We start from the raw sequence: 121896 nt of genomic DNA, 5'->3' as shown, positions 1-121896 counted from the left end.
AAAAGAACAGAAAATATTAATCAAGAAGAATGTGGTTAGCAATTTGAAACAGAATTTTTGTTATTAACTGATTGAGCGTCTGTAAATACATCACTCTATGGGAGCATATCTGTGTTGCAATAGTGTAACAAAGCTAGGTACGGTACGTGTAATTCCAAAAAAAACACACGGGTAGAAATGCCTAGAGTACTGAGTAACTGTTTATTAAAAATATATGGGGTATGAGTTTCACACAAACATTAGCAGATCCATACATTTTTTTAATCATTTTCATACTGTAGATTCATATGAACCCTCATTAGCAAGGTAAACACATGAGCATGACCTAAACAAAAAATACATGGACAACTCGTATCATTTGGTAATCAGTTTTAACGTTTTCTCCTGTCGTCTTTACATAAACCTTGCCTGTTTTCAAACAACACCAAATACAAGCTAAAAAATTAATGTCACTGTAACTTTAAATGATAGTTGCACACAGAATCCTCAAAGATAAAAAACAGTATATATATGTGGATCCAAATACAAAACGGGTTTTAAATTCACATTCAATGATACATTCTGACATCTAAAAATACTTCCCCTCTTTGCATTAATAGATTCTTAGTCAGGGTAGTCGACGTATGTTCTCTCTAGGTTCTAGCTAGCATCACTTTACAAGGAATAAAAGATGGAAAACTTGGGATTGATGTGGAAAGATAATACTGATCAAACAATTGTTATTTCAACTTCACAATGCATACAAGGGAGTGGTAATCACATCTTGGGTCTAGTGACTCAACATGCCAGCAATAAAGAGCAATGTTAATTCTCAATAAAGATACACCTGTCTGCAAGTACAGTACACTGAAGAATATTAGGTAATTTCATGCTTGGTTTTGGTGCTTTCACTGCTTTGGTATGCAAACTACCCACAATATTTAATTATTTGCACAAAGTGATATGACTGAATATAGTCAATTTTATCCTAAACACACAAAAAGGGTGGCATATTTGAAAAATCTTAAATCCAATAGAAGATATTTTTTTGCACTGCTTAAAATGACAGAGAAGGAGTAGGACTAAAATATGACTATAAATATGTTTGTAAAAAATAGTGACACAGGGGTCAAATGTCAAGGAGTTTCCATGACCGAGCCAATATAGATACGGTTTACAAAATATTACCTACTTCAAATATCTCTCAAACCTCAACCGAAATCTTGACATTATATCATTTATATGACTTTAGGCTCTGACAACACATGCTCCTTTGTCAATGTCAACACTAATCAAATTTCTCATCCTGCACCTAACACTCTACTCAACCTGAAGCCCTAAATTAGCAAAATTTGAACTAGATTCTCAACTTAACCCTTTATCTTTGTCTTAATTATAATTAACATTCAAACCCTAACCCTTTTTCTACGTCTAAATTATAATTGAAACTCAAACCGCAAGTTGTAACCCAAAATTTGTCAACAAATATTGGAGCATATGTCGACAGAGTAAATGTTTTTTCATCACATGCTTGGGGCTATGAAGGTGTAAGGGATGGTAATAATTTCAAGCTAACACCTGCCCCAGCAGCTAAAAGAAAATGACCTTAATATTAGTTTATATATCCTAAACTTAACCTATATTTTAGCCTTTCACTAATAATTGAGTAGGACCTAAAGCGAGACCTAAACTCATACTGTTTGCGATTCATAGAAGCTAGTATAAAACCATGTTCCCAAATTTCACCTTCTAAACAATGCTCCAAATCTGTTGAACAAGTTCATTAGGATGGTTGAAACCATGGACTGAGTTTTACGACACATGCAAAGGTATTTACCTATGAGCGTTGATACATTGTCTGTTCGGAATCAGAAGGGCGTTAGCTGTCAAAGTAATAGGAGTTAATGTGCTTCTGGCACCAAACAGACAGTATATGGTTCTGACACATCTAAGAAATGCATCCGAACCAGAGACATCCGAAACCAGTATTCCATGAAACATTTGCTTTTCCTTCTGATGAAGTCTCAAATTCCAGGATCGATATTTCAACCTATTCCTAGTTTGAAATGCCTTCATCCAGAGAATAAAGAATACAGAAGACAAAATACAAGAAACTAGCTACTTTCGTTTTGGGTCAATGAAATTCCCCCATCTTGGGTGACTAGAAAAAAAAAATTGTGTAAATACCTTCTAGATGTGTCGTGAAACTAATTCCTAATCATGCCCCAACCAACATCGCAATCTTGGAATGCCAAAACACACACAATCGCCACCCTTTCTAAATTCGTTCATAAAAAAATGAAAAATAAATCTTGTTTTTTATCATCTAATAAAAGCGCTTCCTCTGGTGTTCCTGCCTCTTCTGGAATACTACGACGCCGACGATGATACAGACAGCGATGCCCAGGATGATACAGAAGAGGATGAGGAACATTCTCTTCCAGCTTAGCGTTGAGTTCTTGAAGGCCCCTTGAGGATCATCAATGTGATCTGTATGAAGCAGAAACAAAACAATGGATGAAATTTTTTCCCAGGGCAGGAACAAGACGAAAGCTTCTGAATAATATAAGAGGTCGACAGCTGAGCTTCTTGGGTCATGTTATTCAAAAGGATGGTTTGGAAAATCTTACACTGACTGGAAGAATAGAGGGGAGGAGGAGTAGGGGTAGAAGGAGGATTCTGTGGATGAGTAGCTTTTAAAAGGAGTGGGATTTCTGAAAGTGGCATTGATCTCGGGAGAATGAATTACTTCATAGAATATGGGACATGGCACGGCAGGACATGGCACGTAAAGAAGAAGAAGAAAGATGGATGGATTTTTTTTTGTCCTTCTTTAATTTGGCAAACGCTGATGTCTTTCACATGCTGCTATACAATATCCCCCAAATTCCCCTAAAGAGCTACTGAAATCACATACATGGACATAAAAATAGAAATTACATTAGAAAATTCTGTTTACCAGTATATACATTTCATTGGGGAATAAGAAGGAAAAGAATAAACAAAAAATTGTCAACGTTATAATTGTTGACAAAACTCCAGGATAATTCACTTACATCCAGCATAGTCGATCATCCACTGGATATGCTGTTTGGACATGAGAAAAGTACAAGAGAGAGCTTTATGGGCCAATAAAATTCCCAGATTTTTCCCTAGAATTCAGTGATTTTCTTGTTTTCCAGAATTTTTCTTGACTGGAAAAAAAGAGGAATAGAAGATGAAACCTACCTCTTGGTGGTGCAAAGTACTGCGCTGATGGTAACAGTTTGCTGTAATCCGTTTCTTTGTCTAAATCAATACCTTCTAACTCGTAAACTTTTACAGAATGGATGTCATGATTATCTGCAAAGAAAATGAGAAGAGATGAAAGTTATCCTTAAGCAGGGCATTTCTCAGTATCTGTACATGTTTGATGTTTCTATCTACCCAGGGGCTGTTTTACAAAGATCTTAAGTTGAACTTATCTCTAAGTTGGACTTAACAACTATAGAAAGCCGTTAGCGTCAATGAAAATAATTTGCAACAGGTATTTTAAAAGGCATAAAATGTTGTTTCAAATCATTTATATTTTTCTATTATCAAGGAGATTTCATGTTCTTGATGTGGAATTTATAAAAAGTCTAAAATACTTGATTTTTCACTTTTGAATATATTTTATTTTAAGGCTATAATTGGCTCTCCATAATTGTTAAGTCCAACTTAGAGTTAAGTTCGACTTAGGATCTTTGTGAAACACCCCCTGGTGTATAAATGGTCTTTGTGGTGATAGTATACATTGAGTACCTGTGAAAGGCAATGGACTAGAATGCAGGGGAATGGAGGGTGTGTACTGAGTGCAAAATGGCAACAGAAGCTAGTAACAGGGTGAATGGTTTTCTCACTTCAGTGATATTTTTAAAAGTGCATCTATTATGAGAAATATTTATTATCAGTAATAACTAATATTAAATTTAAATACAAGTTTAAATGTCGTTATCATCTTGGTCATCCTTAATATCTCTACCATCACAACGAACACCACTATCCAATAAAATCATTATTAACACCACAGTTACTACTACCACCACCACAATAATCCCCATCATCAATACCATCACTTCCACCAATACTACCTCCACCACCACCACCATCAACACCACTACTAGCAACACCACCACAACTAGACAAGCAACACCACCACCACTATTACAAATACAAATTACCACTACCACAACCATCCCCTACATTACCCCCCTTTTGATTAAGAACGTTGGGAAAAAAATCAATGTAACATTTTGGGGGGGGAGGAATTAGGTTTTTTTTTAATTTGGGGAAGAAAAAAAAAGCGGGAAACCGATTTAAATCAGTAATTATCAGGCCTGCCTATCATCAGTATCAACCAAACCACCGCTAATCACAACGAAAAATATTAACTCTTTCCTGGTTTTGGTCTACCAATAAAACAAAGAAAAGGGAACTTTCATAGTCATACAGTGAACATACAGTGTACATGTTTCATAATACTCTCAACAATGCAGCAGTCCATGGCAAATTAAGAGTTAAAATACCAAGAAATTATCTGCCGACCTGCCAATTGTCCTGTAGCAGCTGAGGCTCCAAAGTAATATCCAGTTGGTAAGATTATATTTGTCTGATCTATACAATGCTGCCATTTTCCTTCGCCCGTTATATCCATCATTACCTGTATGAATGAAATAATGCATGTACTTGTTTGAGCAATTTTACACGATAAGGAAATTAAATAAACACACATAGTGGTCAGTGTACATACATGTACATGTGTATTGTTTCATTATTCACAGACACCAGATGTAGTTGAGTTGGTCCCACTAGAAAAATACTCCAGAGGGTAAGGGCAGTTTTAGTACAACGGGAATTCCTTATGGTATTAAGTTCAGGGCATAGTGCAGTACACAAGACCTGTCGGTTGTAAAAGCGAAGTTCACTCTTGGTGGCTGACACCCAACACCTGAATGGTGTCAAACTCCCCACTACTATGGGCGTTTAAAGCCCATCTGCACTAGTTTGGCCAGAGGGGATAAAACCTCCCTGCAAGATCACTGACAAGTGATTAAGAAAGGGGATCATGGGGGACCAACAGGCACCGATAAGGCATTGTTTGCTTTATAAAGGGCGCAAGTAGCTATAAGTAGTGCAGTATTGGGGATTAAGCTAATCTTGAGCTCTGCTATGGGAATCATATTTTAAGAGAAAATTGCTATGATTTATTCTGGATTGTTTATCCTGCAGTACATGTAGATTGGTTGTTTGAACCAGTGAAATAAAAATAAATGCACAAAAACTTTCTGGGCATCATCTTTGATTTAATAACACACTCTCATTTGCACATAGTGACCTGTGTATAGGCACTCTGAATAAAACTCTGAAAAGTTCAGACCAAATTTCGAATTTCTGTGTAAAATGCATGAAACTTCCAGCAAGACAAGGTAAATTTCTTATGATTTTTTATGATTAAAAACACTTTACAGAATACATAATTCTCACGTACAACATAATCAACGTTTCCCAATTGCTTCCAGACAGCTTCTTTCATAATGTAATTGCATGACTAGTACTCAACTACATCTTTAACTTTCTCTCTCTCTCTCCCTCTCCAATTCTCTCTCTCTCTCTCTCTCTTTTTCTCCAACACTCTCTTTTCCCATCACTGTCTTCATCTTCATAAAGCGAATAACTTACTGTTAGTCTGCTCATGAAGTATCTGATAGCAACGTGTGTGTTATGGTCTTTGTTCCTGAAGGGGGCGTGGCATCCAGCCAGCTCAGTGTGTGTTCCGTCTCTGTCATGGTCGTAGTGTTGGGTGCCGTTGTTGATCTGTGCTGAGATGTAGGGATGTGCATGCTGCAGAACAAAAAATAATAATTAATGAATACCGGTAAATTAGAAATTAAAAAATAAATAAATAAATAAATAAACCAAATAAATAAAATAGTAAAATAAATAAAATTAATAAAATTGATATATTAAAAATAATTAAAGAAATAAATGAAATACATCAATAAATTAAAATACCAATAAATCAAATAAAATAAATATATAAATAAAATAATAACACAAATCAATATCAAATTAGATTCACATTAGGTGGAGAATAATTAAAATTCCAAGTTTCTTGAACATATTTTTGGAAGATTAGGCTTGTTCCATAGTGAGAATGTTTCATCCATTACTTCACAAAATTCAAAATTGAACTAGACTACATGTTATTCTCTGGTACAATCTGAGCCATAATTTGATGCATTTTCAAAAAAAATTTATGGTTAATATTTCAATTTTTGTGTGTGGTTCAGATTGAATTTCAACCTGTGAATTTCAAACCCGTAATTTCATCAACAAAAACCTGTCACTATTACATGTTAAAACCCTTATGAGGACCACCCTATTATAAATACAAATTATGTACAGAGAAATGTCTATGAAAGACAGCATGACGTTGAGACTCACATTGTGTGGACCATTGTGATTGCTGTATGTATCAAAGAAGAGACCTAGTCCAGTGAAATAATCAATGTTTCCAAACACAGGTCCTGTTTAAATATGGAGAGAGAGAGGGAGAAAAAAGAATGACATTATCTGCTTTTCAATCTTGCTGGGTGAGATTTTCATTTCCAATAATTCCAATTATTACAATAATTCTGTTTGCCATTTTATCTGGTTGTTTATTTTATGGAAAAGTACATTTTTATAGTTAGTGGGGGTGACTGAGCTCTGAGCATCTCAGAAAAAGTCTAAAAAATGGGGGAAGGGGGAAAATATGGCCTCAAGGAAATATCTTTTTCATAGAAAACCCAAAATAAAATGTCCACTAAAGACAATGTAATTTATTTTAAATGGACACCTTGTTATGACTTTTAATTCATCTCTCTGATCACTAAATCGGTCAGCATACATGTATTATACTGCTTTGGAATCACTAAAAGTACGATAGGAAGACGGCAGGTCTCGACAGTACCAGGCGCCAGGGAAACACAGGAGCCTAAAATTTAAGTCTGGACCCCCAAATTTTTGAAATTTTTACACAGGGCTCATGCATATGGGCTGTAAAATTAATAGTTGTTTGTTTGTTTTTTTCGTTTTCATTTATGCGTTTTCAAAACAGAACATAATCATATACATAAGTAACAATTTTTTCTTCATTTTACATGATCATATATTTTTAAGTACATTAAATAAGATTCATACAAACACAAATATTTTTCGATGAAAATAGATGAATTACAGAAAACGCAGGAGACCGCCATCATGAGCGGTAAGCTTGAAATCGATGGCGGCCTCGAGAGAATAGCGGCAAACTCTTAAATTATAGAATTGTACACGCGAAATTGATCAAATGGGTGCAGTGAAAGTGCATGTGCAAGTAGGAATGGGGTTCTAATACGTAATGTTTGGTATATTCTAAAACTAGTGTATTTTAAGAATTAATAAATTAAAAATATATATTAAAAATTCAGTCCCAGCCCCCTTACAAAAAGTGAGTGTGGAGATCTGAAAAAGGGGAAACAATGTATAATTAGGAATTTACCATCTTTCATGCGTTCTTTGGTGTACCAGATAGCAAAGCCATCTCCAAACAAGGTCTTCCCCGATCCATGCACACTGAAGTGAAGATGCAGCTCCCAATGTGGCGACTTATTCGACTGTAAATGCAAGAAAAGAAGTAAAACATGGTAAATAAGTTCTTCAGAGAAAACTCAAGATTTTCCATAAAAATGAACTACTGGTACCTGAATATTGTAATGGCTTTAAATAACATTTGGTTCTTTAAGATGATCTTGCATTGGCAATACAAATCAACCCACGTGGAGAATACATGGAAAACAACAGAGTGTATAAAATCAGATCTTGTAACTTTGAACTTCACATGTTATCTTTATATAACGGCTAATATCACTTGGTGTTACGGTGTACCATAATTTTATTTGGATTGATAAGATATATGAATACAGCGCGAGTCTAGGTGGGAGGGAGAGAAGGTGCTCAAATGTCAGATGCACTATCATACACATACAAATGTACTATTACAACGTAACATGTGAAATATTTTAACAGTAAATTTGTGTTGTGGGAGTTCATTTATTTATTTGTTTTTCTTTTCTTTTTGTTTTGTTTGTTTTTTAAACCATGTTGCTTCTTTTTATTATTATTACACAAGATACAGCTAAAAAAAATCAAGGATATAGCTTTGAACCTAGAGTGACATAGTTAGTGACAATGTGATTCATTATTCATATCAACTATATCTACCTCTAAGTAATCTTGTTGATTACAAAAGGATAATGCCCGCTACATTCTCCATGTAGGAATGTAATATATCAAAGGAAAGTTCACCACTTATGATACTTAAAGATAAAGATAAAGTTGAGTTCTGGTCATGTGATTGCATTGTGAAAGAAACGGTGTGGAATCTATCAGAAAAGGTTGATCATCTAGTATATAAGTATTCGTGTGTATTGCAAGGTTCTGGAATCATCAAAATGATAAGAAATTTGGCCAAATCTTGGCAAAGTTACAAGTACTGTACACAGAATGACGTATATGGGACTACACGAGCACATGGCGAAAAAAACCTAACCCCCGATTTTCACGATGTTTCATGTCATATTTAGAATATGGAGGCATTTGAAGAGCCATGCTTTTCAGGGAACATGTTTAATCTGATGTTCTTCCACCCTTGCATAATAACAATGATAATGATCACAAATTATTTTTTACCTCTTCCCAGAACTCAACCTTCTCTTTAAGTTATACATGTAACTTCCACTTGCTACAAATTCAACATTTCATTTCCTTCTATTTGAGAAAGTAGGAACTAGGAAGGAAACTTAACATGTACATTTTCCTTCTAAATCTCTATGTCTTTGGGGATATCTCTTTTTACTGAACTAGGTATATCTGTGAGTAATAATGGCTCATGACAAGAGTGACAATGGTTTTATGGCATAAAGTAAACTCATGTGTCCCAATGATTTTCAAGTTTCCAGGTGTACATGTAATTTGGTATGGAGGAAATAGCATGATCATGACAGGTTAATAAAGAGACAAGGTTCTTATCAAAAGGTTGTTGCAAGGCTTCCTGTTTAGTTTCATAAGCCCTCACTTGATTGATTTACTTTCTATCGTAAATAGACATCATACTGTAAAGGTACATGTAATAATCTTCAGATAATGTAAGTATATGCTGAGAGAAAGAGAACAAATAAATTCTAAACATTCCAAGACCTAAATGGTAAGAGTATATATCATGAATACCGGTAACAATATTTATAATGCTGTCGTTACCAGCATATGGAAACAGGCCTGCATAAAATATGGTGTCACTCCCAACATGACAAGCGTGGAAAGGGTGTTTTTTTCAGCTATATGGCATCGTCAACGTTCTTCCTAAGGGTGTTTTTCAAGAACAGATCGCACAAAAACCAACAAAAGGGTACCTTTTCAGGTTAACAGGTTTCAACGTTTTCTTTAAAAAAAGGGTCATTTCAGTAAAGGTGCGATAAGCCATTAGGGTCCATTTCAGAGGTTGATGGACACAGACCTGTGGGTAGCACTTGTGTATGAGAGTGACCCCCACAGGAGTTTTACCATGTGATATGGGCAAGCCAATCGATTCGTTTTAAGCCCTTCTGAAAAAAACCTTATCCACAGAGCTAAATAAAATATTCACCACTTGGTTCCACACAGCTCCTCTCATGCTTTGATGGTCTGGCGTCAGTCTGATGTAGTCATTGGTTACCATGGTATTTCCCGTAATGTCCCACATCGGTAGACTAGCACCAGCCCCTGTGCACGATTAAACAAAATAAAAATAATATTAATAATAAATAAAAATAAAGTTTTTGAAAACTTTACAGGACGCCTTATGCCTTCATGTAAGTTATTGTAACTAGAATTATCATTCTTAGTCTTACTCAGAAAGCCAAATATAATTCTGCTTGAAATTGAGCCTTGAAACTTTACAAACAAGAGGTTTCTAAATCCTTTTATTTAATTTACAGCACTCGGCCTAATCTAATGAAAAATCAAGCTGAAATTAAACTTGAATAAAACATGCAAAATGAACATGATAAAAGTTTGCATTCATCGCAAAAAAGAGTGGTAAATTACGACTTGTCAAAAGGCAATGAAAGGTATCATCATATGGTTGAAAATGCAACCATTGAACAAAAATCAGATTTAAACTAGCAAAGTAGATCTAGCAATAGCATGATCATCATTAATCAACATGATCATTTTCATGCAATTTTGCAACCACAAAATTCTTGACATTTGTAATCTGTGGAGTTTTCTCTAGAAAAGTACTCTTCAAAAGCAGAAGTTCCTAACATAAAGGACTAATTTAAACATATGAAATTTGCCTAAATAGTGAAGACCGACTCAGGTCTAGCCTTTTGAAGTCCTCATCATGTCATTGGCCATCCACTAGAGTAGACGAGCTAGCCGCGCCCGCAGGCCACTCCTACTGAATAGCGTACACATGACAAACCTCCAGCGGAGAGATGGCGGCCAAGAAATAACGCCACGCTGGCAAGCAATTCGATCTGTCATTCCCCTAAAATACACCCCAAAATACGCAATAATACAACAAAATTAACACATATTTACCTGTGTATGGACGCATTAGAGAATGTTCTCGCTTGAGGAATTCATTTGGATTTACCTCATCTCCAAGAGCTTGGAGAAACGTCAAAAATTGCACGACACAGACGAGTAAAGTACGAGTGAAAGCCATTGCAGCAGCCAGAATACTCTTTTTGTGTAATGTCCCAAGCGTTGATATTGGTGTTAGTTAATTTTTTCGTATTATCGTGTTACGTATTACGTGCACGTCAGTTGTTTCAAGGTTGTGGTTCCCCTGAAAAAATATTATGAATATTTTTGCATTTATTCACAATGTAGCACAGACCCACGCATAATAATGATACAATTAACTTATTTTCCAACAAAAAGCAATTAAAAAACAAAACAAAACGAAACAAAATATTAATAGGCTGGGAAAAGATAGAAATAAATATAAATAGGGCCTAAATAAATGACAATAATAATCAGCCCTCTCTGCCATCAGTTCTAATTTGGCCTAATCTCACATTGAAAATATAAAAATCATAATGTTTGAACTACACACACTTCCATCTTGTCCTATGCACTATCAGCATATGGCTTAGAGGTAGGGGCCAGGCCGAGTCTGCATGGACATCATTACATGCACCCCCCCCCCCCCAGGGGCGGCGCCACAGGGGGAAGGGGGCGTAGCCGCCCCTATCATTTTGAAAAAAAGGGAAGAGGAAGGGAAGGAGAAAGAGGAAAATGAGAAAGAAAAGGAAAGGAAAGGAAAAGAAGGAGAAGAAAAGAAAAGGAAGGGGACGAGAAGGAGGAAGGCTAGGAGAAAGAGAACTAAAATGTAAATTATGACGTAAGGGAGGGCGGGGGGGGGGGGGGGGAAAATAAATATAGAGAAAAAGCAAACCAAATCGGGCGATCAGATTTAATAGACGCGTCATTATTATATTCACATTACCGGCAGTTCAAACATTGGTTTACGATGAAAAATCTTTCACCAACTGAAAAAAAATCAAATTATTCCCTTGTACATGTATCTCCTAAACCTTATGGCTGATTGTTCAATGGAAACGACAAATTCATCTATAACAACCCTTCTGAAAAATATGATGACACCCCCCCCCCCCCCTGCGTTCTTGTTCTTGTTAGTTGAACTTAAGACTGTTTTCTTTTTAATTTGGCGAAAAGTAAACACATAATCGAGCCATTTATCCATCAATTTAAAAAAAAACCTCTTCAACTTCTGAGGGGGCACATCCCCCTCAGACACCTCTTGCGTGGCGTGCCCATTCGCCCCCTAACAAAATAACCTGGCGCTGCCCCTGACCCCCCCCCCCCACCCATGTCTTTAAATCACCACCTGAAATTCGAGGTTTATATTCAGGTAACTACATGTAAATAGTTCTGTGATTTTTATTTACTTTCCAGTAGGCCCATTTGATGACGAAATCAAATATATGCCATGTATTTATTTCGCTTACTCACAGATTTTATTCTGTTTTCAAAAAACATTTTAATGTTTCGTTTTTTTTATTAAGGGGGGGGGGACAGTTTCATAGCAAAATTTCCAACAAATAATTAAGCAAGGAAAATTGGGGAGATTTTCAATTTTGTTTCTCTCTCTCTCTCTCTCTCTCTCTCTCTCTTTCCCTCCCCCTCTCTCTCTCTCTCTCTCTCTCTCTCTCTCTCTCTTACTGTTGAAAGTTCGTCAATCAACTTTCGTTTATCTCTGTTTACAAGGTAAAATAATTCAATTTTAGCATTTGATTTGATTTGATTAATTTGTGATGACATGAATTTTGAAACAGGGTGTCACACATTCCTAGTCCCTGTATGTACTGCCAGCGTACTGCACTATCTCACTGTTTTACAAAACGTAACAGCAGGGGCGTAGCCAGACTTAACTTTGTGAGGCAGAGGGGGCTGGGGTGGTGGGGGGGGGGGGGTGTTCAGACCAAATTTGCAGAAAGGTAAGTGTGTAATCAATTTAGCAAAAAAACATGCGAGAAGGATAAATAAAGAAAGTGGAAAGGGGACAGAATCTGATATCTGTCAACCAGGCTCTAAAAATTGAGATTTATCGACGCAAAATTTTGTAATGGGTGTCACCCCCCCCCTCACAACCCTTTTCGAGCGACGCCCCCGATTCTCTGTCTGTCATTATGAATCTTATTAATTAATATGAACATTTTCTCCTTCTCTCACCCTCTTTCTCAATACTCGTCATTTCTTTTCATATCCCGATTTCATGCGTTTTCAAACCAACTGAACGTGACATGATCGCATAAATGAAAAAAATACGCATTATAAAAAATAATTGCAGAATTACAGAATATACAGACTTTATTTTCATTTAAAGATATGAAATATATTTTGAGAGACAAGGGTAATAATGATACATACGTGTTTATCAAACGATAACAAATGCATCGTTTATTGAGTAATTTGACAGTTACGATTATAATACTTTTGAAGAATGGGCCACTGAAATAATTAATTAAACTATCGAATAATGAATTAAAATACCTATGTTATTGACACAATTATAAATGAAATATACATGAATATCCATTGAAGCAAGCTTTAGACCCTCGGAAAAAAGTGCATAATTCAGTTTGAAAATGTAATGCTAATGGTTGTGTACATCTCTTTATGAACACATAATCGTGCTCATTCATATTCGAATTGTTATGCGTTTGAAAACGTTGAATGCACGAACGTCTGAAGATGCATTTATTTGAAGGAGAAAGCAATTCTTGCTTTCTGAGTGAATGCAATTTACCCCCTCCCCCCCCCCCCCCCTTCCGTGAACTTTTCACGCGGCAAAGTCCGGCTTTTAACACACAAAAAAAAAATTGCCCGTATCGACTTTACAAACCGGACTTAGGGGGTGTTTTCAAAAGGAGGGAACATGCACACGCATACCCTAAATAACTCTGAGTGGGGGGGGGGGGGGGGGCGGGGCAATTTATTATTTATGACAGAGAAGTTGACCCTGGTTGCGTTTCTGATTTTCTGTTTGCGTGCTTCTAACATTTAAATGTCTAATCTAATAAACCAGCATCGTAAAGATACAAAGAAAAAGATAACGTTTTCAAAATACAACATCTTTCACGCTGAAAATGGGAAGACATTTTTTTTTGTAATGGTAAAAGTTGTTGACAATGCGTTAAAAAGTCTTTATAAATAATTATTTTAAGTCTCGCCGACAATGGCTACAGCGCACGAGAACGACAACCCACTAGACCGACATTGTCAGTCTCGTGTGCCTTTTTCTTTCTTCTTAGAGGGTTCACTTAACCGCGACCCACGAGACTGATAAAGCTTAAGTGACCGTCAATCTTCTATCTTCCCTTATGTATTTCAATTCAATTTCAATTTCAATTTATTTATGTTTCCAACGAAACATTACAAACCAATCATAAACATTTAGAACAAAATGTAAAAATACACATTGGAAACAGAGGGGTCCACTAAAAATCAATGCTTGTACAAGTGTGAACACCTCAAATGATACTTAAGATTAAGAATAATATATTAACAAGTCCGTAACTACTTTTAACAAGGGTTAGTTCGTAACTTCTTTGTTTTGTTGGTCTCGTCGGGTATCGGTCTAGTGAACCTATTGCCAATGTCGGTCTCTTGAGTTATCGATCTACTGGGTTGACCCTGCCAACATAATTTTAATACAAGATATAATGTCATGAACTTGACTTTTGGAAAGAAAATCAAAGGACCCATGCAGACGGCAGCATAATAGACGTAGACGGATACGACGATGTGTGCAACATTTGATGGTTGACGTGGAGCTGTCGATCATGGAATAAAAATGAGGCTGTTGCGATGTCGGATGTTCCTCATGTTCGTCATCTCTCGCAGTCACATTCCTCAAGGTCGGTTAGCGAGTTGTCCATTCGGGTGTGCTGCAGAAATATAATAACGATACATGTATACCAGTTGGTCAGTCATGACATAGATATTCAGAATTTAGTGATCCGCCATTCGTCCTCGCGACATTTTCCCTTTTTTCCTCCGGGCTTTACTTCTTCATTAAATTATTATAGGCATATACTATTAGGGTAATGGATTTATGGGAGTGGTTGCAAATGGGTTTTAGAATAGGTTTTATGAATAAGGTGAGGAAGAGTATTGGGTCTAGAGTTGAAGGAAAAAATCGATTTCGTAGGACACTGATTGATGAGCAGCTGTTGCCCGTGTTTGTGTCGTAGATAATGAAGGTAAAATTCTCTCTCTCTCGCGCGCATTCTTATTGAAAAAGAAATTGTTTTGCAAATGGTAGTGAGGGGGCGAGGGCCCGGAGGGAAGAGAGGAAGAAGTGTAGGAGAATGTAAATGCGGGGAAATGGGGGGGGGGGGGGGGGGGGGGGGTGGAATGTTATATGAAAGGGAGGACGATGGGGTTGATGGGGCACTGGAGGGCAATTTGATATTCAGATTGTTCCATAATTTTGAACACAAACATTTTTATACCAGAAGAATCATAATCTGGATTATGAATTCACCGAATTCAGTATTTCGATGCATTAATAATAATAATAATAATAATAATAAATTTATATAGCGCAGCTTTTATACAAAATATATTCAGCTGCGCTGAAGGTTCATTACTCAGGGCATTATTAATCAAAAAGTAACCATTATCATGGACATCCAAATAATGACATTCGGAATAATGAAATGGAGGTATAATCGCTTTGCAGCCAGTTATGATTACACTGTCCCTCGGATAGGACTTACCCTTCTTTCAAGGAAGTTGGCTCTTCTCTCCATCGATTTGATCTTTTCCATCCAGACTGCGTTTTCATCGCAAGTGACGCATTCTCCAGCTATGTAAACAAAAATACGAGTAGATTATCATCAAACAAAATATTGGGATATTCAAAATAAAATCAATGCAATAATGATCACTGGAGATAGAGAAACAGCGGTGTGTGTTTCTAGTCAATTTTGTTTGAGGGGAGTGGGCAATAATGGTCTATTAAAAGTTGGTCTTATTAGGACGATGGATCGAGCGGCGGGAAGAGTTACTCCCTCCCGCCCCGAACCTCTCTCTCTTTCTCTCTCTTTCTACTTATCTCCCTGTTTTTATTTGTTTTTGACGCGATGAGTGTGCCAACTGCCAGCTCCTCCGACGCGGTAGCATTATGTCTAGGAATGTCCCATAAATAATTCAAGGGTCTTGGGTATGAGCATGAGTATGGCGAAATCGGAGAGACGAAAGTGAACGGGTAGAGCACGGAGGGTGGGGTGGCAGGGTTCGAGACTAAACTTTAAAAATTCCCCAATCAATAGGGTTAATGTGCATAGACGTCGAAGGCCAATATGGTTAGAGTTAGGGTAGGGTTATAGGGTTAGGGTTAGGATTAGGTTTAGTATTACATAAAAAGCTTAAACCTTGAGATTTAGCTTCATTGGTAAAGTGTTTGGTACCCTACGAGCGTTTGGTCAATTTTTGTGGTGGGGTAATTTAAAGTTGATTGCTCCGGGTTCGGGATTCTCTGATACTGAAACTTGATTCTATCATGGCATGATTCAAGCAAAACAAAAACAATCAATCTTGCTTACCTCGCTGTTGAACTACCTTCTCCCCTTCTATCGTGGTAAAAAAGAAAGTGAACAGAATAATGATGACAGACAGTTTGAAGCATAATTGACACATTACTCCATTCAACGCCATGATCAGGATCGAGAGTTTTAACGTCAAGATAATTTTCCTTCACTTTAGCGTTTAAAAAATTACCAAACCGGATCGTCTGTATAATCCAAGAGACGTTGATAGTCTGTCGATAAATTATTGTTCAAAGCGATATAATTAAGAAACAAATTAAAGTTCAAACAATGCGTTCACCTCAGGCTCAAGATGCGACGCCTATATACACCACAGCCAGCAGCAGTTTTGAGACAGTATCGAAAAGAATGTTTAATGGTCGATTAGTGGTTGCGATACTAGTAATGTGAAACCACAGGGAAGTTCAACCACATTCTTCTGCGTCATTCAACGATACAAAATATATTAAAAACGCCCGATATTTCCGACAGGAAGCTTGAAAATGAAAATCTAGTTTTCGAACGAGAAATTCCCACTGCTTTTCACAGAACAACGATCTGTTTCCAAGTTTGAAAGTACAGGTAATTCGACGCCACAGGTCGTTGACAACTTGGCAGCCCGATGAACTCCAAATCCCCTTTGATGGATCGCCGATCACAAATCCAAATGTGAAGAAAAGAATAAGGTTAGTAAATGATCGTGTTTACCGACGATTGACTATCAGGTGATTATGTCTTTCGCGAACTCGATGTTCAATATTGTGCTTTACTTTTAGAAGTATGCTGCAAAGGAGGAGGAGGCAAGCTTCTACAACAAGTTACCTGTGCACTGTGGCCCTTACGCCGTTACCATGGATTATGGTGGATGCGGGGGAAATTCCTTTGCGTAGGTTTGAACCTAGCTGTACGAGTGCAACGGGTTGGTTCACCTTGAACTGGATAACGATTTACAGCTGGCACAAAGCACTATATTCACCGTGGCGGAATTCCCGGTATAATAGTGTTTACTGTTATGCGTGACGTCATTACCGATAATCCCCAATGTGTTGACTACTATACAGTACAGTGTATTACTGTATTCCCATTGAAGTCTGTTCTGATTATTCTTGATTGTCTGATAGCCGTATCTCTCCTACGCATAGTTTAAGAAACAATTAAGAAGAATATTACGCAACATTATGGGCGTTGATCATGTTAGAGCGCGGGGGGGGGGGGGGGGGGGGGGGGGGGGGGGGGTGGGGTGAGTTCAGAGAGGGGTCTACTTCGGTGAAAAAATGGAAAAAGGAAAAGTTGCACTGAAGTTGTACTTTCAGCTATATACGTTTGATAATTCAAGTAAGTTGGGATGTTAACTGTAATAAGATGTAAAACTTATCTGTCATAGTGAGTAACAATGAAGAAAAGTGTACTTGTGATTTGTAAGAATTTCTGTAAATACCTTGTCCAATATGTCCATGATCGTTTATGTTCTCATGTCTGTATATAACATTGATTTCACTGAAATGAAAGAATTTTTCTTTTTTTGTAGTTTACACCGCATGTTATATCAGATTATCAGCCACAATACCAACGTTACTTAAGGTTGTGGGTCATTTCTGCAATTTAGCTAATGAGACTAAACTGTATAGTCCTACATTAGACTGTGTATCTGTATGACTACCCCGGATAATTACAAAGTAGGATAATTACCTTCATTACAAAAATAATTAGCATTTAGGACAATTACGTGAATGAAAACGGATAACTAACCACTATTCTGAGGAAGGAATTAATAATTGTTGGCAGGGTAGTTGCCTTTTGTGGTATTGTTTTCCAAGGGGAAATTGTCTTCGGGGATTTTCAAAGGGAGTATAGTGTAGTTTAACAGGGAAGGAGAGTGGGTTCAGCTTGTAAAGTTGTCTTCGGATCATTGAAGGGAAAATCCACTCCAAAAATAACTAACTTTCATTGAAAGCAGAAAAATCAGACAAACCAATCAAAAAAAGTTTGAGCAAAATCGGATAACTTATAAGAAAGTTATGAATTGTTAATGACATGAAAAACTTTGAAAGTTACAAGACAAATTGGCAACTCACTCATGAGTCTGTGACGTCATTGCCTCACTATCCACTAATTGTATCCTTTATATTGATAATATAAATTTCCAATTGTTCCTCCTAAAATTCTTATTTCCTCACACCAGCATCCAAGTTATATTGATAGTAATATGTTTTTGTGTGGATGCATCATGCACTAATATAGAGTAGTTATTTGTTCAGTAAAGTTCATAAAGTAGTTTGTGTAATCTCATACACGCAATATGATACAAATCATATAACTTGGGCAAAGGCATGGGGAAATCAAGTTTTGGGGATAAAAAGGGAAATTAATGGGATAAAAAATATATATAAAAATTGATAAAATAATAGTGAGACAATGCCGTCACAAACTGATAACTAAATTGGCAATTTGTGTAGTGATTTTCTAAGTTCCATAGTTTTTCATGTTTAAAAAAAAATCCTTATTAGTTATCCGATTTTACTCCAATTTGTTTTATGCATCTATTAAAAGCAAACATTATTTTTGGAGCGGACTTCACCCTATAATACAGAATTATTGTTTACGGCATTAAGAAGACATTAGCATTGTTTATGTGGCCTGCTACTCCTCCGTCTTTCTTTCTCTTTCTCTCTCTCTCTCTCTCTCTCTCTCTTTCTTCTCTTTCCTCCTTATCTCTTATAGCACCTCTTTAATACTCTTCTGTCTACATGCCCGTCTCTTCTAAATAGTATATTCATTATCTCTTGCTATATCTTCTCTGTACCATCTCTATCATGTGTGAATTATTACTGCATTCCTCTCTGTCTCTTCCAATATATCTGTTGCTCAAACTCATTTCGTTTCAAGTTCTACAGCAGCACCCTGATCCATTATGCCCTACTTCACCTTGGCATTGTTTTCCAGCAAACATACCCAAATCCCCTCAACCCCATCGCAAACGACAAACTCCATACGTGTCTTAACTTTAAACCCTAGCTTGAAAAGAGAGCGTGCCACAGTGTGAACACAATAGTGTGAAAGCTATCAAATTAGTGTGGAAAAGAGAAAATGAAGTAGGTCCACAATTTTTCATACTGATGTGTTTACCCTGGAGTACAATGCGCCACAGTATGTTTTACTCTGAAATGTTGTATAATGCCACTGTGTTTACACTATAACTCAATTTTCATTAGTGTTACTGTCACACAGTGTACCACTGTGTTTTCAATAGAACAGAGTGTATCACAGTGGTTTATACTGGAACACAATGTTTTATTTTTTACAGTCGGTATGTCAGTGTATTTTTATACTTGAAAACAGTGTACCACTACTACCACAGTGTTTTTATACAAGAAAAATGTGTACCACAGTGTTTTGATATTAGAACAAAGTGTACCACAGTGTTTTTTTTCTCACTAGAATTTTTACCGGAACACATTGTGTCACAGTGTGTTTACACAGGAACATATTTTGTGTCATAGTGTGACACAGTAATTTCTTCCACTGGAACACAGTCGGTGTGTCAGTGTATTTTTATACTTGAAAACAGTGTACCACAGTGTTTTGATACTAGAACAAAGTGTACCACAGTGCTTTTACACTAAAAAATCTTGTGCCACAGTGCTTTTACACTGAAACATCGTGTGCCACAGTGCTTTTACACTGAACCATCGTGTGTCACAGTGCTTTTACACTGAAACAGCATGTGCCACCGTGCTTTTACACTGAACCATCGTATGCCACAGTGCTTTTACACTGAAACATCGTGTGCCACAGTGCTTTTACACTGAAACATCCTATGCCACAGTGCTTTTACACTGAAACATCGTGTGCCACAGCTGTGTTAACACTGTAACATCGCGTGCCACAGTGCTTTTACACTGGAACATCGTGTGCCACAGTGTGTTAACACTGGAATACAGTATTTTCTCCATGCCACAAATTAAAACATATGGCGTGATGCATACAGATAGTAATCATCTTCGCAACAATAGTGTTTTCACACTGCTGTGTACATGATCCAAATTCTCCGTGTCCTTAAGGGTCACAGTGTGTTCTTCCCGACAGCGATAAGATATGGTGTCTAAGATGGTGGTAAATCAGAGACGGTTAAAATCATTTCCTAGTATTCTGTTTTGTTTGTGGATTACAATAATTCATCGCGTTTTCTTATTTGCCAAATGAAGTAAGGGTTAGGTCCTAGGTGCAAAAATGTTGCCATGGACCAACTCAGAAAATATGCCTGGATCAGCTAACAATAGAATTAGAGATAACACATAGGGAGCCTACTTCTTCTCTAAACTTCTTTTGACTTTTTTTTTTGGGGGGGGGGGGGGTTGGACTATCCTGAAAAATCACATCATTGCATGCCTTTTTAAAAAGTTTACAATCGATTTTTACGCAGGATTTATGCACAATTTACATAATTAATTTATTCTGTTTTAATGATTATTTCGATAGATGTGTTTATCGAGGAGCCTTCCAGTCTTTTTCCAAACGTTATTTTTATCGGGACTCCCGAATCACAAAACTATCATATATCTTGATTTTCACTATATTTGATCTACTCCAGAAAAAAAGGAATTTTCTGAGAATATAATCTTTTCGACAAGTAAGCAAGACTAAGGTCTGGACACAATGAACGTTTAGGCACGTCAATTCCACTTCAATACTTGTTTACACTTTTATTATCTTTTCGTAACAATTTTTCCAAAATATTTCCTTCTCACATGTTAATTCATTCACATGTGAAATGACAAAACAAATTGTGCAAAAAGCAAAAAACATATCGATCGAGAGAGAGAGAGAGAGAAAGCAAATCGAAATTCTAAAACTCACACATAATGATTCTTCAAATCTTATTATGATCAACTAAAATCTACTAAACGCTTTGAAATTCACATTGCATTACCGGCCTGAGCGCGATGCTTTAAAAGACTTCCAGAACTAGATAATTTTGATGATAGCGCCCCTTAATTTGAGTTTTAATTTTGATGTTCTACGTTTAAAACAGCAATGATGACAATCTCATCTGACTTGAAAAAAAAATCAAAATCACGTTCATCGACAAGCGGCTATCACAATCATTATCAGCTCGGTCGTCATTTTGAAGGAGTTTGGGTAAAAGATAAGTATCTTATTACCGATTGCACAATCTAAAAGAGAAAGGGATAGAGATAAAGAGGAACTTCGAGAAGAAGTTGAGAGTGGAGAGAAATTCAATAGCACAAAACGTACTCTAAACGCCATATTGTATCGTGAAAAAGCAGGCCAGTCTAATTGAATCTGTCAAAAGGTTCGATCATAATCTCTTGATTCGTTGATGTGCTACTCAACAAACATTTTTTGATGTTTAAAAAAAAATAATAAAAGAGAATAAAGAATGATGAGGATGTTAACGATACATCTAAAGATACTCGACTCTGCGCAATTGAATTCAGAGTAAACACAAAATACAGGAAAGAACTATACATACTCCAAAATAATAGATGAAAATAAGCAATAACAAGATTATTATGATCCTCCCTAAGAGAAGGTCTTAAACTCTTGAAGTAAAAAATCAGCGCGAGTTTTAGAGTCACAGAGGCACAGCCCGGTCGTCCGAGATGGATAACGATATAGTTTCCAAATCGACGACGATCGGACATCAACGACCACCACCACCATCACAGGGAATAGAGGAGGGATTTAAGAATGGCACAGGACACAGAATCATTGTTGTTTGACTTGTACATTTCACAACAATTAGACAATAGATTGAACAAGATTTTACGATGTGTATACATTGGTATGAAAAACTTCCTCCAACGTATTTATTTGTCATTGTGTCTACCTGAAAATTCATACCTAGAATTTCAACTGAATTCTGATACACCGAAGTTGATATCGAATGTTAAGAACAGACGAGATATGTCTGTCACGTCTTGATATATTTTGAGCTACAATACTTTCATATCTTTAGTTGTATCTGACGTTTTTATTTTTTATTTTTAGCATAAAATGTACAGTAACTTTCAATAACATCTATACATTATTAGTACTCAATATCACATTTACAAATATACTTCCATCTAGAGATAATAAGAATAAAATGAATAAATAATGATAATAAAAAAAAAAAGAAAACAGAATATTCTTCACCTCACGCGCGCACCTGAACTATCCAAGACACTCGAGAATACACACGTGACATTAATTAAACGCGGTGACGTCACACCAGCCTGCAGTCACGTGACACCAGGCCACCGTTTCATAATAATGACAACAACATCGAAAAAAATCGAGGTTCTTTTTTTTTTTATACGATGATCAAACAAATTCCCATCACTGTAAAGGTATTTAGCAACATTCAGTAAAAAGAATAAATAAAAGGATATAGACACAATAACCCAATTCCCAATTATGATGAAGCAAAAGTTATAAAGGTATTATGAATATTTGACTTTAAAGCAATACAAGTCTTCTGTTTAAGTTAACCATTGACTGTCCCTATAAACCAGGTACTAGCATATATTTAGCGATATAGTACTCCGATGGAATAAATTATTACAAAATATTGCAGAATGATGCAAGATGAAATCCGATATTTAACATTCATATTCACAGCTTTTATATGATAATGAAAAGCATGTTGCATGATCCAAATGGTTATGCTTAAGAATAATGAGCCATAGCTGAATTAATGGCAGGATTTCTGCAACATGAATACACGGGAAAGTTCTCTCCCCAATACTCTGAGAAAATGTTTTGATACAACTCAAATTTAATCGGCGCAGTAGGCGAAATAAGACGAGGATCCAAAACTTCCAAAGATGTTTGAAATCAAGTCTGGGTGCGAAGACCGCCATGTGACATTGTCTATGGACCGATTCTTTTTAGTCGTTAATTTTTTAATCTATGCAGAAAGGGTACCATCTTTTACGACAGCTGCGATGTTTTGTCTTTTTGGTTGACAAGAAAGAAAACAAACGACCAAATTTGAGTTGTATCGGAGTAACCAGGAAATGACAGAGAGAGAGAGAAAGATGTAGGCAGAAAGGAGGAGAGACAGACTGAGAGACGATGAGGGCAAATGCTCCCCAAAATGGCGGATTATTTGAACATTTCTGGAAGTTACGCGTCCAACAGCTCGTCCTTGACGAGTTCTTCGTCCTTGGACCCGTGTTTGATTAGGCGGACGAAACCGTTGTAGTCGAGATTGCCATCGTCGTCGATGGGCGCACCCTTGTAGCACTGTTCGACCTCTTCGACGGTGAAATGGTCACCCATGGTCATCAGGATGTCTTTGAGACTAGATGACGATGGCCGGGGCGATCGGGAGGATGGTCAAGGAGAGTTCAGATGAGAGCAGAGCAATGTGAAGAGCGTTGCGAAGTAGGAAAGAGAGATACGTGGAGAGGAGGGATAAGGACAGAGAGAGAGCAAGAGAGAGAGAGAGAGAAAGAGAGAGCGGGAGAGAGAGAAAGAGATGGAGGGAAGAGAGGGGGAAACGATGGATGGGAGGATGAAAGACAAAAGAAAAAATGTGATTACTATTGGTATAAAAAGGGGTTATAGGCAAAGTATACACAAATGGAAAAATCCCATTATGTGAACTAGAGTCCACATAGTTCATTTCATTTCATATATTTGAAATATCAACTGATACAGAAAATTATGTAGTTAGGACTGATCCTGCTCAAATATTATGTAGATATTCGGGCAACTCGCCGCTCGAATATGAGGCGACAGTTGCCCGAATATTGTGAATTCAAAATTCTCGTGGGCGCTGCCCCATCCTTCGGTCTGGTACGCGTAACATAAAATATTATAGATACTTAGGCTATTTACTTTTTAGTTTAATTCAATTTGTGTTTAAATAACCTTTATTATGTTTCGAAAGATTGTTACTGTTGCTTTAAATTGGTTAAGACTTTCATTTCGAAACTTGAAACTTACTAGTCTTCGTGTATCTTTCCGGTAAGTTCTTCATCGAATAATTTGAACGCGTTTGCTATAGTTTCCTCCGGATCCGTACCTGTGGGTAGAATGGTAAAATTTAAACATAATTTTAACTATATTTTTTGAAATAAGGTACCATTATAGGCAAAAGATAAACATGGTGACAATAATCAACTTTCTTTTTTACTGAGGGTTGTTGTGTTTGTAAGACTGTGCTAACAGTCAACGTCGAGGGCTCAATCCCCTTTATGTACACATGATGACAATATGATCGGACATCTTGGAATAGATTAAATCATCTCAACTTCTAAATTCATTGTATCTAGTTTTATGTCTTTGAGTTCCTAAATACTACATCTGGCGACGAGAATGGCTGGAATAGGTCTTGTAGCACCTAACCCATTCCTAGCAACCCCAGGAGAACCTCCTGTGCCTTGGTCACGATGGATTTTGAGCTTCAAAACGTATTTGACTGCAAGCGGGTTGGACACAGCGGAGATACCCGACCTCCGCCGCCGCGCAATCCTGATCCACTGTTTGGGCGCAGAGGGGCAGCGGATCTTCGGACAGCTGGAAGTGTCTACTACCGGTACGTACGATAAAGCTGTTGATGAACTTGAGAAATATTTTGGGCCAAAAACAAGTGTGATGATTGAACGATATCGTTTCCGACAGAGAGTACAAGGTCATGGGGAGCCAGTAAAACAATATGTGGCAGCCATAACCGAACTGGCATCCAAGTGCAAGTTTGGCACCTTAAACGATGAACTGGTTAGAGATCAACTAATCGAAAAGACGTCTATTCCCCGTATTAGAGAACGTCTGTTAATGGAGGATGACGGTCTGACACTTAAGAAGGCGCTCGATCTAGCGATCCAGATCGAAGCCGCAATGCTGGACGCCAAGCTCCTCAAACAACACGATGTGACTGTGAGTGCCAGTACAGGACATAGTCATACTGCACATCAGGCAACTCCAGTACAGAACATCAAACGACCATATCATAACAAAGCCCGCTCTAACCATGCTAACTCGAAGTCGTGTTCGAACTGCGGACGGACACACCCTCCGAAAGCGTGTCCAGCGTTTGGAAAACGTTGCAATTCGTGCTCGAAGATGAACCATTTCTCTAGCATATGCAGATCTACCAAGAAAAGTGCATCTTCAGTTCGACACGTTGATGAACCAATAGAGGGCGACATAGCAAGCAGCGTGTTCACACTCTCAGACCGGATTTCTTCAGCAAATTCAGGTCAGTTCAAAGAATGTGAAGTGCAGATTGCTGGTACTAACCTCTCTTTGATGATTGATGTGGGGGCCAAAGTGTCAATTCTTAGTGATAAACTGTATCATCGACATTTCTCACATTGTAGCCTGTCATCGACATCGAGCAAGCTCATAGCATATGGTGAACCACCTACACTGATTTCCGTTCTGGGCACGGTTGAGCTTCCTGTCGGGTACAAGGATGTACATCTCGACAGCTTTACGTTCTACATAGCGAAGGGCGAGAGCCTTATGGGAGTCAATCTGTTCGACGCCCTAGGATTTCAGATGAACGACCACACTGGTGAACGCATTCGGCTCATAGACAATGCGTATAGAGAACGCTATGCTGCACTTTTCAACGAGTTTGGTAAATGCAAAGGATATTGCCATGCACCAAGGGTGGATTCCTCAGTCCCACCTACTGCACAGAGTCTCCGTCGACTTCCGTTAGCTGTCAGGGATGAAGTCTCAAAGGAACTTCATAGGCTTGAATCCGATGGCATCATCGAGCGCATCGATTCATCCCCGTGGGTGTCTAATCTGGTCATCGCACGCCGTAAGAATGGAGATCTTAGACTTTGTGTAGATTTGAGGGCAGTCAACAAGGCAATCATTCCGGATAAGTATCCACTTCCTACTATGAATGAACTTTCAGCTTCATTCCACGGAGCTAAAGTTTTCTCTAAACTAGACATGAGACGTAGCTATCTCCAGGTTCCGCTAGCAGAGCAGAGCCGCCATCTCACTGCATTCAACACACACATAGGCATGTTTCAGTATCGCCGTATGCCCTATGGACTGAACTCAGCACCTAGCGCATTCCAGAAAATCGTTTCTTCAGTTCTAGCTGGAATCGAGGGCACGTTGAATCTCCTTGATGATGTGGTAGTCTTCGGAGAGGACAAGGCTCAGCACGATCAACGATTAGCAGAAGTCATGACGCGCCTCGCCAAGCATAACTTGACGCTCAACGAGGCCAAGTGCACGTTCGCTGCTTCGGACATTGATTTTCTGGGATATCATGTCACTGCAGATGGTCTGACGCCTACACTCGACAACGTTGCAGCTATCCGAACACTCCCAGCCCCAACGAATGTGAAGGAGCTAGCCTCATTCTTGGGAACAACGAACTTCTACCGCAAATTCGTGCCACAATACGCAGAAATTGCAGAACCTCTGCAGAAGCTTCTCCGGAAGGACGCGCTTTGGGAATGGCACAACGCACAAGAGACCGCATTCAACACGCTCAAAGGAAGAATCGCAGAGCCGCCAGTTCTCGCTCACTTCACTCCAAGTGCTGAAACGTACGTGACTACAGACGCGTCAGCGTTCGCTATCGGAGCAGTGTTATCGCAAACGATCGACGACAGTGTACGTCCGGTCGCATTCGCATCTCGAGCGTTGTCGGACACAGAGCGAAAGTATTCTACAGGAGAACGCGAAGCTCTCGCATGCATCTATGCCTGCGAACACTGGCATATGTACCTCTACGGTCGCAAGTTCACACTTCGTACTGACCATCAAGCCTTAACAACCTTGTTGAGCACTTCAGGATCTGGACACCGCCCACTCCGCATCTACAGATGGTCAGATCGACTGCACCAATATGATTTCAAGGTCGAATATCTCGCGGGTTCACGCAACCGAGTAGCAGATATGCTTAGCCGTACACCGAACGCGAATAGCAATCGCGATAGCCATGCAAGAAGCGACATCGAAGACGACGTCGAAGACTACGTTCTTATGGTGATCTCTCACGTGACCGCAAAGCTTGTGACGCGTGAGCAGCTGAAAACAGAGTCAGCCGCAGATGCAACTCTACAGAAGGTCTGTCATTATCTCCAAACAGCATGGCCTAGAGAGATTTCCGAAGACCTCGTTCCATATCATCGTGTTCGAAATGAGCTAGCTATCTTCGACGACACGTGTATCGCCCGTGGCACCCGAGCGGTAATCCCGAAATCGCTTCAACATCGTGTGTTACAAACCGCACATGAAAGTCATCCAGGTGTGGTGAAGATGAAGCAACGATGTCGCGAAGCAATCTGGTGGCCAGCGATCGATCGACGCGTAGAAGATCTCGTTAGATCTTGTGAAGCGTGTACTCTCAGCGAGAAAACTCAACCGCGGCCAGCACCACTGCAGCCGACCCCATGGCCGAAGAAGCCATGGCAGCAACTTCAAGTCGACATCTTTGGGGAAGTCCAAGCCGCTCCCCAAAGTCAGCGATTTTTGTTAGTTGTACACGACCTCCATAGCAAGTGGCCTGAGATAGCAGCAACAAGCTCAGTCACTACGACATCAGTCATTAGCATCTTGGAGAAGATGTTTACCAAGTGGGGTCTTCCAGAATCTATCACCACGGACAATGGACCACAGTTCACGTCTGAACAGTTCGAAGAATTCCTAGCCGTTAATGGAATTCAACATCGCCTCACAACTCGCTACAACCCTCAAAGCAATGGCGGCGTAGAGCGTTTCAACCGGGTAATTAAGGAGAGCTTGAAAGCGAATCTCGCAGATGGAATGACCTTCGATAAGGCCATCCAGACCCTACTACGCACGTATCGCTCAACACCTCATTCGCTAACCGGAAAGACTCCAGCAGAGTTGATGTTGGGACGGAACCTCCGTATGCCATTCAACATCCTGAAACCACCGGTTTCAGAGCCTGCAAGCACACAGGCTGAAGCGAGAGAGATTGAGAGGAAACAGCAAAGCATGAAAGCGTACACTGACAAACGCAGACGAGCAATCACACCGAAATTCGCTATCGGTGACTGGGTTCGTGTAAAGCGTCCAAATCGCAAGCACAAGCTAGCTTCGGGGGTATCGAAACCCAAACAGATCGTGAAGAAGCTCGGCTCGAATGCATTTGTACTAGATGACGGAACGCGATGGAACACCAGACGCCTTATCGCGAGCAAGCCAGGCAACATGAATGAAAGCGATTGGGAAGACACCTTTCCATTCCCTACAAGCACTGAAGATCAAGAGCAACAGCGAGCAGAACCGCGAACTGTTCGTCGTTCTCAGCGTCTAAGGAGACGACCTGGATATCTACGAGATTACAGATCTTAAATCCTTAGAGCCGACAAGTATTGAGCATAGAAATTAAAAAACTGGAACGTTTAAGTTTTGGACTCATATGAAACAATTGCTCAATATAGGTTAATAAAATTTCAGGCTTGTTGTTAATAAACAAGTTTTATTTTCTGGACTCATAAACTTTTGAACTCATATCTGGACTTAGTTATATAACATTATTCATCTCTTTAAAGGAGGGAAATATGTTGTGTTTGTAAGACTGTGCTAACAGTCAACGTCGAGGGCTCAATCCCCTTTATGTACACATGATGACAATATGATCGGACATCTTGGAATAGATTAAATCATCTCAACTTCTAAATTCATTGTATCTAGTTTTATGTCTTTGAGTTCCTAAATACTACAAGGGTAGCTTTATCAGTACTTCGCTTCTTGAGGGCTCTATAATCATAGGCATTGCAACGTATCTATTTAATCATCAATGCAACTTAACTTAAAAAGAAAGTTGAGTTGTGGGAAGAGGTGAAAAATAATTTGTGAGAGTTATCATTGATATAATGCAAGTGTGGAAGAACATCAGATAAAAAATGTTCTCTGAAAAGCATGGTTCTTTAAATGCCTTAATAATAATATTCTAAATATGGCATGTAACAGCAAAAATCGGGACGGATTTTTATGCCAAATATTCGTGTAGTCCCATATACATATTTCTGTGTACAGTGTAACTTTACCAAGATTGGGCCGAATTTCTTATAATTTTGATGATTCCAGAACTTTGCAGTACACACATATACGTATATGCTATATAGATGATCAAACTGTTCTGATCTATTCCACACCGTTTCTTTCATAATGCAATCGCATGACCAAACCTCAACTTTATCTTTAAGGGGGACCAATGTGCGTATACACCTTGTCCGAGGATATAAGCACGGAGCAAGGATCGAACCTGGCGATAGATAAGAACTATTATATACCACGGTGCTTCCGTTGCACACCCGTTCAAAGATCATTTGGATTACTTTCATCTCATATCTTCCTGGAATAATACTGAACACCGTTTTCATTACCTTGAAATTGTCATCGAAATAATTTAACGTTGGGAATTGATATATAAGATGGTCTATGGAGTAGATACCATGGGCAGGGGGGGGGGGGGAGAGTGGGAGGAGGGCAAGCATAGAAGAGTCGAATGATAGAAAGGAGGAGAAAAGAAAAGAATTCCATGTATTAGGAAGATGATATTTACCATTTAGTCTTTCACCGAATAATATGAGGAACTTAGTGAAGTTGGTTGGGCAATTGGGGTTGGGGCACATTATGTTTTATATTCGACGTGTACATAAGATATTTTTTTCTTGGGGCACGTGCCCCCTCCCCCAGGCCCTCCGGATACGCCACTAAGTAGAAAAAGGAGACTTACCATTTAACCTTTCACCAAATAATGTGAGGAACATGGTGAAGTTGATTGGACCGGGTGCATCACCCATCATCTCGTCCATCTCTTTGTCGGTGGGGTTCTTACCTGTCAAAATACAATACCATAATCATTATTATCATTTCGTTCTTGATTCAATTTCGTAACTATAAATAAATGAAAGTAATTCTATCGATTTATATAACGCAGCTACTTAACTAACTGAATTCAACTGCGCTGTGATGAAAACAAAACTCCTACAAAGGTGCTACTTTATACAAACGATAAGAAACTATTCACAAGCTCCTGAAAACAAATGCGTCTCCAACAAAGCTAGACACCAGCAGGTGAGGCTTTTCTTATGATAAAAAAGGTGTCAATAATGAGCCCTATAGACTTAAGTTAACCCTGGATTAAAATGACAAGTTATATAGACCAGCGCTATTACGACAGGTAAACAGTGATTGTGTGTGTAGCATGTTAGTACATAATGAAACTTGGCAATATTATTATATCATTTCTCAAAATAATAAATACAACAACGAAAATCGTTTATAGGTAGGATTACTTTTCTATCGTGATGAAGCGTCGAAATATAATCAACAGAGACATTTGCTACAAACTCCTCTACAAGCCTTTTAATGTATTTAGCTTTAAATTTAGTTTATAAATCACGCAAAATCTGAGCCTAATGCATAATTATTATACGATGCTTGTGCAGACGCCGTTACCTAGGTGTCGAACAAAACTTGCCAAAAAGTTTACCGACAAAAAGGAAAACAAAAATCTAGCACTTAAGAGGAGAAACAGAAGATTTAAAAACTTCTGACAATGGTAATAAAGATTTATTTTCTAAGACTATTGTGGATTTGCCGCAATAAATCTTTTTTAATGTTAGTATTTAATTGCCTTACCCATGGAAGCCAACATGTCGTGAAGATCTTCCTTATCAATGAAACCATCACGGTTCTGATCGATCAGTGTGAAAGCCTGGAAGAAAAATATATAAACAAAATATTTACAGAGTTAAAAGGAGCATCAGTATATTAAAAACAAATCATTGAAACTCATATTCATTTCCTGATTTTGTGTAAACACATAATTTTTTTAAACTCAGTCTTTCATTAGACTGTAGAAATTGTTCATACCTCCAAATTCGTGCTCCTGCTCATTGCAATAATCTAGCACAATAAAAAAAATGTAATTAATAACAAACAAAAAACTCTTTGAAATTTCTTTATGACATGGGCTCATGTTTAATTGAGACTATAATTGGGATATTTCATAAGATAAACAGACAATTTTGCCCCGACGTTTTGTAAATACCACGTTTCTAGACATCCGTAGCCCAACATGCAATGGATAGTGTTTCTAAACTGAATTTACGAAAAGGAAACAAATGGGGCTGCATGGTGGTAAACTGAAATCAATTCATTCAAACTTATCCGTTCTTCTTTTTCTTTAAAACTTAAATTAAGTTATTTTAAATTTATAGGCGAAATGTATGGTAGTGCTACCTTCAAATATGGATGTAGCTTGGAATCTGCACTATTTTTGTCCCAAATTTTACTTAGAGTCTGCCAAAGTTGGGAACAAAATGCACCTCCTTAGTTGAATCACTCGCGAGTGAGAATTTTCAAGTAGTCTTTCTAAAACTTAAAAGTGTTTACAGAATAAATAAAACTTGTTAATGATGATGATGAATATCAACAAAATAAATTCACCTCCTTGAATTCCTGGATCTGAGATTGGTCGAACATGGCGAAGACGTTAGAAGTCGCACGCTGTGCGCGCTTCTTCGTCTTTGATCCGGTCTTCTTCTTGCTGGCCTGTAGAAGGAAAAAAGGAGAAGGGGAAAAAAAGGAATTCGAGATTGAAATCGTGATCGAAGGTCGACGAAAGTACAGGTTTCAAAAGAAGAGCTGTGTCGTATTTTTTACATTTTCAACTTTGAAAACGCCGTATCGAATAAAACCGAATGATTGGATGAAGAAAACAAAACTATAATGCAAATTAAGACGTGCATAATTATTTGTTAAATTGGTCATAATTGAAGGAAAGACTTTAATAATTTACAAGAATTACCTGCATTGGTGTTGAATATATTGAAAGGGATGGGGAGAAAAGGAACGGGTGAGGGTAATACTTTGATCATTTATGATGTGAGCGATGTAACATTCGATTGATATTAACAAACAAATGTATACGAGAACATTTAGAAAAGTTCTTGGGGCACTGTTCTGAAGATGTTCGTTTTCCAATTCTGTTCACGGTACCTACTGAATGGTTCATGTATATTCAACCAAGAAGTTCAAGTTCAAGTTCAAGTTCATTTTATTCAAAACCACTCAAAACATGATATAATGTTTTACATAAAAAAGAGACTAGTAATAATACACTAATCAAGATAATTATATTAACTTGATTACTTCACAAAATGAATGATTTTAGGGCCCCTTTAGAAGCTCAGCTTGAACGAAACAGTTCGCCTCATGCCCAGTCATGTACAGCCATGTGCTGTTGTTTTCTACCAAACCCATGTAAACTCACATTAGTAGTACAACAGCTGTGGGTTCACTAATTAGTTTATTGTTTTGTTCATTAGTCAGTCTTTTGTTTCAGCTCTTAATACATGAGAACATCAGCAGTTTGGGATTTTTTTAAAATAAATTCAGTTTTCAGTCTTGTTCGGTATATACAAACTCTGGCATATTGCGGGTTTATATTGAAAAAGTAAAGTTTACGCAGCAATTGTCAAAGTCTTTCTTCGTTTGTTTGAGCTGTGACTAATGTAGCACTAATCTTCCGTCATGTCATTATTCTATTTGATGGAGGTTTTTTCTTCACGTCGGGTCGGTTTTCATTTTGTTTTCAAGTGTTATTTTTTGTCTATGCCAATTAAATCACAAATGAAACTTTCATGATGAAAGGCTTTGAAACTATAAAGAATACACTTTGCAATAAAAGTGATCTTGGCGTATAATTGTCACATGTTTACATGTACCCCTAAACAAGTTATTGGCACTACGGTTGTAACAATGTAAGGATCTTGTATAAGGTTTAGATATTTTTCCTTTTAGTTTTATGACTCATCGACTAGCGATTCTTTTCTAATGTAAAGCTAAGTATATACTCTACTCTGCATGTGATTGTTTCGACCTCAAAATAGCAGTCCTCAGACATAAATGAATATAAATCGTTTTCTTTGGAACAAATTAGCAGACTAACCTCGCCTCAAATACCGAAAAGAGCTACATCATTTCTAAAGAATAGTAATATTTTAAGATTGGCTGTATAGAAGAAATTACTTCATTCTTCACATGAAATGTCGTTGAATATATTGCCATGGAAACAATGTGATCAAAGACATCGACAATGTGACCGGTTGCATGATAAATATACAATCTGTACGTTTTCCGCTTTTCCACAAGACTTTATCATCTAATCAATAAAATTTGAATTTTCAAAACACTAAGAAAAAACGTAAGGACCCGTAGAAGTCTTCCATTTAATATATCAAAATAAAGATCAAAGGAACTTAAATTACGCATTGGTTAATCATAATTTGCTTTCAAAAACATTTTCTTGCTTTTCTTTGTTTTGTTTCTTTTGTTTTCTGAACTCAATTTTGGAACTTGGAAAGTACAAAGATGACATAAAATAATTATTGATCGAAGAAAAGGAACACATTTTCGGTGTTCGTTCGTCATTGTTATTTATTAAGTGTTCAAGATAATCTGTGAATTGCTTTTCCAAAATAGCATCCCAAGTTTGGAACAATATTCTATATCTGTGAAAATTCATTCTATTTAGAAATCGACATTGTTTTGTAAATCCCAACAAAGAAAGGTCAGTATGTTGATAATAATGATGCACGGGGTTCGTGTGATATATGGACACGCCATGATGAGCATTGTTGTATATCAATATTTGACGAACGTCTTTAATTTGGAGGACACAAAAGAGGGACAGGAAAACGAATCATGACGTGTTAGCGATTCTAATGTTTGTTTTAAAGACCAAAAAGCACAATAACCAAACATTTTTATCGCTAGGGGATAACATCTATACGTGTGAATTATTAGGCAGTCAGAAAAGATGTAACTGTTGAGAAAACCTGAATTAATCTTGTTAAAAGAAAATGGTCAAGCTCTTGATTATTTTGATATTCCCTCCCATTTGATGATGGAATTTCAGTCGTAATATTAATTATTTACTCACTTCACTCCCCCTCCCTCCTAAAACACATACAGGAAAAAAAAAATTAAATTTCAAATTTGTTTTAATACATTTTTTTCCTCTCCCTCATGCAATGAGAAAATGGTTAAAAGAAAACGAACAAATAAATACTTTATGCTAATGTTTTTTGTATTCCATCGGAAGTCTTGTTAACAAGCTTCATTGGAAGCTATATTCATTTTGATTACTTTATATTTCATACTGTATGTATAAGAGGCATACAGTCGTCGCCCAGCAATCCGCAGGAATATAGGACTATATACCGTTTGGGATGTGCGTATATTCCCTTCTTTGTGTATGTGTGTGAGTGTGGTATATCGCTTTGGCGAAAGGTAACACTCTGTTAATTAAATATTTAAAATGAAACCGAAATATGTAAGAATATATTAATTCAATAATTCTTATCAATTGTTACCTATATAACTATATGGCCGGTTAAAAATAACATATAGGACTATATTGAGTTGCGAACAGAAAAGTTGAGGAATGTGTAAGTTTAATTGAATAATCATTTGATTTGATTTGACAATGTACATATTCACTACGAAATCGATTTATTTTTCATGAATAATATGTTAATGGAGTTGAGTTGGAATATATAGTTGCGACTTTAATTCATAATGTTAAAGGGCAAACGCACCCGCGCGGGGGACTTCCAGCTAAAGCACTGCGGAGTGTATGCCTGGCTACTGACATACCAGGCATTCCATTCCGGTATGTGACTGAATAAGGAAATATGGAATGTGATAACTACCAACGCATGCACGCCGTAGCCTTGGCTCCAGGTCAATTAAATATTTTAATCAAACGAGGTTCATATCCTGGGGTAAAAAGAAGAAATTCTCTGTCTGAGAAGGGAAAATATGTCACATTTTGTCAAATAAGGGCACCCTAATACAATTCGATGCAACAAAATGAACAATGGGCACAGTTTATGAATAAGTTCGCGGGAGAAAAAGTATTGCAAAGAATGATATCTACATAGCAAAAGGAATATTTTAAGGAGGAGTCAATTCGAGGCAGAATAAAACTATTTTGTTTCACTTTTAGTTTCTTTATAACTTCCAACATCAATTTAGAAAAGTATGCAAGTAACTTAGGAGAAAGCTAAAATGCAAAGAACGATTTTTGTTCCCTTTTGGAGCAGAATTTCATTAACTGTTTATGATTACTGATAATGGCGCTCGAAAGTCAAAATTGAAAAAGAAAAGTGAAATTCAAAGAAAACATAAGTGGGACGAAAAGTCAAATCTGGAAGCATCTTTAATGAACTGGTAATGGAAAGGGCAATCGACTGCCTGGGCACTGGCCTGGACATGGATGCATGTAGAAGACCGGCTGCATTCCTGCAATACCTATCTCCTCGCTGCTTTGTCATGACATCATACAGACCCATGCGCATTGAACCAAGGTTACATGACGTCATAATTATAGGGTTAATTTCATGCCAGGGTACACGAGCATCGTCAAGTTACATCTCAAAATGGCGGTGAAGTTTTGCTGCAAAGGTGATCATTTCGTGTAGCAGGATGGCGGACATGATATGAAATATGCTTAATCTGTCAAATCAGTTTATATGACATTCTAAAACTTTTTAAGGCATCGCCTGACGCGTTTAAATGTATGAGATAGCGAAAGTCATAGACCAATAGGCCTACCAAACTATGCATAACTCCAAATACTTTTAAAACATGACCTGAAGTTTTATTTCTTTCAAAATGAAATCAATTAAGTTAAACGTATAAATGCCTTGATTTTGACGATTTATATTGAAGGTAAATCAATAGTTGCTTTCGCTCTCTTTTTTTCAGTTCGCCATATCAGTGGTACCGGTATCACACTGTCTCTAAGCATTACATTTAAAGGTATAAGTTGTTAATGATAGACTTGTTAAAACTTTGAAGAATACGAATGAATTAGATTATAACAAATTCGTTTAAATCTTTGAAAACGAAGACAATTGAAATTCAACTTTTCGCATATCGTTTTCTCAATTCAAATCTGTTTGAATAAAATAAGGAAACAAGGTTCAATCTGGAATAACTTTTATACCACCAAAGCATTCGGCATAAATCGAATAAGTACAACATCAAAATGACAACGAATCAAAGAAAACACAAAATAATCAAATCGATGAAACAGCAAAATAATTAAAGATGAGCAGTTAATGATGAATTAGAAGAATATAAAAACTTACCATTTTGTTTTCTTTCTTATTTCCTAGCGGGACTCAATCGAAAAAAGGACGCCTTACTGAGCGGAGAGCCGTGATAGAGTGAGCGATACACGCGCCCGCTCGAAGGTGATTGGAACCCTTATCACCCAGACTCTTCCAAATAGTTGGCGGGGATAATTTGAGCATTGTAAAGTATTTTAAAATGAAAACGGAATTTCTGATAAAACATTAGCAAATCGAAACATCCGCTATAAGAAAAAAGTTATTAGATGTTTGTGGCTGATTGAAAGTAGGAATATTTGCGTTGAATTAATTGCAAATTGATGAGAAAGTTTGTTCTAAAGTTCCTCAAGAAAAATGGTAGAGTCCAAAGGAGCATTGTCATCTGTTCGACCTTATAAGGGAAATCGAGCCAGGATCGTGTAGAGAGAGTCTCGCGAACTGCGGGATGCCTCCTTCATCAGATCTAACTGGCCACCGTCATTATGTGCATGGTCCGTTCTACCTCTATCGTGCGTGAATGGAAAGATAAAGAAGAAGATGATAATGAGGAGGATAATTGATGTAACTGGATAACTCATTGCCGCGGATTCATAATGGGTGATAGGCAAGCAGGCTTGACGTGTGTTGACATTGGCTTGTTGTTTGAAGGAAACCGCGCTGCACTAACATTGCTCAGGAATGCCACGCTCTGATAATGTCAATTCTTTTGACATGACTTTATTTCCTGCACCCTCCCTTTCTCTGAAAGGAAATTTTGATAACGCATTAATGAAAAATTAGGATGGAACTATTGTTGCGGTCCCACTAAGGGGCATAAGCTAGGCACTTACCCCCGCTCCCTTGTAAAGGTATCCATTCATTCAGAACATGCACAGAGGCTTATAATGACATATAAGGCAAAGTTTCTTGGTACGTAAAAAGAACAAAATTTCTCGCTCGGTTGTTTCGCTTCCTCACATAATAATGATGACGATGATGACGATGATGATGATAATAATAATAATAATGATAATAATAATGATAATAATAGTAATAATAATAAGAATAATAATAATAAAAAGAAAAATGATAAAAAGAATGATAACATTAAGAATGATAATGAGATGGTATATTCACAGGTGCTCTATAATGTATGTAAAATTTCAACCTCCAATACCCTAGAAAAGGATATCCTACCCCCAATCTAGCATACTTATAAGGATGAGGGCTTGTGTGTTCTCTTAAAATTTCATTCATTATCATATTTGTTTATTTCCTCGCTGAAAAATATGAAAAGAATCATGAGAAATGTAAATCATCATCATCTCTATATCATATTCCAGAAGAAGCACGTGATAGTAGTAATCTTTTGCAATTTCTTGTTATTGTAATTAGTTTGACATTTGCACACAATTACTTTTCTTACACTATACATTTTAGTTTTGTTATCCTTTGCTTAAAAAATTAAGAATATGATCCTATACATTTGGATTATAATCAACTTAAATCTGAATTTGAATTTGAATTTAAATATTCCAGTCAGGTCAAGACCACACCCCCTCCCTGCTATCCTGATATTGACTCTACCCAAACAAAGTTATTATTAAAGCGCTATAAAAGCGAAATATTATTATTATTATTTAATGTTAAACAAATTCAATGAATCCAAAGTTAAGCTCTGCAAAATATTTGTAAAAGATGACCGGGTCACTGACCACAGCATGATGATAATGATCATAACCCATTGATATCGACCTTCTTCTAGACGTTGTCTATGCTTTAGGACAACCGTGAGTGTAGATACACCACCTTTACATTATTCGTTCCCCAGGAATAGGGGGAGAAAGGGGGGGGGGGCGGGGTGGCACAGAATGTTTTTAAAAATGTGCTTCAAGGCGATGAATTCCCCTAAAATATTAGTATTACAAGAGAGACCGGGTGCAGGGAGCGATTTCTTTTTCTTCACTTCGTGTGCTGAAGGTGGAAAGTTATGCTACACCAATGACGGATCCAAGATTCTCCGGAACCGAAGTCCGATATTCTCTGACAGCCCCCCACCCCTACCCCATTCCAAAAAAAAAAATTATCACATTAGCATTAGCTTTGTTGATAATTATTCTGACAAACAACACCGAAAAACAAACGACAACATGCAAACAAACTCCCGTACTTGGCATTGGGCGTGCTGAGGATTTTCCACAATGCAGCCTAAAAATCAACACCCCACCGAGAGAGAGAGAGAGAGAGAGAGAGAGAGAGAGAGAGAGAGAAAGAAGGGTACGGGTGAAGAGAGAGATATGTATATAGCCCATTGTGAAATTAATCAAGAGAGAAGACGAGAAAGGGATGCAGGGCGGGAACGAGAATGGAAAGTAAAAAGGGGAATGTGAAAAATGGGTGGGGTCAGGGAACATTATTTTTAATCAATAGTTACAGAAATATTTCATGAATCGTATATCACATATGTCGCGTTTCCTCCACTTGAGCTCTCGGGTAGAGAATATCATATTTATTGCGTAGACCTATCTTTCATTTGCTGGATCTTTGTAATTTTATTCTTTGTCCATCCCTAAGACCAACAAGCAAATATTCCTTTTCAATAACTTCAATGTTATACAAAAAATATTCACCATCGGTTACACCTGTTTTATGTTGTCAATTCTGTTTTCATCATCACATATATTCTTAATCTCAGTTTTGTCCAATAAGCGACCGCCTCTCACTGGGACTTTAGACCAATCATCGTTCAGTATGCTTAGGGAGGGGCCCGGGTGGTTGTAATCTATCACTGATTGATATTGATCAGAAGCACTGTACATATTCGGCAAATATATTCTCACAAATGATTCAAAAAGGTTTTCGGTTTGAAGGTAACGCCTTCTCTATAGGTTGTGATAATCGATGAGAGTTGCTTATCAAGGCAATTTCTCCCCTCCCCTCCCCCTTTGTGTGGGTTTTGTTTAAGGAGAGGGGGGGGGGGGGTACAAGGGAGTTTTCAGAACATTCTGAGGTTGGGTAAGGGAGTGGATATCAGACCAAATTACAAAAGTTACAACAAATACCCCCCCCCCCCCCTCCCATCAAGCTAGAAATGGAAAGGGTCTTCATATTCAAATTTGCAAGGATATTGCCAAAGTTTCCGAAAAATATTTCCAGAATGATAAGTAGCTTTTTTTTTGCGATTTTCCGACAAGCCTATACTTCATAATTTGCCGGCAAAAATTAAAATGTGATTTTGTTGCCCCACACTCTACGCCTATGAGAGTATATCCGTAAAACATGTACATGTTGCTTTTCAGGCTTTGTTGTCATTGGATCTTTGCGTTTTGTGAATCCCTGTATATGTTGCTCTTTACATCGGCTTGATCATTAAATGCATGAATTGTTCTTCAAAAGTACCAGTTCGGGCCTACATCGTTTGTGATAACTTTGTTAATAAATAGTAGCTTCAATTTTAATCGAAGCTTCCGTTTATGACTTTCATTTTCATTCCTTCGCTTTCTTTCTCTCTCTCTCTCTCTCTCTCTCTCTCTCTCTCTCTCGCTCCTTCCCTCCTCTCTCTGTACCTCTCCACCCATACCTTTCTTTCTCTATCGTTTCTCCCTCCACCCATCTCTCGCTATCTCTCTCTCTATCCACATCCTCTCTCTCTCTCTCTCTCTCTCTCTCTCTCTCGCTCCTTCCCTCTCTCTCTCTAATTCTCAGTGCCTCTTTCTTTGTCTCCCCACATCTGACTTCCTATCTCCCGCTTCTCTCTCTCTCTCTCTCTCTCTCTCTTGCTTTCTCCCTCTTGTTTTGTTTTCTCTCTCCATCTTTGAAAAGTAGGCCTACATCAAACATGCAAAACACGGCCAAAAGCAGAATATTTCAGAAATAGGCACAATTTATATTCATTTGTTAACGAATACATAAAGCTTGTTCGCATGACCGATAGCTCACCTACATACCAATATGTGGCCCGTATCAAGATATATAAAAACATCAACTAATCACTATCTTTTACAACATTGTAATTGAGATATAAGCATATTAGCATACCATCACATGAGGTATAACCATGACTTGAATGCATTTACGGTATATAAGTATAAAAATAATACGTACAATACTATTGAGGTTCTCACAGGGGGTAACAGCTTACAGTATTTAAAGCATTAAAACAAAGAATTATATAAAGTCACATAACCATAACTGAATGTATATCGAACTGAATAATATATGTTATCCATTAACAGTGGATTATTACAAGTTCATACATGGATACAAAACTGTGATGTATTTCTAATATCAACATGCGGATTGACTATTTTCCTTAATCCCCAGTGATATCACCCTTGACAAATGAATTCAAAAAGTGTAAGAACAAAACTGAAAAAATAGAAAATGAATGCATGTAATCACACTAGATGGCAGCTGCAAAATTAAAGGATTTGTTTTTATCAATTTAATGATGGCATACAATGTAAATAATCTCTCTCTCTGTCTCTCCCTAACTTTCCCCCTCTCTCTCTCTCTCTCTCTGTGACCCTCCTTAACTATATACATATCTTTGACTCTCTCTGACTGACCGACTCTCTCTCTCTCTCTCCTATCCTTCTACTCAACAATTTTTCCAACACATTACATTCGCTATACCTGATAGCACAATTTACATTGATAAGATTATTCTTAAAGTCACAGATCATCCCTCTTTCAATGACAAAAATAGTTTTCAATTTGCTAGAGTTACAGTGTTTCAAATTTCAAGTTTTTAGATTTAGAAACTATCATTTTCAGGAAAATTTTCGTAATAGAAACATACCAAACACGTTTTTATAACATGCTTGCTTAAAGTGTATTCACCTCATGTCACATAACCCCAGCCAATACAAAAATATAAAATTTGCTACACCCTATCGTGCAACATTTACCAATGTAGCAAATCCTTCTCACCTGAGTTCCTTATGCTGTAGTCCAATCGATACCTCACATTTTTTAAACGATGTCCAATTGACCGTTTCTAAAAATACTCATCGTTTTATCTCTGAATTTGGCACTTTTTTGCAATACAGATCCACATGATGCTATATGTAACAATACTGATACTGAAAAGGATGATGTACTATTAAAAGTTTGACTCGTTCTATTCAAATTATGCTATTCTTGTAAGGTTAATCCGGACAATCTGGTTTCTGTACGCCATTGGTTAAGTACAATAAATCGGGTAACAGTATCTTGGAAGCTACTGTTATCTCCAAATGGCTTCCATGACCCAACTCTTCTAGTTGATAAAGAATAGGAATCAGCTAAGAATTGAGTTTCAACACCATCACATCTGTGTCTTTAAACTTTGGGCAACTATCTACTCCTTGTAATCATTCAATTTGGTTTTAAGAAAATGAGTATTATACAAATGCATATCAAAGTAAAGTAAATTTTCATTTCGACAGTTAAAAAAACAACAGTAAACAATGCCGGTACCAGCTTCCTGGCAAATCAGACCAGGGACCCCTTTCACAAAGCCTTTTTTCAATGACAATGATAAAAATCAGTGACAAATCTGCTGACAACCAATCAGAAGCAAGGATTTCACTAGCTTATAACAAAAACTGTAATTTGTCACTGATGACAAGTTTTGTGAAATGGAGCCCAGTTCAACACCAACATAACAATGAACTTCATGGTAATTAGTTGAATAACAGTTACTGGTATATCACAGCTTTTGTAAACAACACCTCATGTGCCTTACAATATCAATATCACATGCACTGAAGTTTGATATGAAATTGAATTAAAAAATCAAAATATTCTTATGCTCATTGTAATGATTAAACACTTTACATGGATACCTTTAACAAATCTAAATATTTTAGATGGATGACCAAGTCCCATACATATACAAGTAAAGTCACATAACTAATACCGACTTCAGGATGCTACGGAGAAAAAAAAATATGACCAGCCAAGTCAAGCAACTTTTGCGGCCGATAAACCTGCTAGCATCCATGAATGTCTGCATGCTGCTACTTCTACTAGTAAATATGATATATGGTGAAAAAAGAAACAAAATATTCCTATTAAACCAATAACCCTATTGCAATGAGAAAATTTATAGTTTTATCAAAATTATTTCAACAATTTTTGCATCTGAATTATAAATAAAAATTGCATTATTTAATCAAAGAGTATGAGATGTTGGGCTTGGGGACTTTTTATATTAGGTTTTCCATTTTTTGTTTATATGTCATGAAACAAAATGGACAAGAGTCTTCATTTTATTAATATCAATTCAAATAAAGTATGACTACTACTTCTTAGCAAAACCCAGAATGCAGTAAGAAGTTTCATTCTTACATAACATTTGTTTGGAGTTAATTAACAATGATACACAAATGAAGAAAATAAAACAAAAATATTTCAATCATGCTACATCTTAGCAAACCCAGAATGCAGTTAGAAGTTTCATTCTTACATAACAATTGTTTGGAGTTAATGAACAATGATACATATATGAAGAAAATAAAAGAAAAGTCTTCCAATCATTCTACATGTCTCACAAATCAGACTTGCACTTCAGGGGCTTTGTATCTTTGGTACACACGTTCACATTCATACATGTACAGTCAAACCTGCTTTAGTCACCACCTGTCTACAACAACCACATTTTTGGTTCCCCTTAAAAATGGTTTCTCATTGAAACATGTACTAAAGGAACCTGTCTACAAAGACCATCTGTATCCAACAACCACATTTTGGTTTCCTTTGAAAATGGTTTCTCATTGAAACACGTACTAACCGAACCTGTCTACAAAGACCACTTTTTGTGTTTCCCTTGGGCAGTCGCTATAGACAGGTTTGACTGTATCAACTTAACTGATCAAGAAGAAGGACTACTTATACCCTGTACTGAGGTCGCTCATGTAAGACTGAATCCGAAAGACTATTACAACTCTAGCCTTCGCTCCACCACCACAAGACATCCAACAAAATTTCATTCAAAAATATTTTTTGATATTTTGGTACCTGTTATAATTATTATTAATCAACAACAGAGATTAAAAATAGATACCATGTACTATCCAAATTGTTGGAGGGGAAGAATCTTTAGGTATTATTATTATTATTATTACTATTTATTTATTTATTTATTTTTTTTTTTTGGGGGGGTGTGAACCTCTGAATTTTGTAATGCTTGGGAAAAGGAGTACAAATAGAAAATCACTGATCCCAGTTTAGGTTGATATATATGGTATTTTGTTATTATCCCTTAAGCAACTAAACCACCTGAAACCGCCCCTCCTTTTACTCACTGAAACGCCCAAAACTGCCTGCCCGTTTTCCTCCGTTTTCAACGCGCTGTAGTATCCCTCTATGGGGTCTACCCTGATAATGTTATACGTGCGTAATCCTTACAATGTCTACAGTAGGATTCTGCATAGAAAAATAGCGCATGTTTCATATTGTTCAGAACAATGTAAAAATGAGAGTAATATTGCAACATCTTCCAGTGAGTAAAAGGCCATTTTCACAAAATCTCTAGTTGCTAATGGGTTAATCACCTTTGATTCATGATTTGGATGACTCCATGTCACTTCTGATCTACAACACACATTGTAACAGGTATATACAATTCCCATTTTGACGAAATTACTTGATATCCAGCAAAATAAACAACAATGGACTGTTCATTTGCTACATTGTGGTTTATATGAAAACAATATAGGCTAAAATGTTCTAAACTACCTTATATTTGCACATTCCCTTAATGAAGAAAAAAGTAAAGAAAGAAAAAAAAGACATCAAGAAATGCAGAGCCATTGTACATGTATACTGAAAGCTACATAAATGGATGATACAAAATATATGTGTCTAGATAAACTAGTAGTGCATCTGAATACATGGAAAGTCATTTCCATCATTGTTTTTTCTCTTCTCAAAAAGAGATAACTTTGTAATGTGTATGAACATACTTTCACTTTTCTGCATCCCGTTTTCTTATTAATCAAATAATAGAACAGAGTATGTGAGCTGCTTTGAATGATCAAAGCAATCTGCATACTATAACAGTTAAAAAACACAAAGCTTTAATAGCAATCAACCATGGTAACATTTTGATCTATTTTATGATCAATCAATTGTTTAAAGTAATCAGTTGCAAAATAGCAATCAAAGGCCATCTCCCTCTTTGTGCTAAAGTTCAAAAGATCAACATTTCAAATCCTTGTTTCCTCAAAACAAACTGTGATTTTTCCACACATTTATGATTGCAATAAATTCAACTCTTAGTGGATCTACTTGATCCTAAAAGAGTAACTTACAGGAGTATTCTATGCAATATTCTGGACACTGTTGTGACAGTAGAAAATATTTGTAAGGTGCATGTCGGAGAACAGCTGTTTCTATTGAACCTTGTTTTGTAAAGTAAATCCTGATAAAATTGTCTTGATGGTAATTCCAAATACAAACTTTCTTGCATAAAATGCTACCTAAGTGCGTAGGTGGTATTTTCTTCAAACTAGTGATGTGATTTTTGTTATGACTACGTTTAAAGTCAAGAAAGCTTCTACTACTTTGAAGAAGAATGAACATACATTTACTTTCACCATTTGCGTATGCAGCTCAAGCAGACCGCTTGTACACAATACTCCTAACATGAGTTCATACCATACTCTCTAGTATAACTAGAATTTTACGAGAGAGCAAAATTGTATGCAAAAATAACTTTAGCACCAAAACTAGCCATCTTGAGTTACATCACTTATGATGCCAACATTTAAAGGGAGGAATAGATGGCATAAAAAAGTAGGAACGGGGGACTTCGTTTCTGAAAAGACACCAACTTCTTTGAACATCAAAGGCCACACTACACCTATTGAGTATAAGATGATTCAAGGCCTTTTTGTAGAGTTGCATTGTGACTTTTCATTGTTTTACACCTTCTGACAACAAGTTACAGTGTTAATGAGTTATGTACAACTAGGGAGATGGTGATAGGTTATTGGATACTACCCCATACCGGCATGGTAATAACCATTGTAAATGTTCTCATTATTTTAAGATGCATTGATGTCTTTCTTCCTACGTGCAATGCCACATGACATCACATAGCTGTCGATCCGAATGATAAACTTGCCGTTTTCACCTCCCAGGCATCTTTTCCCAGCGTCGGATCAAACAAGACGAACGTGCGCAGGAGAACTGTCAAGATCAATGGTGGTGGAGGTGGTTGTGACTGCTTTATGCATAACCGTGCGGCACCATCAAGCACATCGACGTCTAGTACATTGCCATTACGATTTGAATTCACACACTAAACCCATCGGTGTCTTTGATCGTAATCTCAGGTGTCCTTGAGCAAGGCCTTCTCCTCCTCACAGACCACTTCCTCCACCGGCTGCAGGGGGAAGGCCATCATGATCTTCTGCCTCTTAGGCCAGTGCATGTCAGGGTATGGCAAGAACATCACCGCCGACCTCTCCCGCGGCACGATGATCTCAATGTTCTCGTAGACGCTGAAGTCTCGCAACCGGAAGATCAGCCCGAGCGCCGTGAAGACGAGGATCTCCGGGACCTCGAACGTGACCTCCTTGACCCAGGCGAACTCGGTGAGGAACGTGGCCATGGTGGTGACGATGGCAAAGACCATGGTGTAGACGGCGCAGACCAGCCGCAGCCTCAGGTAGATGTCCCGCTTCTTGAGGAGTTGCTCTTTGAAGCCCATGCCATCTCGGAAGGTGATCTCTTTCTGTGTCATGATGGCTTGTGTGATAATGATCTGCCTGTTGATCAGCTCAATGTTGTAGGAGCACCATTTGAGAGCACGGTAGATCACGAAGACAATGCTGCAAACTGCAAATGCCTGATGATAGAAAAAAAAAGATGAAGTTGTGGTATTATTATTTGGAGTTACTTCACCCAAGGGCTACATTCTCCTTTAATCCCCTCATTCTACATGTATATTCTTCTCCATTTCTTCCCTTTAGTCTTCTTTCCTTTATCCTTATGTTCTATATAATTTGTATTATATGTATGTATCATCTATTTATCCATACTTTTTATGCATTTGATATTCTGATAAGAATGTATGTAAATTATAAATCTTGTATAAGATTCACCTGGATGGCAATTTTTTTTTTTTTTTAGAAGAAGAAGACAATAAATAATATATTCTATTCTTATTACAGGATGATGACGATGATGAAGATGGTATCTTACTGATGTAATCTATATAGCTTCCAATACTCACTTCTATACTCCAGTGTATACCAGTCATCTACATTATATAGTCAAATCTGCTTTAGTGACCACCTCTCTACAAAGACCACCTGTCTACAACAAGCACATTTTGTGTTTTCCTTTGGCGGTCGCTGTAGACAGGTTTGTCTGTAGTAACATTCTCATCCTTATGTAATCACCAGACATACTGCAAACCTTGATGTAGTTTGAAATATTTCCTACAGTAATATATCTCATAGTGACCACCTACACAAAGGCTGTTTGTATGCAACAGTCACTTTCACTGACCCCCCCCCCCCCTCCCCCTTCCCGGAAAAAATAAAATACCTGTTATGAAATCCGTCTACATTAGCCAAATAACCATCTCCCTTAGATGGTGTTTGGTCAAATTTTATTTGTATATTTTTACTCACCATAAAATAGCTATGAACCCAGACCACGCAGATCACTGAACCCAGGAAGGCAAGAAATAATACTGAAATAAAAACATAAGAAGGATATGAATCATCTTGTACTCTCCAGAAATCATAACAAATCTTGCCAGTCACATTAGGCCTGTCTTCATCAGCTTGAGATTGCCAAATATTCCGCTATTTTCAGACTTGGGATATTATCCCTATGCTCAAAATCGCGTCTTCACCAAACAAACTAGCTTGAAAACTAATCTCGAGATTGACGCATGCGCACTTCAGAGACCGACTTTATGACCAGCGTGCGGATTTAAGATTTTACCCGCGCTGTAAAACATAAACAAGTATGGGCTGTGCATACATGAAGCGCAGGTTAAAGCATTATGCTACAAGCTAGTTTATTTACAAACATGGAAAACCGGAAATCGTTGTGCATGATGGGATCGAGATATTTGACTCCGTACTTAGGTCTGATGCAGATGGGCGCAAACTATCCCGCTATTTGGGAAATAGCAGGATATTTTGCAAACTAGACTGAGATTTCTTGGGATGACAATCCCGACCAAATATCCCGCTACTTGCAACTTCGGGCTGATAAAGACGCAAATCAGCTGGATAATTTGCGATCGGGATAGTTCAAATAGCGGATATTTGGCAATCTAAAGCTGATGAAGACGCGCCTAGTGGGACAGTATGGAAGTGATACCTAGGTGTACTTGGCAAAGAAAGTGTTACATTAGAAAGCTGTTTGAAGGCAATCCAAACAGCTGTTAAACAAGTGTCTTGAAATTCCATGTCACTTCCGACTGATAGAAACCTACAAAGAATGTTGCTTGCCTGTAAACAAAACCACAAATTCCCATGCTTTCTCAACAAATTTGCAACCTCAAACTTGTTTTGTTTCCTTAGCTAGTGTATTTGTCCAACGTGTTCTTGGTTAGTTTCCTGCATGAGCTTCCTTTGTTTATGTCTTGAAATACAAGTATCCAGGTAACAAAACCTACTTGATGGCTCGTTGCCATAAGTTTGTCATCAGATAGCATTATCCCAGTTTTCTTCACTAACACTTCTGACATATACTTCTATCATGGGCTGTTTACATCAAATGGTATAACACACTTTGTTTTATAGCAAGCAATTTAAAGTGCTCAATCATGAATAGGAGAGTCTCTTTTACATTGTTACTGCCTAATGGACTTCAGCTTAAGGATAATAATTGGCAAGCAAAAGGTCACACATGCCATGAGTAAGACAAATGGGACCTGGCTACACCTCTGATGTGACATTTTATTTTCCTGAAGCACCCAGTATGACACTATTGGCATTAAAGGCATCGTTTAACAATGTTAAACCTATTAAAGATGCATGGCCCTACGTATTATCACCGTCTGTGATATGGTGTAATACCAAAGCCCTAAATATGTTACGCTTCAAAATGTTCATGAAGTGCCTCAAAAAGTAAAAATCCTTGAGAGACCGGTTTTACCATACTCGTTTTACCCAATAGCATGTAGTGTTATAAAAACTGTTAAGAAAACAAAAAATGGAATTTTGATTTCCAATCAGAAATATATTAATCATGAAACAGGCGATCAGCATTAATACCCGTTGCTTCAGTGCTATGTAGTGATCGCCAAATTGCCTACTTCACTAACAACTATATACCAACGCATGAACATCTTTGATACGTGACCACTGCTCTACCACTGAGCCATTGAGCCACCTTTCTTACCTGGTAGAAGGGCATGACGGATGTTCCTGATCTTGGGCCGTACCACACACCAGCCTTCTGAAGCCAGCATCATGGCCATGAAAAGCATTGCCTGTTCTGCACTCCTCAACACATAGGAGGTGATCTCTAGCCATCGGCACTCCAGACCTATCAAATACAGGAAAATAATAATAATATTAATATCAGATTTTTCTATAGCTCACAGATCCACCACGCAAGGTGTTTAAGGTGCTCCAACTATTACCCCGGGCTCTGCTAGGCAGCCGATTTTGGCGCTCACAGAATTCAAGGAATTGCTTCCTAATGGTACCCATTTGACACCTGGGTGGAGAGAGGCAAATGTAGATTAATATTTTGCAAAAGGAAATCAGTGTCATGGCGGGACTTGAATCGTGGACCCCGTGATACACAGTCCGACGACTTATCCACTAGACCACCAAGCCTACTACATATTTGAAATTAAAGTGTACACCTTATATTCCAAGGTTTGATGATGTAAATGTTTGGATCGATCATTTCAAAGATACCATAGAGACTTCCTCTGCTATGAAATAAGTGGGGTGTTTCACAAAGACTAAGATTAACTTTAGGTGGGACTTAACTATGGCAGGCCGTTCATGCCACTGTTAGCTCTCACCATTATGATCTTTAGATATCATATTTTCCTTTAATGACTTATCCAAAAAATACAATTGTTTGTAACAGGTGAATAAAATCATTTGTAACAAGGCACTTGCATAGATTTGTGCATTTAATTTGATATACATTACAAAAATGGCCTATGGGAAACATGTAATCTACAAGATTTCAACAACATGTTACTTGACCTGTTGCAGACCAATAATAATCATCAAGTGAACGTCTGAAGCTATTTTTAAAGCTTGCATGAAAAACTCTAATGATAGAAGAAAAAAATGCCTCTCCTTTCATCAATATTGTCCTACCATGCGAACATGATCAGTCAATTGTACAATGTATGAATAGCTCAAAAGGTCAAATTTAAAACCCGTTTTAGATTTTCATACAATAGTTACTATTTCACCTCTTCCAAATTTCCAGGCTTGCCTGAATATTGTCCAGGAAGGTCACTTGTGACTTTTGAGGTTAATTTTGTTTGAAGGAAGAGCCTGTGAAACCATTGTTATTATGTGTGTCCATTAACCCCATGGTTCCTTAAAAACAGGTATTATTGGCATATCCTTGACTTGTAGATGGCACAGATGGCACTGTTTAATACAATAGCACCCATAGAAGAAGTAGGGCTCCACTCAAAGGTCATTCTATTGTTTACAGTGAATATATTACTTCCAGGTCACAAATGAACCTCTTTAAAAACAAAAATACAATAGAAAATGTGTGATTTTACTGTGAACAATATAATATTGACCCTTTTTTTAACCCTAAAAAAGGCCCAAATCTCTTTTTGTAATTTAAAGAGCTAAATAGCTTCTCAAAATTTGATCAAAAAGTTATCTGAGAAAAATTTGCATTTGCATTTTGAGGTGGTGCAGTGAAAAAAAATACACAGGGATCGGAATTCCCCCATGAAATGCCCAAAAGAGACCCCGAAAATCAGAAAAGAGCCCTCATAACTTTGCATAGAGTTCAATGCAAAACAAATTTTAGAGTGCTATTTTCATGCAGGCGAGCTTAAAAAGTAGCCCCCCCCCCCCAAATAAATATTAATTTTTCCCCTGAGGTGGTGTATCCATCCAGCAAATTTATAAAAGAATACAAAGTTTTCTGGGATATCACAATTATGCTGACAGCCAAAAGAAAGGGAATTCTATATTTCAAAGTTTTTCTGGCTCTCAGCAGACACTATTCAAACAGTTTTCTAATTGAAATACATACCGGTAGCATTGATGAATTCCCATCTAATGATCAGGATTACAATGATGACAAACTTGAGAGCTGGTGCCACAAACAACAACTTGTGCAGTTTATTGGAGTACTGAAAGATAGAAAAAGGACAAACTTTTTGTAATGAAGGTGTACTTACAAGGCATACATTCTGTAAAGAAAAAAGATTTTTGTGAAGTCTACTTAATAAGATTAACTTTTTTGGTACATATTTGCAAATTAGGGTCACCGACAATGCACATACCCTGTAGATAAATTCTGCCAAGGATAGTAAGCAAGGTATTTCTTTTATTTCTCTTTCTTTTAGTTTAAATGTGTATCACAAAACTTGTTTACAGAAAATAAAAAATAACAATAACAGTTGTCCATAATATCTGGAGGGGAGAAGGGGTTGGCAAAGATGTAGTCAAACCAATTTCGTAATTCAATTTAATAATATTAAATAATAATAGCTCACATTTATAATGCGCCTAATACTTTGTTTCTAGGTACACATAAAGATTAACTGCCTACAAAGACCACATTTATCATCTCCCCTGCATGGTCTTTATCTACAGGTTTCACTGTACTCACCCAGTAATACTTGATCCAGTTAATGATCCATATAAAGAGTAACGATCCCCAGACAACAATGAGGATTTTATGAATAAGCAGAAGTGGCTCTTCACCCTGGCTTAGATGGCTATGTCCATTGTTATTCATCAGGGTCAGGTTGGCCTATGGATGGATACATGAATGGGAACATTAGTTATCTAATGTGATACGTGTATAATCAAATGTAAGCTTTGGAATAGAAACACAGGAAGCAGGGATCGTAAGCAATCTCATAATATTTCCTATGAGCTGGAGACAGTCAGTACGTGATATTTGGAAGTAAAAGAAGGAAAAGAAAAAGAAAAGAAGGAAAAGAAAAAGGAAAGAAGAAGAAAAAGAAGAAGAAGAATGAGAAGAATGAGAACAAGAAGAAGAAGGAGAAGAAGAAGAAATGAAAAAAAAAGGGAAAAAGAAGAAGAAGAAGGAGAAGAAGAATGAGAAGAAGCAGACAAAGCAGATGAAGCAGAAGGAGGAGGAAAGGAAGGAGAAGTAGAAAAAGAAGAAAAAGAAAAAAAAAGAAGAAAGAGGAAGAGGCAAACGAGGAGAAGAAAGAGGAAAAGGAAAATAAGAAGGAGAAAAGAAGAAGAAGAAAAGATTAATCCATAAAACTGTGAGGACGGTATATCTTGATATATTTCACTATATTGCGTAAGTCAAGCAAGTTTACCTTGAACTCAGTTTTCAAGATCGAGCATTATAGTTGAAACAGGTAGCAAAACAAAATTGTGGTTTGTTTTCCAAACATAGCATTGGAAACAAATAAAGAGGCACATGTTCCTTTATTTATCTTAACTCCGCATGAACCTTCTAAGGATGTGAAATAGTGAAAGAAAAAATATGTCAGGGCGCCATGACTTCTAAAAGCGGGTGTCCTATCTCATTTTCAAAATCTGTGTCAGAAATAGAACGAGGTCAAGTTTAATCAAAGCCCAAGAGTTCACCATGTGACCCACAACACTAACATTTGCTAAATGGTTTCAATTAGAGCACAATTTCATGATATATGTGTCCCTCCTTCGGCTTAAAAAAAGAAGGGGAAAAAAGAAGCTTATGAAGAAATTTATAGTACACTCTGTACAGCCTTTCACTTCTTGAGCATGATTTACTATATATCCATGCTTGCCAGCCATAGCACTGATGGGGTCAAGTATTATCTTGCATATTTACCAAGTCTGATCGAGCTATCCTAAAGTCAAGAAAAGTCTGTTTTTGAGATCCTATGATGCTTTAACATACATGTAAATCAATCCCCAATTAGACATTCCAAAATCGAATAATCTGGACGATCTAGTTTTTCCCTCTTAGTTGTTGACCTCACCCTGAAAACAACTTGATATATATATCGAGGTCATATTCCTCTTTCCCAAATGAAAATCAAGACCTACCTTCTACATGTGCTTATTTGTTTAAATCTTTTTCTTTGATTTACGACAAAATTTAAATTCTTTCACCTGAATCTACCTCAATTAATGGTTCATAAAAGATTGTGACTTATACGTGAATCAATATTGACTTCTAGTCTGTCAAATCGACAGGTATAGGTATGCTAAAAGGGAGTGACATACAAGATAAGAGTCAAAGTTTCAAAGTCCTTCTTGTGTAAATAAATTCCATTTCAATCAGTCAATTTACCCAGCATGGTTCCTGCTGCTGTTGGGCGTGAGTCCCGTTGAATGCCCCTTGCCACGGACACTGGAGTAGCATGAACTTGTAGTACTCTGGCTCTGGGAAGAGCGAGTTCAGCAGCCAGGAGTGACAGGGGTTCCCGGAGGCTGCGCCTTGGTTGCGGTCTGAGCACAGGACATGGAGGCTCTTACAGAACCTGGCGGGCTTCTGAGAGTAGAGTCCATTGTACTGGAGGGACTCGCAGACGGAGTTGAGACGACTTGTTCTGGGTTCCAGCACCTGTTGTATATACAGAGATAGAAATTAGACATCATTTAAAGCCCCACTGCACTCCTTACAGCTACTTGTTCCCTCTATATATATCAAATAATGCCTAATCGGTGATCATTAATTGGTCCCCATGATCCTCTTTTTTCTTATGTTACGTGAGAGCTGATTTGATGAGATAACCAGCTGTCAGTGACCTTGCAGGGTGGTCTAGTCCCTCCTGTACACTAGTACAGATGGGCTTTAATAGGGATGTTCTCTCTAAAGTGATCTGACATGAACTCTGGCGACGATTGCTCCAGGCTTTATTTCGTCACAGATATAGGGTTAGGATTAGGATTGCATACTAGGGTCTTAGGTTAGGTTCAGAGTCGTTAGTAGCACTACATGTAGGTATAGGCCTATGGTGTTCGGTCCAGGGTCAAAGTTACAAATTCAGTTAGTGCACATGTAGGAAATTACATGTAACACAGAGCATTGGTCACAGCTATCTGTGGGAGCATGTGTTGGATCGACAATCTCTCTCTATAGTCCCAAACTCAATCGTCCTTGGTTTTATCAGGATCCCGCCAAAACTAGTTCAGAACCATACATCTTGGAAGAGATCAAACCTGCTCACAATAATGTGTAGTACATAAAGGAGACAAACAACAACATTAAACAGACTTAGTTCTCTATATAGTCCCATAACCCTTGGTTAACTGTTTTCAGGTTGAATAGCGTATTCACTGCATGGACAATGGGAGGTACAAATAAAGGATGTTTTATTATCCCCTTTAGTCCTACATCAAATGGCGAGACATACCAAAGCAATCACATGTTGGAAAAAATAAAATAGGCCTAGCATTGAATATAAAGGCCTTCGATAACAACAAATTTTTACATGGACCTTCTACCTCATCTCTTCCCTCCCAGAGCTCCTCGTTTTCTGTCACCTTCTCTTTCTCCCTCGCGTTTCCTTTCTGTTCTACTCCATGTGACTCCCCCCCCCCCCCCCCCTCTCTCTCTCTCTCTCTCTCATTTGTTCTTTTCTCTGTTCTTTCCTCATACCCCTTTTCATGGAGAGAAGGGGTGAATGTTTCAGAGCACTTTTTAATTCATTTATTCTATGCATTATGTGCATTATCGAGATTCATTTTTAAATACCAGCTTTCAAGTTAACATGTCAGTTTTGTTAATGCTATTATTGCTATTATTATTATTGTTATTATTATTATTGTTGTATTTTCTTTGTATCTTCGAATGTTTTTATATAATGTTTATGTTGTTTCGATATTTGTATATGTACGTCACTCGCCAGTGGAGGATGAATTTCTGTATTTTTTAAATCAAACAATAAATTATCTTGAATCTTGAATCTTGAATCTCTAACAGGGACAAAGAATAGTTCTCACTGAATATACTAAACTGATGTTGAAATGTTTTTCTCCTTACATTCACATGTACATGTACAAAACACATGTAACATATTAGTTATTACAAAAAACTATTTAAAAAGAATTCCCTCATAGGAATGAATATAAGTGTCAACAAATAAGAGCTAATATGTTCCTGCATATGGTGACTCTTTGCCAACACTACATTCTGATCAATACAGTTCTTGCATAACTGCAAGGTTATTTAAAAATAAAAAAATAAACTTTGCCAAACTGTAAAACATACAATGTGTCTTCATACAGGGCCATGTAACACAAAAATCTTTATCTTTTGATTGTATCATTTATTTTTGCAATTTATTGCATTGATCACTATGTAAAAATAATTGCTTAGCTGAAATGTTTTATAGGTCCAAATTATCACACTAACATAATTGCAGATATCATTTCTTTTTTACATAGGTCTTGTGCATCATACATGTACATACTCTTAAATTTTTAATCCGGAGCCCCTTCCTAAAAGTTAAAGTGTAGAGCCTGTTTTATAGGCTTACATATATACTAACATATCTTTTAATTCTTGTGATGTTCATGTGAGCAGTTGTACAAATGTAGATCAATGTAAGAAGTTGTACAAATATAGATTAAATGTAAGAAGTTGTACAATGTAAGAAGTCGTACAAATGTAGATTAAATCATGAACCTGCACAAGCGTGATGTAGTATGCATCAGAATTATACGACTCCAAAAGGTATTCAGTTAAGTTAGTTACATCTATTTATAGGCAGATTAAAATATATACTTACATCTCTTAGTTCTTGTGTTGTACATGTAAGAAGCCAAAGATCAGGCCTTGGACCGATGACCTAAAACAAGAAGAGAAAGATACGGAGAATTAGGAATTGTATAATGTGAATGGGTATAGTACACAGTCATGCTACATTTTGAAGATACCCTGTCTAGAGTACATGTATGTTCAGTTACATATGAATTAAAGAAGAAAAAAGGGGAGAAACAATTTTCGTTGGGTTATACACAAAAGCTGTATGTTTAAGTCTGGATCCCCCATTTTTTTTTAAAGGGGACCAAATTAGCAAATAGACCCTAGAATCTCAACCCATTACTGTTATTGTGCACATGGGTTAATAAGAGACATGCACAGGTAACCATACATCATACATTGAGATAAAATTCTAGATTGACATGACAAGATACAAATGTAAATAAGAAGAAACATTGATGTCGTCAAGGTTTTATGTCTGTTTCCTTTGAAAAAAAATCTTAAAATTACAAGTTCTCCAACGACACATACAGTTGTATATATGCCTTGATCTCCAAAGAAGGAAAGAAGCTGAAACCATCTTAAATAGAAAAGGCACTACAATGCATGTATATAAATACAATTATTATTATTATTAAATACAAGAACAGAGACATACACATACATTGTACATACATGTAGTCATCACTTGAACCACCATGAACTGAATTATAGTAGGCCTAGTTCTTATTCAAACTGCCTGTATCAATTGTTCATTTGATTTACACGTAGTTGATAGAAATAATTTTGACTATTAGAATGAATTTCAGTGCACTGCATGAATCACAATCTACAGGTATCCATCCCCATATAAAAGTAGGGTATTGTTATGTACAAAATGGCTTTGTACGTATTTCAATGAAATAACTGAACTGGCACAATTGGATTAACTTGTTTACTGCAAACAACTGCAATGCCTATACATGTAATACAGGTTCTAGCATGCCTTTTTTCCTTTCTGTGCAAAAAAATGGGGGGGGGGGGGGGGGTGGGGAGAAAAAGAAGACCAAAGAGGAGCACACAAAAAAGGAGGAGGAGAAGAAGGAGGAGGAGGAGGAGGAGGAGGAGGAGGAGGAGGAGGAGGAGGAAGAAAAAGGGAAGATGAAGAAGAAGAAGAGTTAGAGAACTATATTTTAATTGGCCTAGTGGCTTACAAATACAATGACAAATTCCAGCTTCATGGCAACTTGCACATTTTTGTATGCACATGTACATGAAGTTTGAATACCTTCAACCTATGTGTGCCTGTAAATAGTTTCAACTTGAATCACCCTATATTTTGGATCTGGATATCATATCATATTTCATATAAATCTCCTGTCTTTGTCTTTATCTCTGTTTTAAGGTGTCATCACTTCTATGGTGAAGAAAACCACTATATTAGGATTTTCATGATGTACGTGAGTGGATTATGTTGCAATATGATACAGTTAAATTGTGTTGCAATATGTGAGTAAATGGAGATCACGGTACATGTATATAAACATGTGTACAGTACATGACATACTACAGGGCACTAGTAAAACAATCGAAAGGAAGGGGGGGGGGGATCAGTTATAAATATACAACTTGCATGTCAACTTCAAATAACGTTGAAGTATAAATTTCTAGATTGATGTACCTCTTGAGAAAAGGATTTGTAGTACTCCTTCAACTCTTAGATCAATGTGATCATCTATGAATCATCAAAAGAATCTAGATTATTAGATCAAATAGCTCTTTAATACAAAGTTCAATGACAATTTTTGTCACTGAACTTTCCAAGACTTAATTCGATCTACAATAAATCTAAAATCTTATTGTCATTGAACTTTTCAAGAGTTCTAAAAATGTATAAACAAGCAATATATCATCTTTTCAAGAAGTAATACAAACCTAGAATTTTGCAATTTGCCGTTCGATTACTCATAAACACCCACATATTCTTGGCATTGTCAGAGTGTATTAGGGACAAAGCTGAATGCGCACTCACTATTACATTACCAGGGACCAGGGAGTGGTAATTCCCTCTAAAACTCCCTGCTCTTTACACGGGCTCGAAGCTTTGTACATGAACATGTACGTGTAAATGTTTTAATGTATGTGACCCTTTCTATTTATTCATTTCGTATCTTTAACATTAATGAAAAATGTAAAATATAAATATACAATACAAATTCCATTGAATGATACTTTTATTATAAACAAATGTATTTAACAACATTTTAATGAAAACATAATACTTTAGCTATAAAATATACCTGTTAATGGTTGAGATAGCCCAGTAAGTATTTGGCTTTTACACCAATTAGTATTATCTCACTACCTACAGAAGCAATAGACTATATTAAATCTCCAAAGTTTAAAATATGAAGCACTACTAATATGGTCACCCGAAGTTTGCTCAGGTGACATTCGCTCCAATAACATTAGCTTTTTCGTTGTATTTCATTGAAGATAAGCGCTTTTTCCCCTCCAAAACCTTAATGAAATTAATAAAGCAATGTAATGCATGACTGCTTTGAAAGTTCCCTTTCATAAATCCAAGCCTCTTTATTTCTTGATTTAATAACAAAAGTGAAAACAAACAACATAAAGACTATATTCAGATTGTTGGATTACATCAACATTGTCAAAACAAACTCACTTTGTCCTTGGATGCCAAAGACATCTAGTGAACCTCTCAAAAGGGAAATGTTTACAAGTCCACAGGTGCATTCAAGCGACACTTTTTCACCCTAGAAACACTGTTTTCAAAGACGTTTAGTTTAAAACACGGTTGCGTTCAAGTGATTTTTTGTTGGTCGTAATAATAAATGTGTTGAAAAACACAAACATGAAATGTTGAAAAAGATGCGTTTTGTATCATGATTCTGCGCTACAAAATCGCGTGAACAAACAGAGATCTTACCGGTAAATCTATATGATTCTATAACGTCATTATCGTGGCCTACTTTTGGTTTGGCCGACAGTCGACCGCAAACGAATTCAGAAAGCACACAGAGAAGTTGACCTATATTTCCTGGGTCAAACTGTACAGTGTGATGAGCAGTGGCTGCATGGGCTTGAAATGAGCGAGAATCAGTGTTGATGAAAAAATTGTTTGAACGCTCTCCCGCAGTAAACATGCTTTTTAACAGTGTTTTGATTTGTGATACATGTTTATGATTCTAGCTTTAAAAAAAATTGCTTGAACGCACCCTGAATCATTTGAATGAGAGTCAAAAAGCTTATAAATAAGGACTCTTCAGTTTGAATTTGGCTCTCGATGTTTGAGATAGATAAAAGTATCAAAAAGTCTGATAAGATCTCAAATAACAGGAAGCCAGAGAAAAGACATTTCCTCTAATTTGATGCCTTGTACACTTTCTGAGGAAGATGAAGCGGGGAACCCTGGTTCAGAGTGGATAACATGAACAAACTGATAAGAAGTATTGAAACTACAACCGAAAGAAAGAAGTATGACAGGAATGTATACATAAAATTACGATTTCAAGAATTCCAAGTACAGTCCATTTCACAATTTCACAATTCATTGGAGTTAACATCGCATGAAAAGAATATGATTACAATTTGGTATATACATTGTACTGTAGACAATTCTACATTATATTTCTACGCAGTCAAATTACCAAATGAGGTATAGTACATGTACATGTAGATGTACACACAAGATTCAGAATCTAGTTTTTTATAAAAATTATCTTCACATGAACCCCAAGAAGGGATGGGTATAGGTGGGATCTTGAGCTTAGACAACTCTGACAAGAGTACACAAGACACCTGCACATACATGTACATGTATTCACAACAATAATAACAGGAGGGTGGAAATCTACAAATTTTGATATACCAGTATGTGCTAATGCTGCATGTTTCATTGATGCAACCTAAAATATGTAGGCCAAGAATTGTGAGTCATACATGTTTTTGTTACCATAATTACTTTTTTCCCCAACAAATATTTTCTTAAAACAATTTTTTGTACAGAATGCATCAATCTAAAACAAGTAATTGCATAAGTTTGGGAACGAGATAACAATTTACTACATGTAGGATAAACCTCATCGCAGGAAAATTAGGCTTTAAGATTTCAAGTAAAAAGTTAGTAACTACAATAATTGTGCAAGTACAGACTGCATGTATTGTACAGTACATGTACATTGTAGGTGACCATTCCTCAAAAATGTGAAGTCTAAGTTCATGGTTCTCCATAAACTTGGCCTCAATTTGTTACCACATTGGAACTGTCCCGAATGTCAAGTTTTTTCTTGATTTCAATTAAATACAGTCATGGAATACTGACCAGTGTCGCAAACGCTGGCTCAGATCTTCATATTTACATCTACAGGTAATTTTATAATGTTATGTTTTTAGAGTTTCACCTCTTGAAAAGGTTTCCAACATTCATACCAACACATCATCATGTGTTTGGACAGGTTGGTTTTCGGAACAGTTGATTTAAAACAATACCCGGCACTGTGAATTTGAAGAAGTTCACAAGCAATGTTCTTTTAAAATTTGTGTTGAGCAATAGTATGATGGGCAAATATTTATGGTTTATAGTGCTATTTGGTACAATTTTTTTTACTAAAACTACAACAGCAAACGCGACAGCTTTTCCTTTGATAAGTTTCCGGACTCACAACCTCTAGTCATACACCTCCTCATTGAATTATTTCACACATTTGTAATTTTGTTTCCAATAGTCATGGAATGAAAATGGTGGGATCTTTCAGTTTCATGTGTATAAATCAAAGATATTTACTTATAATCTTACTCAGTTACTGACAGAGATGAAATGACAAAAGAATTTCAATTTAGACCTCGTCTAAAATGCCTGCTTGTACAAGTTTTTAAGAACTAATTTTGCCTTTTGACGCTCTCTCTCTCCTCTCTATAAAGTAATAAAGACTTCTGTGAAATCAGACAGTCTAGCTCAGTGGAATACGGAACATAGTCTATCCCCAAACAAGATAGATTGTTTTGGGTGGGTCTTAATTACCTCATCTTTCCACCGTTAAAAGTAAGATTAAGTCTAATGTTAGATTTGGAAGAATTAGAGTGTAGATTCTAGACTGCTCCAAGTCTTTCTTACTAATCTTAGAGAAATCTTAACATGATCAACATGATCAAACTCTCATTAGATCAAACTACTCATGATCAAACTACTCAAGTCTTGGCCTTAGTTGGCCTTAATTTATCCTCTTAGTCTTACCCACCACATTACAAATACCAGACACTTATAAGCTTAAATAAAAATTGGACTAACCAAATCCATACTAACATCTCGATCTCTAACTGATAATATGCTATCAACACAATACCATATTGAACCTACCTCTTGCAATGGGCAAGTTGCATGAAACTCCAGTGTTCCAGTGTTTGCGAAGCCAAAACCGTCGGTTCGAAGACGAAGTGCCTCCACACTGGCTTCCTCGGAGCCGTAAACGAGAGTGACATTTTGGTAGAAAATTCTAGCTTCTGATCGCAATATATTCACCGACAAGACGAGGAAAATTACACTGCAAAACATCAGTAGATTTTCCATGATTATTGGTGTCTCAGTATCATTCTTCGAAGTCAGATTCTCAGTGAAGCTTCGTTGTCTGAACGTCAAAAGTAGATCAGCTGTTACATCTTCAGATGATCAAAGCGATATTCGACCTTTCCGCTAATGATATGCGCTTTCTATGCAAATAAGCCTTTAAAGCTGGACGGTTCCATAATATAATAGGGGTGATTAAAACATATGAAGAACAGTTGGAAAATATTAGTCATATCTATGGTAATTCATTTGATATCGTAAGTTTAATAACATTAAATAATATTATTTGTATTACATTTTGATAAACAATTTGAAGTTAAGGTTCAATAAATAAATCATGGAATAAATTGCACCCCTTTAATCGAATAGTTGTTACTAACAGACTGGACATGGACACAAACAATGTTTGTGTTTTCTGTTTCGACCCTTGGACTCAATTAATCCCCAGGCCAGGGACACGCTCTGAACCTTTATTTTGGGAATTTATTATTTGACAATTATACAATTACATAACATAATTTGATCTTCGTTTTTAGACTATATCGGCTCGAATAAAACTACCCTTGTTTTTACAGCACGCAGAATTTAACAATCAGTATAAAATTAAAAATTAAATCGCATTTAACTGTACTAGACTATATAGCTGTAGAAATTATGTTATTATGCCTACTGTATAAATATTTTTAAAAAATATAAAAGTCGCACTTGTACATGATAATTCAAAGTATAATATCACGTCGATAAACATGGACACCAACTAATGTTTTAAAAAAATACACTTTGTAAATGTTAATCAATGAAAAGTGATTGCATGGTGAAAATTCTACAGAATACATTCCTTGATTGAAAATATCTGACTCCCCCCCCCCCCAAACACAAAATAAAATAACAACTACAACAACACACAACAACAACACTTCCGTTTAATGGTCCAATCGTTGGAGAAGCCTTGCCCAGCAACGTGCTGTAGTCTGTTTCTCTGATCTGCATGATAATACTTTTACAATCAGGATTGATATTATATATATATATATATATATATATATATATATATATATATATATATATATATCATGGAGTTATACAGGCCATCGTCATTTTGACGATTTCAGCAAGTTATAGGTCTATAGCTATTGAAAACATGCAAAGAGCAACGATCAAATTATATTTGAGAGATAATGCAATCTTTTAGCTAGCTATAGCTGCATAGGTTCCTTTTAAAATGACAATTATCACGCGTCTCTGTATTAAAGGCTAGGGCAGCCCTGACACATTGTTTACTAATGGAGTAGAGTTTGCGCACAAGTTGTTTGTTGCAATTATTATTCTCAAAATTGAGCCCCTGTAAAATTTACTTGTAAAAATTAGACAGGAAATATGTACAAAAAATGCAAAACTGAATATTTTCTTATAATAATAACACAAATTATCTTTGAATAGTGAAAATGAATACAAACCTGCGTGAATATGATAAGATTATGAGCTTTTTATTGAATTAGGTGTAAATATCACCGTTAAAAAAGCTGAAGAACTACGCTAGTGTTATAATACACCTGCACACGCAAACCTCGCGTGTCCTATTGTTGTGGTGTGTGCATGCATTTGATGAATGACGGGGAATCGGGACTAGGGGAAAGTTATGTTGCAATACGTACCATCCGATCTTCTTTTCAGTAAACAGATATATATATCTTCTTCCGTATCATAGGCATATAGCCACAATGCCTGCATATGTTTTTTCATACAAAAAGAAATGAAATACAGTAAGAAGCCGAAACGGCCGGAAAGAGAGAAGGACGAGAGGATCAATTATATTAACGAGAGGAATTAATTAGGAGGAGCATACGAATATTTGTTAAGAAAGAAAAGGTGTTTGAGCTAGGAGAAAAGTTGATATGTAAAAGGAAAGATCATAATTATGATAGCGAAGTATGATAGGCTTAGCGAACATGATGATAGGTTTTAATATAGAGATAATGTTTCTTCTCGCTCATTAATATTGCAGTTGCATATTAAAAAGCAATCTAATACAAGCAACAGTAACCTAAATTTATGTTAAAAGTTCAGGATAGGCACATACGTCATGTATACGCATCATTTGAAATGTTCTTGATGTACTACTACATGTAGTATATTCAGAGGCCTACAATATGAACCGACTTGAAAAGTAGAAAAGGAGGGTAAGGTCACCTTTTTTTTAGGTCAGCCATGGAATATTTTTTTTGTTTTTTTTGTTAATAATTTTTAAAAAAAAAAATCCAAAGGGGGGGGGGGGTTTACCCCCCCCCCCCCCCTTGTGTACGCGCCTGACTGTAGAAGTAAAAGATTTGGAGAATGGTATAATTTGAAAAATAAACATCATTCTGCTGCGAATGTACGAGTTTGGACATATGGAACATTACGCCATCAACGTTAGCTGTCGGAACAGCTTTCTATTCGGGGACGAATTTTTTCTTCTTCTTGTACCAAGGTGTTTTATTTCAGATAGGGCTATTTCATATATATTTACATCACTTACATTTTAAGATGATAAAAAAAAGACAAAATTAATTAAATAAATGGTTATAAACTTGACATTTCATGAATATGAATGTGTTTCGTCATTATATCGAAGTTTTAATTTGAAATTAATGAACAGACTTTTACTATTGTACTCTTTAACATCATACCGAAGCTTAATATACATTAAGTGTAATATTGGCCTAAACTTAACATGACTGAGTTTATCACAAAGTTTACCTTTTTTAAATAACCTAAAACTAATGCCTTTTCATTAATACTTATTTGTTCATGAAAGTATGATTAAAAAATAAATTTTCAATAATTTTCCAAAAACTCGAACCTTGTTACATTTTGACAAGACATGAACAGTAGTTTCTGTTTCTTTACATATATCACACTAATCATTTTTCATTATACGCCATATGCATATATTACTATGATTTGATGGAAATATACTATGCAACACTTTTAAAATTAACTTGCTTTATTCTATTATTTCCTAATTGTTGAAATTTAAAATTGAATACTTTCTGCCAATTTAACGAAAAAGGTAAATTCAAGTAATATTCCCAGTAACGTGTAACAATTAGTTTTTAAAGTTTTTGTTTCAGGAGGGATAAATAATAACGTTTCGGCTTTAAACTAGATAGGCATACATCAACAAAATCTCCTGTATATACACTGTCGCTCATAAAGTTGGTATATTTTTTGTTTTACCACAATTAATGGAATTATTTTAAAAATAATTAAAAATTAATAGATTTAGATATTAGTATACATTCTCAGATTTGATTGAATAATGATTTGCCAATGTGTGTTTTGCGTGACTGCTAAAGCATGTGTATGCTACTATGCTTATCAACTAGGGGACCTACGCCCTTAAGTCATAAATGACAGTAATGAGGAATAATGCCCCACAAAAGGGCACTAATATAGCAGAAAAGATAGCACACAAAGCTATACTATCCGTTTGGCATCTAAGACCAAGGAGTTAGGAACTCTCCTCGTTCTTTGATTTGATCAAAGATAGGCCTATATATCACATTGAGCTCGCTGTGATATCTCTTTGATTTGACACCCGTGTTTTCCACATTGTGACAATAATTATTCAATCACAGTGAGGGGATTAAAAAAAATCATTTTTCCATGCAGAAGGCGTTCTTAACTGGGTTATCAAAAATAGAGACACACTTAAAACAAAATAGAACATGACAATAATGCAGATCAACAATGAAACAAAACAAATCGAAAAGAAACCCACACAAAAAAGGAAACGAAATCAATCAAAACAATTAAGACAAGTCAAAACGCAATAAAAAGAACAACAACAAAAAGAGATGGAAGAAATAGTACTGTTCATTCATTAAATTACAAACATACTCATAGTCCACTTTCATAAAAAACGGCTGTATTTATGATTTTTTATGATTTTTATGATTTTTATCATTTTACTTGCACCATAAACATGTATATATTTCGGCACAAATTCACACAAGCCGTCCACCGTCGGCAGAAGATCACCCTTGTCTAGATGCTGAACAGGCTTTGACAAGTATAGTAGAATAGAAGTAGAAGGTGCGCCCCCCCCTTCGAATGGCAAAAAAAAAGAGGAGAACGAGAGGAAAGGGAAAAAGAACGAGAAAATAACATAATGAGATATAGATTGCTCGAAAACGCTCTTCAAAGATTATATAAACATGTATTATGTAAATCAGCAACGTGGGATGACAACATGACTAGTCTTTAATGAAATTTGTGGTAAAAGGTGCATTACTATTATCGAAAATTGCTTTGGGTGATCCGATCTGCGTCAATGATGCTCAAAGCGTAAAAAAGCGGGAAATGAAGATTCATGGAGAGAAATATTGAAGACAGAGGGAGTATATATAACGTGTTTCCGTTTCACTTTAATATGCAAAGGGGCAAGAGCTATATCCCTTCCCTGCCTAGTCATGTGCCCCCTTGAATTTTACCATGCATGTATAGCGTTTTCAACCGGGGTGCCACGAGAGTATTTTAATTATATCAAAAATATATTCGGGACTAACATCAACTTCATGAAAACAAGGTAGCCCTATCAGTAACCACAAGATGCCCAAATATACCACTTAGGGTATTTTGATGAGGAAATGATATTTCAGGGATACTATAATTAACTTAGCGTTTTTTCTCCTCACTTGCTTAGCTCGCTCGCTCGAGAAAACGTAGAAAGGGATAGTTTCACGAAGAGAGGTCCATGAATACCATGATTGATGATTTGATGATTATCGGGCAGCATTGCGCCCGAATGTAACCTTATTTAAAAAAAAATTTGTTAATGTATGAATGATATTCAAACCGAAACAAAGTGTCTTTTGTTTCTTTCGTTCGATTCGCAAAGTTGATTAATCGGGATGAATCCTGGCAATGAGGTAACCGAATATCATAACTGTGCATTTTATTTAGTGTATATTGGAGATTAAAATATGATTGTGAAGATTTTGCAGGTATAAAAACGCAAATTGTTTCCGACCGCTCGCTTTGCTATCTCGCAATATTTTCGGGCAAGAGGCCCTCACGGCCCTCACGCGAAAATATTCCTGTACGTCTACGAGGAATGCAAGACGATTCCCCTGTGAAGAAGTTTAGATTGAGATGATGCGAAACTCTTCAACTCCTGAAAGGGTGCCGTGAAAAACGCTGATCATAGACTAAAGACTAGTGCCCCCCAGAGGCGGCGCTCCAGGGGGAAGGGGGGGGGGGAGGGGCACAGGGCCCTCCCGCTTTTCAAGTACCCTAAAACGTGCCCCTTTTTGCATAGGAAAAGTGCCCCTTTTACTTTGATAAGTGCCCCTATTAATGTGTAAAAGTGCCCCTTTCCCTTTCCACCTCTGACAAGTGCCCCTTTTATTTCAACACGTACCCCTTTTCCATTTTCCTTTGCAATAATTTTCCATTTTCAATTCTCATAAGTGTCTTTTTTAATCTCTAGTAAGTTCCCCTTTTCAGGTACGAGAAGCGCCGCTTTCCACTTTTGATAAGCGCCTCCTTCACCTGTGACAATTGCCCTATTTAAATCTGAGAGGTTCCCCTTTTCCTTTATAAAAAGTGCCCCTTCCCCTTTTAATAACTACCCCTTTTTAAATTGGATAATCGCACCTTATATTTTCACATGTGCCCCTTTCATTTTCAATAAGTGCCCCTTTTCCGTATGATAAGTGCCCTCATTTAAAAAAGAGCCCCTTTCCTTTCTCATAAGTGCCCCTTTTCATCTCTTGTAAATGACCCCATTCAATTTTGAGAAATACTCGTTTTTACTTTGACAAGTGCTCCTTCCCCACCTGATAAGTGCCTTTTTCATCTCTTATAAATGCCCCTTTTATTTTGACACGTCCCCCTTTTCCTTCCTAATAAATGCTCATTTTCCTTGTTATAAGTGCCCCTTTCCCTTCTCATAAAAGCCCCCTTTCACCTCCGAAAAATACCCCTATATTAAAATCTGATCGGTACCCCTTTTCTTTGAACAAAATTTCCCTTTATCATTTAGTGCCCCTTTTTCATTCTCATAAGTGCCTCTTTTTATGTATGGTCACTGGTCAGTGCCCCTTTTCAGATGCGATAAGTGCCTCTTTTCTCCTCTGATAATTACTCTTCTAACAATAATATTTTCCTTTCTATTAAGGAACCTATCCCTTTTTCATAAATCCTCCTTTTCACTTTTTATAAATGCCCTTATCAAAATCTGATGGGTTCTTCTTTTCTGTCGACAAATGCCCGTTTCCTTTTCATCCCTGGTGCATGCCTCTTTAATTTTTAGGTGTAAGAAGTGCCCCATTTTCATCTCTGATAATTAGCCTTTGTACTTTGACACGTGTTCCTTTTCTTTTCTAATAAGTGTCTTAACCCTTTCGATAAGTGTCCCCTTTTCCACCCCTCGACTAAGAGCAATTTTCCCCAAAGCTCGCTCGCTACGCTCGCTCAAAGTTATAGATGTTATAATTATGTAACTTATCAAAGGTCTTTTCAGTCTTCCGTTATGAGAAATTCCATCTTATAAAGAGGAGAAACCCTATCCTGATGTGGCTTCTCCTCTTTATAAGATGGATTTTTTCGAACCGCGACCTCACAAATCTTAAATTAACCACGCTCGCTTTGCTTGCTCGCAAATTAATTTTCAGACCATCACACCCAACGGCAAAGTACGGATGCTTAAGCAATATCTTATACGATGTATAAAGAGTAACACATTTTAAAATCATCCCCGATAATGTAATCACAATATAGGGGGTATATACCAATGTCTAACAAATTGTAAGTTTCAAGTTTCAAGTTTATTTGTCTTCCAGAAAACACATGTGACAAAATATAATAGAGTATAATCATAACAGTACAATGTAGAACAAAGGAAGACGAGGAGACCTTGGTTGAAGCACAGCTTGTTAAGTTAAGGCCCCCTCATATGATGTGACAAAGATAACTTATTTATGAATACAACAACAAATATGGAATATATAAAACTATTTACAAAATACTCTCAGAGAACAACTACCCAACGTTGCATCTAATATGATCTAATATGGACAAACCCAAGCCGACACCAAGTCGAGACATCAATGAGTTATTGCTCTCTGAGTGCAGAGGTCAAGTAGGAATATATGGTATATGTAGTATGTACAGATGAGAAAGAAGAAGAAAAAAGAAAAGGGATAAAGGGGGTTATATGTCAAAGTCAAGAATTAACGAAAAAAAGATCAAGAGTAGAGTTAAATATGCTACAGTACACTAACAATAAAGCTTGATAACACATTCATGTGTCATCGACATACTTGTCAAGAAAATATGACTTAAGTCTACGTTTAAAAACTGAGATACTTGAAGCATTTGTTATGGTAGTATCAAGTGAATTCCAGAACCTGGGGCCAGTGGACATTAGTGTATTCAAAGTGAAGGTTGTCCTTGCATATGGTAAATGGAGAGCAGAAGCCTGTCTAGTATTATAGCTGTGAATTTGGTTATTTCTTCTAAAGATTTGAGCAAGGGCAGGAGGGAGGTCTCCAGAGTGAATGCTAAACATGAGCATTCCAAGTTGCATTGAATATAGATCTTCTAGTTTTAGAATACTGTTTTCATAATAAAGTAGATTTGTATGTGCACGATAATTTGCTTTACAAATTATTCTAATAACCCGCTTCTGCACAACAAAAAGCCTGTGGATTTGAGTTTTGGATGATTTGCCCCATGCCAACATACCATAATTGATATATGATAAAATAAGAGTAGAGTACAAAATGAACAATACCTCTCGAGGTAAACATGATCTCAACTTATAAATAACACCAGTATTTTTTGACACCACTTTACTTAATTTGTCCACATGAGTTTTCCAATTCAGTTTCTCGTCTATGTATATTCCAAGAAATTTCGTTGAAGTTACTCTCTCAATTGGGTTATTATTGAATGCCACTTCGCCTGGCAAAATATTAACTGAATTACTGAACAGTATATAATTAGTTTTCTGAAGATTCAAGGATAACTTATTAGCATTAATCCACTTCATTACTTTTCGAAACTCTTCATTAACAGTTTTCAACAATGTTTGTGGACATCTATGAGAAAAAAATACACTTGAGTCATCAGCAAAAAATATGAATGATAATACACTTGATGAGCGTTGAAAATCATTAATATACAAAATGAATAAAAGTGGTCCCAAAATGGATCCCTGGGGAACACCACATGTTACTTTTTGGGGACTAGAGTCAATTCCATTTAAGGACACATATTGCTTTCTTTCAGTTAGATAACTTCTAAACCAATCCAAGGCGACTCCCCTGACACCATAATGACATAATTTACTTAAGAGAATTTCATGGTCTACAGTATCAAAGGCCTTGGAAAAGTCTAAAAATGTACCAATGGTGTGTAAGCGACTATCTAAGGCAGAAGCAAGTTTATCTATAAGGTGTAAGATTGCATGTGTTGTTGTATGCTTCTCCCGAAAACCAAACTGATAATTACTGAAGACACATGTTTTGTTTAAAAATGTTATAGTTCTTACATAAATAATTTTTTCCAGAATTTTTGAAAAACAGGTTAACAAAGAAATCGGACGATAATTTGTCAGTAATTGAGAGTCACCTTTTTTAAAAATTGGTACAACTTTTGCGATCTTCATGTTTATCGGTACAACTCCGCTTGACATAGACAAATTAAAAATATGAACTAGTGGTTGAAGGATACCGACAATAACTTGCTTAATAAGTTCGTTCCCAATATGATCATACCCAGGACTTTTCTTGTTCTTGAGGGCTCTAACAATACCAAGCAATTCTTCTTCATTTGTGGGCACCAGAAATAAACTTTGCATGTTAGGTTCTACTAAGTAATCATGAAAATCAGTTTGACTGTTAGGAATATTTTTTTTCAGATTCGGACCAATATTACAAAAATATTCATTAAACTTTTCCACTATAATATTTTTATCTTCAACCATTTGGTCATCTATATTCATTTGTATTATACTTGTTACTTTAGATGCTTTTTGAAATACATTTCTTATCACCTTCCACGTGCCCTTGATATTATTGTAAGTTGCTTTAAACTGTGCTAAATAGTATTGTTTTTTGGCTGCACGCAGCACAGAAGTCAGAGTATTTCTGTAAACGGAATATTTCCTTTTTAGAGCTACCGTCCCTGCTTTCTTATACTTATAAAACAGCTCATTTTTCTTATTTATTGATTTCAGCATAGCATTGGTGACCCACGGCATACGTGGAGTTCTTCTACGGTTGTTTTTACTCTTTACTACTGGAATATTAGCATCATACAACAATAAAAACCTATTCATGAAAATATCGAAGGCACTCTCATCACACTGATTCAAAAGAACATCACTCCAGTTTGTCGCCAATAACGCCTCTCTAAACTGATTAATATTTTCTGGGGTGTTTCTTCTAACATAAATGTTCTTATGGGTGACTACAAGTTTTTTTCCCAAAGGAATTACAGTATACACAGGAAAATGGTCAGACAAGTCCGACACAACAATAGTAGATAAGGGAAAAGGTTGTAAGTTACTAAAGATATTGTCAATTAGAGTAGCAGAGGATTCAGTTACTCTTGTTGGTTTTGTTATCAAGGGCAACAAAGAAAACGACAACATCAAATTCAGGAAATCATCAACATGAGCATCAACATTGTGCTGTAAAAGGTTTATATTATAATCTCCAACCAAAAATAAGGATTTACCGTTAAGTGACTGGCTTTCCAAAACTCTCTGCATTTCGTCCAAAAAAATGTTCAAAATACCATTGGGAGGTCTGTACACGACTCCAATTACGATATTATTTTTACCAGAAATAAAGACTTCAACAAATAAAGCTTCTAGATTTTCAGTCATAACATTAAGCTCGTGACATACTCGATAATCGAGCCCAGACGGAACATAAAGGGCAACACCACCACCACGTCTGTCTACTCTACTATTGCTTAACAAGTTATAACCTGGAATAACAAACAAATTTGCATCATTTTCATTGGTGAACCAAGTTTCAGTGACACCAATGGCAGTTAAGCCTGAGCTGATTTTGTTCACAAATGATGTCACATGTTCAAAATTTCTACTCATGCTGCGGATATTAAAATGAAGAAGGGAAAGCTCTTTATCTGTGGCATTTTTAACTGACTCAAAGAACTGTTGTTCTGTAGAATAATTACATCTTAAAGAAATATTTTCAATGCTGTCACTGATATCACTCAAGCTAGCTTCAAGAAAATTGCAAATATTATGGTCATCTATTTGAGCCATGATCGGTCAAGATAGGTGACAGGATAAACACGAGTACTGATAACATAGACATAAGGAAACGGCTAGCTAACTTAAATACAACTAGAAAGATAAACACTTGAGACATATAGAATATGAGACAGCAAGTTGGAGAGGAAAAAGGAAGGTATAAACAGGGAAAGGAAGACAAAAAAGAACAGAATGGAAAACATATATATAACTGCGCACAGGATACATTGCGCAGATAAGTAAAAAGACAATTCATATGAAGAAAAAAACAAAACAACAACAGTACCAATAGTGTAGTAAATAAAAAGAGATGTTTTAAATATCATGTGGCAAGAGCTATCAAGTTATTTATAGACAAAGGTTGAATTTAGAGCCTGGCCAAGTCCGCTTCAGAAAAGATGGTTTTCTTCATTTCTTTGCCATCGGTTGCTGGCAACAAGGCGATGACTCGACCATCCCGTGTCCAAGCAGCTTTCACCCGTTGATGGTCACGGGTCATCTTGAGGAGCTTGGCGTTATCGCGCGTGAGGTCCTCCTGGATGGATTTTCTCGTACCCGCGAGCTTGCGTCGACTCCCGAGGACCTCGTTCCTCTTCTTGAACGACAGGAACTTGACAATTATGGTGCTTGGACCCTTTGGACCAGGCTTAATAGCGGAATTCACCCGTTGAATATGGTCTATGTCCCCCTTCTGGAGGTGAACGCCAAGGGAGGTGTTCACCAGATCAACTATTACATCCTCTGAAGGCACCCCTTCAACCTCGGGGATACCAAAAAATCTGAGAGAGTTTCTCCTACTGTATTGCTCTTGGGAGTTCACATCCCTTCTCAGCAGACTGAATCGTTGACCCGTGCCATCATGGCTTTCCTTCAGCAGCTTAATTTCTTTTCTATTTCTTTCTTCAGAAAGCTCAAGGTCAAGGATCCTTGCCTCCTGCCTTCCTATTGACTCCTCGAGCTTTCTCTCCCTCTCGGTGGAAGCATCCTGAAGATGTAGAATCATGGCCGCTTGCTCATCAATCTGTTTTTGAAATCTAGCTAGACTTGAGTCAACATGTGCTGAGACTAGCTGCATAAATTTCTCATCATGAAGTATATCGGTCATGACTGCCTGAATGAGAGAGGCAGTTTCCTTCTTCTCCCTAGCCGATCTTGTTTTGTCAGCCATAGTTGTAACAGATTGATGGTAGAAGTAGAAGTAGAGGTGAAGTAGAGGTTGAAGTATAAATACAATAACTGCATACACTGCATATATTTTCGCTTTGAGATTTCCCTTTGAAGGTGCCCTTTTTTGTTGGTGGCATTGGTGCCCCCCACTTTGGAAGTCGCTCCGCCGCCACTGCCCCCCCCCCCCCCATTGACTGAGCCCAAGCTACGGCACTGAGTATGGGCGTCAGGCAGTGAACGCAGGGGGGGGGGGGGCACGTCTTTCTTTTGCTCTTTTTTACATTTCATTCATCATCTTCCCTATCCTTTCACTCTCTTTTTGATGTTCACTCGTTTACTCTTTTGTCATCATTATTTTGCAATTGATTAACTAATTAGTTTATTGATTTATAATTGTTTTCATTATTATTTCATTCATTTATTAATTTATTAATGTTTGTATTTATTCATTTAACTTGTTATGAATATATTAATTAACTAATTAATTAATTAATTAATGTATTACTATTATTTAAAAAATAATTTTATGAGGGGGGGGGGAGGGGCCGGGGGGAGGGGGGGGGGGGGGGAGTTTCATCTATTCTACCAATGGCAAACACCACTAGTATAATTATGCACCTACCCTGTTAATAGCTCTCTAACTAAATTTTGAGGAATCTACATAATACAGCTTATTCTATTGAATAAAAGCAGATTGAATGAAGAAAGAAGGGGAAGAAAATGTTTATTGATTAGACGAGTCAATTATTGATTAGTACACCTCCAGTGCGTAACGTAGTACATGACAGGGGCGACGATCATACGCACTTCTTCTGTGCTATATTTTGGTACTGGGGTACGTTTCTACGGTGAACCTTCCCATCATTCCCTGATCCACTTCCGTGTGAGTATCTTTCACCGACGACAACTCTACTGCGCGACGAAACACAGAAAAATCCGTATGGAAAATCTGAAAATGACTGGAAATTCTACATTATAAGAGTGTTATTAGAGACAAAATTGGCGTGGACAAGTTAAAGGAGCTATCAGCCATCATGTCGAGCGCTGGAAGCCAAGGACAGAAGCCTGAGTATTTAGTTGGAGGGGGCAAATACAAACTTGTACGGAAGATCGGCAGCGGATCATTCGGCGATATTTATTTAGGAATCAACGTTGGCAATGGCGAAGTATGTTTTTTTATGTGTGTTGAAATTACTAAGGACATGTCAATATGTTAAATGCACGAAAGCTACGCATAACTTCACATTCATTGATTTTGTTTCTATTTTTTGTACAGATAATTGAATGGGAAACTACAGTCATAAAATTGCAAAAGATAAACTGTGACAACTGTCAAGTGTTGCTGTCTCACTCAGTTCAAATCTGATGTGGCTGACATAAATTTAAAAACAAAATATTTTTGAGTCTGAGACTGAGTTGAGTCTGCATCTGACTTGTCGATTGTCTTGAATATGAATTGAATGAGTCTTCTTGACTCAAGTCAAGTTGTCAATAAACATGATGAATATTAGTTAAGGTCTTGGGGACATTGGCATTGGTGGCATAATTCAAAAGCTATTTTGTTGCTGCATATTTACAGTGCAATTAACAAATAACAATTCAAGGAATTTTTAAAATGCTTGTCATGCAAGAAGCATTTGAACCAGGGCAGCGTCTCACAAAACCGTCATAAGTACATGTACAAGTTTACTGATATCCCACTGGAATGCAGGGCTTAAATTAATCAAAGGCCACCAAGGCCATGGCCTTGGATGCTCCTTTGATTGGCCTTGGAGATTTGTTGTGCCCTTTCCAATAGACCAGTTCACGGTTAGCACATTACTGCAATGACCCCGAATATCCACAGATCTTCAAAACATGAAGAGGTCCCACTTTGTACATTTTGAAATAATCACTCCTACAGCGATGGGGGTGCTACATAAATAGCCTTTGTTTCCCCTTTTCAAAGAATACTTCCACCTGTGTATCATGGAGTGCATAAATGAATAATGATTACATAACTTTCATAAGCACGTATCCAGTATTTCGTCTCCGTGTATTTCACAATTTGTTCTGCAATGACCTTTATCTGCTCATGCTCAGACTGCAACCGTGAACTGGCTTATTCTTCCTACAGTTTTGTGCTGTAATATAGGAATGTGCCCTACAGAAAAGTGGCCTTGCCCTAAAAATATTGAAATTTAAGGCCTGGAAATGTGTGCATTATTTATTAAGTTTAACACGCCTTTCCATGGGATGTCAGTGAACTTGTACTTAGACCTATGACGGTTTCATGAAACGCTGCCCAGCTGAACTTAAATTCAAGATGAGGTCAAATTTGCTAATGTCAAATGACGTAAAGTCATAAGGTCTTTGGAATCTTTGGAATTTGGGGCAATGCAAACCTCAAATTAAAATTCACAAATGATTATGAAATTATGATTCTGATGTTTACAACAAATATGAATTATGATCATTGATCAATGTCAATGAAGGTCGAACTCGAAGTACTAATGACTGTACATGTAGCTTACTTTAATACTAGATTTCAAATTGGTTTCTTCTAATGAGTCCTGTAATTATTAGGAGAATCTTCACTCTACAGACATTTGTTTAGTCAGGTATGCTGACATTGGGATCAGTTGGTCTAAAAAGAATAATTTTTGTATTATTGAAAATGTTATAAGGTTTTGTTCCTTTACTTTAGACTTCCTTATTTTGTTTGTTTTTGTCTTTCTGTTTCATTTGTTTTTCTTTTAGGTCTTTCTATTTCTATTTCATTTGTTTTTCTTTTAAGTCTTTCTATTTCTACTCCATGTATTACCTTTTATTTGTGTTGTGTGATGATAATGAGGATCCAGGCTGTGAATGTAAATACAATGTACTGTATGTATCGGTACCTCCGAATATTGCAAGCTTGGTTATTTTCAAAGCTGAGATTCTCCTTTTCTTCTTCCTTCTGTCTTCTTGTATTTTTATATATTCCTCCAACTACAGTATTTGCCACATGTTTACTTTAAGTTGTCCTTGATACTTTTCATTTTTTTTTAAATACATGTACAGTACATGCATACAAAATGTTGTTTTTCTACTGTTATTTTATAGCTGTCTTTTATATAGACGTCTAGAGTGTAATATTGCTTTATTTTCATTTTTTGAACTGCTCACCATTGCAATTTTGTAACCTGATGACATCTAAGTTTGTTTTGATTATTATTTTTTTTCCACAGGAAATTGCAGTCAAAATGGAGTCAGCGAAGGCGAGACATCCACAGCTCAACTATGAAGGAAAAGTTTATAGGATATTACAGGGTGGTGTTGGTATACCAAAGATTAGGTTAGTTTCTTGTTTTCTTCTGTTTGACTTTGACACATTTTAAAATTTAATTGGGGCCAAGTGAAATTGATTCCTTTTTTCTCACTCTGTTGTATTGAACATGGAGAGTAGGTTTTCAGTCAAATTCATTGTTAATTGAATTTTGACACTTACATGTACAGTGTATAAATCCTTGATTTTCTCAGATTCGTCTTTATTGCATGTCTATGAAAGCAAAAGATATTAAATAATGAACAAAAATGAGATACCGGAAGAAAAAAAAGGAAGTAGGGACAAGAAAGTATGGACATTTAAATTTTTTTGGAGGTTGTTCACATACATGTAAGCGTGTTGTACCTTTTCATTGCAATGAAAATGACAATGGGGAGTTGTTTCATATGCTAGTGATTACGTCATAGATATTTCAGTCATTTGAAAGTAAAAGTAGGAAGTGCGTGTCATACAGGGAAACTTATTGTTGAGTTTATGTCATTGGCAATGTATAGCAAAACGGCCAAAACCTGTAAACAGAAAGTGTTGCGATTGAAGTACAAAGTTAATAAGTAAAGGATGTAGCAAATGTTGTTACGGTAGCCGACTGAAACACATTCAAGGCGGGGGAAGCAGGAAAGTGCTTGCTGGGTAATAATGCTGTTTGTTTGGAACCCAGAATTGGCCAGAAACATTTTTACATTCCAGTCATGTACAGTGTACACCACATTGCACTGTCTTATAGAATTAAACAATTCTGTAGTTATGCTATTCCTATTGAATATCAGCATAAATGTGTATTCAAGTACTGTAGTTTTGATAAGTGTTATACGAGTTAGACTGCCCAGGCTTTAGTTTTGCAAGAGTGTTGTGTACTTCTTATGCAAAAAGCACTATATACATGTACATGTACATGTAGTCGAAAAATGTATGAGAGCATTGAACGATTTATCTGACAGAGCTGTACAAACAAATATATAAAAATTGAAATTGTTAGGAAAGTTCACATATTTAGTAGGATATTCAAAAGAATAATCTCTCGTTAACGTAGCTCTAGGTTAAAAAAAAGAAGATTTAATCTCATTGCAGTTGTCATTGATTTTTCCTTTTCTTTTTTTTTCTCTCAGGTGGTATGGGTCAGAAAAAGACTACAATGTATTAGTGATGGAGCTTCTAGGGCCTAGCTTGGAGGATTTATTCAACTTTTGTGATCGCCAGTTCTCAATGAAAACTGTATTGATGCTTGCAGATCAGGTAATTTCACTTTTTTGTAAAGCTTTTCCTATAATTGCTGTTCTATTTTATGGCAAGGATGTACCTGTACCTTACATGAAAAAGGTTGAAGAGTGCTCTTTAATTTTTTTTTGAACATGCATGATGTGTATGTAACTGCAGTGACAAAAATATGAGAGTGGAGGTAAATTTGAGAGAAATTCAGTTCAGAAAAGCTCAAAAATAGATGTGAGAACATTTTCGGAAGAGCTCTGGTAAAAAGAAGATAATGAATTCATATGTTTTGCCACAAAGGAAATTTCATATTACCGGTAATTTAATTTATATATAATATAATGATAATCAATTCCCGCAAAATTAAACAAGACTTTAAACAAGAGGAAAAGAACAGAAAAAGGTATCTTTAAGATACAAATACATGTACAATGTATCTATTTGTTTAATGGCTGGTGTTAAATATACATGTACTGTAGTAGTGTCTCCTCTCGCCGCATTTGGATTGGTTAGTGGAAAGACAATTTATCCCTTTACTCCATTCTACCTTGCTGTGATTACAACATGTTAGGCCAAGCAAAATTTGTTCTTAGATTTAGTTCCAGTTGTATTGAAAATTAGGAAGAGGGAGTCCTCTGTCGTGTGATATTTTATATTTTTCCCAAACATACAGGTGATTTTCAACACAATATTTTTGATTATAACTTGATTTGTACTAGAGCTGAGTCATTACATTATTTTTTAAAACCATTAACTGTTTAAAATAATCAGTGATTTTTTTTAAACGTTAACAAAATAAAGGGGTCCTAAAATTCTTTTATTCATTCAAAACAAGAATATCAAATAACAAAAAATAGGAGACAAGGCGGTGTCACACAGAAAAATCCCTTCAAAAATCCCTTCAAAAATCCTTCAAGGGAGAATGTTCTTGCTTCGTTAGAGGATTTGATTTTTCTCTTACATGTACAATATAACTACTTTACCTGATTGTTTTAATAATTATTTTATTTTCAATAGAGATATAAATCAATATAGTACTAGAAATTCACACAAACTTTATGTTCCTTCATTTCGCTATAATTTGTCAAGAACAGTAATAAGATATAAAGGATCCATTATTTGGAATAACTTACCAGATTCTCTCAAAGCATGCCCAACATTGTCTAGTTTTAAGCGTAATTTTAAACACAAACAAATATCAAGTTACAATATACTTTTTTAGCTTTTATTAATTCTGCCTGTCCTTGTATGTGTGTTTATATGTCTTAGTTAATGTAATGTCTATATTGTCAATATTTTGCTTTTAATTACTGAAGATTTTACTTTTGGGGTTGTAGAAAAAGGGGACCAGCCTAGATAGGTCAATGGCCTTTGCTGGTCCCTCACATCCCTACTCCACCCATTAATCAATTTTAGTGTTACTGTTGTTGTTTTATTTGTTCTTATTATATTTTATATATATATTGCATTTTGTATAATTGTATTTTTAATGTTATAATGATGTTTTTATTGGATGTGAAATAAAATGAACTTGAACTTGAACTTAATGGGATAATTGATGACAGACAGCAATTAAGAGGATAACTAAAATCTGGATAACTAAAATCCGGATTTTTGGACTCTACAATGGAGTCATAGGCATGTAACATACAATGTATGACATACTGTCTGGGTCAAAAGTGGGGTAGGCACATGAAACAAGAAAATCAATCAAGATTGGTTATGGATGGATTATGAAGGTATTAAATATGGACCCATTCGGAAAGGCAAATTTCTTTTCAGTTGATCAAATATTTACATTCGGTTTAATACCTGAAGTTGATACAACATGTGATGTTTTATTTTTCTCTGAGTATGGATGGATGATATTGAGAATTTACCTTTCAAGTTTCAAGTTTATTTTGTTTCACATTTCACAAAAAATAATTGACATAATTGACAAAATTAGAACATAATATGAAATATACTAAAAGTATCACATTATATAATTAACTAGCAGGACCCGCGGAAATCCGCGGGATTCTAGAGGGGGGCGGGGGGTGTAAATAGATATATAGAGAGTGTTTAAATTAAAACCACCAAGAACTTTATTTGCCATTCAGGCCATTAAATAAAATATACATGTTTAGCGTCCACGCCCGCTTCCTTTTTGGGGGCCGCCTCCTATTTATTTATTTTTTTGAAATTTTTTTAATTTTTTTTTTTTTTTTTTTTTTTTTTTTTAAAGAAAATAAAACAGTGTCCTGTCCGTTTCCTTTTTGGGGGCCGCCTCCTATTTTTTTATTTTTTTGAAATTTTTGAAATTTTTTTTTTTTTTTTTTAATTTTTTTTTTTTTTTTTTTTTTTTTAGTTTTTGAAAGAAAAAAAAAAAAAAAAAAAAGCTGCTAAAATTATTTCTGATATTAAAAAAGAAAAAAAAAAAAATTGTCGGCCGCCATCTTGAAAAAAAGCCCGAATGTCAGGGAAAATGTATGGAGCGGCCATTTTGAAAGAAGAAAAAAAAAAAAGGGCCTCCTCATTCCCATTTTTCGAAAAAAACAGGACGCTAAACATGTTTTTTTTTAAATTTGGCCTTATATAAAAATTTAAAAAACGATCCAACTGTACCGGTAGTTATTCTTCAAGCCACTGGAACTGCGTAGAGTTCCGTAGTGTGGCGTACCGACTACGCAGAAATTAGGCTACGTATTAATGAGAAAATAGTCCCTGCGTAGGTTATGCGTAGGCTGGCGTACAGGTTTGCTTATGGTTGCTTACTGTGTGGAAAGCTTTTACTGCTTTGTCGATCTGGCGTAGGGTAGCATACTGTTGCGTAGGCATGTAGCGTAGTGTTGCGTATGTAAAAAGGCGTACTTTCTACGTCAAGTTTCTACGCCGAAAGTACGCGAAAAAAATTAAACATGTTGAATTGTTTTCGTTCATCTTGCGTACCCAGTTCCGTCCCTCAGCATATAGTAATGTAGGCCAGCGTAGTTGGTACGCAACACTATGCAACTCTCGTATTGACCCCACGCCAATTAGTGACCCGCAAGTGTCACAAATAAAGTATTAAAAATATGCTCATCTGACCCTAATTAAACGCCTAAAACCCCCGAGCTTTCGGGGGTTTATGGACCCTTGAAACCCGTGGACCCCACGCCTATACACTCAACTCGCTGCAATCTGATCTCTCCCCCCCCCCCACCAACTTTGAAGAACGTAACCCCTGAGCTTTTTGGGGTTTATGGCCCCTTGAAACCCGGGGACCCCACGCCTATATTATATATACACTCAACTCAGGACCCGCGGAAATCGCGGGATTCTAGAGGGGGGGGGGGGGCGCAGGCAGAAAATTAAGATTTTCATTTCGGGGGCTCTATTTCAAATTTTTGGAAAAATTTTCGTGGGCTACTTTTTTCAACTTTCGGGGGCTCTTTTTTCTGGGGCTACTTTTTCATTAATTCATCAAAGGATATAGGCCTTCACTTTGTTGAGATTTGTTTAGAAGGCTCAGGTTTCAGGCTACCTACTTCATAATTGCCTATTTAAAAAAAAAAAAAAAATTCTAGTTCAATAACTAAGTTTTCATGCATTGATTTGATGCAAGAACTGTAACATAATAGACCCTAGATTGTGATTATTTCTGACCATGAATTTCGATAATCATTCTTCAAAGTAAAATTTTCACAAGAAAATCAGGTAGTCGTTTAAAAACGTAGACATGAGTAATACTTTTACTAATTCTAAGCTCAGGTTTCGTAAATCTATTCACGAAACTCTCTTCGACTCGAGCTCAGCTCAGCTTAACTCACACACACTACAGCGTAACTCCATAGCTCGAACACCGGCGCCGCAGGCGTCGGACGCCTGCGGTGCTCGGTGCCGGTGTTGGAGCTTCCTGCAAGCTCGTCTCAACTCACACACACTGAACAGAAGCCCTGCACTGTATGAAGGCAGCTTGCGACTAAACTGTCAGTCCAATGATTTTCTTGTGAAAACTTTCCTTTAGAAAATGATAATAAAAATTTAGTATAGGTCTAGACTATATGGCCGTAGTAATCACAAAATAAGCTTTGATTTCATACCTCCATTCACGAAAACTATATCAAAATCGCGGCAATCATGATGGAAATAGTTCTCTAAGTTTGGACGTGGACGGGATCGAAGCTTCGTGTGTATCTCTGTGGCTTGTGCAGCTACTACAAAGGATATCCTATAGAAAGATGCTTTACTCGGGTAAGCCCGATCGTGTGCATCGTGCATTTAATACGCAACTTAATGTGAGTTGCTCGTCGTCTGTCGTGTGTCTACGGATGCAATGTTGAATATCCATGAGGTATCTCTGTCGTCACGCATATCCTGCATTATGCATGTCGCGTCTGTTTTCGCCCTGGACGTCGACACGGAGGAGGACCTCGGGCGGAGTATAGCCAATTCGCTAGAGTAGACTCTCCCGCGGACGACGGCACCGGTCACCGGTACCCCGAGGGCAGGGTTCAGGAGGAGATAGCCGCACCAACTTGGGTCGGCGATCTCATTAAAAAACAATAGAATACAAAGGCCGGCGGAGACGTCATGCCCCCCCGCGGAGCCTTAGCGTATTACTATTATAGATTCTTTGTAAAGACGTCAAAATTAATTGTATTGAATAGTAGGTTATACAGGGTGAAATGAGAATTTACCTTTAACCAAGGACTGTGAGAAAATTAATGAATTATGAATACACTCAAGTGCACTATAATGCAAGGGTCTCTCTCACATTCAGTTTCGGAAGGGTTTTGATATTCAACCTGTTTGTTTACGATCAATCTTATCTGTCTGCCATTTTGTCTCTCTGTGTGTAGGCACAGCAGCTACATGTACACGTATGCCACTTAACTTGGTGTATGTACAGTATGTTCTTGTGCATACTTGTATGTCTACTCTCCATGTAACACTGCAATGACTGCATGGTACATGATTTCTACATAATATTGTTATGCCATTGAATACCGGTATGCAAATTTGAAATGGATATGTTTCAAAACAAAAATTCTTTAAGATTCATCATGCGTACAATGTAAATGCACAAGATATAATAACATGACCTTTAAGGTCTGAAAGTCTGAAACTCATAATTATAGAAAATGAATGTGTTCAGGGCCCCGTTGCATAAAACTTTAATACCATCAATAGTACACTGCGATGGCAAGATCACTCAAGAGGCAAGCAATTCAAGGTTGCCATGGAATTTATACCAAAGCTATACCAATGATAAGTTTTACATGTATGCAACAGGCCCTGCTGATCTGTGATATGTATTAAATCCATATTCACCCAACCATAATGACTCCACACTGGTAAATAATCAACAAAACCTTGGCCATTCATATTGTTGTTGTTTTCCTGAAAGGGGGGGGGGGGGGGTCTCCTTGATCTGGAGTTTGTCTCTTGGGTGTGACCGAGTTATTTCACACTTTAATATTGTACATGTCTTTTCAGACAAGGTGTGTCAATGGATGGGTATTAGAGCAAGGTAATCCTGTTTCAAAGTCGAAGCCAGTCTTATTTACACTTGACGGGGTACATTTTCTATTCCACTATATATCCAACATACCCTTATTAAAACTTATACATGTACATAGATGGAAAGTCTAAGATGGCACAGACAGATGCATTTAATAGACAAGTGAGAATTCGCCCAGCACATTTCCAATCTTATCAAGACGTTTATTTCATTGCATTGCATTCACACATCATGAGACAGTCTGTCTGACAATGACAATTTACCTGTAAGTGACAGGCAAATAGAGGTTGAAAATGTGATCAAAATTTAAGGTTCCAGGTCAACCACCCCTGACCCCTGATCAACATTAATGCACAATTCTTTGTTCAGTGCCCCATTACAATTTCTTTAATTCACCTGTTATACGAGTAAATGTATTCCAATAGTCAGAATTCAAATTGCATACATGTACATTAGTTGTTATGCCTTACCAAAGGGCACTAGCGCATCAAATTGCTGTCTAACCCGGGACCTCCCTGTTACCGGACCACTGCACCATCGCACCTCAATCTTTTGTTTACTTAAGAATCGGTAATGTCATGTATCTTATATCACATGCTTCATGCTGCATTGCTGATGAAGTATTTTGTTTATGTTCTGTTACAGTATAACAAACATGTAAAAGTCATACAGAACATTGATTTAGGGACCTCCATACATGATATGTGTGTATGAAAAAAGCAATTATTTGATATTACAGTACACATACATGTACAACATGTACAATGTTGTATTTCTAGCAAATAATTCAGATTTAATATTCATAGATTAAAGGTTGAAATGACTTACATGTAAGTCAAGAGTGGTGTTGTGAGAGTCTTGCAAGGAGAAGAAAAAAATAAGAAGAAAAAAAGAAAGAAAGAATGACCTGTCTAGGACATAATACATTTTAAATGCATACCAGTTAAATAGACATGTACATACACTGTACGTACATGTAGTTGTCATGCATAATTGCCAAATCTTTTCAACATTCAATAACAATCGTGTTTTCAGCTTGGATTTAGCCTACAGGCTACATACAGTACATGTACATGTTAATTACTTCATGTTTATTTTGTGCAATGTATATTTGAAATAAGTATCTTCAACAATGAATGATGGGTGTGTACATGTACACATGTATGTAGATTTAAAAATCACATGCAATTAATCTAAATACATGCAGGGAGGTGGAAAACATGTAGGCATTAGATGTGAAGTACAGGTACATGTAATTGTAAAGCCTTAAGCCTAATTGAAGGTGGAGACTGTAGCATACATGTACATGTGCATGTAAATTTAGGTTTCTAATTGTATCGACTCAATGTTGCACATCTATTGGTGTTGGTTAGGTCTGTTGGTGCATCTGATCAGATATTATCTTTATTTTTATTGGAAGGATACACCATAGAGGCTAGCCAGCTGTACATCAAACAGAAGGCATCTATCTGTCTTTCCCCAAACATATCTATTTAGGGATCGCACACGTACATACACAACACACTGAAATCTAACACACCCTGTTCATGACACATAACATGAACATTTACCATTGTGCAGTGCACCATACGAATCAGTGTGTGACGTGTGTGTGTGTGAACAGTATGATCTGTGCGGCTGTGATTACCGAAAGGAGAGAGCAAACAATGTATCTGTTATTGCCCTCTGACTACCGTAATATTTTTCTTGAACCAGTTTCATAGAAATGTTTAAGATGAGGAAGGATATTGAATTGCGTGCAGGAATATTTTGACAGCTGAATGTCAAATGAAAAGTATTTTTTTATTGAAATTGAAAATGAAAATTGCAAAGGATAAAAGAGCTTGTGATAAGATTTCCATTCTAAAATTGATGCACACTTTAAAGGTAAAGACCAGTATTGGAAACGCCCCAATTTAAAAAAATGAAATAGAAGCTCTTATTACCAATCATGTGAAAGAATATGTTTTGACTAATACATGATGATTAAAATTTTGCCGGGAAACCGCCTACTAATTGATATATTTGGTAAATTAGTTTATCTACATTGTCTGTGAGAGATAAACGCCCGTGTCGCGCACGTGTGCGTATAGTCCCATATACATCTTTCTGTGTACAGTGCTTGTAACTTTACGAAGACTGTGCCATATTTCTTATCATTTTGATGATTCCAGAACCTAGCAGTACACACCAATACTTATATGCTAGATGATCAACCTTTTCTGATCGATTCCACAACGTTTCTTTCAAAATGCAATCGCATGACTATAACTGGTCTTTAGCTTTAAGCTTATTTATTTATTTTAGGTGTACTCGACAGGTGCAGTGTTTGGACACTGGACAGTATGTTTCTGTATTCATCGAGATTACATGTTAAATTTTGATCAATGCTCACTACAGTTTAGAAAATGTATTCGTATACACTGTAGATCTGCCAAATAGATGTCAGGAAAGTGATTTCAAAAGAAGTTTTAAATGATGTCCTCGAAAATACCAGTGAAAGTGATGTGATTAGTATTATGTGAGTGTAGTGAGGCAGGAGGAGTGATGCTATAGAGGCCATGGGTCTGAGGCCAAACTAATTGTGGCATCAACATGTCATCCGCTGAGCGCTATAAAGGCGTTAGCTCTCTGTGAAAGTTAACGCCCTTCTGGCTCTCTGCAGACGATGGTGTCATAATCAGTCATGCAGTAGACATGCATCTACTGTGATTAAAAGATGGTCGCACAGGCTCAGTTATCAAAAGTGAGATTACATTTAGTATGAATGGATGGTCAAGAAAATGTGTCGTTAATACTGATTCATGCCAACAGTATTGCAATAAATTGCTTTTCAAACATCTATTTATGGATTCTATCTAGTCTGTATAGCTACACATGTACATGTACATGTAGGCCTTCATGTAGTTTTCAACCTTCCATAATCCATATACATGTAGGCAATGAATGGTTAAATCCATTTGAATAATGTTGTTACTGATCAAGAAGTTACCCCGGTATGTGGATGTATACATGTACATGTATGATGTATGTGTGCAATCTTTTATTCACAATCATTACCTATAATCTTGTCATTAGATGTACATGTACATGTATATTGTCTGCTCTGAGAGTATCATAATTTATCTCTCAATGCAAGCATAGACTGAAGTGATAGAGTAGACAAGCACATTTATGTTACAGGGATTTTTTTCTTCTTCTGGATATGGTACAGTATATGAAATTTCAAACCAACCTTTCTGCTCCAACATGACAAAATTTGAAATTGTTGTTTACTGCAATCAGTACCGGTAGTTAATGGATGATGATCAGCTTGGATGGTCAATTTTCTTGATTCAATATATAATTTACCAAAAGTCAACTTTGATGAGTGATATTTTAACAAAATGACAGCTTCAGAAGATATCTACATGTAATTGTGGTACCATACAAAATGTACATATAAGGCCTAACAAAAAGATGTTGTTTTGCCCATTGCGACCGACCCCAAAATCTTGAAATCTATGGTTGTCTTTAAAATTTTTTTTTTTTTTTTAACTGTTTCTTAAAGAAAAAAATTAAACATTAAAAACTGAGAAATATTGGCCCAAAGAGGGAGAAAAAGAGAACAAGAAAAAAAAAAAAAAATTGACCGACCAACCCATGTTTTGGAACCTAAAGGGCAATACAACATCTTTTTTTTATAGGCCTAATACATGTTTTGTGGCAGATTAGCATTGTGCTAAACAAGTTATCCAATAAAGTCTACTACTACATGTACATTGTACTACTACTACACAACTATTTGATCTTCCCATGTATTTAGCTCCTCTTGACCTTATTGATCACATCAGCTGTTTACACAAATGTATAAATAGACAACACAAATGTATAAATAAACAACAACCCAAATTATTCGGAAGGAAGCATCAGGGGCACGTGCTTGTCCATCCAAAATCCCTATACATTACATGGACTCCATAAACCTCATAAACATATACATGTAGGGCTGTACGCTGGGTTTAATATACCTTGTATTATAGCCGTGCTCTGGCTCTACCACTTAAATTGGATGCTGATGCATAAAGCTTGTGCTTCAATATAAAGCTGGAGTAGAGGAATATTAAATTGAAGGCTCATTACAGTGATTTCCCATATACTGTATGTATGTATGTACACTGTACATGTATTCATATGAACTTGAAAGGCGTTGTGAGCTGTGTATTGTATTCTGTTTCCATAATAACAGTGCAGTGCACAGTGCCTGCTTCTAATGCAACCATTATTATAAGAATGGACAAATTGATTGTCTTTTTACTTACCTATGCTCAAGGCACTAGTTATTCACAGCTTTAGTACATTATGTAATTGCTAATTGTGTTGTTCCTTTCTTTTCTATAAGCTATAGATCAATGAAATGTACATACAGGTACCTATAAATGCAAATTGCAAAATAAGAAGGAGTTTACAAGGGAAAAACAACACAAAGAAACAAATACACACTGATAAACACTGATAAACACTGATAAACATCTGTTTTTGTATGTACTTGTACAGTAGGCCTACGTGCATTCACAGAGTAATAATTGGTACAGTGTACATTAGCACTAAAAAAAAAGCTTCATTGTACATGTACATGTACATTATGACTGTATCTTTGTGTAAATATTATTTTTAAAAATTGTGCATACCAATACATGTAAAATGTCATGTAAACAGGGATTTTTTTTTTTTTACATGAAAGCAAGTAAACCAATAATGCAAAATTCCCAGATCTTTGTATAACTTCAAGTGTTAAAATTCTTTAAAATTTGATTTCTTTCATTATTTGCCCTTTCTAGATACATGTACATGTACTTGGTAGAATTGAGTACATGTACCGGTATGTACACAATAAGAATGGTATTCATCAATTAACGCATCATGCCGGACATCTTTTTTATTTCAATTTTTAAAATGTTGTTTCTTTCCTTTTTTTTTCTAGATGCTTGGAAGAATTGAGTATGTACACAATAAGAATTTCATCCACCGAGACATCAAGCCCGACAACTTCCTAATGGGCATCGGTAGACATTGCAATCAGGTAAGAGTGTGTTTCTACATGTATATAAACTCTACAGAAGGCGCATTCACATGTAATAGTAAAGTGCGATTTGAACTGTGATTAAAAACGTGATTTTAACCTTCTTTGGCTTTGCACCCGTTTATAAATCAAATATAACTTACAAATGTGCACGTACATGTACATGACTCTGTACTAGATTTTTTGCCAGAATTTTTTTCCATACAGACCATGGACCCATTTCACAAAGCCTTTTTTCAACGACAAATGACAAAGATCAGGGACAAAAATCAGTGACAAATCTGCTGATAACCAATCAGAAGCAAGGATTTCAGTAGCTTATAACAAAAACTGACATTTGTCACTAATGACAAGTTTTGTGAAACGCCCCCCAGGCCCTGTTTTATAAAACTTGATATTAATAACAATTACAACTAGAATTTATTTCGTCACAAAGACGAATAAGGTGGTCTGTCTATGTCTTATGATAGATTTGAGAATGGGAGAAGTTATATAGACATTTAAACAATGATGATCATGATGAACATGATGATGATCATGATAGTAAAGGTGATGATGATCATGATAAGGATAATGTTATATGATGATAACAACGATAATGTTACTGATGATGATGATAATGATCATGATCATGGTGATGTTGATGATCATCATCTTCAGACCATGATGATGATGGTGACATTGATGATGATGATGATGATGATGATAATATTGATGATGATGATGACGATGATGAGTATGAGCATGATCCTGACATCTGATTGAAAAAATAAGGAAATATTTAGATAGCAAATAGTCTCAGCTACAACATACTAAAATTTGGGAGAAAACTGTTGAATAACAACCGAGATACTGGTCAAAACACATTGTCATGCAGATTCATGTTTTGAAAAAAGTGACCTCCCATAGACATAACACGCAAATATGACAAATTATGCATTGTCGCATTTAATCGAATATTTAACTATGATGACGTCATCGAAATGAAGAATAAATTGCATATTTCTGATAGAGAATTATCTCAGCTACAACATATCGAAATCTGGGAGAAAATCGATCATTGATAAGCGAGATAATCTCAATTAAACAAAGACAAAAATGACGTCATCAACAAAATACATTTTCTTTAGTTTAGATGCAAATATGAAGACTTTGTTTCACTTTGTACGAGTCAGGGTGGTATGAAATCATATTTCCAACTCATGCTCTTTCCAACCATGATATAAAAATTGGGGGTCGATGGACTATCTGAAGAGCTATTTCGATTTATAAAGTAGCATGTTTTTGATCAAATTTACATTATATTGCCCATAGCAGCACGCGCGGAATTTGAACTTTGACGCGCGCTCACGGCCTTATGAAAGGTCAAGAGTGACTGAAATTAATGTAAATTGTCATTTACGGTAAGAGGAATCTAAATCATGTAAACAAATTGAATTTGATCTTTTCCGCGCGTTGTGAGCGCGCGCACCGCGCGCGGGGACAAGTACGGACGGAAAATTTTGAAATGCTTCAAATGACCTGATTCGTACTCTCCAATGAGCAATTTTAAATTTTGACGCGCACATACGCGCGCGTCATGACCTTTATGTGACCTTTGATGACATGACCTGTTGACCCTTGACCTGAAGTATATGTGATATGAATATGAATGAACTTTGAGTACGCATCATGAAGATATGATTGATAATGTGATTACACAAAATGGCGCCTGGATGACGTCACGATGACATGATGACCTTGAAAATGTTACTGTCACGTCTCATGACAATGACCTATGACTGTGTCAAAATTGAAAGAAATTAACACAACTGATCTTGAGTTAACCGATGAACAAAAAACGGGGAGAAATAAAAATAAATAATAATAAATAAATAAAGAAAGAAAATTCTGACGAAAACAATAGGTGATCTGTCGAAAACGACAGACCACCTAATAACTGTTATAAGCTACTGCGATTGTGGCATCTCATTGGCTGAGAGCTAATTTTGTCTTATAATTTTAGCATATGTTATTGATAATATTAAAGACCTGACGCAGACACGGATAATTAAAATGTTTTGATTAAATAATAAAGCTTTGTTTGTATGAGCCTATTTCTAATTTAAGCTTCCAGTCAAAATACACCCATAGGAAAGAAATGAGCCTGCCGCATACTCCTGCGGCAGACTTGCCGCAGATCTGCAGCAGACCTGCCGCAGACAGTCATCTTTTTCACATGCAAATTAGTTTTGCCGCAGACTTGCCGCAGACTTGCCGCATACTCTTTCAGTATGATGAAGAGTCTGCGGCAGGTCTGCCGCAGACTTGCTGCAGACCTGCCGCATACTCTTTCAGTATGATGAAGAGTCTGCGGCAGGTCTGCCGCAGACTTGCCGCATACTCTTTCAGTATGATGAAGAGTCTGCGGCAGGTCTGCGGCTGGTCTGCTGCAGACTTGCCGCATACTCTTTCAGTATGATGAAGAGTCTGCGGCAGGTCTGCCGCAGACTTGTTGCAGACTTGCCGCATACTCTTTCAGGATGATGAAGAGTCTGCGGCAGGTCTGCCGCAGACTTGCTGTAGACCTGCCGCAGACTCTTCGTCATGAATATTCATATCTCATATAGACTTGCTGCAGACCTGCCGCATACTCTTTCATTTCAAGAACCAGTGATAAACTGATTGATACTTCATAATCGATATTGGCAATATCGATATTACCAATTAGGTAATACCAATATATATATATATATTACCAATTAGGTATATTCTATTCTCAATTGTATTAACTTCATCACACTGGTCATATGAAGTGTATTCAAGAGTAACATTTAAAGTGACACAGGCTCGTACACATATATATACTAAATATGTATATTGTTTCTTGGTTAGTAATCATAGTTTCTTGGTTAGTAATCAATATATCTATTGCTTAAACGTGAATGTAATTGTAACATGATCAGACAAAATAATCTATTGGTTAATAATGGCAAAAGGAAAATAGAAATCACAAAAATGATGTGCATTGTCTTAATTTGCTTAACAAATCATGATAAATGTATTTTTCTGTCACACGTGTAAAGTAATAATGAATATGCATGAGATGATTGGTTTCAATTGGCCCTATTAGACTTTAATGGGATTTCCTGTGGCAGACCTGCCGCAGACTGTTCCTGTGGCGTACTGGTATGCGGCAAGTCTGGAGCAAAGTTTCGCCCTGCCGCAGATCTGCCGCAGACTGTTCCTGTGGCATACTAGTATGCGGCAAGTCTGGAGCAAAGTTTCATCCTGCCGCAGATCTGCCGCAGACTGTTCCTGTGGCATACTAGTATGCGGCAAGTCTGCAGCAAAATTTCATCCTGCCGCAGATCTGCCGCAGACTGTTCCTATGGCATACTAGTATGCGGCAAGTCTGCAGCAAAATTTCATCCTGCCGCAGATCTGCCGCAGACTGTTCCTGTGGCATACTGGTATGCGGCAAGTCTGCAGCAAAATTTCTTTCTGCCGCATACTTCGGCATACTCTTTGCCGCAGACTAAAAGTCTGCGGCAGGTCTGCTGCAGATCTGCGGCAGGTCTGCGGCAGGTCTGCGGCATACTTTTCACTTTCCTATGGGCATTACTCTGAAAGAATGAAGAAACAAAGGACTTTGTTTTTTTCATTTAAGAACTCACTCCACAACCAGTGTACATGGTTTGATCAAATATGGCAGTGACATACATGTACATTAATTCGTCCCTATTTTCACGAAGTGACGGTAGTGAGGAAAATCGTAACGCAAAGTGAATGCAATTTTTTTTCACTACCGTCACTTCGTGAAAACAGCGACGAATTGTATCCTCATATTCCTTCAAAAAAACAAGTTACACATTGGCAATTAATGATCATTTAATGTCTCATTGCAATAATTAAAGAATATACATGTACACACTACATGTACATGTATCCAGTTCAAAATGCAATAAATCGTTGGACGTTCCTGATGTTATTTATGACTTTGGTGACAGACTTTGAGTTACAGACAGTTGACCTTTGGATATAAATATAGCACTTATTCATACACACATGTATGCAAGTACACCTACACTATACATGTACGAGTGTATACATACATGCTGTACATGTGCAAGAATAAATGCATGTTGATTACACATTCAATTGAATATGACACAGGCATTGATGGTTACGTGATTATTGTCATGTGAGCATGAACCTGCAGAAAAAGGACATCGGGCATTATAGAGGCAAAGCGAAAATAACTCAGCTGCTATTTGCATCATTCGTTCGTTCAAGAAGTTTGGCATTTCAGGGCAGCAGGGGCAGGTCGACGAGGAAGTCGCGTCTAGAGCCTTAGACAAGCCCTTCCTCTGCGCCTTTCGCTTGAGGCACGATGACACTTGTATTTACGTTCCATCACATGACCACGATTAAACTCTTCCTTCCACTCTCTCTCTCTCTCCGTCTCCCACGTTCATCACGTCCTGTATGGTGATGTCGTGTGTTTATGATGAATCCTGCATCCTTCTGGGCTTCTGACACATGTCTTTATTGTTGTGTTTTAACTTTACAGAAATTCTAAAGATGTGAAATAAATTGATGAATGAATGAATGAATACAGGGTGATCCAAAAGATAAAGTTCAAACGTGTGAAATTAGAACGGGGAAGGAGTATGTCTTAGTTGCATTTACGTCTCATGTCATCAGTCATTGTCGTGTTTTAACTTTACAGAAATTCTAAAGATATGACATAAATTGATGAATGAATTAATTAATACAGGGTGGTCCAAAAGATAAAGTTCAACCATGTAAAACTGGAACGTGGAATGGGAAGGAGTATGAACTGATGTATAATGCAAATCTCAAAAGTCCCTTGTGGCCAGGCTTGAGGAATTAATTAAGGGCTCAATCTGATCCACATTTTGAAGTATTTTAAAACAAATATGACTACTACTATTCAAAAGTAACTTGGTTGAGAATGAATATGAACCTGTTTCTGATTTTCAAACCTAAAGGCCCGAATTCACAAAGGAGGTTTGTCGACAAACCTTGGTTTTTGTATGTCTTCGGTGGTAAGCGCTTGATAAGTAACGTTTTTATTATTATTATTATTATTATATGACGCGTTTCACGCGTTTTTTACAAACCTGGTTTGTAAAGAACAAAAGGAGGTTTGGCGAAAAAAAAGGAGGTTTGAGCTCAAACCTTGCTTTGTGAATTCGGGCCATAATGTTTATACCCCTTGTGGACCACTACCTAAAATAGATATTTCTGATTATTTTTAAATCTACAGTTAGCAGGCATATACAATGTATAAATTTTAATACATTGAACATTACTATTAAACATTTTGTAACATATTGTCGATCCACAGGGAATACTGATATACGTAGAAAGCTTTAAAGTTTTTCTTGATGTTTTGCATAAACGTACTAGCTTTTTCTTGAACAGTTGGCCTTTGACAAATACATCATGACATTGGTATAGTTCAAATTGTTTTTCCTTGCCAACATAATGAATAATCAAACATTGTTCAACTTCATGCCAATATACAACATATGCAGTATGGGTCAGGCCAGAAGGGGCATACATGTTTATGTATATATGAGCAAACAAAAGGAAATCTGCACAGCTGTTAGTGTCTCTGGAATGCTTGACAGAGATCAATCTTTAATGAAAAGTTTGTAACATGTTCATGTATGTCCTCAAATATATGGGCTTCTGTGTCTATTTTGCATGTTGTACATGTATGGGTCATGTAATATAGCCTTCAAGACTTGTACACGTATGCTTTCTTTAAAATCATATGCATGTACATGTAGACGTACATGCACACTGTACATGCACACTGTAGTACTTACAGGTATTTGTAATTTTCATAAATGTTTAACTTTCATTGAAAATGGGTTAGCATTGTTAGTGACTTGAAAATAAAAAACGATAATTAAAATTAATATCAGGAAAGAATAGAGCCACATCCTTGAAATATTGGCAGCAAATTTCTTGTTATGTTTCTGGAATCTGGATGAAATGACTCTCTTATTTTCCTTCTTTATGATTATTGCAAAATGTAAATGCATTTAATAACATAATTTGAAGAAAATGCTGGTACAATTAATGTACATGTATGAGTATTAGAGTGTAAATATATTAATATTCCAAGCGGTATTGATTATGCGCATATTTCAGTGTGAATATCCAGATTATGATGGTAATATTTCTCCCATATATCTTTTACATCATACATTTGTTCACATAAACCTATTATTCTTAACAAAAAATAAAAACAAACTTTTTAAATAAAATAATAAATAATTTTTTGGGGCATAATTTAGCTTGGAAGAGGGTACATTGAGGGTTCCAGGCAAAACGGAAGCCTGTTTAATTGTTATAAATGCGAAGGGAAAAAAAATCACTCGTTACTCCCTTGTCTCTTTTCTATCGAAAGGTTTTCATCATCGACTTTGGCCTGGCCAAGAAGTACCGAGATAGCAGGACAAGACAGCATATACCTTACAAGGATGACAAGAATCTCACAGGAACCGCCAGATATGCCAGCATCCACGCCCACCAGGGCATCGAACAAGCGTGAGTAGATAATACCCAGCAACACACAACAGTTGCGTTCACACGGCAGTCCGTGAGCTTGAAGTTCAGCTTGTGGCTTAATACCCAAGCTACACACAACAGTTGCGTTCACATGGCAGTCGGTGAACGCGAAGTTTAGCTTGCGGTTTTAAACTTCAAGGTTATCTTGTAGTTGATTTCAGGAACTTAAAGTTTTACTTGAAATTTTAGACTCTGAGAGATCTTATGATTATTGACTTATTGTGAAAATTAAGAGCAGCAGGGGCTCCTCACTCGTTATGTGTGATGTGGACGCAATTAACTTTGATGTTTTTTTTACCAGCGTGCCGTTACAATCTCTCTTTGCCCAGCGTGTAGTTTAAGACTTTGAGCGTTCGTTGCTTTGGTGCCATATTAACCCAAGTCCTTGACAGTTGTTTGTTTCTTTTAAAGCTTTAAGGTTTCGCAAACTTTTAAATTTTAAAAGTTTAAAATTACCATAATACCGTGTAAACATAGCAATTGTAATGATATAGCAATCAGCATTGCTAGTAAATCTTTTCGTAATGAGATTTCTAGGAACAGGGATACTTTGATATTAGGCGATTTGTTACAGGCAGCATGTAGAACAGAGTGTTGATACCTTTCTGTACAACAATGAATATTGCCAAACATCAAGCTTAAAAACTCTCTTCAATGGTCTAGAAAGAGCAGACTACTTCCGAGGGTATTTATCTATTGTATTGTTTTGAAGGTAATTTACTGGGCAATTAGCATAAAAGCATTTGATTTTACATTTGTATTACAATTATATTTTTTAGTAAGAGTCAATAGGAGTGGAACTTTTCATATAATGAGGATTACGCATAAAATATCATGTTAATGTGTTTAAATTATCTTGTGTACAACGATCCTGCATGATTAACTTTGCAATGCCATTTACATTTGGTCACATTATCTTCCTGAAAATGATCTTATAGGCCGGGCTCCAATCAAACTTTGATCTCAGGAGGTTGAGAATGAATCTGTATGCTTGACATCCATGTTTAAATTTCAGACATTTGGGCCCGAATTCACAAAGCAAGGTCTGAGCTCAGACCAAGGTTTGAGCTCAAACCTCCTTTTGTTTCGCCAAACCTCCTTTTGTTCTTTACAAACCAGGTTTGTAAAAAACGCGTAAAACGCGTCATATGACGTACGAAAACCAAGGTTTGTCGACAAACCTCCTTTGTGAATTCGGGCCTTGGGGGTACAGTGCTAAAGGGATCAGGTAACTTTGTCTCAGATTCTGAAAAAAAATCCGGGATTTAGCTCATGGTGCAATGATAATTATGAACATTTAGGTCAGTCAGGAATCCCATGACTTCTACAAGCCGATCACCTGTATGATTATCAAGATATTTATGATTGGAAATTGAATGGTTTTCATAACACTACAGTCTATTGGGGAAACCGAGTATGGTAAAACCGGTCACTCAAAGATTTTTAATTTTTGAGGCACTTCTTGATCATTTTGAAGCGCAATTTTTTTTAGGGTTTCAATATTACACCATATCTCAGACACTGATGACACATAAGGGCCATGCATCTCAGATTTGACATTGTTAAATGATGCCTTTAAATATATTGCCTATGCCTATATTATATTCTTTTGGCACCCCTACAGGCGGAGAGATGACCTTGAATCGCTAGGCTACGTCATGATGTACTTCAACAGGAGAAGTCTGCCGTGGCAAGGTCTCAAGGCTGCTACCAAGAAGCAGAAGTATGAGAAGATCAGCGAGAAGAAGATGTCCACATCACCAGAAACACTGTGCAAGGTAAGAACTGAGGCACTGCAGGGTCGTTAACTCAAATGCCACACAAATAATCTCTCTGTACGAGGAGGCGCGATAGCTCAGAGGAAGCGCAACAGCTCAGTTGGTAAAGCAATGGTCTCGTAATCCTGCGACCCTAAAGCTGTCGGTCCACTGGTTGCTTACTAACAAGCATTTATGCTTTCTTAGCTGTTAGGTAAAATAACCACCACTATCAAGATATAACTGCATTGTAAATGAAACAAGGTTTTTTAAATTCACATTTGAAGAAGATGATCTTACTGTTTCGTGCCCCACTGGTGACGGGGATGGCGCAGCGGTTCGACGCCGGTGCCAAGAGTTGCATTATTATCTATAGTAGTTTATTATTAGTAAGTGCAATTTTACCTTGTAATAATTAATTCTGTAATCCATTGCGCAATTTAGTTTTTAGCTACGAAGCATGGAATTAATGAACATTTATTGTTTACATGTTTGATTTGATTTGAATAAACCATTTATCTATCTATCTATCTATGTGGATTAAAGGATAGCAGAACCCTATCTACATGTAGGCTCCCTTAAAAAAATGAGATCCCTGAATATTGTTAGTTAGCTACCTGTGACAAGATTTGTCAGAATGAAAAATAAACATGCAGCATGGATGTATTCTAACCGCTGGATACTGTATTAAAGTAACTTGCTGTTTGTTCTTGTGCCAACCTGGGGGGTGTTTCACAAAACTTGTCATCAGTGACAAATGACAGTTGTTGTTATAAGCTACTGAAATCCTTGCTTCTGATTGGTTACCAGCAAATTTGTCACTGATATTTGTCATTTGTCGTTTAAAAAAAGGCTTTGTGAAACGGGTCCCGGATGTTATATAAATCAGTGGTCTTATTCTCTTATCTCCCCTGGTACAGAGTTTCCCTGCTGAATTTGCAATGTACCTGAAATACTGCAAAAACATGAAGTTTGAGGAAGCGCCGGACTACATGTACCTGCGGCAGCTATTCCGCATCCTGTTCCGCACCCTCAACTACCAGTACGACTACGTCTTTGATTGGACGTTACTCAAGCAGAAGGCGGCCAATCAGGCGGCAGCCCTCAACAACCCCAGCAAGGTGTCGGCCAATCCGGGCGGGACGCTCAACAACCCCAGCAAAGGGTCGGCCAACCAGTTCACCCTCGCGCAGACGCCGCACGACCAAATGCAACACGCCAACCATCACTATCGCCACCTCCAAAGAATGTCCGAGAGCAAGAAGAGTAAACCGTGATTAGACGCAACGTGTGCTCTAGCTACTTAATCCTGATCAAGAGAGTGAGTGAGAGAGAAAGAGAGTGGTGAGGAGAGAGAGAGAGAGAGAGGCACTTGCTGGGTAAATGTGTGTTACGGTATAACTGGAACAGACACAATTCATCGCCCCTGCCTGCATGGTTTATGAACTCTCTAAGCCTACTGAGACTGATGTGTACGTACCGTTAACTGACTGGAAATCAATGGTGCCATCTTGTCTCGTGAACTTAAAGGCTATTCTCCTATTGTACATACACCAAAGATTTTTGGAGGACATTGGATGCCAGTCTCGTTTCCTCTTTTGCACGCTCTCACATTTTCCGTCATGCTAATCTTGTAAATTTAGTTGACATGTTATGTAGGCAATTATTTCAATCACTGGTGTGTTTTCGACATATTTCCTGCTTCGAGAGTGGAGAGTATCAAATCGAAACATTTGAAGGCTGGTGAATTGTGTCTGTTCTAATAAAACTGTGATATATAAATTCCTAGTTTGTTTCTAACCTGGCAATTCAGTCATCGCCACGTTCCTCACAAGGCAATACACGACACTTTTCACTCTTCAATTATCATCTTCTTTTGCGATGACCTGGTCTGGAGGTGGATATTCTCAAATATTGGTCAGGGTTACGCCGTCTGTGTTCAGTATGTTTCTGCGGCTGGTAGTGGTAGTAGTAGGGTTCGTCGAAAGATAATATTCCACTAATGTTAACGTGCACTGTCCAATTTGTACAGAGAGAGAACAGGAGAGGGCCACTGGAGAAATCAACAATGTGGTCTTTGGGAGATGAAACAAAGAGCTTGTCCTGCCATTCAAAAGACCTTTCAAGTATGACGTCCCGGTATTTGGAATGCTATTTGAAATGAGATATTGTAGGGCAACATTGTTGAATGAAGAACAGACTACAATTTGTTTCATGACACCGAAACTATCTTGTAGTATTGCGACCTGAGATCTGGACGGTCTTGACTATGATGGAACAAGGACTTATATGCCATTCTCACCACTTATCACCTTATATCACCCCCTCTCTCACCTATTAATCAACGATGTGTGTCCTTCTTCGTAATTTCTCTTTTTATTAGGGGTAGTGTTTGGTTGCATGTACGCTTCTCATGGAGTATTTATGAATGTCTAAGAACTGCAATATAGTGTCGACTTTTATGTATCATACTTCCAAAATGCTATCGGCTAGACAAAGCTTAAGTTGTACATTTTTTGGACAGATCATTCACTGAAGAGGTACTTAAACGATGTTGCGAGTTCATGATTCAGCGGCGAGATTCAACAAATCGGTTCTTTCAGGTTGAAGCGGGATGTGGACTTTAGATAGGGAGTAGCCGTTCTTCTACATGGATGTAAGCATTGTGTAGCATGAAGCAAGATTGAACACTGTCAGACAGACTGAGCAGTTGAAATACAACGAGGTGTCGCTGTCGAGAGTCAAAAGGGCATTAGCTCGTCTCCTTTCTTTAATAACACAGAGCTAATGCCCTTCTTTCTCTCAACAGACAATACATCTCTTTGCCTGTCTGTTTATCTGTGAAGGTATTAACAATACGAGTGCCTCAATTTCGTCTAGTGAGAGGCTTTCAGTGATGGAGTCATTGAATACTTGTGTAATTGCCATTTATTTAAAAGTATTTAAAAGCTCGACAGGGATGTGTGTCGTCAGTTGCTTCGGCCAGAAGTTTGCGTGTGAATGGTTTGATGTATGTGGCGGAAGTTTCTTCCCAAGTCTATAACATTTTGTGAAGAAACAGATGGATTATCGCACCTTCTATATGTGACAAGACTATTTGTATGTTCATGTATGCTGTACTTTTTTCACTGGGTTTCTCAAGAATGAAAGAAAAGCTTGCTGGAGAAGATCATTAGAAAAGGTTGCATTTTTATTATAAAAAAGAGAGAATTCTAGCTAGTGCTAATAAATAGATTAAGTAGAAACTGAAGTTATTTTAAAGACAATACTTTAACCTTTCCTTGACGTAATCCTTTTATTAATATCTAACCATACAAGCTTGCAGTCTGAAATACTTATCAATTTAATATATGCCAAATTTCATTGATTTTGCCTGACTTTGAAAAGTGAATTTTATATAATTTTTTAATATTAATGAATTAAACAATACTATTGACTGCGGGTTGCTGAAACAGGATATACTCCACCTGTTAAAAGTGTTCCTGACTTTTGATAACAAACAAAAAAGAAGATTATTGCTTTGATGTATTGTGTTTAACCCATAAATGGATGTTTAAAAGTAACCATGACAATATAGAACTTACATGCTTATTAAAATAGTCCATCGTATTTCCACCCGATTGGTGGTTCATCCTAACATTTAAAAAAAATGTATGGTAGGCATTACGAGGGCAAGTAGATATAAGTTGCATAATATTTATTTATCTGAATAGAACCGACATAAATTCATGTATAACAAGTAATACTCCAGGGGTGTTTCACAAAGATCCTAAGTTGAACTTATTTCTAAGTTGGACTTAACAATTATGAAACAAATTTTCAAAAGTTATTTTAAAAGGCATAAAATGTTGATTCAAATCATTCATATTTTCTATTATCAAGGAGATTTCATGTTCTTGGTGTGGAATTTATAAAAAGTTTTAATACTTTTTTGCTTTTGAATATATTTTATTTTAAAGGCTAATAATGGCTCTCCATAGTTTTTAAGTCCAACTTAGAATTAATTTCGACTTAGGATCTTTGTGAAACACCCCCCTGATCTACTCCTGTGAAATGAATAAAGAATAGTTTGGGTACTCACTTTCACGTAACCAGCGGTATCGTCTTGTACATGTGTGATGATAATGCCTGTCTTATTTATTTCATTACAAAGGTTCAGCCCAAGCCGTTCTAAGAAAATACATGTTAATTCGATCGCTCTGCCTCAGAATGGCCTGGATTTTCTCTCTATTGTATATTTTTGTACTACATGTAAGACGGGTTAGTGCTAATTTGTGATGATGGGGCGGCTTTCGGAGGGAAGCCAAGCTGTAGAAATTCTTGTAAATACTTGATGATGCTATGATCATGCTATGTACATTCAACTATTCTCATAGAGCCAAGTGATGTTCAATATTGGGATCTTGGAATCGCCTTCTTTTTTTTACCCCTCTTTATGTTTGAGGTTCCATGTTGCTATCTTATTCTAAAAAATGCCAGCTTTAAATGAATAATTATTTAAATATTATTCCTTTGAAATTAAGTATAATTCACAAAATTGCACTGCAAAAAAGAGCTAAATTTGACTTTGGAAAAGATAGTTCTTAAAATTCAGTGTGCACGATTGTTAACTCTTCTCAAGTTATATCTTAAGACCCTATTTGTACCTTTATGTTCTTTGGTCTTCAACCAAATGATTGCCTCATAATGATTTTCAAGATAGATGAATTGAAGTCTTCTAAGGACTTACAAATTATTATTTTGGTGTGATTGTTCCTCTTTAGGCGTGTTTTCGATGACTTAGTTTATCTCATCAGGAAGAATTGATGTTTCACAATGATGACACTGAAAATACTTGACAGCCATCCGCTTTCTCTATCATCTTATGTGTTTGTGTGTAAGGCTGACGTCAAATGTTATACTTCTTGCTGCGAAACCTCGGTCATGGCATATTTACCATCGTCATTCTTCAAAATCATGATATCCTAAGCAAAGATTAACTCGTTGGTTTATGATACTTTATAAAATTCATGTTTTAATTATTGGATTTTAACTACTTCTATTGGTAAGAATCAAGAGGGGGATGGAAATAATGATAATAATTTTGAATTGAATGGGCGGCTATGTACATTTAAATGGATTCGACTTCAAACTTGCTGTTTTTATGAGTTGAGATTACTGATTTTATCAATCATGATTTGTCAGACTTATGAATTTCTTTTTTCCCATGGAAAGGAAGACAACATAGAAACGAGTCTTGCCGATAAAATTAAATTTGCAGTCTGTTCGCGAGACTTGTTGAGCCATGGAGTGAGATTGAAGTTATGTGTTTGATGTGCAGTGTAAGGTATTCATGAGAGTAAGGCGTCTTTCAACAAAACTTCTGGCAAAATCTTTCCCTCTGCTTTTTGACAATGGAACACATCATACTCCCAACTCCTACATACATTGTAGCTAGGCAATATCTAAATGACTACATCTGTTACATGTCCAACTGGGATAGCTAGCATTCCCCTCCCAGGAAAGGATTTATTTTCAGAGCTAAATTGATCAACTATTCTTCAAATATTGGCAAATGTAATATTTTTCTTTTATTGCTACATTGTTGAAATAAGATGCAATGTCTCTGAAAACAATATACATTAGGCAAGAATGTTGTTGAAAAAGTGAAAAGAAAGTTGCAGATTTTGATAGTAAAACAATGATTTTGAATCTCTCAATGTGTTGCCAATTTAAGGACTTTAAAGATTTGTTTTCTTTTTAAAATTCCCGGAATCAAACATAATGGCCCGAATTCACAAAGGAGGTTTGTCAACAAACCAAGGTTTATGTATGTCATATGACGCGTTTTGACGCATTTTTTACAAACCTGGTTTGTAAAAACTTGTTGACAAACCCCCTTTGTGAATTCGGGCCTATATGGTCATGCAAGAACATTGGATGCAGTGTGTTGCAGAAATGTTTGCCCTTTCTACCCGTGCATCTGCCTTCTTTTTAGGGCTTTGAATCAAAAGTTTGTTGAACCAAACCCCAAAATGTGGAATTATGTCCTGAAAGAGTGACTGTTGATGGGTTAGGTGCATTCCTTTGTCAAAAAGCATGTGGGAAAGATGTACCGCATGCTTTAGTGGAACGTCAATGACGGCATTATTAACAGACTTAAGATAATATTCACACTTCACTTTACTAGAGTGCCTCATTTAAAATCTGTTATTTATTAATATATTGTAGTTGCTATGTTGGGATGTACTTCAAGCAAGCCACGTTCGAATGGAGGTCAAATTGGTATCCATCAAATTCGGATTGCTTTGAATGTTTTCCTTTTGTAGTGCTAGATTTATCATTAAAAAATGTACCCCTGGGCCCCGTTTCACAAAACTTGTCATCAGTGACAAATGACAGGTTATTGTTATAAGCTACTGAAATCCTGGCTTCTGATTGATTATAAGCAGATTTGTCACTGATTTTAGTAATTTGTCATTGAAAAAAGTCTTTGTGAAACTGGTCCCTGGATGTTGCTTTCTACTGGCTGTATTCAGATATTGTGTAAATATAGGTTTGATTGTAATGTAATTTTTTTGCATTCCACAGCCAATGAAAAACTTGCCTCTATAAAAGTCATAGGAGTATCAGAAAGCCGCATTGCCCCCTCACTTTGTATTATTGAATAATAGTTAGCAAGAAATTATTCTAATTATTCATTTTCAATATTCAATTGCATTGCACGTAAAGGATTAAAATTCATTTATTGATTTAATATGACGGACTTAGAAATCAATATGAACAATGAGTATTTGTAACATTTCAATGAAATATTTGCTGAGTTTAAAAAAGTAAATTAAGTTAACTTTGTTTTTTAAAAAAATGCAGAAATTTTGTTGATACCATTGTTTAACACGCAGATTTTAGGAGCTGTTCACGACCTATGTTTCGTTAAAACGGTTTGTAATGACCATGAGGATATACTTCAACAGGTTTCAACAAATCTAACAGATATACTTACTCAACACTAGCCAGAATTCATCATTAACGTATCATGTACTATGACAGGTTGAGATGAACTATTTCTATTTATCACTTGTATTTGTACATGTTTAAGATGGGATAAATACTTAATTTTTGTAAAAGGTCTCTATACTACTGCATGTGCATTATCAGCTAAGTGTTGTATCCTTTCGTTATAGTCCTGTTATGTTTCATGCATTACGTTGACCATGTTCTTGCTTTAAGTCAGGTTTATTCTTTTCATTCATATCACGGTGATGTACTATATCCTATATCCTATCACCCAGGTGAAGTAAATGGGTACCCGGTAGGAAGAAATTCCTGGAACGCTTTATTAGCGCCTTATCATGGCAGCTCAGCCATGGTCGGGGTAATAATACGATACTTTGTATAAAGCGCAGTCAAGTTTATTCATATAGTAGCTGCGCGATATAAATGGACTTATTATTATTATAATGATAAACCAGGTTTGTAGGAGAATGTACAGCGTACAGGTACTTATATCCCTGCTTTACTATTCAAAAGTGCAAATAGCCGAAAGTCGTAAATGTATTTAGCCAAGAGCACATCCCCCCATCATATGGACCAAATCTTTTTAAATAGGAAATACCAGTTCAAAATCATGTTATTTCGATTATTATCCGAGGATTAGATACAAAGTAAGCTTGTAAGTGTGCTGGGTTTTTTACAGTCACGCATTAAGGATGTAGGTTTTTTGGGGTACAGGTATATGGCGTCAATAATGTTTTGTTATGTAACTTCAGCACATTACATGATTTGCTGTCTTTGTATTGAAAGAAAAGAGGGAGTCAGAAGAAATGAAAGCTATTTGTTAGCCTAGAACAGAAGAAGCCAAACAAACGCATGAGAAACGTGAGATTTAATTGTGTACCTTGATTAGCATACTCATGACTTAATTAGCATCTTCATGATAAATTAGCATATTCATGACGAATTAGCATATTCATGACAAATTAGCATATTTATGACTAACTTTTTTGTCTTCGTTTTGCGTCTTTGTCTGGAACCAAGAGCATCAATCCTACGAGGAAAGAATCGGGGGAACACCCCCCCCCCCCCCCTCCTTCTCGCTTCGGGAATGAAACGGGTCTGTGCCCGTCTCTTGCATGACGTGAAATAATGACATAAATTTGCTGCAGTGGCTGTTACGATTTTGTTTTTCTTCATTCTCTCTTTTAAATCTTTTTTTTTTTACTCCTTCAGTTGCTTGTAAGATTGTTTGTAATAAACCCAGTTATTTTGTCGCCCATTCTTCTAGATGCTTTACCGCATCAAGTTTTTGAACTATATATCGATATATCGAGGGTTCAGTGACACAAAGACGTAACTCCATATTTTGCCAAAATGAGTATTTGATATCAGAATGTTCCGAAAAATGTGGGCTTTCGAGGAAACACAAAGACTTACGTCCACCAAACACCCCATTGAAGTCAATGGCTAGTGCAACATAGACTTAACTCCTTAAGGCCCGAGTGCTCAGTGACACATAACCACTTTTTCTCAAAATGGAGTTACATCTTTGTGTCACTGACCCCTCGATATACTCTCTTTAATAGCTTCTTCTCAGGAGGTATCTCTCTGTTTTATTTCTATCACGATCGTGTGTGTTTGCCAAATTCATCCACTTGGCTTTTGTTTACGACTTGAAAAAAAAAAAGGACAAGAAATCATCGACAATTTGTGTAGTGTGTAAATATTTCTTCATGCTCTTTACTGTAAAATAAATAAACATAACTTGTACATACACTGCTGACTACTTTAGAGTATTAATATTAGCAGGGAGCATTGAAAAATCGGTGTGATATTTTGTCGATAGAAATAGTCATTTTCTGGGGTACAGGTCACGGAAAAACGGAAATTAAAAAAAAAAAAGAGTTGATTGTCGTTTAGTTTGGGAGGTGTGATGAGCAGCAACAGGACGTGATGGATGGAAGGTTCTTGATTTCAAAGGGAATCCTGCACCACTGTTTTAATGTATTCATGAATAGGTTGTAAGTTATTTCTCAACGGTCGTATACTTTCATTATTTGATAATGTTATGCAAAATTACTCATGCTTGTTGGAAATAAAACATAATTGTTGCCCCAAGAATTTCTTATCGTTGTGTGTGTGTTCCTTTGTAGTTATAGTTTGAGAGGAAGTATTCTGTTGAAGGTCTTCGTAATATGTGGTATTTTTTTACCACAGTGATGGGAGAAGGAGAGAGAGAGAGAGAGAGAGAGAGAGTGAGAGAGAGAGAGAGAGAGAGTGAGAGAGAGAGAGAGAGAGAGAGAGAGAGAGAGAGAGAGAGGGGAAATAAAATAAAGGAAGAGAGAAAGAGACAGAGGGAAAGAGACAGAGAGGAAGAGAGAAAATGGAGAGTGTGCATGGTGGAAGAGAAGAAGTAAGAGAGGGAGAATGCAATTTACAGAAAAAGAAATGGGTTGAGTAACAACTGAAAACAAAACTTTGAATAAAAACAAACAAACAATGAATGACAACAAACAATAATTTTCATATTTTGTTTTCAAATAGATTTGACTTTTCATTTTATTACAAACTAAATATATACAGTATTTATATTAGCAGTATTAATAATGAATTGAAAATTCTGATGAGGTCATTGATGAAAATAGAGTTGATATGAATTGATTTCATTTATACACATGTAGAACAATAGAACATATAATACAATTTGCAGAATCATACTGCTATCAATATGCCATCACCTTGTTCCAACATCAAATCTCAAATTATTGCATAATACTAGATCATCACTTCAGAAAATAGCTATTGTACATGTATTTGTCTGAGGAATCATTTAAACTTTGCATTCTCTCCATAAATTTGCACAGCCGTACTCAGAAATCATCTTTAGAATGAAGAAGGATTGGGCATATGCCTTGGTAGAATCATATATAGATGATCAATATACAAAATATTTTTAATGTGCAGCAGTAAAAGTTCATCCTGTTGTAACAGTTGGGTTGGCCAATTCATTAATTTCATTAAAGTAGCAGTAAAATTCATTCATAAGCTAAGGGTAGAACATTACAAACATACATCTACCGTGATAAAGTAAGAGTTGTACATAATTGCAGTCTATATTCTGCATGTCACATCTAAATGTTGGCTGTGCCAGCGGTCTATACCTTAATATACATCTAAGAAGCATTATGAAAATTTGATTGACAACAGCAAGTTTCAGAATATTCTTATCGATTAACGATTTGAATATTATGTTTTTATACATTTATTGCACATATCTAGTTTCTTTGTATCATTCACTCATTATTATTTTGAAACAAATACATTGTAATCACGAGCATTTACTCAACTATATTTAAGAGTTCATTAATTTCATATTGGGCGTAAATATGAGAGAATTTGATTTTAAAATTTTATTACAAAAATATGAATCATATAAAATTTGATAGATTTTCAAAATGACAATGGAGAGTTCTACATACAAAAGCGATCAAGGAAAAGTACTATTTATAATGAATCCTACACTCATATGTTTTCTCCTCAAATTATTACATTAATCAATTTCAATTGATTTCCATAATATGGACTAATAATAATTCAAAATCCTTCTAGTAGTCCCTCTCATGTGATTCTCTGTATTCTAAACCAAGGTGATCAAAGATATCTTTCTCACAGTGGACTGGCAGCGGAGTTCCTTCATGAATTTTCTCTTGACCTCTGCGTACGACCCCTGTCCGCAATGCATGCTCTGATAGTGACATCCCCTAAGTGAGAGAAAAACACAGAATATGTAAAAGAAATCAGATGAAGAAAGAGAGAGGGGGGGGGGGGGGGTGGGGGGGGGGGGGAACAATTGCAAGAGAGGAAGAGATGGGGAGAGATAGATTGACAGTAGCCCTCTTTCAACATAACTATTCAAACAATATTACATATTTTAAATAATCTATAGAATTTCACAGAAATATAATCAATTTTGACATGCAAAAGAAAAGCATTACAAAACTCCCAGTAATTTACAGGTACACATTTCTTTTCCCATCCTCATTAAAAAATGTTTTCATCTCTAAATTAAACTGTTTCATTTATTGATATAAGTCATGTTTCTATTTTGTAATAACAAAAAATAGCATAACATTCTACAGATATTCCTTAATCTGTAATATAAATAATGATTCATCCAAGCTGATACTTCCCATCCGATCATATTCACAAAAAATGCTGATGAACAGCCACTATCTCATGCAAGTTTTACCTTTGATATAACATGTGAGTGTAACTGGTGCTTACCTTCTTCTTGGCTAGCGCCCTCATTGACCGATTGAAGTGTCCCGATCCAGTGAAATGAACCAGTGCACACGGGTACTCACTGTATGGCGCTACGATGATGTCAATTCGACGATGCTACAGGAAAAAGGGAAATTACCTTGATCATCATTTTAGGACATCACACTTCTGTTTCCCAGTGTTGAGTAGATGTATTTCTGTATCTTGTTAATGACTACTAATGAAATAGAAACTAGTATTTAGTTTGTTGACTTCTTCATTCATAAAACGCTCATAATCATTTTTGAGCGGGTTTCCATTTTTTTTAACATTTCAAACTGGGAGCAAGTACTTTTGTAGGAAATTACTTTAATTCATCAAAATCATTTCCTAAAATACGTTTAACTGTTTAGAATAGGAATATGGATAAAAACATGTATTCAATTTTGTCGCTTTTAAAAATTAACATGAATCGCTTTGGAGCTGGTGTATCAATTGACCTCAGACTCATCAAATACAACGTCGCTTAAGTAAATATTAATGAGGAAATCACTTCCAGTTATCATATCCAAAATAAGTAGGCATATTCTTCATGAAAATAGTAAGTTGCATTTTATAGATTTCGTAAATCAATTTTTTTAAATGTACATATTGATAGTTGTAAATGATTGACAAGTATCGATTTGGAGAGATTTTTTTCAAACTTTCTTAAAGCCCCACTGCACTACTAGTTACAATGCCTAATCGGTGACTGGTTGTCCCCCCATGATCCTCTTTTTCTTATGTTAATAAATATTGAGAGCTGATTTGATGAGATAACCACCTGTCAGTGACCTTGCAGGGAGGTCTTACCCCCTGGTCAAACAAGTGCAGACAGGCTTTAAAATTCAAGCTTCAAGCAATTACCTTCGTGTCTTCTCCAGGAAGTTTGCATACACCCATGTACTTCTTTTGCTCTCCCTTTTCTTCAACTCGAATTAAATCATCGGTGATAAAACCTAAGCAAAAAATAAAACAGGGTATAATTTTAATATGAATTATCCTCATTAACGAACCGATCAAATTCACGTTAGAGACGAGATGAAGAAGACAAATTCTTCTTCTTAGTAATTGTCAAGATTATTTTTTCCATCCCATGATGCAATACATTTGGCAAGCATGAGTGATGAATTGTGGATAGTTTTTTCTTTCTCCTGCGTTTTCAGAATAATATATATTCAAATACATAATTATCAAGTTTTCAGTACATTAAATGAGATGCATACAAACACAAATATTTTTCAATGAAAAGAGATAAAGTACGGGAGAAGAGAGATGGCAGTTGATCACCTACCCCTCGGAACGAAACAGTAGAACGAAAGACGAAAGAAAAAACAAAGAAGAAAAGAAAAATTAAAGAAAGGAAGAAGGAAGAAAGAAAGAAAGAAAAACACGTAGGGGGTATGTCAGGGATTTTCCCGCTTAATTATACTATAATTACTTTTTCATCATTCCTCTAAAAGTCTTCCACGAGCTGGACTTGCGCCAGTAAATTGGTCAACTTAAGAAAATATAAATCAATGAGTTAGTTACTAAGAAGAACAGGGAGATTCACAGCAAGTGAAAATAGGGCAACATATGACAACAAGAGATACAAAAAGAGGGGAATCCAATTGAAATCTTTTTCAGAAGATCTTCCAGTTGTCTGCGTCATTTCAGTAATTGCTTGTAGTGATTTGCATTACTCTAAAGTCCGCTCTGTAGATCTAACTGTCATTTGGGATTAGTATATGAGGCGAAGGGTTGCATACGTGCTAAGGACACAAAGGCGTCTTTCTTCGAACAAGATAGATAAATAGATAGATAGAGAGTGATAGTGAGAGAGAGAGAGAGAGAGAGAGAGAGAGAGCAAAGAAAGAAAGACCAAGACGGTTAAGTTATTGATTGGGAAAGTGACGTGTTAAAACACAGCGTAACACGTGCATCGCAAAGATTGTCACAAAAGAAGAAAAAAAAATCAAAGATAATTATTCCCAATGGCATTGTCCATGACCGAGGTCTACTGAAACGTGTGAATACAACAGTGACGTTTCAGGTAATCTGGACATGATTTCTAAAGGGTATTAGAAATCATGGGTATAACTATATAAATTGCCCTTGATTGTCTCTCTGCATGGAAGTCACTGCGATGTTTTAAACCTTCCCTGGAGCTAAGAATCTGCTCGTCGAGAGAAAGTACGTCAATTATGGTTGCGTCAGCCAGGGGCGTTGATGAGAGGTGTGCGATACGAGATTGGGGGAGGGGGGGGGGGGTGGTCAGCGCCTTTATAAAAGGTCTGCCGGATAATTTAAAAAAATATTTTTCAACCTTGTCTGCAAAGTGAAATATGAGGACTTTTTTATGGTTGCAAATCTTTCCGGAACATTTGAATTTGAATCGCAGGACAGGTGAGTCACTAAGCCATTTGGAGTGTTAATGATGGGGAAGGGAGGGGGGGGGGGGGGGGGGGGGGGTACGGTATTGGGTTGACTTCGCAAACAATTTAAATAAAGTATGAATGCATTTATAATTTGTTAAAATTGTCAGAAGCAGCAGCAGAAGCAACAACAGCAACAACATCTGTTTTCCTAATTTTGTCTTTGCCGAATAATAATAAATGATTAAAAAAAGAAGTCCTCAATAAATTATCACTATCACAATCATGATCACTATGTACTGCTCACCAACTCCTCCAAACTGACGCCCCTGAAGGAGAAATCATTCTTCCTTTTTAAAAATTATCATTGTACTTGTTTGCTTCTTCAAAAGGGGTCGTCTGCTTTATTGGGCAGTTGGGCCACACCTCCCACCCCTCCCCTCCCCTCCCCTCATTCAAAATGGTCGAGCCTGGGACGTGCATATACACACGGGAAGAGAAGCAACACTCCGAGAGACTAAAGATTAAAGATAAATGATAAAGTTGAGTTCTGGTCAAGCGATTGCATTGTGAAAAAACGGTGTGGAATCGATCAGAAAAGGTTGATCATGCAGTATTGGTGTGTACTGCAATTTCTACAAGGTTCAGGAATCATCAAAATGATAAGAAATTTGGCCCAGTCTTGGCAAAAGTATCAAGCACTGTACACAGAAAGATGTATATGGGACTACACAAACTTATGGCATAAAAAAATGTGGTCCTCATCTTAAAGCTGTTACATGTAATATTTAGAATACGAAGGCATTTGAAGAGCCATGCTTTTCGGGGAAATTTTTCTCTCTGATGTTCTTCCACACTTGCATAATAAAAATGAAAACGCTCACAAATTATATTTCACCTCTCCCCAGAACTCGACTATCTCTTTAACTTACTGCGAGACTGCCAGCAGAAATCATTTGGCACACGGATATTTCTTGGTAAATTTATCGGGAATTCCCTCTCACTCCATCACTTCCTTCCTATTATGTCAAGATGTACTCGATAAGTCAATACACGCCCCGAGAGAATAACTTCTCACGTATATACGTAAAGATTCAAATACGTACGAATTCCTCTCCAATTTTCGTTTACAAAGAATGTTTGATTGCCAATAACGAAGTGCTAATCAGGGTTAAACTTGTGTCCAAATGCTTTCTCGGTGTTTTAATCAATCCGAAAGTTAATTCTACGTAATTCAAACTCATTTCAATTAAAATTCGACTCGTTTACATTGTCAAATATCTCGGCATGGACAGACAAAATTAAAAAAAAAGAAAAAAAACCTAATATTAAGCATCTCTGTTTTCAGATAACCTCAGTTCTTCGCCAAACGGAGGAATTCAAGAAGAATAAGAAGAAAAAGAAGAAGGAGAAGAAAAAGAAGAAGGAGAAGAAGAAGAAGACGAAAAATAATAATTATTAGCTTGGGTAATTAAAGAGAAACTCTATCGTTCAGCAGACAAGTTTCGAACAATGGATTGAATTGATGTTCGGCGGTATCACAAAAGGTGTAATGCGATGTTCATGCATGTAACATATTATTACAATTTTAAAAAAATTTAAAAAAATGAATGAAATCTTGATCATCATTCACGTTATTATCATCATCATCATCGCCTATCACGTTTGGTAACCCCCTCATCCTTTCATATCATAAAGGAGTTTCCTGTACTCCAATCGTGAGAGAGTCTTGACGCACTGATTCATGATAATTGATCCACAATCTTACTCTTTCTCTCCTTTCCCCCCCCCTTATTGTCATAATACCGTCTTCCAATTACTCCGGATTTAAGACGCCTGCCAGCAAAATGAAATATTCATGTGCAAAAGCGGCTATATAGTTGAGGACGGATATCTATAGTTGGCCAGGTTGGTGAGATAAAATGGAAAGGAAACGGAAGTAAGATAATATTGTCCAGGAAATCGGAAGTCATTACCATGAAATCCTAATCATTGTATTGATAAAAGCTGTAAGCTTCCGCAATGAGGAATACTGTATTGGAGTAGGGGCGGCGATTTCTTTTCATGACCGGGGGGGGGGGGGGGGGGGACGAAATGCGAGAGGGACGAGGGAGCATAGTGTAATCTGTGGTAACGTGATACCAAGGGAATACAGATTTTCTACAATATTTATTTGTACATTTTGAAGGACATTATCTGAGGGAGCGTAGCGACCGAACGAGTAGATTTTTTGCATTTTCATTAGTCTAAACGCTTTACTCTTGGGCCCTCCAGAGCCTAAAAGTGTGTTGCAGTCTTTAGTTAGTATTTGCTATACATTTTTGGTGCACTTTTTCAAATTTTCCGGGGGGGGGGACAATCCCTCTAACAAATTTGAGGGGGGGGGGGGGGGGGACGTGTCCCACTACCTCCGGGATCGCCGCCCCTGGTATAGAGATTGGAAAACGTTGAGATTTGCTAAGGGCCGTTCCCACGTGTTTAGCGATAATAGTAAGCTGTACATGTATTATTATATCAAAGATAAATTTCAAAATTTGGGGGCTATGAAGAATCATTTTAAAGTGTAAATAATAATAATAATAGTCACATTTGTATTTGTAATTTCGTTTCGCTATTACCAGTGCACACGCTCCGCTCCCTTGGAGGGGGGGGGGGGGGGATGAGGTTTCCGGCATATGTCTTGCCAACGGACATTAGTGCCACGGCTGGACTCGAACCGCAAACCATGTGATCCACAGTCTTGTGACGTATCTACTAGACCACGGCACCTCTACCTCTATAGTAATACAAAGTAACAGAACCATTTAACTGTGGTTCAAGAAAAATTGACTATACTATACACACGCATTTATGTTGTGTCCTGAGAATCCTATGTGGTCATTACGATTGTCAGTGAATCGTTATTTAAAAGGATGTTTAAACCAACCCACACACAATCTACTACACTTGAGGTAAAAAGCTTCGAATGATCTCAGACAACTTTACAATTTCGAAAACTGTATACCTAAACCTTTAATTACGCGTGCCAGTTCTTGCTTTTAGAAATGTGACACCCCGACCTTCAGTCGTTTTGTTCTAGACTGGCTTTAATATTTCTATGGTCATTACGATTGTCAGTGAATCATTAAAGGATATTATACACACCCACACACAATCGTCTATACTCGAGGTAAAACACTCTGAATGGTCTCAGAAAACTTCATGATAACGAAAAATAGTATGACCTAAACCTTTAATTACGCGTGCCACTTATTGCTTTTAGAAATGTGACACCCCGATTAGGCTTCAATCATTTTTTTTTAGACTGGCTTTCCTTATGTCTATGGTCATTATGATTATTACTGAATCATTGAAAGGATGTTTGAACAAACCCACACACAATGATCGTCTACATTTGAGGTAAAACACTTCGCATGGTCTGTAGGATAACTAACGCGTGCCAGTTATTGCTATTAGAAATGTGACACCCCGAGCTTCATCATTTTTTTTCTCTAGACGAGCTGTCCTTATTTCTGTGGTCATTATGAATGTTACTGAATACTGAACCATTGAAAGGATTCATACACACCCACACACAATCGTCTATACTTGAGGTAAAACATTTCGAATGGTCTCACGCGTGCAAGTTATTGCTATATAGAAATATGACACCTGAGCTGCTGGCTTTCATATTTCTGTGGTCATTATGATGGTCACTGAATCACACAAAAAAATGTTTGTACAAACCCACATACACGCAATCGTCTAGACTAGAAGACAGTGAAAGCTTCATTATGGTCTCAGATAACTTTATGATTATGAAAATAATATGACCTATACCTTTAATAGCAAGTGTAGTTATGATTATGACTAACGAGAAACCTCACACTTCAGAATATTATGATTTTTTTTTTGACTGGCATTCCAAACTGTATGGTCATTATAAGTATCGATACACACACTCAAGAAACAAAGATTACCAACAGCCCTTTTCAGGACTCCCCGAGCCCCCTCTCACATGGTGCAACCATAAGCCTCAAATGTATAAGATCTATCTTTAATTACGAGTATAGTTAGAAAGTAATAGAAACCCTCTACTTCAGATTATCATGCGTTTCTATTTTGTTGTTTGCTATTATCATTATTTTTTAAATGGCATTCCTAAGTGCCTTGTCATTAGGACCGACACTGAATCATCAAACGATGCTTTATCAAACCCACACACACACGTCTAGACTATAGAAGTGAAAGCTGCGAATGGTATCAGACACCTTCATGATTAGCAACTGCTAGTCCTCCTCCTCCTCCTCATTATGACTCACTCATCAATGACTCAACAGTTTTGAAAATGATAATAATTAAAAAATATACCGTCTGTAACTTCAGTTAAAGCAAACGAAAGTAATAATGAAACCTTTCTCTTTTGTATGGTCATGAAAGCAAAGTGGCCAGCACTCATCTCGAGAGCCATTTGACAACTTCCGTATAGTATAATCATTATGAAAGATGACTTGTCAATGCAAAAATAATGTTTTTTGTCCATTGGAGGGGGGGGGGGTGGGTGGGGCTGTTGCCCCCAGCCCTTGCCCTTTCGCGATTTCACAACCCATGTGTGGTGTTGTAAACCAGTCAGAATACACGAGGGAACTGATCCAGATATAGTGATGCAACCAGCAAGCTTTACTTGAAACACAGACTCCATGTTGACCGATGACGTAGTTAATTCGGGGTCAACTGGGGTCAAGGCGTCAATTTCTTCGCATGGACTTGGTGGTAACTACAATCATTGAGGAACGGGGCTGTGTAGACACGCAAACTGTTGTCTATTGGTACGGGGAAGGGTGTGGTGTGGGGGGGGGGGGGTGTTACAATATTTTTTGAGATTGGGGGCACACAATTTCTATGGATACTAGGGGCATATAATATACTGACGCGGTGAAAGGGGTAAACATTGATGTGGGGCACATAGTTATCATTGGTTGATACGGGTCGGGGGGGGGGGGGTACATTATCTACTAATTAGTTCTATTGATAACGTGGGGGATAGGGATGATGAATAGACCACCCTTTAAAAAAAGAGTATCATGCGTGCCTAGGTACGCCATTGTTGAGGCGTACAATGTAGCTACCGCATACCCCCTCCCGGCTCCCCCGGCGCCTATGCCATGTTGTGCATGATAATACCAATGAACATACTACTGCTTTCGTAGATAAAAGGATTAGATGCAGCGAAGGTAATCATATAATTTGATCATGATTATCAATTAGGTTACCAACGTAGACCTTTTGTTGCTCTTTCAATAGCAAACTCCATGGGGTGCATATTGTTTATCAGCCAGCATTGAAATGAGGAGCGGGGGGGGGGGGGGGGGGGGAGGAGCAGGGAACGTGCCTCACTTTCCGGGTAAACTCCATTAGCACACAAGTACAAGGTTTAACGAAACAAGTGCAGAATACAAATCGCACAAGTAACCAGGCCCAACCCTGACTCTGTGCATTACCCTGACCCTGACCATAGAACCTAACCCTGACTCCAACTCTGATCCTAACTCTAGTCGTAACCCGCTCCCTAACCTCAACCTGAACCCTAACCATAATACATTGTATCTACGCGTGACGGGTTGTCCTACAATTAAGCATACAAGTACAAGGCCGTAAACGAAACAAGTGCAGAATACCAAATCGCACAAGTACCCCGGCCCAACCCTAACCCCGGAGCATTATCCTGACCCTGACCATAACCCTGACTCAAACTCTGATCCCAACTCTAGTCGTAACCCAATCCCTAACCACAACCTGAACCCTAATCGTAATACGTTGAACCTATGTTTGGCCGCTGTAGCGCTACCACACCCCCCCCCACCCCCCATTTCAAAACCCTGGATACGCCACTGGCATTGAATGTGAAAGCAATGCTGGCATGACATTTCAATGGCTAGCCGAGCGCTGCGGGTTACAACTGTGGTTCTCTTTAGAATTCAGTGGACGTTTACCAGAAGACCTCGTTTCAATTTCAGTCTTTTACAATCAAACAGCACTGAATTTACGTTCTAGATACGCAGTAGACCTACATCATCTACTTTGACAAATGGAGGATGGTTACTGCTTGCCAGGTTGAGCCGTTTGATATAATCATAAAATATATGATCAAAGAACAACGTGTTTTCATCAAAATTGTTTGTAAGCACCTTTAGTTTGCATTTGTATGTTTGTTTATGTGATTCACTAACGTACAATCAGTGTACTAAAGGAACTGTGTGTGACTGCGGGGAGGAAAAGACGATGAAACACCTTTTAGTAGTCTGCCCCCTCACCCAGCCCCCTGTGACCCCAAAGACCTAAACGTTTGTAAAAACGCGTCGAAACGCGTCATATGACGCACATAAACCTAGGTTTGTCGACAAACCTCCTTTGTGAATTCGGGCCACAGAGTTTTAACCTCAAGAGTCAAAGGAAAGATCCCCCGTCCTCCGCTGGACCGGGCTTGTGTATAGTGAGTGATTCGAGAAGAAGAAGAAGAAGACTGGCTTATAGAATATGAGCAATCACCAAGACAACCAATGAATTAAACATTAATATATTTTCGCCAGACTCCGTGATAAACACAATCTATTATGTGTGTCATGACCTAAATTTCCTCGTCTTTACCTCACAAGCCATTGATGGTCAGTACATGTAAATCAATGAACACACTAATGTACTTATTATTTATTTTGGGCGTATGTCATGCTGCAATGCTGGAGTTTTTCATTGTTGCGTTATTGTTTTAAAGAAATTGTCTGAATTAACAATGTTTCTGTTTCGGTATATTTTGAATGATTGTTCCTTCTGTTATTTTGGATAGAAAGTTTTAATCACATCTGTGATTTTTTATGTTGATTACGCAATCTCTTTTTAACTTCCATTGCTATAAACGTTTTACAAGTGTATTTTTTTTTTTTACATTAACAAAAATATATTTATACACTATTTTTATACTTCTTTTGAACATTTGAACCATTACAAAAGAAAACAAAACTGATAAACTATGTTTAACTTTTAAACCTTTCGACTTTCCCAAACTATTGAACCTTTAACCCTTTAACTCTTTTGTGTTCAGCCACATTGACTTTTTATCATGTTTTATATTGTTTTATGACTGGTGATTAGCCATTTTGCTTGATTTTCTTTTGATTCAACTACATGTAATAAAATATATAAGCTTTAATGTTTTCCATTTATCAATTTTAAATGTTTGACATGGCCCCAATGGAATCCAATATTGTCACTGTTTGGACTTTTTACCGTGTGTAAAATGAATAAATAAATTCCATTCCATTCCATTCCTATAAAAAAATCTCTAATCTTATAGTACAGTCACACTAACCAGACAGTCCACCATCAGGTCATCGTTTTACGAACCCGTCAGAAGGACAAGGTCGCAAACATCCCATTTGCAGCCAACATCAAATTCTGTAGAACTTTGCAGGAATAATAAATGTGTCACGTATGTCCTATCTGTGAAATTCAAACGTTAGCACTGTCCTTTTTTGAGGGAAGTTCTAAATTAGTATTGTCTTTCAAATGCCGTTGGAATTTAACCTTTTCATTTTTTATGGCCTGCAAATAAATGGGACAAAGTACCTTTAAACACGTGTAATAAAATCAACACGTGTTTCAAGGGGAAGTCGGCGAGCTTGGACTGAAAAATGGCGGTTTCGTGATGCGATGCCCTGACCGACAAGAGACCGAATAAGAAATTGCAAGTCATTATCCATTTATCCACAATGACCAACATGACCACGAGCATAGCTCGGTCTTGGCGGGGTAGGCGGGGTGACAGAGATTCATAATTACCATTACAGAGATACCATAACTAACTTCAACAAATAATCGGGAGAGGATTTTTCTTTCGACCGTCATGACTATAATTTATGCATGTCACCTCCACAGATCGACCTACATATCCAAAATTCTTTCTGAAGTTAAACCATCATCATGCATCTGTCTGCGACTCTTCAACTTGGCATTCGAGAAGCATCTTGGTAGATACGTACAGATGCAGAGGCGTTATCTTATGTCGGCAAATTTTTAAGTCTTTCCTATTACATCTTTAAACCCGTCTCGACAAGTTTAAGATTTGCTTTAAAAAATATGTATTTTGTTTGTCGGATAATTTCTTTCATCCGACTTCCAGTATCCTAACATACATTAGTCGTTTTAAAGACCGTGTGACCAACTTTGAGATTTGTCTTATTTGCTTGGTACATGTCTTGTGTTTGTATGTAACGGAACAAGAGGCCTGTAGCCAACACAAACAAACTACAGTCATGGGATGATAGCGATGCATGTCACCTCCAACTCTTGCATTGCTCTCTCAAGTAAACAACCACGCATATTTCACTTATGACTCTTCAAAGTTCAAGTTCAACTTGGCATTCTAGAAACCACGGTCAATCTCGATACTAAGACAGAGGCTTATAGTCCGGAAGGTATAGGGGTCGTGTCGAGAGTTGAGAGTATCCCTTAAAGCCTCACTGCACTATACACCTTGCTACTTGCGACCTCTATAGCAAACAATGCCTAATCGGTGACCACTGGTCCCCCATGGTCCTCTTTTTCTTATGTTAATATTGAGAGCTGTTTTGATGAGATAACCACCTATCAGTGACCATGCAGGGAGGTCTAATTCCTCCTGGCCAAACTAGAGCAGATAGGCTTTAACACACACCTATTGACCAATCTATAACTTGATGGGAGCATGTTGTCCATCATTATTTTGATTCTTTGTCCGGCGACAACACCATCTGACACTAAACTTCTGTCCGTGATTTATCAACTTGACATTCTTCAAACATCTTGATACATACATCCAAGGTCGACAAAGGCGTCATCGATGGACCGATGGAAGGGAGGGGGAGGGGGAGGGGGAGGGGGGGGGGGGGAGGCGACACCCACCGCCACAAATATGTCGGCAAATCTCAGGAAAATTGTCGGAATTTATTTCATTGAGAAGAGTGTCACAGAGAGGGTGGGAGGGGAAGGGGTGGCCATCTTCACAAGAAATCATTCGGGAAGTATAAAACTCGGTCAAGTTGTGAATGAAACAATCTTTCCGGAAACACATCGACACGTACGAGACAGATGCGGGGAGGGAGGAAGAAGGGGGGGGGGGGGGGCGCTGTCGTGACACCTCTCATAACAAATCTGCCGGCAAATCTAATATTGCTTACAAATTTGTCAATAAATTTTTCAGCATAAGCAATTTAGTACTGGGAACACTCTTTCCGTACTGGAATCACTTTTGTTGACGGTCTGTACACTTTACTTCATTTTTTTCTGAACCTGAGGACTTTGCATGTGAAGGACACTTCTGGTGTGTTTGCGGAGGATGTTTGAGATTGCCGATATTCTGGCGACGCCCCAATTGTCGTTGCTCTAGTTGTATCGATGGGAACATCTTATGGCTTCTTGCCAAGATCGACGGCCCATGAAGAGGTTGATGTGAATTGGGAGGAAAAGATCACCCAAGTAATATAGGTCAAATTATTGGGAGGTAAGGTGAGATGGAGAGAGTCGTCATGGAAACTTCTGTTTACTACTAACATTATTTCACTTCTTGAATATCAATAATATTCGAAGTAGCAGCTGTGATGGGGAAAAAACCTAGCGACATGGCTAACAACCCACACCATGAATGATTCCGATAAATGCAATAAGAGAAAGAGAGAAGAGAGAAAAGAAAGAACGAGTGACAATATTTCACTTCTTGACTAATACTCAAGGCAGCTGTGACAGACTGGCGACTTGGCTAACAGTCCACACGTTATATAGTGCCAATGAATGAAATACGAGATTGTGAAAGACTGCATTAGAGAGGAAAGAAAAGCAGAAGAGGAAAGAAAAGAAGAAGAAGAAAGAAAAGAAGAATCGAAACGTGAGATGTATAATGTTCAATGAGAGGTAATAGAGGATGAGAACGATGGCTATAGATAGTGAACACGTCGGATACGTACAGATGACGGAAAGCTAAGAGAGAGAAAGAGAGAGAGAGAGAGAGAGAGAGAGAGAGAGAGAGAGAGAGAGAGAGAGAGAGAGAGAGAGAGAGAGAGAGAGAGAATGATAGTGGAAGTAACAGACATGTCCAAAAGAAACTGGAAGATAAAGAAAAGTGAGGTAGAGAGAAATCAAGAGAAAGGGAGTGAGATAAACAGAGAGATATATGGATAAGGAGAGAATGGGGAGGAGAGAAAGAATAAAAGAGGAGAGGAGAGTGTGTGTGTGTGTGAGAGAGAGAGAGAAAGAAGAGAGAAAGAGAGAGAGAGAGAGAGAGAGAAAGAAGAGAGAGAGAGAGAGAGAGAGAGAGAGAGAGAGAGAGGGGGGGGGGGGGGGATAGACGGTCGACTTGGGGATGAGGTGTATTGCATACTCGAACAAGCGTAAAGTGGTCGTGAATGGCGTCATCATACAATCATAACATCTCCTGTTACACACCTCCTACATCACGCATCTCAAGATTCATGCAATGGCAAGCTTCTAGCGACGTTGTCCCACCTTTAATATTAGATTAACCTTTTTCCTCTCTGAAATCCTCCCTTCAATTATTCAAGAGCATGAAAAAAGATTGCATTTTCACTTTTTCATCTCTCATGTCCTCCTAGTTTCAGACTAGAAACTCGTTGACAACCACCTACATCCTTCTTTCCCGCGTTAATTCTTACAGTTAAAGAAAACTTTTTTTCTCTCCACGACGACAGGAAATGAGAATATTTCCGATAAAACAAAAACGGATGTTTCCGATGTATACACAGCAATGCCATGTCCGAAATATACGTTTACATTCGCATTACCAATTTGCCAAAATATTGAACAAGATCGTTCATTGATATAACAAAGTCAATGTGTGTTGTGCGCGTGTGTGTGCATGTGTGTGTGCATGTGTGTTGGGGGTTGGGGGGGGGGGGGGGTGATGTCTAGCTAGGAACAGTGTGCGGTGGAAGTGTGGTCGGGTGGAGTGTGTGTCGCATGATGGGGAGGGGGGGGGGGTAGTAGTAGCAGTGTGTTTGGTTGGATGGGGTTATTTGTTTTATGATAAAACTGATTTCATTTTTGATTTCATCAATAATGTACAATGTATGTAATGTAAATGTTTTGAATTATGTCAAGGAAAAAAAAAAGTACCTTATTTCTAAAAATTAATTTGTATTGTTTGGAATCAATAAAAAAAAAAAACTATTAAAAAAAGAAAGAAAAAAAAGTGATGTCATTATTATTTACCGTTATTTTTCTTCTTATTTTCTAACGTGACAAACAGGAGAGTATTACATTGTCAAATTTGTCAACGAGAAACAGAAAAGGTTTTTGGGAAGAAAAAAACACCGCTCAACATACAAAAAATAGTCCACGCCTTGATTTCCTCCCTTCTTGACTTTGGCAATGCCCTTCTGTTCAATTTACCATAGATCTGTGTGTTGTCCAAGCTCCAGAAGCTTCAAAACATTGCGGCTCGCATTGTCACTTTGTCCACCAAGCATATCCATATCACCCATGTTTTGCAGTCGCGGCACTGGCTCCCTGTCATTAAAGATCGCATTATTTTCAAGATTGTGCTGCTCAATTTTCACTGCATTCACGGATCTGCTCCCCAATACGCTATTTTTTAAATCCAAAATTACACCCCCACGAGATCTTACGCTCATCCACTTCCCGTTCCCTTGTGATTCCTAAAGTTGCAAACTTGCTTGGGGGAAAGATCCTTTGCTCACGCGTGTCCTACCTTATGGAATATACCTTCCTGAAGACATTAAAAAGTGTATAACCTCTGATTTCTTTAAAAATCATGTAAAAAACGCTTCTGTTTATTTCTTGGTCATTACTACATGCGCCTTGAGCACTCCACAGAGTGGATTTGGCACTATATAAGTTACATTAATTTATTATCAAATCCATAATCTCGGATTTGTATGCGGTTGAAATAAATTAGCATTAAACCCCATCATTTGGCAACTGTCCACAGGGATTTTGAAAGGGAGAGATATCACAAAATTATGTAAAGAGACTTGTATTATTATTTGCTAGCTCTCATTTACCAAATGGAAAGACAAGAATTGATGGACCGCGAGGAAGAACAGATCAAATCTTGTCGGTTGATCTGAAGCGGGTGATCCCTCGATATTCATTTCAATTTTAAAGGCCCGCTGCACTACTTATACTTAAAGCTATACTTGCGCCCTCCATAATTATAGCAAACAATGCATAAGCGATGACCGTGGTCGCCCCTGGTCCCATGATCCCCTTTTTTCTTGTGTTAATTGAGAGCTGATTTGATGAGATAACCACGTGTCAGTGACCACGCAGGGAGGTAATCCCTCCTGGTCAAACTAGTGCAAATAGGATTTTACATATATAATTTTTTTTTTACGAGAATAGTCCTTGTCAAATATTTTAGCTTATTGTTTAATTATGTGTTACGATGTTTGTATTTTATATTTTTATTATCGTAAATAAAACCAAACCAAACCAAACCATACAAATTACAATTCCAATTCCAATATTAATTATTTGATTAGTACGATTGGTTATGATGAGAACAAACAATAATAAAATTCACTCATGCACATTGCGGTCTAGTGAGCGTTAACAGATCGATGCTGATTGATGAGTAATATCGTCGGCTGCTATTTTCTGTAAACATTATCTTCGTTCGTTCTTTCTGGTATTCTCATTAAATAGGTGAAATATCATGTGATTAATCGCTCAGTTGACCACAAAAGACGTAAACCATGAAAGAGTAAATAATTGTCCCTTCTCTCTCT

At 37.0% G+C, this 121896-nt stretch overlaps 5 protein-coding genes and 1 long non-coding RNA gene across 6 annotated transcripts; 1 reads left to right on the top strand and 5 right to left on the bottom strand.

The window, feature by feature from the left end:
- Positions 1-2294: 2294 nt before the first annotated feature.
- On the bottom strand, positions 2295-10792 carry LOC578461 (vesicular integral-membrane protein VIP36). Its single transcript, XM_030985527.1, has 8 exons — positions 10603-10792; positions 9665-9780; positions 7523-7637; positions 6445-6527; positions 5680-5841; positions 4546-4660; positions 3208-3321; positions 2295-2469 (listed from the first exon to the last, which is right to left on the bottom strand). The coding sequence occupies exons 1-8, from the start codon at positions 10727-10729 to the stop codon at positions 2306-2308; spliced, it is 996 nt and encodes a 331-aa protein (XP_030841387.1). The 5' UTR covers positions 10730-10792; the 3' UTR covers positions 2295-2305.
- Positions 10793-14153: 3361 nt separating this feature from the next.
- Positions 14154-17072, bottom strand: LOC100888024. The gene is made up of 3 exons (XR_143611.3): positions 16143-17072; positions 15315-15403; positions 14154-14480 (listed from the first exon to the last, which is right to left on the bottom strand). It is a non-coding gene; the product is annotated as an uncharacterized LOC100888024 (long non-coding RNA).
- Positions 17073-20801: 3729 nt separating this feature from the next.
- Positions 20802-36368, bottom strand: LOC578403 (myosin regulatory light chain 12A). Its single transcript, XM_778573.5, has 6 exons — positions 36254-36368; positions 31542-31646; positions 30732-30807; positions 29824-29925; positions 24081-24159; positions 20802-23433 (listed from the first exon to the last, which is right to left on the bottom strand). Exons 1-6 carry the CDS (start codon positions 36254-36256, stop codon positions 23256-23258), a joined length of 543 nt encoding a protein of 180 aa, XP_783666.1. The 5' UTR covers positions 36257-36368; the 3' UTR covers positions 20802-23255.
- A 3711-nt stretch (positions 36369-40079) lies between these two features.
- LOC100889173 lies at positions 40080-60921 on the bottom strand. The gene is made up of 8 exons (XM_011670070.2): positions 60438-60921; positions 55104-55163; positions 52661-52933; positions 51008-51151; positions 50426-50525; positions 48572-48718; positions 46843-46904; positions 40080-46052 (listed from the first exon to the last, which is right to left on the bottom strand). The coding sequence occupies exons 1-8, from the start codon at positions 60645-60647 to the stop codon at positions 45534-45536; spliced, it is 1515 nt and encodes a 504-aa protein (XP_011668372.2). The 5' UTR covers positions 60648-60921; the 3' UTR covers positions 40080-45533.
- Positions 60922-72946: 12025 nt separating this feature from the next.
- LOC578274 (casein kinase I) lies at positions 72947-97573 on the top strand. Its single transcript, XM_778452.5, has 7 exons — positions 72947-73253; positions 75297-75403; positions 76501-76627; positions 87049-87147; positions 93575-93714; positions 95360-95513; positions 96413-97573. Exons 1-7 carry the CDS (start codon positions 73122-73124, stop codon positions 96767-96769), a joined length of 1116 nt encoding a protein of 371 aa, XP_783545.1. The 5' UTR covers positions 72947-73121; the 3' UTR covers positions 96770-97573.
- An 8384-nt stretch (positions 97574-105957) lies between these two features.
- On the bottom strand, positions 105958-107774 carry LOC578195 (DNA polymerase lambda). The gene is made up of 3 exons (XM_030986466.1): positions 107634-107774; positions 106752-106865; positions 105958-106228 (listed from the first exon to the last, which is right to left on the bottom strand). Exons 1-3 carry the CDS (start codon positions 107772-107774, stop codon positions 106073-106075), a joined length of 411 nt encoding a protein of 136 aa, XP_030842326.1. The 3' UTR covers positions 105958-106072.
- Positions 107775-121896: the final 14122 nt, after the last annotated feature.

This window comes from Strongylocentrotus purpuratus, unplaced genomic scaffold, assembly GCF_000002235.5.
Source record: "Strongylocentrotus purpuratus isolate Spur 01 unplaced genomic scaffold, Spur_5.0 spur5_scaffold_15, whole genome shotgun sequence".
Taxonomy (NCBI): Eukaryota; Metazoa; Echinodermata; class Echinoidea; order Camarodonta; family Strongylocentrotidae; genus Strongylocentrotus; species Strongylocentrotus purpuratus.
Note: the sequence above shows the minus strand (reverse complement) of the source record. Positions and strands in the feature narration are given on the sequence as shown.

What these genes read in the sequence shown, in the direction of transcription:
- LOC578403 (XM_778573.5), bottom strand. An exon ending in AGATCCAGGAATTCAAGGAG is followed by an intron (nt 30,808 to 31,541) that starts GTGAATTTATTT and finishes TTTTTCTTCCAG; the next exon opens with GCTTTCACACTGATCGATCA. An exon ending in GGAAAGATACACGAAGACTA is followed by an intron (nt 23,434 to 24,080) that starts GTAAGTTTCAAG and finishes ATCGTCATCTAG; the next exon opens with TCTCAAAGACATCCTGATGA.
- LOC100889173 (XM_011670070.2), bottom strand. Translation starts at nt 60,647, where the DNA reads ATGGAAAATCTACTGATGTTTTGCAGTGTAATTTTCCTCGTCTTGTCG. An exon ending in CAACTTGCCCATTGCAAGAG is followed by an intron (nt 55,164 to 60,437) that starts GTAGGTTCAATA and finishes TTCTTGTTTTAG; the next exon opens with GTCATCGGTCCAAGGCCTGA. An exon ending in ACTGGATCAAGTATTACTGG is followed by an intron (nt 50,526 to 51,007) that starts GTGAGTACAGTG and finishes TCTATCTTTCAG; the next exon opens with TACTCCAATAAACTGCACAA.
- LOC578195 (XM_030986466.1), bottom strand. Translation starts at nt 107,774, where the DNA reads ATGAGGATAATTCATATTAAAATTATACCCTGTTTTATTTTTTGCTTA. An exon ending in TTCCTGGAGAAGACACGAAG is followed by an intron (nt 106,866 to 107,633) that starts GTAATTGCTTGA and finishes TTTTTCCTGTAG; the next exon opens with CATCGTCGAATTGACATCAT. An exon ending in GGGCGCTAGCCAAGAAGAAG is followed by an intron (nt 106,229 to 106,751) that starts GTAAGCACCAGT and finishes TCTCTCACTTAG; the next exon opens with GGGATGTCACTATCAGAGCA.
- LOC578274 (XM_778452.5), top strand. Translation starts at nt 73,122, where the DNA reads ATGTCGAGCGCTGGAAGCCAAGGACAGAAGCCTGAGTATTTAGTTGGA. An exon ending in GTTGGTATACCAAAGATTAG is followed by an intron (nt 75,404 to 76,500) that starts GTTAGTTTCTTG and finishes TTTTTCTCTCAG; the next exon opens with GTGGTATGGGTCAGAAAAAG. An exon ending in CACCAGGGCATCGAACAAGC is followed by an intron (nt 93,715 to 95,359) that starts GTGAGTAGATAA and finishes GCACCCCTACAG; the next exon opens with GCGGAGAGATGACCTTGAAT.
- LOC578461 (XM_030985527.1), bottom strand. Translation starts at nt 10,729, where the DNA reads ATGGCTTTCACTCGTACTTTACTCGTCTGTGTCGTGCAATTTTTGACG. An exon ending in TGCTACAGGACAATTGGCAG is followed by an intron (nt 3,322 to 4,545) that starts GTCGGCAGATAA and finishes TTTTCTTTGCAG; the next exon opens with ATAATCATGACATCCATTCT. An exon ending in GTACTTTGCACCACCAAGAG is followed by an intron (nt 2,470 to 3,207) that starts GTAGGTTTCATC and finishes TGCTTCATACAG; the next exon opens with ATCACATTGATGATCCTCAA.